Below are 144,179 nucleotides of genomic sequence, written 5' to 3'. Positions count from 1 at the left end.
CCATTATTATTCAAACCATCCCACTCAGGATGGGACTAAAAGAAGGCTCACCCTAGAAAACTGGATGGAGCCACTCCAAAATGCTGATTCCACCTTCCAATTCTGTTTCCTTGTGGGACCACATGATCACCTGACAGTTTGTATCTATGTCCCACTTTTCCTAAACAAGTTCTAGGAATCTTATTCCCTTTCTCCTCCACTCAGTAACAAAGTCTTTCTTCTTCATTTCACACATTCCATTTTTATCATATATGCCCTGAATTCCTTCTATTGAACATTTAGGATCCGAAGTCTCAAAACCACTTCATTGTTTCCAAATCTTAATAACTTCACAAACAGCCTCATTAAGAAGATACCAAACAATGTCAAAACTATTGATAAAAATTATCATGCCTCAGAGAGCCCATTTTATCTCTTTTTCTTTTCCCCACCTTTTCCTTCCTCTATCCTTTGAAATATCTATATATTCTAGTCATAACCATTCTAGAGAGAGTACTTTATGGCAGGTACAGATAACATGAAGAGGCAGAAAATGGAAAACATTATTTGATTTTCAATGCATCTGGCAGGACCAGGTAGGGGGAAGACTGCAGCTATTTAGAGAAGGTTTTCTTGGGAGAAAAACTTATCCTGAAACAAAGCAAAGAGGAGAGACAAGTATAGACATGGCAGGTGTAACTCGGTGGGTGAGTTTCATGCACAGGAGTTTAATGCCACAGTATATTAGAAAATTCTCTGTGGCATTGGAAAATGGTGAATGCATTAGACACCATGTCACATGAAGACTCTTTGAATTGTCTGAGGGACAATTGGATGGAGACTGGAAAACAGAGGCACTGAGGTTGCTCCAAAACCTATGTAACTTTGAGGTGAGAAACAAACAAGATATAAACTGTATCAAAGACTGTGGATATGGAGCAGGGGGGTGGTCAGACTGAACTCCTCTCCCACAAAAAAAAAAAAAAAAAAAAAAAAAAAGCAGAACTTTTCAACTGCCTATTTGTGCCTGATATAGAGCTCTAGATTATCTCATTTTGAAAGATCCCCAAGAGAGGAGTTCCTTACTCAAGTCTCAGGATGTCACGGCCACCCAATAATTCACAAGACACCAATCTAGATGCAATCAGCAAGAGGAACATTTCGGGATCAACTGGCTGATGGTCAATGGAACAAGAGGAATTGACCAAGCGGCCCAGGGGAGGGAGACTTTTAAAGGGTAAAACCATAAACTAGGGGCATGAGGGGGTAACCAAGGGAACATCAAGAATGCAACCATTCATCTTGTGGTCAGCTAGTTCCTGGAACCACCCAGATTGACTTGCATCTTTCTTTATACCATTCACCTTGTGGAAGTGTCTCCATGCTTTGGGCCTTCCCCACCCCCAGGTGGGTTCTCTTCCCTAAGGTCTGAGGAATGTTAATCAGCCTCTCCCTTCCTCTCCTAAATGTTAATCCAGCAAGTGTCCTCTGACTCAGGAATAATGTACCCCTCCCTGAATGTAGAATGTATCTGGGGCAGTGAAGACCTAAAATCTCACATTTAGTTCTGCTTTCTTGGTGGAACTAGTGAACCGGCTAGCCTGCATGTTTTTTTTGCTCAGGTGTAGGGGTCATAAAAACTTTCTATACTTTTTATAAGTTTTCTATACCTTTCAATTTAAACTACATTACACTGGCCCATGAGATTGATATTAACACTATTACCCTTTATTTCAATCATAAACACTGATCTGAGTTGGATGTCAGTCTCTAGGATTGTTTTTACAATTTCTCTTCTCCTGTAGATTTTGAGATATTTCATCTAAAAGGACCATCATTTTTCTTTCTTCAGATATATGCATCATCTTCCCACCAAAGATAAGGCCATTCATTTAGGTCCTTGACTCCAAGCTCTCCAGTTATACCTTTGATCAATAAAACTTGTGTATATGATACTGCCCGTTCTAAGCACTTTGGTGAGGGTTGAAATTTCTACCTTTGTCTCTTACAATACTTGTTTATATTGACGCTTTCTCTCAGAACCCAGCAGCACAGAGATAAAACAAAGCCTCATGGAGAAGTCACATCTAGGTGAACTATCCACTTCATCTTCCAGCTAACCAGCACCAACTTGGAGCTATACCAGAGAGTCATCTGGGACCATCAAATAACCCCACCTCCACTTATCCAAAAGACCATAAGAGAGCTGCTCAGACAAGCTCAGTCATAGGGAACATAGTAACAGCTAACTGAGCCACTAAACTTCGGGGAAATTTACTCCGAGCAACAGTTAATCAAAGCAGTTATAAATTGAGAAGGCTAGGTTGATTCCATGACAGACTTCAAATTGGCAGTTTAGGAGACTATGCCTAAGAACTGGGCAAGTCCGGGCAAGCCCAGGCAAGTCCATTACTAGAAAAACAACAACAACAACAACAACAAAACAAAAACAAACAAACAAACAAACAAACAAACAAAAAAAAAAAAACAAGGCTTCAGGCAGTTAGCCAGAAACTACCTTGCCATCAGAAGCTACCCACTTCCGCCACCTGGCCTGAGACAAGGACAATGAGGTTAACAGCAGTTTCCAGACTTTCCCAAAAATAGTTTCCAGCCACCATGCCCCAGTAATGGTTCTAGAATATCTCTAGAGATGGACTCAATAAATTAAGATAGAGGTCGCCTACACCAGAATTCCCCTAATGTGCTTTAAATCAGGCATTTGAACTCAATTTGGGGTCTTCATCTTGGAATGAGAGACCGCAGCATGCTGGACTTCTGCAGAATAAAATATTCTTTGTGTTTACATATTATTTGAGTATGGGTATCATTCTTCAGTGAATCATGGACCCTTACAAAATGATACCACCTTTGTCTCTGACAAGTATTCTATGATGCCAGGATGTTACATAGTGTCTTACTTAGGGCTACTACTGTTAAGGTCAAGCAAAGCCCCATGACCAAAATCAAGTTGGAGAGGATTTATTTGGCTAAAGTTTCCGCATTACTGTTCATTGTCAAAGATAGTGCAAACAAAAACCCAAACAGGGCAGGAACCTGGATGCCAGGGCTGATGCAGAACCCACAGAAGAATGCTGCCTACTAGCTTGCTCTGCATGGCTTTCTCAGCCTACTTTCTCATAGAATTCAGGACCACCACCCCAAAGGTGGCCCCATTCATAATGGGCTAGGCCCGCCCACTTTAATCACTAGTTAAGACAGTGCCCTACAGGTTTGTCTGCAGCCCAATCTTATGGGGGCATTTCTGAGGTGTTCTCTCCAATGATACTAGCTATGTCAAGCTGATGTAAAACTAGTCAGCATGCATGCTTAACCTAGTTAAGCATCTGAATTTGCTGTCCGTTGCTGTGATGTAACACTGACCCAAAGCAACTTTTGAAAGAGTCTATTTGGCTTATGGGCTACAGTTCATTATCAGGGAAGCCAGGGTAGGAGTGTAAAGTGGGAATCTGAAAGCAGAAACTGAAGCAAAGGCCACAGCAGAATGCTGCTTCCTGGCTTGCTCCCCATGGCTTGCTCAGCTTTCTTTCCCATACAACCCAGGACACCTGTCTAGAGATGGCACCACCCACAGTAGCCTGGGTTCTCACACATCACTCATTAATGAAGAAAATTCCCCACAGATATTCCCATAGGCCACTCTGTTGCAGATAAGTTTTCAATTGCGATTTCCAGGTGATTCCAGTTTACATCTAGTTAGCAAAAACTAACCAACACAGTGTCATATAAATGTCTGACGAGTAAAAAGGGGTTGTCAAGTGAATAATTAAAACAATGTATGGGTTTGATGTGTAAGTAAAGTCAACAGCTCTTAATGGTTGAGTAGTTGCAGAGACTACATTACATTTTGTCCAATACAGTTCTTTAGTGAAAATAAGAATGCTTATGGATATAGCTATACAACTCTATTACTTATTCCCAACCTAATCTTTAGCCATTTTAAGAAGCACAGGAAGAGGAAATGACAAAATATGGTATGAGGTTTTAATAAACTTAAGGGAAAACACTTTTCAAGCCAACTGTTTTTGTTTTCTAATAGAAATTTTGTCCAGCTTTTTAATGGCTCAGGCCTCCCTCAAGCACTTTTCTCATAAATTTTCACATTAGCATCCATGGTGCTCCTTAACTGCAGGCAATGTGCTTTGAAACCATACTCTTTCCCTCGTGTATTAGAAGCTCTGGCTGCTCTAGTGATGTATGGTCCTGAAGCTAGACTTATTAGTACAGTACAACCAATGGATGCCCAACATGCCAGCTCTATTTACCAGCTAAAAGCCTGTTGCAGGAAGACATTTGTCTTCTGTGGGATGTGCTGACTATGGCTAGTTTATTTGGTTCTCTTCCAGATATGAAATAGTCTTCCTGAAACCAAAGCTACATTCCAGAGTGGAAAATTGTTATGCTCTGGGACAGGTCATGTACCAGTTTTATTTCAACTGAAGGAGTCATTGCTGGTGTTTTTTCCAAGTCTCTCTGGCAGGCCCCAAGCTCCAGCTGGTCAGGTACCAAATCACGTTTTTTTTGTTTGTTTGTTTGTTTGTTTTGGTTTTTTTGGTTTTTTTTTTTTTTTGGTAATTGTGGCATGCATTTGAGCAGGTAAAACACAGTTCACTGACCAGTCAACTTTGTCTAACTTGTTCTCCCTTCTTTCTGCATCATGTTCCCACTTGGTAAATTTGAAGAAATTTGATTCATTTATCTTAATAAATCTCAGGCCAAGCCCGTGTCAGCTCCTTCTTCCTTAGTTTTACCTCAGTTGGGTAGATTTTGGGGTTTCCAATCAAGTAGCTGGGATCCTTTAGGTCTTACTTGCTAGAAATCTTGGGTATGCAAGGAAAAGCTCTTCAAGTCTTGGCCTTTTGCTCCTTTTGTTCTGAGACCCACAGCTGCTAGTGACAAGAAGGTCAGCAGGTGGTACTAGAACTCTGCAGGCCTTGGGTATTGAGGCCTTTAGCTCTGTAACCATTGTAGCTCCATGTAGGCCTCAGAGTCATGAGTCCTCAGTCATGACTCAGTCCTGAGTCAAAAAACCTTTCAGGCCTGGGTGTCTGAGACCCATGGCCCTAATGGTTTGGCAGCTGCCTAGAACTTTCCACGGGGCCTGCAATTTCTCTTCTCTTTCAGCATTCTATTGTTCTTCCAATCCAGCTCTCCACCCTTCCTACTTCTTCCATTCTCCTTGACACTGCCCTCTGGCCACTCTCAGTCTGTTGCTGCCTCGTCTTCAGCTGTCAAGCAGTCACCTTGCCATGGTGGTAGCTCAGCCTGCCAACTGGTCAGCTGTTGCTGTTCCTGTCATTCTGCTGCTTCTGCTATCGCCATCCCTCTACTGCCTCCACTTCTTGATGTTTACCACTTCAGCTTGTGCTACAAAAGGTTAGTAAGAAAAAAGAAAAACACCCTAGAGAAGGCCTTAATTGGGTCCAGTGTTGTAACATGGAGTCAATACAGGAAGGAATCTCCCAGACAACACTAAGTGAGCCAAACAGCCTGCTCCTACAGCCAAAGTAGGGGTGCTTAGACTCTATAACCTAATCTCCCCTGCAAAGGAAAGTTCATATATTCATCAATCACAGCGCACCCCTCATGCAAATGGAGACTAAGGTTTGCACAAAGACAGTAATGTTTCCTTACCATGTCAAAGTAGTCCTTCTAAGCCACAGGGGGAAATGCTGCTCCCTTGGTTAGGTGAAAATCATTGCAAGATCATCGACAATTCATTGCAGCATTTAATAGCACAAAGCCTGGCACAAACTATCTGAAGCACCCCTCCTAAAGGTTGGTAAGGAAAAAAAACACTCCAGAGAAGGCCTTCATAAGGTCCAGTGTTATAACATGGAATCAATACAGGAGGGTATCTCCCACACCAAACACTAAAGCTGAATCTTTCAAAGCCAGAGAGCAGTCGGCTGTAGTTATTGTAGTTTCCTCAAAGCATCTATGGTGCGCTCAAAGTGCCAGTGCTGGCAGATGCTACTCTTATTCCTCTTTTGCTCAAGGTAGCCAGACTAGTAAGAGAGAATGTAACAGCTATCAATCCGGGGAATCCAAGGACTTTGGTTGATTACAAGAAAAAGAACATTGGAAGCGTTTATGCTAAAGAACTAGTAATTTTAACTTATTTAAGAATTTTCACACCTTCCCAGTATCTCAGGAAAATGTGGGCTCCGGTCATCTATCTCTTGTGCATCCTCTTCTACTTAAATCACACCATCCTCCATCCATTCTCCAGTCGACGTCAAAGTGCCAGTGAACTTTGTTTCATCCATGCTTAAAACGCTTCTCTGACCACTCTCACTGTAGGAAGGAAGGAGTATAAACTGTTCAGCACGCACCCAAGGCCCTTTTTGATCTTGTCTCCTGATATTTCCTGGCTCCATTTCTCACTAAGTGTCACTAGGTAAACTATGTCCTAATCATTCATGTCCTACGAACACACCCTACATCCTAAAATATTACACATATTTTTCTACTCACAGTCTTGCTGTATGAGTTTCCTCACCCAATATTTCTGCCATTTTGACTTGCCATAACTTACCCTTCTTTTATTACCCAGTAAAAATGCTTCCAGCCATCCTGGATCTTTTTCTATTTATTTTTTTCTTTTTCCTCCTTAATTAATTTATTTACTCACTTTATATCCAGAACACTGCTCCGCCTCCCCAAGTCCCTTCCTTACACAATCTCTCCTTTCATCCCCCCCTTACCTTCTCCCCTTACAAGGTGGAGCCTCTAGGTATCTCCCCAACCCTAATGCATTAAGTCTCTGCTGGGTTACCTGCATCCTCTCTTCCCCAAGCTGCACAAGGCAGCCCAGTTAAGAAACAGGATCTACAGGAAGGCTGTTTTGTTGTTGTTGTTGTTGTTGTTGTTGTTGTTGTTGTTGTTGTTGTTGTTGTTGTTGTTTCAGTTCCTCTATCCTGAGTCCCCCTTCCACCCTAATTGATCTGTTATATCTTGGCCTGAAAGCCACAAACACAGGAATGAAAACCCAGACTCTAAAACATTCCTGCTGTGCTTGACCATACATTGATCAAGTGCCCCTGATCTTGAGAGGTCTATTTCATCTTTTCTCAGTGTCCACAGCTGTAAAATGGGAATATGAGGATGTCAACTTAATATTTCATTGTCATATTTCTAAAATGTCATTATCTGGCAGTGATAATACATGAACCTGGATCACTGAGCAGAAGTTCTCAGAGTACTGTCCTGTCTCACCTGACAATGTGTTAGAGTCATAGATTCCAAAGCCCCACCTCCAACCTACCAAGTCAGAAATACAAACACAGGGCTAAACTGTGCAATGATATCTCTGGGCCCATGCCTTACAGTTGATCTCTAAGATGCTTGGAACTCTTCCCTGACATGTCGACGGCTTACAATCCTCTTCGGCTTACAATCCTCTTCAGTCACTGAGAACTGCATTATCCCATTTGAAAACAATGCTAAACGGTTAGATTGAATAGGAAGAAATTAAATCAGAATAGTGAGAGCAAAAAAGAAAAGGAAATATTTATTTCTAGGAATTAACAAAAGGATCAAGACAGGTAAGTGCTGTGGGAAAAGGAAGAAGCCATGATGGGGTTCTCCTTGCAGCATCAGTCCCCTTAAACACAGCACCATAGATGCTAAAATTCATCAACAAAAAATTCTTTTTTGAAAGATTAGGGTTTGCTGTAGCCCACACTCACCTTTAATTCCTGATTCTCCCTCTTACTTCATCCTCTCTAGTCCTGGGGTAACAGGAGGACACCACCACATGTGTCTAGAGAATTGTTTGATTCTGTATTTTCATAATAATAAGCAGTATTAAATTTTCTGTGAAAAATTAACAAGCCTTCCTACCTGTCCTTTGGGGCCGTTATTTCCTTGGGGCAAGACAAGTAGAAAACTTTATAGAAAAAAAAAAAAAAAAAAAAAAAAAAAAGAATCCATGCTTGTCTCCTGACATAAACGTGCACAGAAGTTTTATAATGAGGCACAATAAAGGCTTTTCTGTTTGAGCTTCAGCAAGAAACGCATGCTCTGTAAGGCTGAGGTGATGCCATGTTGCCCCCACGACGAGACCTCATGGTGTAGTCTAGGCATCTTCAAATGACAGAATAGCCATCTGCACATATGTAGTCCATCGTAAGAGCCTCCACAAAACTCCAACACTTTTTTTTTTAATGGTTTAAATTTTGTGCATTTACGCTTCATGCACTCTGCAGGGATATTAATTCTTTAGAGTTTTTACTTTTCAAATGTACTTACTCATTGGCAGTTTCATACACGTGTTTGCTAAGTTTCGGTTGTTTACACCACCCCTCCCCTCTCTTGTCCTCTCTTCCTGTTCTGATAAAAACCCTTCTTTTCAAGAAGTAGCTCTCCTGTTTACACATCTTATGAGGCTCAGGCAGCTTGAGTGTGGATCCGAACTTGGGAGGCAGCTATGCCATTGAAGGAAATGACAGCCCCATCTCCAGAAAATGTTAACTACCAATAGTTCTTTCTGGAAGTGTTGGGCCTCTTGAGCCCCTCCCGATAAATGTTAATATTTTAATTAGGAAAAAGAGCACAACACACACATAATATAATAAATGTCCACTCTTTTCTCCACCCACCTCCCCTCTTCTCAGTACGCAAACAGGCTTTGTGGTAATGGGACTTGCAGGCAGAAAGATGTGTCTGAGGGAAAGTTTTAGGATAATGAAGATGGATGCAAGTGAGTAAAGCAATTACCTCAAATGAAGTCAGATAGGCCACAGAATGCTTCTCTTACTCTTCTTTAAATAAAGATCTGGTACTAAAAATGCCAGGGAAAGCTCGCATGGATAATCCCACTATTCAAGCCAATGCTACGAGTCCTGAAGGTGGAAAATGAATGATTTAACTCTGTTTGGGTATGAAGATATTTGTAAGCAAGGGAGGAAAATATGTCCACACGAGCCCACCGAGAAATTAGGCAAGCATGTGAAGTCAACTAAATATCTTTTTCTAAGTGCTGTTTTATTTCCCCAGAACTCTGGGTTGACACAATAAATAAAAAGAGCATAAAGGAAAATTGTAATAATGGTTATTTTATTGAGGTTATCGGGTGAGACTTTGTGCTGGCTGCTTAAGTTAGGATGTTGAGTATCTCTCAGAGGGTTATACATTTTTTTTACTGAATGTTTTCTTTCTTTACATTTCAAATGTTATCCCCTTTCCCAGTTTACCCCTCCCGAAACCCCCATCCCATCCCTCCTCCTCTGCTTCTATGGGGGTGTTCCTTCACCCACCCACTCCTGCCTCTGCACTGGGCTATACATTAGACACCAGTCACCAGCAGAGGATGTTGGGAGGGAGTTCTAGGAGGTGAGGCTTATGAAGGGTCATCATATCACTGGGAGCCTGACCTTAAAGAAGATGGTGGGAGCCTGATCTTTCTGCTACACTTTGAGAAATGCCTGCAGCTTTTAAATATGTTTCTGCCATGGCATGACACCAACTGCCACCCTCACAGAGGCCACACTATTGAATTCATCCATCTGTATATTGGATATACAGCTAAACATTTTCTCTTAAAAAATAACCTGCTTTAAGTATTTCATTGCAGTAATGTAAATGTAACTAACATAGTGCTTCAAGATGTTCATTTGTTTTGTCTTTTTTAATAAGTTAAAATGACAGCATGATTCCTATTTTCTAGCCAAAGAAAGTGGTCCATGAGAGTCAAGGCAACTTGCGCAAAGTCTATATAAGGGAGTGGTGATGCTAGGGTTTGACTAAGTATTTTTAAGCAGTGTACTACACTATGTAACTGTCATAGTGTACAATGTCATAGCATATAATGATGGACTCTGGACCCCCATCACATAGAAAGCACTTGGCCAATATTTCATACAATAGGTGAGGAAACGAAAGCGAATGTTGAGTCGGCATTGTTTCTTTTTTCTCATTTAAATCTAACATATCTTTACCCATCCACATTTCAGCACCCATAACCAATGCCAGAAACTATTTCAGTTGATGTCAACATTGCCTATACCACAGAGTTATGTGGAAGATTAAAGTATACCGAAACCACAGAATTATTCAAAGGATTTTTTTATATATACATTTTGTTCTGGGAGGGGAACAGGACTCTATACTAATCTCCATCTGAATGCATATGGGTTTCTCTAATTTGGTATGGACACAAGAGCTCTTTCCATTTTCTGTCAGTTCAACTCAAAGAAAATTAAACAAATTCCACCCAGAACAGCTTTATGAGTCTCCGGCAATGTACCAAGTTACTCAGGCTAGACACCTGTATTGCAACTTATTTCTCTTTTTCTTTCATCTGCATTAAATTCATCAGACTGCATTGGGTATTAAGCAAAGGTTTGCTGGATAAAGAAATGTATTTATTTACCATGTGCATGTGGTGTGAGCTTTCATTTGGAAGGATAAATTTAGTTAAACATTACACATACACAGGTACACAGACATGCACACAACTCTGTAGACAGCTTCCCCTGTCATCTCCACAGTTCTTTGAGAGCTCAGAGCCTCTGTGAAAAAAAGCAGACATCCTAGCTTTTTTACTCAGCACCATTTCAAAGCCTTGGGCACCTTTGAGCTCTGATGTTTTTAAGTTGTTTTTTTTTTCTCCTGTCCTTCCTGCCTTTCTAGTCATTGGCATATACACAGATGATAGTGGGTGGCCCTGAGGAATACTCACTACTCTGAAGACCACCTGCCAGTGAAAGACTCTCTAAAGCAATAATTTCCACCACTTTTTAGGCAGGCAAGCAATAAATGCTTTCCAAGACTGATTAAACAGACAAGTCAAGCCAAGTCTTCTAATCACTCAGAAGTACTTTCTCTCTAGATTACACCTGTCACAAGGAAAGTGCCTCTGACTTCCCATACTTACTCTAACAACAGAGGTCTGAAGGGGTCCTGCAACTTTAAGCTGTGACAATACATTGGCAAGAGTCAGTAGCTGTTATCAGGAAGCTGTAGAAGAGTATTGCTTCTTTTTTTAGTAGAGTATACAAAATTTGAGTTTTGTATTTTATCTGAGAAACAAAAACATCCTACAGTAGTGCTGTCAAATACAAATAAATACAAGCCACATACATAATTCTCTGTTTTCTCACAGGCACAGTAAAAATTAATTGTTAGAAAAAAATGACATTTGTTTTAAGAGTATACTTTGTGTGTGTGTGTGTCATAATTTTATGGCTAATAGATACAAAGATTATTAGTGAAATATTTTCCATTTTCATACTTCACCCAAGACCCAGTGTGTATTTGATATGAATAGCATATTTCAGTTTGAGTGCTGAATTTTCAATAGCTCAGCTGAAATTTTAATCTCGCCGAAGCATTAGAGTTATATTGAATGGAAATGTTTTACCTTTTAATTAAAATTAAGTTAAAACTGTAGTTTCTTGGTTAAAAAACACACATTTCAAGAGCTTAATAACTTGAGGTAGCTTTACCCATTACTCCAGACAGTTTATTTTTACAAATTAGAACATGGACTTTACACTAAATTTTAATACTTTTATATGTGTGAGCTTTGGCTACTGTCCACTGTCACTTCCTATCTCTATACTATGCATAGTCACCCTCAATGGACATGAATGTTCAAGCTCCCTGCTTAGAGGATAGAGTCCTCAGTGTGTACATCCAGGAACGGCATAGCTATTTCCAGGGGCAATTTGATTTTCAGTGTTTTGAGAAAACCTTCAGGCTACTTTCTCAAATGACTGTACTGGGTTATACTCACACCACCAGTGTATATGTATCTCACTTTCCCTGTATTTGCATCCACCCTTGTGGTTCCTGGCGTGTGATATGACAGCCACCATGACTGGAATGAGGCAGAATCTTAAAGTGGCGTAAATCTGTATGTCTCTAATAGCTAAGGATATTGAACACTTTTTAAAATGTTTTCTAGCCACCTGTATTTCTACTTTTGAGAACTGTATGCTTACTTCTGTAGCCCGTTTTTAATGGGTTATTTGTTTTCTTGGTGTTTGGGTTTTATTCAGTTTTTTATATATTCCAGAAATTAATCCTTTGTCAGATGTATGAACAGCAAAGATTCTCCTTTCCCATTCAGTAGGCTGCCTCTTTGCTTGATTGACACTTTCCCTTGGTGTACAGAATGTTTTATGTTAGAAGGTACCATTACTGATTGTTGATATTGTTTCCTGTGTTACTGAAGTCTTCCTTAGATACTACAGTCTTACTCAGTGGAGGAAGATAATAATCTCTGCGAAGTAGAGGAAGAGAGGGGATTAGGAGGGAGAAAGGTAGGAGGGGGGCTAAAAGGGGGCAGTTCATATATGGGAGGAGATGGGGGAGAATTTGAAAGTAGGTGTGTAGCAGTGGGGGAGGGAGAACGGAGGGTAGGCACTAAAAAGTCCCAGATGCCAGGGACCCAAGAGGTTCCCAGGACCCAACAGGGACAACATTAGCTGAAATACCCAACAAAGGGGAGATAGAACCTGTAGAAACCATATTCAGTGGATAGACATAGTCCCCAGTTGAGGGATTAGGCCACCCACCCACCAAAAAAAATATTAATCCAGAATTCCTCCTGTCAAAAAGAAATGCAGGAAGAGCACAAACTGAAGAAAAGGCCATCCAGAGACTGCCCCACCTAGGGATCCATCCTACCTGCTGACACCAAACCCAAACACTATTGCTGATGCCAAGAAGTGCTTACTGACAGGATCCCAGTGTAACTGTCCGCTGAGAGGCTCTGCCAGAGCCAAACCAATACAGATGCAGATGTACACAGCCAAACATTGGACTGAGCGCTGGGACCCCAATGGAGAAGTTAGGGCAAGAACTGTAGGAGCTTATGGGATTTGCAACCTCATAGGAAGAACAACAATATCAACCAACTAGACCCCTCAAAGCTCCCAGGGACTAAACCATCAACCAAAGAGTACACAGGGGATACCCATGGCTCCAGCTGGATATGTAGCAGAAGATTGCCTTATCTGGCATCACTGGGAGGGGAGGCCCTGTGGAGGCTCGATGACCCAGCTTAGAGGAACACTAGGGCACTGAGACAGGAGTGGGTGGGTGGGGGAGCATCCTCATAGAAGCAGAGAGGAGGGTGGAGAAGATAGGAGGTTTGTGAAGGAGAAACTGGGAATGGGGATAAATAAATAAAATAACCAATAAAAAAATAAAAAATTAATCATGAATTTTAATATTAAAAATGAAAAAAAGGAAAGGGTTTATGGAGAGTAGCTGAGATCTGGCAACACCTAGCAGTGTCAGAGTCCCTAAAGAGAGACTAGAAGAAGTCGCTGGTAATGATTTCACCTCAGTTTCAATAAAACCCCAGTTTATTGGGCATATCACAGCCATGGATGTCCACTGTGATTTTGGCAGACATGGGGTGGAGCTGGCCTGAGCCTATAAGGCAAGCTTCGAATGTATGCTGCAGATGGCAAAGCCAGAGAAGTTGAACTGACCAAGCCCTTTAGAGTTCAGACTATCATGAGTGACTCCCAAATGTCAGACATTGAACTACACTGCTGGACTTTGGTTTTATTTAAATGTGCTTAGAATAACCAACTATACAAGATAGTTTTGATTTTACAGGAGCCTATAGTTAAGAGATTTAGATTATTAAAGATAATTTGGCCATTTAAATAATTAAAATTTTAAAACACTGAGTCTTTTAAAGTACTGTGTTTTCTATATTATAATATTAATGTGAAAATGGGGGAAAAAGAAAAAAGTAAGGTTATAGTTTAAGAGCAATGTGTTTATATGTCAACTTTACAAGAGATAGACTTACAATGGGTAAATTTCATTATCAAGCTGACATACCTTGGAGAAAAGAATCTCTTCTATAAAGAAATTTTAGGTGTTAGAAAAATGGTTCATCAGTTAAGAGCACTGACTGCTTTTCCATAAGTCATGAATTCAATTCCCAGTAACCACATCATGGCTCACAACAACCTATAATGTGATCTAATGCCCTTTTCTGTCAGGCATGCAGCTGTACATTCAGATAGAGTACTCATACACATAAAATAAATCAATCTTTAAAAAATCCTATGAAGAATTTCTTCTATCATATTGACCAGTGGAGCACTTTCTTGATTGATGATTGATGTAGGAGGCCCTAGTCCACTATGGACCACAGCATCCCTAAGCAGGTACATATTGGCTGTACAGGAAGGAATGCTGAACAAGCCAGAAGGAGCAAGCCAGTAAGCAGAGTTCTACTCTTGTTTCTATTTTAATAACATGACTTGAGTTTCTGCCTTTTCTTCCCTCAATGATAACTGGTAAGATCAAATAAACTCTTCATGTGTTGCTTTCGATAATGGTGTATATCACAACATCAGAAAGCAAACTAGGACCACCCAGAGAATCTAGAAAACTTTTATAGTAATTCATACCCTTTGCCTAAGATAAACATCTCAAAGTCTATGCTCATTATTCATCTGTGTTCTCTCTTCTGATAGACACTTTCTATTGCTACAAAATGATGTATAAATTTATCACACATGCATACAATCACAGTAGTGATTTGCCACACTATACAATTTTTAACATTGCTGGATATTAAATCAGATACAATTATCCATAAAATTTCTCTTTGTTCAAGTCTCTGTCATCTTTAAGTAGACTAATTTAATCATTATTCCAATGATGACTCCTGCCTAACTTTAATTTTTCTTCTTTTTCATATTGGTTCATCATCCATAGTAATGACATAGTCATCTTCTAAAAACACAAATGATAATATCATTTCCATGACCATTATTTTTCAGAGAGTCCCTGAATACTGGAAGATAATGTTCGATATCTTCACAAAGAATTTTTTTAATTTGTGGAATGTCCTATCACTGTGAAACATCACTATCCCCGTGACATTGACAATTCTTCCATCTAGTTGTGGAGCCTCTTCCTGCATTCTAGAGTCTTCGCTGGCCTTGTCACTTGCTTTATCAATAGAAGACAGATTAACCCAAACACATTATCTGAGATTAGGTTTGAGAGACCTTGTATTTTCTAATTTTATTTCCTGGAGCATTTCTCTAAGTTAGCTATGCAAGGATACTAATTCAACTCCTGGAATGCAGGAGGCTATGAGGAGAAGAGCCAAGGTATCATAGCTAAAATTCAACACCAAGGGCCAGACAGATGAGAGAGGTCATCTTCTATCTTCAAGACCAGTCAAACCACACTCAAAATAAACACATGAGTTACCTAGACAATATTAGCAGGAATCTTTCAAGTAATACCAAAAGCACTCTAAAATTTATTTTAAAAGTTTGGAAAATGAGATTTCAAAATGAATCTCCAATAAACACAAGAGTGCTAACTAAATATTTGCAGTATAGCACATTTTTTTTCCCTTTGGCTTTTAGCAGTTTCTTTTTAAGATACAACTCACATATCAAAACAACCATTCATTTGACGTGAATGCTGTAAGGTTTTTGTAATCTCACATATTTTAAAACTGTCATTTCTGAAAATTATTTCAAAAAGAATTACTCTTTAGCTAGTATATCCTACCCGCTTTATGTTTCTCATCTCTAGGCAACCTTTTGCCGACTTTCATATCTCTACATTGGTAATTTTTGAACATTAAAGTAATGCATCATGTAACACATAACATTTTGTGATTATCATCTTCCATATGGATTATGTTCAATGTTTATCCATGTTGCTGCATGTAAAGTTGTTCTATTCCATCTATGGCCAAACTACCTTCTGTCATATGGACATTCCATGTTTTGTTTACTCCTCAATTCTCCGACATTTAGGTGAATTCCCACTTTTAGTTTGTTGTGAATCTCATTTGTGTAACCTGTAAACACTTGTATGCAAGTTGCTGTACTGACAGACATTTTTATTTTTCTTAACCATCTATCTATGATCAGAATTTCTGAGTCAGACGATAAATATGCATTTGAGCATGAAAATTGTTTATAAAGTTTCTTCACAATTTTACATTTCTTTTAAGTCAGTGAAGATTCCAAATTTTTCCACATCCCTGCCAACATCTTTTATAACCTGCTATTTACATTCTATCTGTTGTTGTGGTCTGAGGCAGTGTCCAATTCTGGTTTTGATTTGCATTAACTTTATGGTTAATGATGCCAACATCTCCATATATTTATGGGAGAAATGTCTATTCCTAAGACTTGTTATTTTGTTAGATTATTTATCATCTGTATGATTAAGTTATAATCATCTTATATAAGGAGGTACAAACTTTTTATGAGACATATAATTTACAAAAGTTCTTATTGTCTTTGATTGATTTTTTGTGTTTCTTTTTGCTTCTCAGATCTCCCATTGCTATTTGAACCAAGGGCCTTACACATACTAAGCAATATTTCCATTGCTGAGGTACTCTTTCTGTCCTTTTTAAAAATTTTTCTTGTTGATGAAGATTTTGAACATTTATATAATGAATTTTAGCCACTTCACCCCATCTACCTCTCAACTCCCTCTATTTTCCACTAAAAGTTGTCTTCTTATCACAGCTCTAATTTCTGTTTTTGCATATGTTGACTCAAGAAACTTAATTGAAATTCTTGCATGAGCATGGGTGACTGAAAAGTTATCCACTGAAGCAAGGGAAACATCTCAGTGGCTACAGCACTACAGAAAACAACATACCCCACTCCAGTAACTATTATCTTCCAATAGTCCCTCAAGTGGGCTCACATGCACCCTCCTCTTTCTATGAGAAAATGTTGATAGGCCTGATCATGTACAGATGTTGTGTGGATAACTGCAGCTGCGGTGAGTTTCTGACTGGAACAGTTATGATGTGTCCAAAAGACATCTGCTTGCTACATAGCTCCCATGCTCGCACTCTTACATTCTTCCCATTTCCTCTGCCATGCTACTCACAGAGCCTTAGAGGAGATGATATAAATTCTCCATTCAATGCCAAGAGCTCCATCATAACTCATTCTTGGCACTTTGGCCAGTTATGGGTTTCTGCATTAACCACCACCCTGCTGTAGTAAGAAATTTTCAGATGACAGCTCTGGTGACAACTACGGGGATAACCAGTCAGTCTCTTTTACTAATTTTGAAAGTAAAATCTCTTCATTCTAATTAACTCACAAATAAAATATCACTCAGCTGGTTTAAGGAAGTCACTCAAACTTTTGCCCAGACTAAAATATCTTATCAAACACAATGTCCACACATTTAGAAGGGCCATCCTGAAGCCAGGAAGTTTTGCTTGGGGCTTCACACTTCCACTATCAATTGTGTGTTTATCTACTTACATCCATAGCACACAAAGAAAAGCCTACAATACATTTAAAACTAGAGAATGGATAGCTTTATATATTCTCATATGTCCATTTGCTTTCATTTCATCCTTGTCTACAAGCTTACCTTAGCCCTCTCCCACAAACAGAATACTGTCTTTTTGTCTTTTTTTTTCTCCCATTCCTTTTCCTGTCCTTTCTCTTTTTCTCCACCCCCTTTCTGTGACTATTTTCTTACTAGTCCCTTGAGAATTGCATAGTGTATTTTGATATTTACCCCTTCCAATTCCTCTCAGATCCACCTGTACCTGTAACCTCCAACCTAACCCATTTTAGAGTGCTAGAGGGTGCTATATATGCTACCAGAGGAAAAGGGTAACCATCAGTGTTATCCAGCTGTGAGCCCTGAGAGCTACAACAATGACTATATTGGCAACACAGGCCTAGTGTTACACTAGTGGCAGGCGTGAGCATCATAGGAGTAACCAACCACTTCATGATTGGATTTAAGACCTACTCCACAAAATCAAATTAATACCTGGTAGCATTGCTGGGTCAAGAACCTGTTGCTAGACAGGTCAAAGTCCTTAGGGGAGAATCCACTACTATTTTTCTGTTAAATGAGCATACTATTAAAACAAATCCTAATGACTCACTGTTATATAAAAAGATTGATGCATGTCTCAATCCTCATCAGAAAATTTTTATTTGTAGTAGATGGTAATTAGCACAGAGAATAAGACTGTGGAGTGGTCATTCTTAAAAGAAACATCTTTATCACACCTCTCCTCCAAAGGCTCAGAGATTATGTCAATCACTTTCTGATTGGATTTGAAGGCCACTCCAGAACTCATAGCTGATTCTGTAAATCTAATCAAGAACCTGTCACTGTAAACATCACAGGTCTTAGTAAAGAACCTACAATGAATATTTTACCAAAAGTCATGTTATCAGACTATCTGCTATATGTTCATGTTGATGGTATATAGAAAAGACACTGCTTTTGTATGTTGATTTGTTTTCTTGCCACTTTGCTAAAAGTATTTAGTAATTCTAGGTGTTTATAATAGGGTGTGAATCCCTAGCTGCCCTGGAACTCACTCTATACTCCAACCTGACATTTAATTTAGATGCCTCCCAAATGCTGGGACTAAAGTTGTGTGCCACCACTCCCTGTCTTTAGTAGTCTTTAAGGTCTCTTGTGTATAGAAACATGTTATTTCAAATTAAGTCTACTTTAACTTATTTTCCCATTTGTATTTCTTATTATTTTCCTTCTCTTGTCTTTTTTTTCTTTGCTATGAATTTGGGCACTGTATTAAATAGAACTGAATAGAATAATAGAAAAAAACAGGCCTGTCTCAATTCTGACTTTAAATTGTTTCAAATCATTCTACATTTGATAATATATTTGTTATGAATTTGTCATATTCAGTCCTTATTATGTGGTTCCTTCCAGCCCTGTTCTCCTTGGGACTTTTTTTTTATCATAAATGGATATGGTCTTTTGTTATAAATCTTTACTGCATCTTTTAAGATGCTAATGCACTATCTTTCTTAAAATCCACTTATGTGACTTGTTAGATTTATTGACTTCCATATGTTGAGCCATTCCTGAATCTCTGGAATAAAGTACTTGATATTCCCATACTTGGTTTTCAGGTATTTTGATAAGAATTTTTACAACTATGTTCAACAAGGATATTTGTCTATACTTTCCTTTTAGTTGTTCATTTTTATCTGGTTTTGGTATTACAGTAATAGAGACTTTTAAAAGGCATATTGGAAGTGTTTCTTCCATCTTAGATTTACTGCATAATTTGAGAAGCATTGGTTGTAGCAACATCCTTAAAACTCTGGTTGAATTCTGACAGAAATCCATTCTTTGCTATCAACGCTATATATATTACTAGCTATATTTCTGTTCACATTATTACCTCAGATTAACTTTAATGGTTCAGAATTCGTTTATTTCTTTTAAGCTTTCCAATGTAGTGGGATACAGCTTTTTAAAGTATGTCCTTATAGCTTTCTGATTTTATTTTATAATCTTTGGGATATCTCCTTTTCCATGTATGATTTTATCAACTTGGGCCTTCCCCCCTTTGATTAATTTGCTTAAGAATTTACCAAGATGGCTAATTTTTTTTTTGAGAAATCAACTCTGTGTTTTGTTGATATTTTTTTGTACTTTTTGTTTTCATTTTATAACTTCTGCTCTTTTATTTATTCATTCATTCATTCATTCATTTATTTATTTATTATTTCTTTTAGTTCACTAGCTTGGAATTTGTTTTTATTGTTCGTTCATTTTTAAATAATGTTAGGGAGATCAGCGACCACTTACTACCACACCTGACAACCAAAGTTGGATTTCTGAAAGTCACATGGTAGAAGGAGAAAACCGGCTCTTAAAAGTTGTCCTCTGACCTTCACACATGTATTATGATCCTCATACACACACTAAATAAAGTAAAATAGTTAAACTAAAAATATATGAAATGATGCGTGTATTTCTTAGTCATCAATGTTTTCCTTGAATACAAAGCTCAGGAAAAGTTCAACACCATCAGTCCACCTTCTATGCAAGATGAGTGAATTCAGTTGTTGCTGAACAACTGAAAGACACTCATAAATCTCCCTCATGATATGAAAACAGTTGTAGTAAATAGTCACCCTAGTGACAGTTGCTCTTACCAAATGAATAATCTGATGAGAGGTGACAGCAAAGGTCTTTATGTAAAATTCTGAAAAAGTATAGATATCTTCTAAAGAATGCTGAAGTGAAAAAATAAATAGTAAGGTGAAAAAACTTAATTGAAACAAATAGCCAGACATTGTATCCTAGTAACCACAAGCTCAGGGAATTTCAAGAGGTTGGTGGATGAACCCCACAGATGTTATAAAGCATTGCTGTAGAATTATGTTCCCTAGCCAGGTAACATATTTGTATCTCTATTAATTTCTTCCAGATGGCAAATATATGGCCCATTGCTCTAAAAGTTATTAAATTTGATATGAAATTACATAGTCCCTGGTCAATGTATTAGAATAATTAATTTTTCTTTCAGAAGAAAAGCACAACTATTTAAGTCATAGGGTAATTTGTTGAAGGTCACATTTCATATGGGCTCCACTGGAAACACTAGTCACTATAATTTTTGTTCTGATTTGATGAGATTACTACTGACCAAAGGCCTATAGAAAATTAAAAGAATGATTAGCAAGTAGATTTTTGAAAAAGACAGTTAAACATAGGAGGACTCTTGCTAGAACATTGTTGGTGAAAGCTGCTGACTTTCCAAAGTTATGAGTTGTTATAACAGTCTTGGGCCAGCATTTACATTTAAAATCAATTCTGTCTACTGGCTCTAGTGTACTCTAGTAGACAGTCCTGATTACAGTACTCTTCCTATTGGCTAGAATTCTCAGTTGCCCCAAACATTGACTCACTGGAATCTTACTACTGGATTTATTGTTAACAGTACTTAGTAAAGTCTCACCCCATAAAATCAAGAACAATTACTCTCAAGTCTCTTCTAATAGATGAAATATTCTTGTTGAAGATCATGAAAATGTAGTTTAGAGAAACAATGTAAATAGGTAGACTTAACCCACAGTAGAAAGAACATAAACATTTTGCATGTTTTGTCATGTCACTATGCAATAAGACAGGGTAGCAGAAGAGATATATGTCAAACATGAGAGGCTATCCACGTTCCAACAGATGGCACCACATTCATGCACATGGTGACAGCACTAAATGAATTTTGTAGGTTTTAAAAGAGGGTATGGAATTAATATTAAATAACCAATTGGTATGTTCTTCCCTGGGGAAGGTAATTTCTCCAAGTCTCAGAATTCTTTAGGTTCTGTACTTCTTTGTGTAGGGTTGAGGCCTCATTGGCTTTCCCCCAACCTCTTTGGCATGTCTATTAGTGTCATCCTTGTTCAACTGATGTTTAGGCAGCTATGTTGGTAATAGTCTGTTAGTGTAGCTTCTGACATTACTAGAAGACATAAGCTCACACCAAACCCCCTGGTCGTCTGGCCCTTATAATCTTTTTACCACCTTTTATAGAATATTTTCTGAGTTCTGGTGCAAGAGTGTTTTGTAGATGTACCCATTAGCTCAACTCCACAATTCACATTTTGACTGATTGGGTTTTCTGTAGTGGTTTCCATGTGTTGCAAATCCGGGAGGGAAATGTGGTCAGAGGTATGATAGCAGTTGGATGGCAGGGAGATGGGATGGATTTGATCAAGACACGCTATATACATGTACAAAATTCTCCAATAATTTCTTTTTAAAGGTAAGCTTTCAATGTCTGATTTAAAAGCATAACCAATGTATCCTTGAGTGAGGAGACTAAAAAACTGTAGGGCTATTCAGAGCACCTTTGGCATATTAAGCCCAAACGTCTTTGCAAATTTTCCTAACTTAGTGAAAGGATGCCATTAGTCTATCCAAAAGAATGTGGGAGATAAGTACAATATAGTTTTCAGTATAAGGAGTAATATTTTACATAAGTCTTTTATAGGTCTTTCTACTAAGTAAGTTCTCATCACTTAGTGCAAAATATAGAATGTCTAAATTTAAAAATGAATCAACCATCTAATTTCAATAACTCTAATAGCTGTAGTTTCTCACAAAGAAAATGATGTGCCAGGTCCTGTTGTACAACAAGACATTTTCAAATCCTATGGATGTTGGGTAAAAATCTACCTGATTGCTTTCAAAGTACCTTTGAGGATTTGGGTGCCAAGCTTGCCCCATTTTTAATATAGTTTTTAGAGAAATATGTTGCTAGCAGTTGTCATATATCCTGAAAATAACTAGCTATCACGTGACAATTGCTGCATTGGTGGCAATCCACTCCATGAGTATCTTTATAGAGAAATTTTATTAATATTCCTTTGAAATGATCTGGAATCACAAAAGGCCATCTTGAGAGTACCAGGGATTGTGTGAGTAAAGCATAAAACAGGATGGTGTTCTTTCATTTTCAGTGTCACTAAGATTTACCCTTTGAGAGTTAAGGTTGTATAATAACATTCCTAAAAGCAGCTTGATTGGCTTCATGTCCTGTTCCAACTTTATGTTTAGCATATCTCCTTTACTGTAGGAGAATCTCAACCCAAGACAACAGAAATGCCTTGAAAGTTTCTCACGTTATCACATCTTAAGCTACTCCCGAACTACATCTGTACTTAATATGCATTCATTCTGTAATTTTGAATACTTGACAAGCTCTGTGAGTGCAGTAATTTTGCCACCAAAACCAGTTTTACTGTAAGTAAAGAATCAAGTTCTACCAACCTATTTTAAATGGTAGATAATAGATCCCCCTTCGGGCTAATATCTAATATTTACAAAGAACTCAAGAAATTAGACGCCAAACAACAAAATAACCCCATTAAAAAATGGGGTACAGAGCTAAACAAAGAATTCTCAACTGAGGAAACTCGAATGGCCGAGAAGCACCTTAAGAAATGCTCAACATCCTTAGTCATCAGGGAAATGCAAATCAAAACAACACTGAGATACCACCTCACACCAGTCAGAATGGCTAAGATCAAAAACTCAGGTGATAGTAGATGCTGGCGAGGATGTGAAGAAAGAGGAACACTCCTGCATTGTTGGTGGGGTTGCAAGCTGGTACAACCACTTTGGAAGTCAGTCTGGCGGTTCCTCAGAAAATTGGACATAGCACTACCTGAGGACCCAGCTATACCACTTCTGGGTATATACCCAGAAAATGCCTCAACAAATAACAAAGACATATGCTCCACTATGTTCATAGCAGCCCTATTTATAATAGCCAGAAGCTGGAAAGAACCCAGATGCCCTTCAACAGAGGAATGGATACAAAAAATGTGGTACATTTACACAATGGAATATTACTCAGCTATTAAAAATAATGAATTCGAGAAATTCTTAGGTAAATGGATGGATCTAGAAAATATCATCCTGAGTGAGGTAACCCAATCACAAAAGAACACACATGGTATTTACTCACTGATAAGCGGAGATTAGCCCAAAAGTTTGAAACAACAAAGATTCAACTACCAGACGACACGAAGCTCATGAAGAAGAAAGAACAAGTGAGGATGCCTAGGTCTTTCTTAGAAGGAGTAACTAAATAACCAAGGGAGCAAATATGGAGACACAGTGTGGGTCAGAATCATAAGGGGGGGTTGTAGGGAGACCATTGTGTCTGGGTATTCATTCCATAGGCAGTCACCAAAAATAGACGCTGATAGGGATGTCAGGATGGGAAAGCTGACAGCAGCCTGATAAGGCTGTCTCCTTAGAGGTCTCTCAGAGTCGGACATACCCAGAGACAGATACCCACAGCTATCCATTAATCTGATCAAAGTTCCCAATGGAGGAGTTAGAGAGTAAATTGAGGGAACCGTGAACCATACGGGCTGGTGGCCCTGTGAGGAGAGCAAGAATACCAACCAGCCAGAGCTCCCCAGGGTCTAAACCACCAGCCCAGGTGTACATAGGGAGAGACACATGACTCCAGCTGTATATGTAGGGGAGGATGGCCCTGTTGGGCATAAGTGGGAGACAAGATCATTGGTACCCTGAAGGCTGAGCACTGAGGGGGGGGAATCTGAGGGTGGGGAGGGAGGCTGGGGGTAGGTGGGTAACACCTTCATAGAGGCAGGAGGAGGGGGGATGGGATAAGGGGTTCCTGGGTGGTGGGGGAAATATGGTAAGGGGATAAAATTTGAAATGTAAATATTATATCCAATAAAAGAGGGGAAAAATAGAAAAGCGGTTAGAACCAACATTCTTAATAAAATGTCAGCCCTCTTTTAAAAAAAAAACTATCTTGATACTAAAATTTGTTTTGAGAATTGTATATTGCAGAATGATCAGCCTTGGTGTATCTACTCAACAAGCAAGCTGGGCAGACCTGCTCAAACCTCTGAGGTCCGTGAATTCCATCTGGAGGCAGCGAAGACACAGCATCAGAGGATTGTCAACTTGCTCTCCCCCCACTCCTCTTCTAATATCTCAACGCCCATAATCAGCTTGAAGAAGCTAATGATGAGTCAGCGCCCCTATTCCCTGGGCATGGGGACTAAGGTGGTAAATGTTGGGCTGTCTCCCTAGGGAAAAGTAGTGGTTTTGTCGGAATAGAGAGGATTAGCTAGGGTTTATTGCATAGCCATAACCTATTAGTAGAAATCTGTATAATTAATATCAAGATGAAGATATAAATTCTTAAATGGCACCAATTTACTTTGTTTACAAATTTTAAGGTTTTCATTGGCATGAGCTTCTTAGTGATATAAGAGTGAGATGAATATTGTTACTCTCATAGGCATTGTACCAGTATAACACACTTAGGAATACAAAGCTTAGACCCAGTCCTTCTTTAACTTTTTTAACTGATTTGAGATGGTCAGCCTGTGAGTTAAGGGACTATAGCAAATTCATGACTTGGAGTTTATTATAAGGGTGTTCTCTATGTTTTATTTAGAAATAGCTGAGTGGAGTTAACAGGCAACAGTCCAGATTACCTTACATGGATAGCTGGTTTTCAAAACATCAGAAATCCTTAGAATTGACATGACAAACATTTCAGTATTAATGTTCATTTTCATTAGAGACCTGTCTGCTCCGGACAGCTTCCTATGTTAAATTCTAAGAAGAAATTGAGCATCCTTGGAGTTACTCCAGTTGTGGTGAGACAGCCACTAGGCAAGAATTGCCACTTTCCTTCTACAGACAAATTACTGTCCAGAAAAGGACACACTTGCAGAATAGTCGACTGATTATATCTGCCTAGACAGAGTAATCAGCCCTTAATAATTCTGCAGCACTAAGGTCTGTCAGATGATCCTGGGCCAGAAGGCAGAAGAACAGATGCTCCAACGTTTTGAAGTAGAGCGAGTGTCCAGGTGTTCAGAGGTCTCTATAAATTGGCTAAGTTTTAGAAGCTATGCTTTGTGCTTCCCACAATTATAGTCAACTCAGTCATTCTGGATTTCTGATGGGGTTGAAAACTTATAGCTATTTACTTTGAGAGAAAAGATCTGAGTGTATGGTCATCAGCTGACATTCATCCTAAAGCCAAGGAAAAAGCCAGGTTCAGAACTAAGTGTTTTAGTTAGGATAGATGACAGAGGTGCTGGTTAGTCAACAAAAGGATGGACTGGGTATTAGGACTATCTTGTACCTCACTGGTACAAATAGGCATAATTATGCTCTAATTGTATTTTGAGAGAAAAGTTTCCTTTTAACAGGAAGGGTGATGTGTAGGAGGAGCTAAGGTGGGAGGAGTACTGAGAGGAAGAAAAGGAGTAAGAAGAGGAGAAGAAGAAGGAGAGGAGAAGCTAGGTGATGAAAGAGAGATAGAGGGGGGAGACAGGGAAGCAGATGTTCATGTATCTCCACCAGTCAAAGATAGTTGATATATCTAGGTTGGGTAGTGGGTTACACCTCTGATTGAACAATACCAAACTTATAAAGCCTATGATTAACATTTCTTAAAAAAATGTATAAATGCAAAATGAAAAGGGGGCATGGGATAGGGGTTTTCTAAGTGGGGGGGGGGAATGGGGAAACAGGATGGTATCTGAAGTGTAAATGAAAGATCTAATAAAAAATAAATAAATAAATAAATAAATAAATAAATAGATCCCCCTTCATAACTTCTGGTGTCAGTTTTGAGATCAGATCTATCAACACAATGAATGTTAGGTAATGTTTCTCAGTAGTATTGCTAATCCATGTGAGTGAGGTACAGACTAACTGAAGCAAGACCATCGCACTGGTGCTCGTATTTCAGGAGAGCACAGGATTCAGTAAATTGCAGAGGTGAACAGGGCTGTAAAAGGAGAATATGTTGAAGTTAGTAGGTTGGGTAAAAAAATGTTATATATACTCAGCCAGTTAGTACATAATAGGGAACCATGTGATAGGGCAGAGAGCCTAGAATTTGTTCCATGAAAGTATCGAGGCCTGTAGCTTCACTTATTTTTTCTGTGTCCAGGCAAATGGGGCATTAAAATCTGGTTAAGAATGAGGCTACAGTAAGCACCAGGTTTGTGATGGCTCTCAGGAACTTAAATTCAAACCCCAAGTGTGTGTCTATATCACTTCCACACAAACTGATGAAAAAGTTCTTAATAACTAAGGAGTCCAAACAGTGAGTGATAATGAGAAGCCTTCTTGAAATATGGAAGGTCTGTTGAGTTTGTACCTTACTTTATCAATCTGAGATAGATGTTAAGATCACAAAAGAACTGGCCTTCTTTGCCTGCAACATTCAGATATACTCTGTGGCCATTTTTGAGTAGGGGCCCAAGGTAATATGGGTAAATGTGGCTTTGCTAATCATGAAAGATGCATGATGGGAAGTACAAACTAAATATTGTTGTCATTTCCAAGAAAACTGTGTAAACAAATAAAGGTCATTAAACTGTGAATGAATACTATTTATACAATGATTACAAAACAGAAGATTTACCCAGCATGTATCACATGAATTTTTCAGAGAGTCCAATATAGAAAGTATTGTGATAGATCTATAGAGAAAAAAAAAAGGCTTTCATATAAACCTTAACTCAGACAATTAGTATGGGAAAGTTACAGGCAAGACAACTAGATGCAGTTAGCCTATGGTCATTTGAAAGAAAAGCTAGATTGGGGAATTGTCCACATCAGATCAGTCTGTGAAAATATCATATTTGAGAAATTGTGTTGATTATTAATTGATGCAGACGGGCCCAGTCAATTGGAAGATGGTACCAAAGTATATAAGAAAGCCAGTTAAGCATAAAAAAGAAAACCAGGCAGAAAGAAGTATTTCTCTCTGGTTTCTATCTTTGAGTTCTATCCCTGAGGTCCTTCAGTGTCAGATTATGACCTGAAAGTGTAAGCAAAATATAGTCTTTTTGTTAACGTATTTATCAAAGTAACAGGAGGAAAGCTAGAATATAAGCATTGAATGTAGTTGAATAAGGGTATACTTTTTGCCTTAAATTGAAAGTGAGACAAAAATTGAAGAATCTGGCAATAATTAAGTTCAGACAGGTTTGGAAGCCAGCATGAGAAGGTTCTAGATAGGCCTTTAGACTAGTTATTACCAGAGTTTGTAATTAGATTATCCACTGTCTGTCACTTAGTTCATTTTCTGACACTGTAACAAATATCTGATGCTCCCTAATATAGAAAATAAAAAAAAAACAAACTTATTCCTGTGGAGATCCAAGAGCATAAACTTGTAATCTGCTAGACTTTTGTGATGATCTTCTGGCTATATCACAAATGATGGACACCATTGTATTGAAATCCTGTAGCCCAGAGAAAGAGAAAACACATAGTGAGACAGAAAGCAAGACTAAATGACCAATACAACAAAACTGGCTTTATAATAATCTTCTCAAAAGCTATTTTACTCATCAAGAGTAAATAATCCTTCTGAAGGTGGTACCTAAGGCCTATGCTACTTCCATTACAGCATACCTTCTTAAGATTCTGACAGCTCTTCCTACTACAGTGCCATCAGTATGTGGAACTGTTGTATAACCTCAAACCTATCTAGATCATAATACCTTGAGTATCTTATCAAATCACACACAGAGCTTTGAAGCTTCTACAACAATTGTGTTGGTCATTGAACTGACTGTGTTGGTTACTTTTCCAATAAGGAGTGTGCTACCTAAAAACTTCACTAGACTTTCTAAATGGTTCCAACAGCTGACTATTTATGTTGGAAGCAGTTAAAGAGTAAGCCAATGAGATGACATATCCTTATAGGCTAATAATGAGTCCTCAGTCTTGAGCTTTCAGTGATACCTCAAGCCCTTGGAGAAAAGACTAGATGGAAAGCAACTTAGAGCTGCAATAAAGGTCTGGAAAGTCAATATTTAGCTTTTAGAAAATTAACACGAAGAAAAGTGAAACCTTAGTTTATAAGCTCTCACTCTGTAGCCAGATTTAAAAGCAACAAGAAAAAGGAATAATCTAGTAAGACTCAATAACTTAGAAAAGATGAAAGATGGGGTATTTACTGAAACTTAGCCTACATATTCAAGAGTCATGTGCAGTTTATAAAAGGTTCAAAGTATTTCACACACACACACACACACACACACACACACACACACACACACACACGTGCACAGAAATAGAACCTGAGAACCCAGAAGACTCGGCCATTGTCTCTGCTGAAACACGGTATGTCTTCCTAAGGTCTTGTCCACTTTTTGATCAAAACCAATCTCAAAAAAGATTATTATTGATCACTTGATCAGTGATCCAGATGACCTCATTAAATTTTTCTTTCTATTCACACAAGCATGGCAAGTGGGTCTTCCTTTTTTTTCTGCTGGAAGACACCACAGAGAATCACAAAGTGTCATACCATCAAGTGTAGCCCAAAGTATATGATATGGTCCTTCTCTGTCAGGCTAGCCAGCAATTCTTCCTTGTTAAAGATACAACTCTCTGGCTTATAGCTCATCATAAAGGTGTCACAGAGCAACAGAGCAAAGCAAACTAGCAAAAAAAAAAAAAAAAAAAAAAACATCTACCCAACAAGATGAAACTGGTGACATTTTTTCAGAAATGGTAACCTGAACAGTTTTTAATCCAGCTGACAGGCACATTTAGGTGTTCTAATTCATTACAAAACAAAGTCTATCTAAAATAAAATATTTATGTAAGATATGTATAAATATAATGTTTAAAGAATATCTCAAAAGAAGGATGGTTAGCATTTCTAATTTATGAAATAGATATATGTAATTATCACAGAGAAAGTACTTTAGACAAAATACAAATCTTCCAATACATTACTTGTCATATATACACATATGTATCAAGATTCCCATGTAAATAGGTTCCTATATTAGGAGTGAATTTTAAGCATCAAGATTTCAAAGATCAGTGGCATGAGTCCTGAAGTGAAGACAATCAGCCTAAGATATACAAAGTCCAAGTTAAATAAATAACCTTACAACCCCATTAATGTCCCAGAAGTAACTAGAATGGCATAATACTACACTATTGTCTTAAAGGACACTAGCTGCAGAAGGAGTCTGATGCAGAAAGCTCTATCATGGGCAGTAGAAACGCTCACCCTCATCTTCATCCTTCCCCATGCAAAATACAAGGTTTAAAACATTCACATTGCCAATGTTGACTCATACAAATCTAACATACTGCCTGTGAACTTCTTTGAATTTGACACTATTTTCCATGTGTCTCATTGTAGCACTTCAAATAACCAGCACTATTTCTAACTCCTTTTCCAGTAAAAGGGAAAAGAACCTTCATGATTTTCCAGGGGCTTTTTAGAGATGTGACTAATTTTAGGGGCTAATGAAGGTAATCAAATGTTGTACTTGACACAAGTATCAGTTGGTTTGCCAAGGGTCACTAGATAGCAACCACTCATCTCTCTGTACTTTTCCCATTCTTTGTTTAGCCAGCTAAAGTGAAGCTGCTTCCTGTGCATGCAAACCACAAACCAACATTTCCTGCCAATACCTTCCTCTTATCTCAGAATTTGGCGGTATTTCTTGGGCTTTAGGAGCACCCTCACCTCCACCTCTCACTTCCTGACTTCTTTAAAAAACCAAGAGTCTGTGTATATATAAAACTTTGCTCTCTTATTCTTTCCATGAGACACTTGTGATTTAAGCTTTAAGAGTCTTTGTGGGATGATTCTCCCCTCTTCCTATTGCAATAGACTTCTTAATAAAATGTTTCCATGTTCATGTCCAGATTTGATGGTTTACTCTAGTGATAATGATGCCATGACTTGAACAAAATTCTGACTGCCCCTCAGCTGTTGTTTTTCTACAACTTGCTGTGACTTGGACAGTATGCTGACTTCCATCCCTCTCTCTTCACCCAAGGGATGATGCTACCTTATTGAACTCTTTGAAACCTGACTTGGAAAGCAAAATCGAAAATGGTGAGTCTCTACCCTCCCAATCCCAATAGCCTGGTATTCTAGATTTTTTTTTTTATTTCTCTAAGTCTACGTGTTTTTCCTCAATTTTATCCTTTTCTAGTGTTTCTCTAAATCCTTCTACATTTGTAAATATATGATTAAACTTTGTGAATCCTTCTGAGGAAACCATATCTCAGTTTCAGGTCCAAAGCCCCAAACTTTCAATCTTCTATTACCCTCCACACCCCAGACTTCAGGCACATGCTCTTGAGAGAACTTGGGATCTTCCTAAACTGTCTCATTTTGTGAGGCTGCTTGATTTCATACCTCTGATATCTCATCCAAGTAGCATACAGCCTTTCCACCATCCTCTTATTCGTTGCAGATGGAAACCATGTCATTCCTTCAGAAAGCTTTTCAGAGGCAGCATCAGAGACCATCTTTCCCTCAGAGACCATCTTTCTTCCCCATTGTCTCTTATCCTAAGACATTCTCATAATGTACCCTCAATCCAATCTTTCTATCCTTCTCTGTCTTTACTTACTTGCTTAAGTCCTTCAATCTTCTCAACTTCTATGCCTCTGCCCACTCTATTTCATTGTCTACAATTGCAACATCTCACTTTGTCATCTAATTCCTTATGCTTTCTTGTAAGTCTCTCTGCCAGTACTGATGGCTCTTTGTGAGCTTAGGGACACCGACAGCAACAGTATGAGGCTAAAAAGTCTAGGTAAAAGTAAACTAAATGTTTATTCACAAGAGCAGGCCTGAGAGACATCAGAAAGTAGTCACTGTCTCTCCTCTCTTCCTCCTGGCTTTAGTCCACAGGCTTCACAGAATTATACATCAGGTCAAAGGTCAACATAAAACTGTACTACACCAATAATAATGAAAAAAGCTTCAGCTTTTATATTAAACTTTAATTTACCCATCTGCCAAAAACCATAATCTTTGTAAAAATGAAAAAGGCAGGCAATGAGGTTCCATTCTTTCCTATAAAGCAATAAAGTTTATATTTCTGTGATAATGCTTCAACTATGGCTAAATTTAAAATAGGAAAATGTTAAGCTATTTATGTCTCTGTCAGTATGCGTATGTATACATGCATGCATGTGTGTGCCTGTAAAAACAGTGTTTGTGCAATATTTTCTAACATCCAGATGGTATTACCACATTCAATTATAAAATCCCTTAAAGGAGCTCAATTTTGGATTGACTTAGAGCTAAATAAAAGCCTATAAAAATTAAGAAATCGGAGTTTTTATATGACCAATGTAAAAGCAAGTGTTATTATAAAGATTTTAATAAAATGTTTTAAAACTCAAACTCACATGCTTCAGATGAATCTTTAGCTAATAAGAGTAATTTGATTTGATGGCTTTATAACTACAATGAGCTCTTCTGAATTGTCAGCAAGGCAAGCATAGATCATTTATTTCATTTGGGTGTTTCTTCCTTATGCAGACATACTTAATATATTTGAGATATATATATATATATATATATATATATATATATATATATACATTCTTGGTATATGCTAACTACATGTTTGATATTTATGACATATGATGGCTCATGACTATTACATCTGAAATCTTTTTCTGTGAAAATTATGCTTATCTATTTTATAAGTTAGATGCCATATGCACTCTTCTTTGAAAAATAGAATTAATCTTTCCATGCATGTATATTTAGCCTAAACCTTTTAAATTGACTTTAAGTGCCAGATAAATTTCTCCATCAATTACATTATTTTGAAGTTAACTTTCATTGGGTCTTTTACATTTCAACTTTTCAAGTAATGGCAACCACAGACATTTTAACTCTGCTTTCTCTAGTTGATTGTGTTATGCTCTCACACCTCCCAATCATTACCAGCAAATTAGGTACAGGGCAGGGAGCTTTATCAGCAACAAAATAAAACTATCTCAGATACTCACAGAAAATGACCACGCCAAAAGCCTCTGATGGTGCTTCTTAAATAATTTGGGGTCACAGCAATGTAAGAGTTGAGAATTGCATATCTCTATAGTTGAAAAGATACTGTAGGTCCATGACTGCTTATCCAAGATGAAGTAGAACAAGAATTAATCATGGAGGACAGATTGGCTGATGAGTGGCTGCAGGATTTCTCTGCAAGGATGTTTGTGCTTTCGTCCTCTATTTTCTGTGTGAAAGGGATATCTTTGGCTTTAGCTATTTGTCACTTAAAATATTTCCATAGTCTCTGCTCATCTCTTATAAACAGATGTGAAAATTCTTTTTCTCCTCAACTCACCCTCTCAAATTTCAGAAATTCTTCCTGAGTTTTCTCATTTTCATTACTAAGGAGGTGTTTGTTTTAGATTCAGTAGAAGTGTGTGATGTTCTTGTTAATGGGACACAATTGGAAACACAGGTAATTTAACCAAGTATTTGAGAATGACTCTTATTTTATAAAATTTGATTATACTACTTTAAGACCTATGGTTGACTATGTGGGGGAATCTCTCCTGGTTTCTGGCTTTCAGGGTCTTCAGCTGTACAGGTGAGGAAGGAAACAGCTTCTCATCAGGCTCAGGAGTCAGAGTCTTTTTGGGGTCCTGAGGAAAGTATAATCCCTGCCATAACAACATGTTATCCAAGCCACATACGGTGTTGACAGCTTAGCTTGTCTTCTTACCCACAGAAGCTTTGAGAAGTTTCAGATTCTCTGATGCATCTTCCAGAAGAGCAAATGTAAGAAAACATTCCTGAAACTTGCCATTCTTGAGACACTTGTATAGATAGCTAAGACAAGCCCAACAAAACCAAACAGATCCCTGACTGAGGGGTGAAGAAAAATTCTTGTTTCTGATCAGAAAGTGAGAGAAACTTTAGGAAGGCATACATGTTTCAGAAGACAATGGGCCAGTCTTCTGGATTATCAGAGTCTAGTCCTGTGCAATTGTGTTCCAACTTCTTTGTATCTCTCTTAAACTTCATGTGACTGTTAGATATGCAAGCTATGCTTAGTAGAGATTTAATTGGTTTCTTCTTCCACTATGGACATGTTAATTTGGGTCTCAAATTATAAACTAGACTCGGTTCTTATACCTTGCACAAATTGTCAACCCTCATCAAATTTTCTGTTCCTTGCACAAATTGCCAGCCTTTAACCAAGTTTTCTGATCTCTCAACTTCTTTAAATATCCAATTATTTCTCTAAATAGCTCTATATCTCTAAATTAACCTTCTGCTTTCTCTCTCTTCTCCTTCCTGTGAGACTTGAACCTCTTTGTACAGATTTGTTGTATCCTGTGTTTTCTGTTTGTTTTGGGCAGATAAATGCCAATGTCTTGTTTTGAATTTATAAAGAATTGTTGCTGTTGAAGGCTATGACTGGACCCTATTTTCTTCTAGACATGCCACTATCCTTACCACTAAATATATCCATTTGAAGTGCTTCCTAAGAGAGTTTGCCCAGGTACTATAGAACATCACCAAGAGCATCAGAAGACTTAAGGAGCTGTGCTAGTGGCTGGAAATCAGAAAGGTCCATCCAGCACACCTAGACTCCCCAGAAATGTACATCCTTGTTTTTAGCTTCTGCTTCTTCAGTTAATATACCGAGTTTCGTTAATATTTCCATTTTTTTTTCTTTGTTTGTGATGAGTGAAAGCACACATCACTGATTTTGTCAGCATGCCAAACAGTCCTTCTAGGGTAAAAACTCTGACACTGGAGAGACTATTCCATTCTCTCATAACCTAATTTAAATTCTCATCACTGTTCCATAAAACTACACACAAACTTTTATTACTCTGCCTCCCTCGCTTTCCTGCCGTTGACCCCAGGACCTCTTCTTGTCAAAGATCCCTTTATACTCTTCTTACTAGAGATCTCTGGATTAGGCTTCGTTGATTTCTTCTCACAGTAGTCTGCTGTAACTGTATTTGCCTCACTCAACTTTAGATGTATATTTCTTTCCTTGGCAAAGCCAATGGTCTCATTTAAGATTTGATTTGGGAAGTATAAAACACACAAAGTTTTCAGATGATCTGAACACAACTGAATAGGTAGGTGGAGCTCAGAAACAAAACGTGATTTTTTTTTTATTTAACCAAAGTAGTACTAAAAGAGTTTTAAAGATTAAGGGCTAATTCTATAACAGTATGTGCATATGATACGCAAATACCTAAATTTAATCCCTAAATGGGGACAGAGTATATTTAAAGAAGATATAGGTGATGACTCGCTTGAGGGACTCCTGATATTTTAAATGAGGATCTTATTTCTATAATAATCAAGAACATGGTCAAGTCAATACTGAACATAGAAAATTATTCTGTTAAGAACCCAAATGTTTAACTTCTTGCGTGATTACTCATGGGGTAAAGAAAGTCATTTACCGTATCTTATAAAGAAAAGATGACTAATCTAAGAAAAATGTCATCATTTCAATAGAGAAAAGCCAATATCATCATTGCAACAGCATAATATTTAATACAAAAGTTTCATTTAAAATTTTATAGACAAACTGATGTATACTTTCTCTTCTGGACTCTGCAAAAGTTATTCGTTTATTTTAGTAAAAAAAATCATCCCTTTTGAAAACAATACATATGTAGCAGAGGATGGCTTTATCTGACATCAGTGGGAGGGGAGGCCCTTGGTCCTGTGGAGGCTTGATGCCCCAGCATAGGGGGCTGCTAGGGCAGTTATGCAGGAGTGGGTGAGTGGGAGAGGAGCACCTTCATAGAGGCAAAGGAAAGGAGGGAGAAGAGGAGTGGGATGGGGGGGGGTTGTGAAGGGGTAGCCAGGAAGGGGGATATCATTTGAAATGTAAATAAAAACAATGATTAATTTTAAAAAATCAAATAAACCTTCATTCTTTTTCTCCAGTGTTTTTCTTTGCCACTCTGGTTCTTCTTGTCTCACCGGTATACATTGAATATAATCTCTTATTGTGTATATTGTGCAGAAAACCTTTGGCAGTAACGAAAAGAAAAGTTATAGGTGGGGCACATGGTAACCATCAAGGCAGGTCTGAATGGAGCTCCTGAAGAGGAAGGGATAGGAACACATGGCTTCAGATTTAAACAGAATGAGCAGAGTGAAGGACCAATAGATAGAAAAATCTGAGAGCAATTCAATCTATATCAAGGGGATGGATTCTTGTTACCTTGTCTTAAAAAGTTGTTTGCTTAGAAAGAACTGGAAGTGGGGAAGCATCTCTGGGATCAGCTAGAAACCTAGAAAAATAAAAACTCCCAGGAATCTATGAGGTTGACCCTAGCTAAGATTCCTAGCAATAGTGATATGAAACCTGAAAGACTGTCTCCTGTACCCAGGCTCAACTTAAAGACTTCTGGTGGAGAGATCTGGGTACCAGCCCAGCCATAGGACCGCCAGGATGTACGGGATGGAGGTGGAGTGGGAATTGAAGGAAGTGGCCAACCAAGTACAAATCAAGCTAGAGACCCATGCCGTGGGAGGGAGCCCACTCCTGACTCTATTAATGATACTCTGCTGCACATGCAGACAGGAGCCTAGGATAGTTGTCATCTGAGAGGCTCCACTCAGCAACTGATGGAAGCTGTTTTTGAGACCCACAGCCGAACATTAGGTGGAGCTTGGGGAATCCTGTGGGAGATAAAGAGGAAGGGTTAAGGAAGCCAGGGAGGTCAAGGATACCACAGGGAGATCTGTACAATCAACTAACCTGGACCCATAGGATCTCACAGGGACTGAACCACCAACCAGAGAGCATTCATGTGACAGACCTGGGACCCCTGAACATATGCAATGGTTGTGCAACTGGGTCTTCCTGTGAGATCCTGTTAGATCCTGTTAGATCCCTAACAGTAGGAGTAAGGGCTGTCTCTGACTCTGTTGACTGCCATTGGATTCCTTTCCTTTGACTGGTCTGCCTTGTCTAGCCTAGATAGGAGAGGATACACCTGTTCCTACTGCAAGTTGATACGCCAAGGCAGGTTGATGTCCATGGGAGGCCTCTCCTCTTCTGAGCAGAAGGAGAGGGGAGAGGGAGGGTCTGGGAGGAGAGAAGAGAGGGAAGCTGCGATTGGAATATAAACTAATTAATTAATTAATTAAGTTATTAGCTAAAAGACTACTGAAAACCTAAGTACAAGGGGTGAAGATTGAGGAGGCTGATAAACATCGAGTCACAAGAGTAGGCATTTATCATGATGAGAGATTGCTTTTAGTGACTGTTTCACCAGGACTCGTTGCTAACACAGAATGGGCATACCAAGGCTAAGGCCCAAAAGAGACTAACCAATATTTGAAATTTGTTCACGATGAGATACTTTTTATCTGTTTGATTGTTTGTTTTAATTTTTTATTAAATTAGTTCTCAGATCTTACACACACACACACACACACACACACACACACACACACACACCATCCCCCAGTCTCTTTGCAAGATTTATGACATTTTGTACCATCCCCTGGGTTTAATCAAAATAATCTATGCGATCACTAAATTAAGACTATGCATCAGAGCCTGATGGAGTGACCAGCAGTTACAAACTGAAACTAATAGCTCCTTCTTGACCCAAATCAAGGATAGGGATTGATTCAGTGGTGAGGGGTGGGGCCTTCTGAGTTCTTGCCTCCCTTTTGTCTAACTGTGTAAAACTTCATTCTCTTGCAGACCAAGCACAGTCACTCATATGATAGGTGGAGCAGCCTTCATTCTAACTTACTGCTAAAGATATGATTGTTTTCCTTGAAATAATGGTTCAGAGTTGTTGAGAGTTCCCGGCTGAAATGGCTGGATGGTGTCCACAAACTCACATTTTACAGCTCTTCTCCCTAGCTTCTGGTTCTTACAGTCTTTATCTCGGTAACATGATGTTGCCAAAACCTTTCAGAAGACAACAGATGTGCTTCAGTTATGGGTGAGCACTCAACTGCCATATCCTGGGAACCTTGAGTAACCAGAAAACCTTGCCTGCATCACTACTCTTGAAACACAAGTTTCTCTCCTTAAGGCTGAGAGTGCTTATTGTCTTGCTGTCTTGTCTAGACTGACCTTAAACTCCTAACTAGTATGCCTCAGCCTCCTCCTTGCTGGAACTAAAGGCATGCAACACTGTGCCTAGTTAGGGAGTAGGTAATTATCACTTCTCTTCTGCATATTACTACTTTGTAAGAGATTAGCAGAGTTTATAAGTATGTATCTCATTTATAGTCATAAATATGATTTATAGTAAAGATTATCATGATGGCAAAGATAAATCTGTTCATGAGTACACCCCAAGTATATAGGCCTTGGATATCATATGGAAATAAAAGGCAAAGACATATAAATAGAAAATTATGTTTAGCAATTAATGCTGCATTGTTTCAGCTAATTTAAATATGATATAGATATGTAGTAAATATTAATTCATTTGAGCAACATGTAGGAAATAGCCTTCAATCTAACATACTACTTAAGATATAATTGTTTTCTTCAAAATAATGGTTCTTTTGAATAAATATAAATTTATATATTTGTAACCAGAGAAACATCAGCAATTGAAATGATAACTTATTAAGATAGTCTGTATAAATTGAAAAAGAAAGTACCAAAGAGCATAAAAACTATGGTTTTTTTTTTTAATACTTAATACTGATAACTTAGGACACGCACCTGCTTATATTAAGTCACCAATATCAAATTAGGTGCATTTGATAAAATTTATCTATTGCTTGCATTTGAATTCTTAAAACATTTGAAATTTTATTTGCAAGAATATATTTTAGCATATGAAAATTAGAAATTCGGGTTTTTTCATTTCGATGACTGTTTGCAATATTCCTTCTAAGGCCAATGATATGACATACCATGTAAAGACACTTGCCACTAAGCATACTGACTGAATTTGATCACTGGGAGCCCCCATGGTGAAAGAAAAGAACTGACTCCAAGATGTCCTCTTGTCAACCTTGGTTAAACTTAGGGTTGTTTCCATGATCTCTTATCCAGAAATTAACTGACAATAAGGACTCACAAGATTTGCAATGAAACAATGTAAATTTATTCTGATTGAAGCAATGCTACAGGTTTGATAGTAATACACTCTTAAGATTGACAGTGGATCCATAAATAAAAGGAGTCAGGAAGTATAAAACAAAGCAGGTCTGGATACTCTGGAGAATATTTTGTGAGGTTCTGTATTTTGACTGATAAAGTAGGTCAATTTTTTTGCTGCACATGTTTCTTCCCATAATGCATCTGATTATAATTATTTGTAAGTCCAATTATGCAAAGGCAGCAACTGTAAGTATGGTATTCTTTCTAAAAGTTCACTTGAAGAAGACAGTTTGCCTTACTGTGCAAACATCTGAAAACAGTTTGGGCCCAATTTTCCCTTCTTCTGTTCTTCATACTAGGTACATTAGGAATACACTTGAATAGAAACTGTCTAAATTTGATTGTTGTTATGAGTGAAGAAACTTTTAATCTTGTTCAGAGAGGGTGTACCTGTAGCCTAATGCAGTCAGGGTACTAACAGAGTTGGAAGTTTCTTTGTGCAATGTTTGGAAATAAAGGTATATGCAGGTGAGGGAGCTAGGCCACCAAGTTTAAGAGATGGATGCATAATACCAAACCAAATAGGATCCCAGGCCACTAACTTATTCTGTTCTTGCCTGCCTCAACTTCTCTCTGAGAGACTTTCACCGAATTCATTAGGGAAGCTGAAGGCGGATGGTCAGTCTTCTTGTAATGGCTTCATGCTGAATAGGGGTGTAGAGCTGAGTAGTGCTGAAAGTCTCTCCTATTCTGTCCCTAATTCTGAGACCCCAATTGGAATGTATATACAAAACCTTTGGCTATGGTCAACCAAGTTTATAGATAGATAGATAGATAGATAGATAGATAGATAGATAGATAGATAGATAGATAGATAGACAGACAGATAGCTAGCAAGAGAATCAGAGACAGAAGGGTTTTATTTGAGTGTGAATTTGATCATATTCAGTCTCTATCATGGTCATGGCACGTAAATGGTCAGACAAGTGAAGAGGAGTAGCAGGAACATGGACCGAGGAAAGGAGAAAGTCCATGCAAGGGCACAGTGGAAGGCCTTTAAGTGTAATGCCTGCTAAATGATTAACCCTCCAGCTTCCTGCAAGGAACTGTGGGACCGACTCCCACCCAGGTACTTGAGGCAGTTTCATTGTGTAGACAAAAAGGGAATTTAATAGTTGAATTCCAGGCTACATGTGTGCATCAGGGCCTGGCACTTGCAGTTTGCTTAACTGTATTGTATCCCCTTTAAATGTCACTAATCCCTGTTGCTTCTATCTTTCTATTCAGAGAAGGGTTATAAGAAGCCAGCATCAGTGGAGACCTGGCCCTTACCAGAAGCTTATTCGCAAGGAGAACGCAGGTTCAGTCCTTCTAGAAATCAACTAGCAACTGGTAGACAGCCCAAGGGGAAGAACAGGAGACAAACGTAAGATGAGGGCCCATTCTGAATCAATCCCAAAAGGTAACATCTTTCTTCCCTCCAGGCACTTCTACTGTGCATGGACTTTCTCCTTTTCTTGGTCCATGCTCCTGCTATCTCTCTTCACTTGTCTAGCCATGTAAGCTCCAACATCTGCGGCTGAAGGTCTATCTCTGGACCAATTTGAATTATACTTCTATAAAAATCTACTAAATTGTTTCCCCCTCACTAAATGTAATCACGAAATTACTTCGGCTATTATTGGATCCTAAAGATACTTGATGCTACTGAAGGTCAGACAATTCAATCCAGTCAAAATAGGTTAGAATCTTCCTTCCAGTTGGTACTGATCTGGTGCAAAGAGAGTGGCCTCATGGAGCCCCAACAGGAGGTCAGAACCCTAGCCTACTAACTGGATACCATATTGAACCCAACCTTGAGCAATTGAAAACAAAAAACAAAAAACAAAAAACAAGCCAACCAACCAACCAACAAACAAACAAACAAACAAACTCACCATGACCATGAGATTACATAAGATCAAATTCAGGCTCAAGTAAACCCTTGTGGGAGTGATCCTCCAAAATGAGAAAGACTTAGACTTACTGCAGGACAAAGGGACATTGCTCATAACTCCAGGATGGATGCTTCTTTTTAAAAACCTGGAAAAGTACAACACAATGTCAAAAATATTTTCAGAGTAGTAGATACAACTGAGAGTCTACATATCAGTCTTGCAACTCTAAGTTGGTAAAGAAAATGCTGCTGGCATTTCCCAGGATCCTCCTCTCTCTTATTCTCTTGCTTATTTTAGGGCATGATAGATGGATAGATAGATAGATAGATAGATAGATAGATAGATAGATAGATAGATAGATAGATAGATAGATAGACAGATAGGTGTGTATATGTGTGTGTGTGTGTGTGTGTGTGTGTGTGTGTGTGTGTGTGTGTGTGTGTGTGTGTGTGTGTGTGTGTGTATTACCTTTTGGGATTGATTCAGAATGGGCCCTCATCTTACGTTTGTCTCCTGTTCTTCCCCTTGGGCTGTCTACCAGTTGCTAGTTGATTTCTAGAAGGACTGAACCTGCGTTCTCCTTGCAAATAAGCTTCTGGTAAGGGCCAGTTCTCCACTGATGCTGGCTTCTTATAACCCCTTCTCTGAATAGAAAGATAGAAGCAACAGGGATTAGTGACATTTAAAGGGGATGCAATACAGTTAAGCAAACTGCAAGTGCCAGGCCCTGATGCACACATGTAGCCTGGAATTCAACTATTAAATTCCCTTTTTGCCTACACAATGAAACTGCCTCACGTACCTGGGTGGGAGTCGGTCCCACAGTTCCTTGCAGGAAGCTAGAGGGTTAATCATTTAGCAGGCATTACACTTAAAGGCCTTCCACTGTGCCCTTGCATGGACTTTCTCCTTTCCTCGGTCCATGTTCCTGCTACTCCTCTTCACTTGTCTGACCATTTAAGCTCAGACATCTACTGCCGAAGGTCCACCTGTGAACCAATTCAAACTGTATTCTCATTAATAAAAACTACAGCAAACAGGAAGTAATTGCTCCCTGAAAAGCATATCACAAGAGGCCTGTTTTGTATACTCATCAAGGCAATGAGGAGTGTAGAAGTCTCTTGGGAAAGCTTGTCTAGTACACATTTCAATATTTTGTTGGCTCTTTGGGCTTTTTCTGGATACTGAAGCATCTTGGGAGGGTATGAATACTATTTAATGCCTTAGACACTCCTTAGGTTATTGTGAATTAAAAGTATCCAAGGGAAAATTTAGTAAAGTCTGTTACTTCCATAGCTCTCTCTGTTCTATTGGGGAAAAAAAATCTACCTATCCAAAATAATAATAATAATTATAATGATAATAATAATAATAGCATGTTTATTAGAGCTTACTTTCACTGGAGACTCTCATGTAAGACCGACTTCTCTCAGAAGACTCACCACCATCTTGTTCATGGTTCTTGCAATGAGTGCATCTCTGCTACTTGTATATAGTAGTGGTTCTCAACATTTCTAATCCTGTGACCTCTTCATATATTACCTCATGTTGTGGTGATCCCCAACCATAAAATTATTCTCATTGCTTCCTCATAACTGTAATTTTGCTATGGTTACGAATCAGAATGTGAGTATCTGTTACTCATGGTATCTGATGTTACTCCCATGAATGTGGGGTTCAAATCCCTCAAAGGGGTTGCAACCCACAGGTTGAGAGCCACTGGTTTAGAGAGATTATGGTTTCTGCTTTAATCTTCTCTTCCATTCACAATTGTGGACCCATTGTTCGTCCATGATTGTAGTTCATATCTATAAAAGATGAATTTGCTTACTCATAACATCTTGAGCTTACTGTGATTCATCAGTGAAGATGAAGAGGTTTTCTATTCTCTAGTCATCCATTTCCCGGGGCCATAAAAGTCTTAGATGTCGTTAACACTTCCTGTGTTTTTGAAAAACACAACAGGAGCTGAATGAAGGTCTGTTGAAGTATTTTCCCAGTCTCCAGGCTTTGCTTGAACTTTGAGTATTCCATCAAGGACAACCCCAATTATGGCTGGCATTACTTTGGTTGTGATTTGACTCTAAATTAATTGTGTTTCCTCCTTTAGGTTTTGATTTCTATAGACGATGAAGGTCACTCCCACTAGCAGGATTAGTGGATCTGGGTCCAGCATGTAATTTGTGTGTTAGAGCCAAGTTGGGTGATGAAATATTGCCCCATTAAGGCTTTTGCTTCTAAAGTTATATGGTCAATATTATCATCTTTACAGAAAGCTTTCTTGAGTATACTTAAAAAGAGCAGAATTTCCAGATTTCCCTTTAGTGATCATTCTGATTTTGTCATAAACAAGTAAAATGATTATGTCCTTTTTCATTCACCCAATAAGAATCTCCAGGACTTTTGTTCCCATCCATATTTTTTTCTCAGTATTTTAATCCACCACAGGTAGAGCAGTTGTTATCTTGATTCCTAGCAATCATCTCTGCCTCCTTTCTAGACACTGATAAGATTCATATTTGTGTAGAAAGTAACAGGAACAAATATCTCTCTTCCAGGACAGATCAGTTGACAGGGTCAGAGTCTGAAACACACTGACAAATTTATCTGGACCTTCAGAATAAACATTCAGTTTCTCCCTTCACTAAAAGGGCTACCTACACTGTAGAAATCCCTCTGGGGCCACTTATTTCCTGTACAGTAAAGCTTCTTTCTCTTCCTCTCTTCCTTCTCCTTCTCCTGTCCTTCTCCTTCTCTTTCTTCTCCTTCTCCTTTTCATCCATCTCCTTCTTTTTCTTCATCTCCTCCTTCTCCTTCTCTTCCTTTTTCTCCTTCTTCTTATTTTCCTCCTTTACCTTCTCCTTCTCCTCCTTCTTTTCCTCCTCCTCCTTCTTCTTCTGTTTCTTCTTTTTCTTCTCCTTCTCCTCCTTCTCCTTCTGCTACTTCTCCTTTTCTCTTTCTCCTTCTCTTCCTTTTATTCCTTCTCTTCTTTCTCCTTCTCCTCCTCCTTCTTCTCCTTTTCCTGCTCTTTCTTCTCCTTTTTCTCTTTCTCCTCCTCCTTCTCTTTCCTTTCCTTATCCTCCTCCTCCTTCTTCTTTCTTCACCTTCTCCTCCTTCTCCTTTTTCTTCTCTTTCTTCTCCTTCTTCTCCTTCTCTCTCTCCTCCTTCTTCTTCTCCTTCTCTTTCTTCTACTTCTTTTTGTTCTGCTCCCTCTTCTCCTTCCCCTCCTTCTTCTCTTTCTTTTCTTCCTCCTTCTTCTCCTCCTTTCTCCTCCTCTTTCTCCTTCTCTTTATCTTTCTTCTCCTTCTTCTCCTCTCCCTTCTCCTCCTTCTCCTTATCCTCTTTTTCCTTATTCTCCTTTATCTTCTCCTTCTCCTTTTTCTTCTCTTCCTTTTCTTCCTTCTCCTTCTTCTCCTCCTTTTTCTCCTTCTCCTGCTTTTCTTTCTCCTTCTTCTCCTCTTCCTTTTTCTCCTTCTCCTTCTCTTCTTTCTCCTCATTCTCCTTCATCTTCTCTTTCTTTTTCTTCTCTTCCTCCTCCTTTTCCTTCTTTTTCTCCTCCTTCTCCCTTTTCTCCTTCTCCTCCTTCTATTTCTCCTTCTTCGTCTCCTCTTCCTTCTCCTTCCCCTCTTTCTCCATATTCTCCTTAGTCTTCTTCTCTTTTATTCTTCTCTTCCTCCTCCTGCTGCTGCTTTTCCTTCTTCTCCTTCTCCTTTTCCTTCTCTTTCTCCTCCTCCTTCTCCTCCTTCTCTTCCTTCTTCTCCTTCTGCTTCTTCTCCTTCTCCTCTTTCTTCTCCTTTTCCTTCTCCTCCTTCTTCTCCTTCTGCTTCTTTTTTCTGCTCCTCCTTCTCCTTCTTCTCTTCCTTCTTCTTTTCCTTTTCCTTCTTCTCCTTCTTCTCCTTCTTCTTTTCCTTCTTCTCATTCTTCTCCTTCTCTTCCTCCTCCTACTTTTTCTTCTCCTCTTTCTTCTCCTTCTTTTTCTCCTTTTTCTCCTTCTTTTCCTTCTTCACCTTCTTCTTCTTTTCTTTCTCCTTCTTCTTCTCCTTCTTCTACCACTTTTCTTCTTTTCCTTTTCCTCCTCCTCCTCCTCCTTCTCTCTTCTCTCTTCTTCTTCTTCTTCTTCTTCTTCTTCTTCTTCTTCTTCTTCTTCTTCTTCTTCTTCTTCTTCTTCTTCTTCTTCATTATATAAGATTTTTCTGCAGATGTTACAGATAAGTAGAGGTTATGGTTCCAGAACCTCAAAGGAGCACCACAAAGTGCAGGGGGAGAACAAGGGCTTTTTTTTTCTTGTAGCATAATAGGGGAACTAGGAATTACTCCAAAGAGGGCAGGATGCTGATTACCCCTAAAAGACAAAAGGGTCTTGAAATAGAGGATCTTCCATTACATCGACATTTTCTTCATCTATCCTCACATGTCTTTTGCATGTGATGACATAGAACCGTAAATGTCTGGACATGAGGCATCACATACCATTTCTCCTGTCTTCTGTGTCAATCTATTCAAATCTAACTGGAATAGAATAAGGATGCTGCTATAGTTAAGGCTACCATTTGAGGGCCACATTTTTCAACCTCCTAGCTATTATTTTGGCCTATGAATTGTTATCTAAGACAAACTTCTGCCAGTGGGTAAGAATATACCTGAAGGAAGAGTATAGTAAAACAAAAAGAGAACTTGCAATGGAGAGAGGAGAGAGAGAGAGAGAGAGAGAGAGAGAGAGAGAGAGAGAGAGAGAGAGAGAGAGAGAGAAATAAAGATTAGTCTGATTCTGTTGATTCTGTGGGGGGGGAAGGAATCCACTTGAAAGACAGACAAGATGAATATGTGAGTTCCCAGAGTACTGCCCACTAAATCTGAACTAGTAAGTTCAACTTGCCATAGTTATCCAAATGAGACAGAGGACCATATGTAATGTTGGAAGTGTTTAACAGTAATACTGCAGAGGATTTATTGTCTTACCTCCTGGCTGACTCAGCAAATTTTTCACCTCTGGTTAGGGTCTCAGTTGGATTCTGAGTTGTCAAACCTTCCTAGCTTCTTGGCCTCTTATCTAAAGAATAGAAAAAACAGAACTCAGAGAGACTTGCAAATGAAGCAATATCTTTTTTTTCATAGTGAAGCAATACTACAAATGTTTCAGGAATACACTATTAAGATTGACAGTGAAGTCTTGAACTGATTGGCACCGGGGGAAATTTCTTAAACATAACTCCAAATGGCTCAGGCTCTAAGATCAAGAATTGATAAATGGACCTCATGAAACTGTAAGGCAAAAGACATGCCCAATAGGACAAATCAGCAACCTACAAATTGGGAAAAATCTTCACTAACCCCACATCCGATAGAGGGCTAATATCCAAAATATATAAAGAACTCAAGAAGCTAACTACCCAGAAACCAAACAACCCAATCAAAAAAATGGGGTATAGAACTAAACAGAGAATTCACAACACAGGAATCTTGAATGGCTGAGAAGTACTTAAAGAAGTATTCAAATTCCTTAGTGATCAGAGAAATGCAAATCAAAACAACCCTAAGATTCTACCTTACACCAATCAGAATGGCTAAGATTAAAATTTCAAGTGACAGTACATGTTGGCAAGGATGTGGAAACTCAAAGGAACACTCTACCATTGCTGGTAGGATTGTAAACTGGTACAACCACTCTGAAAATCAATTTGGAGGTTCCTTGGAAAATAGGAAATAGATCTACCTCAAGATCCAACTATACCATTCTTGGGGATATACCCAAAAGATACCCTACCATGCCACAGGGCCACATGTTCCACTATGTTTATAGTGGCCTTATTTGTGATAACCAGAATCCTAGATTTGTGATAACATCAACCTAGATGTCCCACAAGAGAGGAATGGATACAGAAAATGTGGCTCATTTACACAATGAAATACTTCTCAGCTATTAAGAAACACGGACATCACGAGTTTTGCAGACAAATGGATGGAACTAGAAAATGTCATTCTGAATGAGGTAACTCAGACCCAAAATGACTTGCATAATATGTACTCACTAATAAGTGGATATTAGCCAAAAAAAGTACAGAATACCCAGTATTAAAATCCACAGAACTCCAGAAGGTTAGCAAGCCGAAGGACCCAAGTGAGGATGCATCAATTCCACTTGGAGGGAGAAGAAAACAATTACAGGAGGAAGAAGGGAGGGAAGGACCTGGGTAGGAAAGGTGACAGGGAGAGAAAGAGGGGAACATAAACAGGTATTGGGTTGGAGGAACAGAATTGAAGCCCTGAGGGCCAGCAGAAAGAATGGCAACAGTCAACCTCACTGGGTAGGAGGTGGGGAGACCATCTAGAATGTACCAGACACGTGGGAGGTATCTCAGGTCTCAAAGGGGGGACCTTAGATGAAATGCCCTACAGTGGGGAGAGGAAACTGGCAAAGCCCACCTCCTGTAGAAAGATTGGACATCAAGTAGAGAAATGGGGTTGCCATCCCACAAACAAAAACTCTGACCCCCAATGGTTCCTGTCTGAAAGAACTACAGGGACAAAAATGGAGAAGAGTCTGAGGAAAAGCAGGTCCAGTGACAGGCCCAAATTGAGATTCAACTCAAGAGGAGGCTCCAAGGTCTGACACTATTACTGATGCTATGGTGTGCTCACAAAATGGGGCCTATCATGACTGCCCTCCAAAAGACCCAACAAGCAGCTGAAAGAGTCAGATGCAGATATTTACACCCAACCAATGGACAGAAGCTGCTGACCCCTGGGGTTGAATTACGGAAAAGCTGGAAGAAACTGAGGAGGAGGGAAATCCTATAAGAAGACCATATAAACTAACCTGGACCCCAGATCTCTCAGACGATGAGCCACCAACCAGGCAGCACACACCAGCTGATATGAAGCCCTTAACACAAATACAGCAGAGCACTGCCAGGTCTGGACTCAGTAAAAGAAGATACACCTAACCCTCAAGTGACTGGAGGCCCCAGGGAGTTAAGGTGGGGTGGTTTGGGTGGGGGTTGGGGACATCCTCGTGGAGACAAGGGAAGTATAGGATGGGGAACAGTCAGAGGGTGGACTGGGAGGGGGATAAAGTCTGGACTCTAAAAAGAGATTTAAAAATAAATAAAAGATTGACAGTGTGTCCAATAAGTAAGGATAGTCAAGGACCCTAGGTTACAGCCTGGGGCCTCTTTTAATAGAGGCTAAAGAAAAACAGAGCTGGTTACTAAGAAGACTATTTGGGTGGTTCACTATTTTGACTGTAGATTATACATATATCTATTTTTCTATTGCTCATATTCCATCCCAATAATGCATATGATTTAAATCATATATAAGAAACATTATACAAAGGCAAAAATGGTAAATATGATTTTTCTCCTAAAAGTTTACTTGAAAGACTAAGATTACCTTACTGTAAGTATACCCCAAAACAGTTCAGCCTGGATTGAACCTTCTATTCATACCAGATACATTGAAAATATACTTGAATAGAGACTGTCTACATCTGAATGTTGTTAGGGGAAGAGAACGCTATGCTATTGCTCAGAGAGAAATGTATCTGTAACCAATGCAGAGAGGAAATAAAAGGATTCTGTAGTTTCTCTGTGCATTGTTCAGAGAGGGATATGTGTACATAGTACATCAAGCGAAATGAACTACACTACCAAGTCAATTATGAGACAGGAGTCTGCATAACCTAATAAGGTCCCAAATACTCCCTAGACTTTCGTTCCTCTCTCTGACCTCCACAATCATATATGTCATAAGCATGTGCAAGTACGAATGAATGAATGAATGAAACTTATTTAGCTGTAACTCATTCAGAATAGAGCTTTTAAAAATACGATCACCTTTAATAATATTATCTGATAGTAGGAAAATACAACATTCTTACACACACAGACATATATGTGAAGGTAGAAACAGAGCTCCTAAGCTCAAGGCAGCTTTTTAACCTGGTAGAAGACGTGTGTGTGTGTGTGTGTGTGTGTGTGTGTGTGTGTGTGTGTGTGTCTGTGTGTGTGTGTCTGTGTCTGTGTGTCTGTGTCTGTGTGTCTGTGTGTGTGTGTGTCTAAGAATTTATTATATATATATATATACATATATATATGCATATATATAGTATATATATACTATATATAATATATATTATATTATATATAATATTATATATTATATATATTATATAATATATATTATATATTATATATATAATATTTATAATATATATTATATATATAATTTATATATATTATATATTATATATTTTATGTATTATATTATATAATATATAATATATAATATTATATATAATATTATATATTATATATATAATATATAATATAATATATATTATATATAGTATATATATAATATATATAATATATATTATATATAGTATATATATATATTATATATAGTATATATATACTATATATATATAATATAATATATATTATATATATATAGTATATATATACTATATATAATATATATACATATATATGCATATATATGCATATATATGTATATATATATTCAAGCATAAGCACAGTATATTCAAGCATCTCATTTTCCTAGTAGCAACAAATTCTTCAAGTTATTTAAAGAAAATTAGACAAATAGAAGAGTCACTTATTCACTATTTTGTCATTTTTCATCTAATAGAGACATAATATTTATAAACAGTCAGTTTGTTTGCAGATATCACTAAATGACCATAAGATAAACAAAATCCATCAGTGAAACTCAACTGAAAAAAATTTAAAAACATATCTATAAAATTCTTACCTGCTGCCAACAGAATAGAGCTTGGAACACAGGATCAAGATCAGTTCGTGCCAGGGATTTTGGGTAGAAACAGAGCTCCTAAGCTCTAGGCAGCTTTTTTACCTGGTAGAAGACATGAGTATCTGAGAGCAAGGTCCATATCCTGAGTTACAGCACCACCTGCTAAAGCCAAACCAGATACTGAAAAGAGAAACATTACTCACACTGTTGCAAGAGGGAAACCACCTCTGAGTTGCAGCTCACTAACTGATGGCCTGCGTGGGTCTACAGGGGCTTTTATAGAACTGTGATATGATCAAAGAGGTGTGGCTGCGGTTTTTGTGGCCACCTAATGCTTTCCAGCTAGTGAATAACAGGAAATGTTATTTTTTTTTATTCCTTTCCAAATAGTGTTAGTAAGTTCTGGTAAGCCGTGAGAAAATGAGCAAGATGTTGATGAGACAGGAAGCTGTGGTGTGGCATGTGGTTTCCTTACCTCCCACTCCCCTATGATCTGTGCCAGGCACTTGCCATGTAGGCCAGCCTGCTTAGAATTTGTTTCAAAACCTCCTCCTCTGCCTCTCAGTACTGTGAGGACACATGTGCACCATGCACAACTTCCCATACTCTTTACCTAGGCCCAATTTGCATATGGCCTTTGCCCTGTATAACTTCTCTGTCCTAAATGGCACCTTCCAACCTTCTTTTGTTCCTTCCTTTCCTTCCGTCCTTATTTCCTTCCTTCCATTACTTCCTTTCATTTGCAGTTCAGTTTCTTCAGAAACACCAGAAGGAGCTAAAATAAAAATATTGTTTTATTACATTACCAATCTTTTTAAAAATGTTTTGGGCCAGTGACATGGTTCCATCATTAAAGTGACCTGAAATAGAGTGGAATTTAAGTCTGATCACCAAGACCCACATGGTGAAAAAGAGAAGCAACTATTGCAAGTTGTCTTCTTACCTTTACACACACACATGCATGCGGAGACACATACACACACCCTGTGGCACTCAGATTGCACACTCATAGGCAACCAAACACAATAATTTTAAAATCTTTGCATTGTCTTCATTGCCTTTCAAAGAATGTATGCTATAGAGCATGAAAGTGAGACCCTTCATCGTCTGACTCACCTGTCTACTTTAGCCAGTCTCTGCATCCCAGCTCTGCAGACAGCCAGTAGATTTCTCACTCCATCTTCATCTCCACATCCAGCCATGACATATGCTTCTCTTCCTGATTCAAAGGCTCTCCTTCCATCTTATGAAGTCCTGGTGTGTGAATACTGTAACTTCAACAGCACTGCTCCCTCAGTCCACTCCCACTGATATTAACATGATACCTCACACTAGCCAACTTTATATGGAAAATAAATCTGTTTTGGGCTGGTGGACCTGAATTCCCAATCTGAAATCGCAGTTTATGATGGCTCTCTTGCTGGTGGAATCCAAGGGAATACAAGATATGCTGGTGAACCTACATTACCTGACTTGATTGAATGGAGAGATGCCTATGAAACTGTTAAATCACATGTCACAAGTGTCAGTGAAGGTATTTTTTATTTAAGGGAGACAAGAATATGGACACCTCCATTGTACTGTTTTTGCATTCCTGGCAGGTAAAAAGGAGGCAAAGAAAGGGAGAGAATATGTTAGTTCAGAGATGCTGCTCTGTGATTCCTGCTGTCCATCTCCTCTCTACCATGCTGGTCTGAAACTACATCCAGCCTGCTCCCATTCCCACTATCTTTATGAGGCCAGGTTGGCTTAAACTCTCATATTCTTTACCTTTCCCCTACAGTACATACTATACCACTGTTTTACACAGTTACCAGACCAGAAACTCCTGGAACTATATGCCATATGTTTCTTTTATATAGCAAAAGATAACAAATGGTTACAGTAGTGAATAGGCATCAAAGCTATAGGCAGTATCTGATACACTACAAACGTTCACTAAACGCTTGTGAAATTAATAAGTGGTGGGCTTAGCTAACATTTAAAACTTAATGACACGCAGAGTTGGCAAAAATACATCTCATCGTTCTGATGTGGAAACAAGACAAACTTACATGAAGAATTAGAAAGAATTAAAGATGCATGGGAGAGAGAATGAAATGATGATTAGTTTTTAAACAAATCGGTCGCATCTCATACAGCCTAGTACCTACTAGCCAGCCATGTTAGCAATGGCTGGCTAACCAGGCTGTGGGGCTGGCTGTATGTGCACTTATTCCAAGATCACTTTTTTTTTCTCCAAACCAAGGGGAGTTCCTCCTTAGAGCTTAGCCCTGAGACAACATTAGAGCAAGCTACATACTGAAATTAGTTTTACTACTTTCTAGCTAACCAATTGAAATGCTTTCCTATTTCCAAGACCTTGAGATAGAGTCCTCAAAGTCAAAACCATACATAATAGCAGCTTAGCTCCTGCATAGTACACTGTGTATAACTAAGGCTCTGTGCTTGCTGATGCAGAGACTCCTGGCATAGCATTTCACTGTTTATGGGACAACCATGAAGTACCCAAAATAAATCTTGATTTCCCTTTCTCCACACACGTTCTACTTGCAACATATTTATATTATTCAGACTATAGTCACAATATTAGAAAAGAAAATATGCATCTTTAGTAATAATATTCATAAATACAGTAAGGTATAATTTCCCCCAGGACCATGCTCCAAATCTGTAGAACAGTACCATACACAAATTGACTCTTGAAGACCCCCAGATCTCAGCAGAGGGCAGTAATGGTAGCGTGGAATGTCTTGTGTAAGATGCAGGGCTTCATTTGGATTTCTCAAGGGAAAAAAAAAAAACTGACCCAACGATTATTGCAGGTTATTTGGAAGACAATCTCAGGGAATATCAGTAGTTAAACTGAATATGGAAATAAGCAAGAAGACAAGCCAAAGAAAAGCCCTGCTCAATGTCAAGTGTTCTCAGGAGGTAGTGTAGAACATGCCTGTGAGTTGTTTCAGTTGAACAACTGGAAAGTTGAGGATGTTTAATGCATGGGGGGAGACACAACAGTATTGCTTGAAAGATATTCTGATAGTATCCCTCAACATTTGCTTCATTGATTGACTGTAAAATGTGTTGCCTAATAACTGGGTTTCTAAACTCTCTCCTGGGACTTTCATCCACTCTTTTTCTAAGTGAATCAGATTACTTACCTTAAGCAAATCCGGCATCTTTGTTCTCTGCTTTAACCTTTTTTTTTTTTTTTTCAATCCTACTTAAATACCCTTTTTTTATAAACCAAAGAGCAGGATCCTCAACAAATATGAACTTAGGAAGTGTATCTAAAAACCAGGAACAGAAAGGTGGAATCACAGGGTGAAGGGAGAAGCCAGTCAAGGTTATGATTTCTCAAGAAACCCCAAACTGCCATCTGGGCACAAATTGCTTCCTGAATATGGTCCTATCTTAACATGGAGGGTATGGGCTGCTCTACCCCATAGTCTATCAGACCTTGGAATGACAATATTCACCAGAGAAACCTAGTCTACCACTTTCAGATGTTCACAGTTCATGAGAGGAGACCACAGGAGGGACAGTGGAGTCAATTAATTCCTTCTCTGACATTCTTTAGATTCTCCTTTGGGCTTTGGCTGATGTTTCTGCCAATGCCAGATGCTGTTCAAACAGGTCCTGCTTGAGAAGTCTGAGTCCCTAGTAGTCGTGATTGATCAACCGTGAGAAGTCTGAGGATTATCCCTGTGGGCTATTTATGGACAGAACCTATTCCTGCCTGGCCCTACTGTGGCTTGCCAGCTCCTGCTCATCCTTTAGTGGCTCTTTTCTTTCATGTGAATTATTGGGTTGTACATCCACTGCATTTCAAACAAGATCTCCCCTCCTCCATGAAATATCCTCCGGCCCTTGTAGACCTTTGAACCCTTTTCTTCCTATAGCTCGAAGTACTTGCTTTATGGCTTTTATCTGGCTGAGTCCTGCTTTGATTCTTCATGTTGAGAACTTTTTTTTCCCATTGGCTTTGGGCAAAGTCATTTGGCCAGCTATAAGTCATTCGGTCAGCTATAAGTTTCATCTTTCCAGTGAGAGAACAGGTTCAGTCTCAACTCCCTGAACTCTCTCCAGTGCCTATCCAGATGGCTGTGTACTGCTGGCTTTGTGAACTCACATGGAATCAGTGATTTGAAGAGAATCACTGTACCTGAGGACTACACTGTGATTTTCTGATCAGAAATCAGCCTTCCCAGAATTCCCCATTTTATTTGCTTTTCAGTGACGCTCAATATCACTCAGACCACAGTCCTCTTTTGTTAAAAGAGAGAGAGACACACACAGAGAGAGAGAGAGAGAGCTTTAAGAGATTTAAGCACTTCACACTTTAAAATCAGCTAAAAGCCTTAAAAGCATATATTTTCAGAGAATTCATTACAAATTACTTGCAAATGAAGGCCACAAGCTTTTTTTCCCCAGGAAGAGAAATCTTGGTTTTTTTATGACATTACTCAGACCTTGAAACTGAGAACTCCACTGCATCTAGGAATACTTTGTGCTTGTGGGGAGGGCAGAGACATTTCTATTCCCATTTTTTAAAAAAAGCAATTCAGCTTACACTAGACAGTGTTCTGATGCCAGAAATGACCCTGACTGCTAAATACAGACTGCATTGTCTGGAGGACATTGTGTCTCTGAAGCTCTCCATCTGAAGTGCTTGGACAGGTTAGAGCCACTTGTCTGAGCTTAGAGAAAGAGGAAGAAATTCAATCTATTTTATTTGTAATTAATTACTTCTTTAGGGAAGACTTTGCCTTGTAATTATAGTATGTATCTCTAAGTATCTATTATTTCTGAATGTTTTGTCTCCTATGCTCTAGTTAGAAGCAAAGCTTAGATACAAAAACAATGGAACCAATCTCTATTATGTGACCTAAAGTATGCAATCTAGCCTCTATAAGCAATATGGAGATAAGACAGGATATTTGCATTGCTACTAATACAGGCGAAGATATGTTGAGTGCATGCTGTGAGCCAGGCATGCTGTACAGGTCCTTACATGCATCGGCTCACTTAATGCTGTAGCAATTTTCCTAGACAGGCAATATCATTATCCCTGTTAAACCAATTCAGAAGTTTAGGCTCAGATAAGCTGATCAATTCACAAAGATCAGATAGCTAGCAAACAGAGAAGCTGCATCGTGGTGCACAAGGAGTCCTGGTTCCTCCATAGACAGGGACAGCTAAATCAACATCTAAGACACCCCATACCCCATCTTCCTGCCCTGGATGTCAAGAGTAAACCAGAAACTCCTCAGGCATTAGTTTCCTGTACCTGTTAGCTGTGCTTAAGTGGATGTTTCTTCGTTCATTTTAGAGCATTTTTTTTTTTACTGTTATATACTTTGCTTATAAGAAACTCTAATACTCTCAAAGAAAAGCAATATAAAAAGAGATAATGATGTTGCCTGTCTAGAAAATTTGCTGTAGCATTAGATGAGCCGATGCATGTTAGGATCTGTACAGGGTGCTTGGCTCACAGCATGCATTCAACATATCTTAACCTGTATTAATAGCACATAAACTTATACCCCAGTTCCTGGGTCACGGCTCCACGTGCTTTAGTGTGCTACTTCATTTAACCTCTACCAAGACGATAGTGCACATACTCTTCTGTCCGTACTTATTTCATACCCAAGGTGGTTATTTTATCCCAAACAATTACATTTAACCATGTCAGGTGATTGCAATCTAAGTAGTCTGGCATGGGCTGTATGCTTTTAGTTACTGTTATACAAGATAGTAACTTAAGTTTCTCCTTAAATGCAGGTATTTCAGGATGGATTTTTAACATAGATTCTTATTCTTCCTTACTACTTTCCTTAACAGCTCCTGTTCTAAATTTTAAATTTTTTTTTAAAAAATTACACACTCCTATTTAGTAATATTTTTTAATTTTATAATCATTATTATAAATATTTGCAAATAAATAAAAACATCAAACTATTTTTATACAACTAGGGGTGTGATTTTATTGCATACTACTTTTAAAGCCTTAGATATTAAATCAAATATGTGCATTAATAATACTTTATCATTGATTTTTTCTCTCCCTGGAATAATGCTGAAAGACAAAAATCTTCCACTTTCTATGTGAAGGGTAGAAGAACTTGCTCTTCCTAAACACTTTGGTTTGCTATAACAGTTATTCTGGCCAAGACTTAGTGAAGGTCTATGCAAAAAGACTGCACGTCCTCCATCTTGACAAAAAATAATAATAATAAATGCATGATGATATCGGCCCTTGCTTCTTCACCACATTCTCAACAGAGACAAATTCAAATCCTCACCAACTTAAACCAGAAGCAAGAAGTACCTGTGTCACAGGCTTAACTAGCCAGATTAATGTTCCCTCTGAGTACCAAACATTGGTCTTCCCAGGGTTTCTTTTCCAAGTCCCTACTTCCTTTTCTACTATCTTACATTTCTCCAAAAGACATAGTCTTCATTGGCTAAAATGCTGTGGAATTCCCAGTTTAAACCAAAAGTTTTCAAGTCCCTTCTCTGAGTCTCCGTGTGTGTGTGTGTGTGTGTGTGTGTGTCTGTGTTTGAAAACTTCTATTTACTTCTAATCTATTAATCTTTCTTTTGCCACAGAGCCTCAGGTAAAACTCTATTAAAAAAAAGAAAGAAAGAAAGAAAGAAAGAAAGAAAGAAAGAAAGAAAGAAAGAAAGAGAAAAAGAAAGAAAAAAGAAAAACATTTTCTTCCTCTGCAACTATGAGAATACAATTCTACATAGACCCAGAAAGAAAAGTTAGTAATATCAATACTAATGATGCTATGGTTTGCCTCTAAGAATTAGAACAGAATTAGAGATTTGAGAAAATCAACACAAATATGTGATAACCAGAGTAATTATAATGAGCAGTGTGGGTCCCAGATTGGATAATTTTACTTTGGATGTGTCACAAAAACAGACTAAAGTCACAAGGGCTGAAAAAGACTGGTAAATAAGTCCCTCATCTTCAAAAAGTAGAATAAGTAATTCAAAAACAAACCTCAGTGGAATGTCATTTTTAAAATAACTTCTGTATTCTGTTTTAAAGAAGCCCTAACATGGTGAAAAGAAGCCAGTCAGTTAGGAATGCCACTGCAAAATCATTGAGGTATAAACTAAAGCATATCTAAAGGAATGTCTGACAATCAACACATTACCCCAAAGATTTATACCAACAAATAAAGAAGACACCTAAAAAGTAAACAGATTCACTTTTTAGTGTAACTTCTACTACTTACTTAAAAGTCTGCTGAAGGAGACCATTCAGCATCCAGGGCTAAGCCAAGCTTTCTCACATTAAACACACAGTACAGAGGATTTCTAGAGACCCTTGCTGGCTAACATGCAGTCCATAAGCATAAAAAGCTATTGTAGCTTCAGTTAAATTAATAGGGGGAAAACCTAAAAGAATAGTGTGTAAGTGTAAGATTTAAAATCATGGAAGTAATGTTATCCAAAGTGAAGAGATGATGATACAGAAAGGAATATAGATGTATAAAGAAAAATTGATAGATCATAGGTAACTATGAAAAGAGAGAAGATATGTATATCCATACATTGATACAGACAGACAGACAGAATACACAGTGTATTGATATAGAGAAGTGGAGAAAGATTTAAATAAGCATGTGCTTAATAGATTTTATACAATATTCTTTCAGAATTCTAGGTCTAGGAGAATATTATACAACTGTCCAGACTAAAGCACATCCAGGAATTTTAGGTTTTGATTTAAAAGTTTGGTCCCCAAATATAGAGTAACTCTACAGAAACTTCCATAGCAGAAATTTTTGTATAGTGAGTCTAATAAGTAAAATATTTATAGTTTATACATTTTTATAATTTCCTACTAATTCACTGTATATTTTATAAAGGAATAAGTCTCTGATGGAATAGACATTTTCTGCTAATGGGTTGAGATCTATTCAATAGAATTACATTTAGTCTTTAGAATGCTAAGAATTTTTGCCTCTTTATGGCTTTATAAATGTACAGGCTTAATTAGACTGTCATCTATCTTCCTTAGAATAGTTATGGGTACCTGTTATTTTAAGAGAGTAAAGGAGGCAGGAAAGCTGATTTTAGAAAGTAATTAAACCACCTTCCTGCCTAGTAGAACTTAGCTAGAGCTGTAAAATTCTGCAGTCACGGACAGCCAATACTTTGCCCATTTGCACCAATAGTTTAGAGATTTTTTTTTTATATCTGCACACTCTCTCTCTATACATTCTTTGGGTTGTATCTACTCATTCACAGAGATTTCAAGATCCCCTCTCTTTGCCTCTAGGCTGAAGTTGCCTTTGAGGTGAGAAAGCCCCTCTCAGTCTTTAGGGAATTAGGTAGAGTCTGTCAACCAAATGGCCCAGCCTCATCTGGGTACCTTTTTTTTTTCCCATGGCTGTGCGGGAAAAAGGTGGCTTCTGGTGAGATTTTTTTCAGAGTACAATGGCATAAAGGGCTAAAAACATTTCTGTAAAGAAGAAAAACAAGCCGAAAACTTCAAGCACCCCTCCCATGTTTACAGCTTATCTCTAAACCACAAAGAAGACACTCTCAGGGTTGTGTATTTCACAAGTTCTGGAAACAGAATTTTCAATATGTAACCATACCCTTCAGTTTTCTTCAGAGAAATGGCCAGTCCTCCAAAGCATCTGCCTTGACCCCCACAACAAGTCCTCGTTTCCACAGTCTCTTAAGTAGCTCAGATCTGCAGGACCTCTAGCCCACGCAGTCCCAGATGCCAGAGCCACCTCAACTTTCTACTCACTTGATAGTTACAAATCAAGGTGCTTCCCTGCCCCTCATCTCTGTATTTTTAGAGAGGTTTTCGTCTTTATCACAACAGAGTTCAGTCGACTCCTGAGTAGTTCTTTCTCCAAGATCTCCTTCGGGTCTACACAAGTTGGAGACTTTAAGATGTACTAATATAGTGTTACTGTTAGAGCATGTGTGTTGGTATGCAGTTTGATGCTACACACTGTACTTGTGCAGGAAGGACTCTTGAAACAGAAGTGAGTTTACCAATGCATCCATTATTCTAGGAATACTGAGTAAGATAGCTGGAAGACAGAATTAGGATGCCTTTTCCACTAATTAACCCACTAAGATATTCCAATAGAAAGCACCTAAGGATACATGTACTTGTTGTAGACGTGTGCTCACAGGTATCCACTAGCACAAACTGTGGCCAGGAAGCTACCTAGATCCCTGTTTCTCACAATAGATGTGGTTTGATGGCTAAAATAAAAATACTTTTAAAAAAATAGAAAGTCCTAAAAAAAAAAAAACCAAAACCCCTATCACTATTTTAAAGCATAAGAAAAATTAAATTAGATGAGCTACAGTTATTTTTTCCAAGTCCATTTAAAAGGGAAATAAAGAGTTTTAAAGTACCCATTATACAACACACACACACACACACACACACACATTGTGCATGAATAGAGATAAGTATAATAAATATATAGAATTAAGAGACAATGGGAAAGTGTCTATTGTCACATTTATTGTGAACATCTTGGTGGCTTCAATTAAAAGGGATTACTTCTAAATTGCAAAATAAAACGTAATGAAGTCTACTCCAAAAAGATCTAGAGATACTCTTTATGCAACAAAAAGAAATGCCCTTAAAATACAATAGAGTAATTCTGAATGATCAATTAACCCATAAGAATGTATAAATTCTCCCCATTACTATGCCTAAGAGAATAACTTTGCAATATTCCTACCCTTACCTGAAACATGTAGCAAATCGGCAAAAATTTAAAGACCTAAAAAGAGGGAAGATGAATAAACAAAACTACAAACACTAAAAAGATAATTACAAAATAAATAACTTTTTCAAAAATTATAGAAACCACAATAGTATTTAGCAAACACTAAGTAAACATTTTACATTTTAATTTGGCCAGTTTAACCCAACCCCGAGATGCGTGCCAATAAATAAAACTCAGAAATGAGAAACTCGGGGAGTTGCGCGCACCTGCACAGCATTTGCTATTTTATTTTGGCCACAATGACTGAAATCAGTGCCTTGTTCATCTGGGAGATGGGGACCTGTGTGAGGATCAATGCTGAGCTGTGTTCTTGTTTCAGTTACCCCCACAGTAAGTGCTTAGTTCATATTTTTTAAGGCATGGGGATGCAGAGCAAAAGAGAACTCTCAGTTACAAGACAGGATGAAAGACTTTCAAACAAGATCAAAGGTTGAAAATGACTCAAAAGCACTTGGCATGGGTCACAAACCTCCCCCCTCCACTCATGGAGGAGATGCCAAATCCAAGAAGAGAGCAGTTGGTTTCGCTCACCTGCGTCAAGCTACTATTGCACTACTATTCCCCTTGGACTTCTGGTTAATAGGGGTCATGGCTGGCAAGACCCATAATGCCTGTTTATCTGCAGCAGTCCACTCAGGCACCCTTTGGTGATCTGAATGCTAAACAGCATGGAGGGAGCTCCCAGCCCAGTGCCCATGGCCAATTGCTTTAAAAGCCAATGTGTGTATTGTCACCTGTAATAGGATCTTATTAATTCTAACGAAGAGCCAGAAGGACTAATACACTGTACAGGTGGAATTCTGGGGTCTCCCAGACCCACTCCTATTGAGGCGTCTCATACCTGGGACTAGAAATTATCTGCAGTGCCTCACACTTTCTAGGAACAGCAAATCTAGTCATGCAGGGTGACTTCCTCCACACCTCCTTTTGTGTTTTTTATTTGGGTTACCTCACTCACTATCACGTTCCTACTTCCGCCCATTTCCCTGTAAATTTCATAATTATGTTTTTCTTTGCAGCTGAATAAAAGTCCATTGTATCTGTGGACCACATTCTCCTCCGTTCGTCAGCTGGCAAGCACTAGGCTGCTTCTGTTTCCTAGCTGTCGTCAACAGAGCAGAGATGAAAACAGATGTTCCGCTGTCCCTGTAATAGGTGGAGAGTCATTCGGGAATATGTTCAGGAGTGGAATAGCTGGGTCACATGGTAGTTTTATTTTTATTACTTTAGGATCTCCAGACAGGTTTCTAATTCTATAATGGCTTCACTAGTTTTCACTCCCACTAACAGTAAAATCCACACCTGTGTTTGCTGTCATTTGTATTCCTAACGATAGTCATTCTGACTGGGGTGAAATGACATCTTGGAGTTTTGTTTTGTTTTTGTTTTTCCTTTGAAAATACTCCCCATTTTGTAGCTCTTTCTGGCCTGCAACTCAGTATATAGACCAATCTGGGCTCAAGCATATAAAAAGATCCACATGCCTCTACCACGAAAGTACTGAGATTAAAGGCATGTGCCACCATGTCCAGCTGAGATGAATTCTTAAAATAGTTTCACTCTGCATTAAGACATTGGACACTTTCAAATGTTTCCTAGACATTGATGTTTCTTCTTTTGAGAACTATTTGTTTAGTTCTGTGGTTAATTTGTTTCTAATTGAGTTGTTTGGTTTCTCCAGATTGTTTTTTTTTTTTTTTTTTTTTTTTTTGAGTTCTGTTTATATTCTCATGTTGATCCTAATTAGAAAAGAAATTCTCCCATTCAAATGACCGCTTGATTGAGAGTTTCCTTCATTGTGCAGAGCGTTTTAATGTCATGAAACCCTTTCTCTGGATCATTGGTCTTATTTCCTGAGCTACTGGAATCCTATTCAGAGAACCATTGGCAGTATCCGTTTGTTGAAGCTTTCTTTCTGCCTCCCTTTTCCTCTAGCGTTTTTAGTGCATTGGGTCTGATGGGGTTGTTGATCCACTTGGATTTGTTTTATATAAAGCAAGGATCTAGCTTCCTTCCTCCATGCTGATACTCAGGTCCCAACACCGTCTGTTAAAGATATCCTTTCTCTGATGTGTATTTTTGGCACTTTTGTCAAATTTCAGATTGTTGTAGTTGAGTAGACTTACATTAGGGTCCTCTCTTCTATCTTATTGATTGATTCCTGGTGCTGTATGGCTGTAACCCAGGTCTTGGAAAGATGTAGGTTCACATAAGGAATTTATTACTGTTGTTTAAGTAAACTGACAGAGCAGCAAACTGCCCCTAACTAGCTGTACTTATATACCTAGGCAAAAGCTGCCTTAATCAGAGAAGCCGCCCCTTTCAAAGAATGGTGGTGACTGCAGACACTCCTAGCTGAGCAAGATGCAGGAACTAAGCAACGTTTGCAGGTGCAACCCAAAACAACACGTTTATACCATCCCCTGTAAGACTGAGGGAACACTGTGGAAGATGGGTGGGAAGTATGTTAGAGCCCTGTGAACCCCTTTACGACTGAGAGAACATTCTGGATGATGGGTAGTTAGCTATACCCCTATTCGGGTATGGTGACTGGCTTCTCCTGAGGTGCCCACTGCTGCTATGAAATCACAGGTACAATGGCCAAATCATGTCCAGTCTGTTTCATGGCCCCCTACTCCAACTCTGGCCAACAATCTTTCCACAGTTGCTTATGTGATGTTACTGAGGCTTGAGGCAAGGATGTGGCATACATGTCCCATGTAAGCTGGGAGCTCTCCCATCCCTTATTCTCTCTGTTCACTAAGTGTAAATCTTCATATTAACTGCCGTTCGCAGCAAAACAGAATTTTGCTCATGTGGGCTGAGAGTTACATTAATCTACATAGACAGAGATAAGCATTTGAAAGGCAGTTTGCTAATATGTGCACTTACCAAAGTGGGAGTAGTGGAATTTCTTCAAAGTTTAGGACCATTTTTATTTCTTCCTTTGAGTTATATTTCTTCAGTTCAAGAGATCACTTATTGATTGGATGAATTTTAGCGTTTGATTGTTATGGTTGTTTGTATAATTTACCTACATATTAATATCCTATCAATGTATAGTTGGCAAAGGCTTTCTTCATTTTTGTCTTTTCACTCTGGTGTTTGGTTTTTTTGTTTTGTTTTGTTTTGTTTTGTTTTTGTTTTTGTTTTTGTTTTTTGATGAAAAGGCATTGAAATGTCATGTTCCCGTTTATGAGTTTCTAGGGTTATTTCTTACGATACTGGCATCCTTTATCAGAAAGACATTCATGTCACCTGTACCTTGGAGTGTTCTACCTATATTTTCCTAGAGTACTCTCATTGTTTCAGAGTTTACATTGTCTTTGATCAATTTTGAACTGGTTTTGTGCAAGGCAAGAGAAGTAGACCTACTTTCATTTTTCTGGGTGAATAGGCAGTTTTCTCAGCACCATTTTTTGAAGAACTTGTTTTCTTTCAATGTATGTTTTTAATACATTTGTTAAAAAACTAGGTTGCTTCAAGCTTTGTGGCCTTAATCCTGGGTCCTCTTTCCTATTCCATTGGTCCATGTGCCTGGCTTTGAACCAGTAGAAGGTATGTTGTCTGCTAAGGGTTGCTTTAGTAATTTGGAGTGTTTGGGGCTGGTTAATTCTGGTGCTGTGAAGAATGTCATTGGAATGTTAATGGGGATTTGCTGGGTCCACAGGTTTGATCAGTAATACAACCACTTTCACAATATGAATTCTGGAAATCTATGAGAATGGGATGTCACCGCATGGTCTAGTGTCCTCTATAATTTCTTTCTCCATGCACTAAACTTGTCATTGTAGAGGTTGCTGGTCCCCTTGAGTGTTTTTTCTTTTTTCTTCTTTGCGTTTTATTGTTTTTTTTACTTTGTTTTGATTTTTTTCTTCTTTTAGTTTTGTTGTTTTGGTTTTGCTTAAAGCTATGGCAAACATGTCTAGAGACCATTCCACCTGGGTATCAATCCCATGTACAGTCACCAAAGGTAGACACTGATGTGGATGGCAGGAAGTGCATGCTGACAGGAGCCTAATATAGCTGTTTCCTTGGAGGTCCCCCAGAGTCTGACATATTTAGAGGCAGATGCTCACAGCTAACTACTGATCTGATCAAGGGTTTCCCAATGGAGAAGTTAAAAAGAAGACTTAAGGAGCAGAAAGCGTTTGTGGCACCATGAGTAGAGTAACAATACCAACCAAACAGAACTCTCCAGGGTCTAAACCACCAGCCTGGGAGCACATAGGGAGGGACCCATGACTCCATCTGTACATGTAGGGGAGGATGGCCATGTGAGACATAGGTGGGAGAGGAGATCCTTGGTCCTATGAAGGCTGAACACTGAGTGGGGGGTGGAATTCGAGGGTGAGGAGGTGGGAGTAGGGGGTAGGTGGGGGAACATCCTCATAGAAGCATGAGAAGGGGGATGAGATAGGAGGTTCCTGGGTGGTGGAGGGAATGGGAGTAAGGAGATAAAATCTGAAATGCAAATATAATATCCAATTAAATAAATAAATAAATAAATAAATAAATAAATAAATAAATAAAAATGTAAAAAAACTATGGCAAACAGAATTGTTTCCTAATTTCTTTCTCAGGAAATTGATTGTTGGCATATTAAAAAAAAAAAAAAAAAAAAACCTACTTATTTTTGAGTATTTGTTTTTGAAAACTGATACTTTGTTGAAAGTATTATAGGATCCAAGAATTTTCTGGTAGTTTTTATGATCCTTCAATGTATAGGATATTGTGTAGAGCAACATTTTATAAGACAACATTGTTTGCAAATAGGGATATTTTGATCTCTTCCTTTCTGTTTATATCCTTTTATCAATTTACCTTGTCTCACTGGCCTAACTTAGACTTTGAGAATAATATTGAATAAGAACAGAGAGAGTTGAAACTGTTCCCCTGTTCCTGACTTTGGTGGAAATGCTTTCTGTCATTCCCTATTTAGAAAAGCAACATGCATACATTTGTTATATTGTCTTTCTTTTGACATGGTGAGTCCCTTCTGTTCCTGTGTGTTTTGGAGCATTCGGCTTAGAGGAAAGTTGAGATCTGGCGGAGGCCTTGTGACTACTTAGATGACCGTGTATTTCTTGTCCCATAATCTATTCGTGTGCCCTATTACATTTACATAGGTTGGCTAAGGCTGACATGTCGGAGAAGAAGTGGGATACACTTTTCATGGGGAGTCTTGTCAATATAGAAGTGGGAACCAGAAGATGACATACTTCTGGAAGGTAGAGATATTGGTTCCTGGTGGAAAGTCCAAGGACAGTAAGGAACCTGGTTGTCCAAAGGAACACTTTCATTAAAAGGGGCTATGCATTTCTAAATGTAAAGTAGTCCCACATACTCTTCAGAGACTGTGTTCCAAGAACTTCCTTGAATGCCTAAAATCAATATGTTTATTTTAGATACTTCACATAAGTTGGATTAATGCATACAAATGCACATGTATCCTTTGTTACTGACTTCTTTCAGGTAGGAGGAACATGTCCCATTTCATCCATGGTTCCAGATTTACTGTCTATATCCTTTTTCTTTTTCTCAGATTGTCATTTAGTGACCTCTGCTGCATGCCCACATGTTCCCTGACCTTGAATTTTTCTAATGCTGCTTGTTTTCATAAACATTTCCAGATTTTTCTAGATGTTTCTAGAAACTGTGTTCCTGACTCCTTAATTACAGAATGCACAGTCATATCTATTCCCCACTTATTGAAGTGAAGTGTTTTATAGGGTTTGATTACAGTAGGATTTAACAGTCTGAGCTTTTGTTTAATGTTTCTAATTAGGCTAAGCATGTGTCTCTCCTCACACTTCTATTCCTCACAGTATTTAGCACAATATCTTAGATGTAGTAATTGTACAGTAAATACTGTCTCATTGGTTGAGTACTCATAAACTTCTTGAAGGAGCATTTCATTTGGCTTACTGTCTCCAAGGCTTAGAAGTGCCTGATGCATAGGAAATGCTTAATTGCACTGCTTGTAGAAAAAAACAGGAAAGATTAGGGCAGGCGAGCTGAGCCCACACCACTCAATACAGAGGTCAGTTTTACTTTTTGTCCTATCCAACCTGCACAGCAATATTTAACCCAAGAGCTTGCTACTCCTTTGAACACTTCCCTAAAGGTCCCAGGTCCCCACTGTTATGTTTTGCCTATATTGTTGTCTTTGTCCTTTCTCCAGCTTTGTACCTTGGGATGCTGAAGGTGAACTTCTTCCACATTCTGACCAAGATGATACTGGTCCTCTTCTATTCTAAGGGCACTTGCTTACCTATGTAATCTCATTAATTCACAGATTAAAAAACCCCAGGTATTGGTGACTCTCTCATTCACATATTCAACCATGACCCAGTAACTCCAAAACCACATTGTCTTATAATCCTAGCTGGGAACTCCATATCCAGTATCTGCTACCCCAAGCCTTTTCTGAACCTATGCCTCTCATTATATTTTTGGGCAGTTTGTATGAGGCTTTCCCTTGTTCATTTGTCTCAAACTCATTGGCTAGTTATTTATCATAGCTGAGTATTGCTCCATACCGATCCATTTCAAAATTAAATGTCTTAAAGATAAAAGTTTAGTATTTTCTTTATCTGGTTCTAAGTGTTGACTGACATCAGATGACTTCTTTCTTTTTTCCATCCTTGCTTCCTTGATTGATTGCTTGCTTCCTTTCTTCTTAATTTTATGATACCTGAGAGCTAATCACAGGGACCCACAAAGGCAAACAAACACTCTACCCCTGAGCTACAACCCCAACCCCAGTTTCAAATATTTTACTCGAGGTTCTTCTGTGATTGCAGCCCAGCCTGAGCTGAGTCTGAAGCTACCTGAGGTTTTTCGGATTTGATGTTAAAGGTGGCCCATTCCTCAGTCTCCTAATTCATTCTGAAAGCTTGACTGGAGCTATGTGAAACAAAGCTCACCAGTGGCTGCTCCACCTGTCTTAGGATTCTCAGAGCAGGGTGACTATAACATCCTTATTCTGAGAGTCACTATTCCAAGAGACAAGTGACAGGGTGAGAGGGATATAAAAGTCACCAAGACCAACTTAGTGTTATACCGGAACTCACTGGCATAGCAATACTTATGTCACATTATATCAGATAAAGCAATCCTAAGGTCTTACAAGATGTTGATGCATGGTGAAATCAGGAAGCTTTAGCAAAATAACATAGCAAAGAACCAGGTTAAATGGCAGGCTTCACTGGAGAAAGCTTTGGAAAGCAGAATCCATCATTTTACTTTCAAGATCCCAATATATCCCTGGATGCCTCGATGTATTACACCGGCCTTTTCCTCTTCCTGAGATGTTGCTCTGCTAAAAGCATTGGGTTTTACTTCCTTGCAGTGTTTAGGTCTTGGCTTTCTCTTATTCACTCACCTAACTCTACTGTTAGGCTAGCTTCTATGGTTCTCTTCACTGATCTCATTATTTGACAGTACACGAGATCACTTTCCCTTGTGACCATGGAAAACTCCCTGTGACATACTCATTGAATTTTTGCTTGACCAAAACTGTACTCAGGCTCTCTCAAAATTTAACTTCTCTTAACTTTTAATACAGACTAAGTCATTAATTGCTGAACCACCTTCCCTAAATAGTTTATTCCAAGAGCAGACCAGCCAGCAAAAGGAAAACATTGAAACAACCTGATTTTGCCAACTGCTCATCCTGCTTGCATACATTCTTCTCTTAAGAAAAAAAAAAAACCCTCTGTTTAATTTGGCTTCCTCCTCCCATGCAAGAAAAACCACATTCTGCTCAACTTTGAGGTTCTTCAACCTTTTGAGAACAAAACATTCTCCTACCTGCAATACCCTGTAAGTTCTCATCTCAGTCTTGTTTATTTAGACTTGACATCTGGAACTTTTCATTTTAGATACATCGTGTTTCATGTTACTCGTGACTTTCTAAGACTCTACTTAGCACACCTATTTACCTTCGTGTACTTATTCTCTTTTCCTTAGAATCTAAAAGATGACAAAGCACACTTTACTATTGCATCGGCTCCTCTTCCATTACCCACCCCACACATAGCATGTGCTCAGAGAACATGTCAATTAAAACGATATCCAGAGTCTTATCGGCATTGTGGTGGAAGCCGGATGCATCAAAATCTGGAATAAACAGGTATTTGGTACTGCCTCTGCCAAGATCTCATTCTCTACCCCACAGCCAAGAAAAGTCTCTGACATAGTCCTTAGGCTAGGTTCATATTGCGATTATCTAATCCAAAAAGTGGCACTCTGTTTGGTTTAATGTAGTCTGTTCTAAGTCCTTTTCCTCTCTTTCGGCCTTTGTTCAGAGACAGAAGCCAAGTTTTTTTTTCCCTGATAGTTTCCCTGATCCATTAGTAAGCCAATGGATTTTCAGTCACCTCTTCTTAGTACATCTCTATTGGTCTGTGTGGAACTTGGATACCATTGAATACAGCTGCTTCTGTACCCCATCCTGTAGCCTGTTTCCTTGTTCTCAGCCTTCCTGTTCTATCTTCTGATTTATTCCTCCTCCCTTCCTCACTGATCTGGATCTGTCCACCCATATTTCCTTGCCTCCTTGGTTATGTACCATTATTGTCTCTCTCACCTGCAATCTTCTTTATTTTATTTTACTAAAGTTAAGTTTTTGTTTGAATGTTGTTCTTGTTTCTTGGTTGGAATGTTTGTTTGGTTTGAGATAGGGGTTCTCTGAGTAGTCATAGCTGTTCTAGAACTTACTCTGCAGACCAGGCTGCCTTGAACCCAGAGATCCACCTACCTCTACCTTTCAAAAACTAAGATTAAAAGCATGAACCACCACTGCTTGGTACCAAATAAGGTTTTATGCTCACATCCAGAGATAGAAATAAAAGAATTTTCTGAATTTATTGTTTTTCTAAACATTGATTAAATATTTATAGTTTGAATTTTTGTCAAAAAGATCTAAGGTCACAAACTTTATATCCAGCATTTCTCCTTTCCTCTCACATAGACAAAACAAGAAAGAAGAAAAAGTTAAAGGCTCACACCCACAGTGAATCACATTCACATTATTTATCTTATTTCACATTGCTGATCAGTTCTGCAACATATAAGAACCCATTAAAATGAATGAGACTCCAATGCCTCTGTCAGTGTCCCAAGCATCACTAACTATGGGGCCATGCTCAAATGTATTCAAAACACATGTGTTTCTTGGGCTCACAAAATCAAGCTGGGAACCACTTGAAAGAAAATTATGGGATTTCTGGGCCAGGAGATAAAGAACGAAAGTTTTAAAGCTATAGAGAAAGAAAAATCTTCCCTTACGTTTGAAGAAAATGAATTTTATTTTTAACTCGTTTTGTAAATGTAGCCAAGCCTAATATTATATTTTATATCTCCTTATCATGTTTTCCAAATTTTAGACCTTCAAACAAGGTGGGTACTGAAAGAAAGAGCCTCAAATCCAAGCCAGCACACCATCAGTGAATGTCTGCGTGTAGTGTGTAAAATGTAAGTAATCTTTTTTCTAACTTATAGAACAATAATGTGGATTAAATGACCATAGCAGCAAAAACCTTCCCAGTAAATGTATAACCAATTGCATAGCTAGTTGTTAATTTCTAATATGAATATATTGTTATACAAACAATGTTCTGTTGGGTAATTGGTGCTTCAAAATTCTGTTTTCTTGAGTTTATATATAAATTATATAGATTTTTCTAAATGACTAGGAACCACAAATAGAACCATGAATTCATAAGAATAACAGAAACACTTTGGATGCAAAAGTTTCTCCCAATGGCAATAGCCTTAAAGTTCTCATCTTAGTCTGTTTATTTGGGGCAAAAGGGGAAATTACCTAGCTGACTCAGAAAATTCAATACAAAGTAGAAGAATGGTGATTTCTATATGCCAAGGGATATTTGATAATGATGTTAGAAGGTTCTTTTTCTTTCCATTTGTTATAACTGAGTTGAGGATTAGGGATGAAACTACTGATTTCTAGTTGACAGTAGTCATGGAGACCACTAAATAACCTACACAGTGCACAACAGACCTCACTTCAAAGAATTCTCTAGCACAATATGCTAATGTGAAGAAATTTTGGGTAGGGGGTAGAAAAATTATGCTATAGATATGGAACTAATAAAGAAATTGTGGAACACAGTGGAAAGTCTTAGCATTGATTCTGGGATATGTAAAGTGTGTCATAAAATGTCTAATCATGTGTGTGTTTATATATAATGTGTGTATGTGTGTGTATAAATAGGAGAAGGGTATCAGTTTGAGAGGGAGCTAGAGGGGAAATCTGGGGGATGTTGAAAGAGGAATGGAAGGTATAGAAATGATGAAAACGCAGTGTACTTATGTATGAAAGGCTTCAAGAAGAGTCTTACCTGTTTGATAGGTTATTTAACGAAGACTCACTCAATTAACTAATAGATTGAAAGACATACAGTTACATATTTTACACATGCAAAAAATTCAATGTTTTTATAAAATAAAACAAAAACTGTAAGGTGAAATTGTTTAGCTTTGGATGGAGAAGCTACTAGAAGAGATGTAAATGCCATGCACGTTATTAAGATCCACTTCTATTCCCAGTTACTGAGCACCAGTCAGTGGGAAGAGAAAATTGAGAGCAACACTCTTTTTTTTCTTTTTTCTTTTTTCTATTGGATATTTTATTCACATTTCAGATGTTATTGCCTTTCCCCATTTCCCTCCCAGCCAGAAACCCCCTATCCCATCCCCCTTCTCCTGTTTCTATGTGCCCCACCCACCCACCAACTCCCACCTTACCAGCCTCCAATTTCCTCACACTGGGGCATCCAGCCTTCAGGGACCAAGGACTTCCTCTCCCACTAATGCCCAACAAGCAACACTCTTACTACCTGGTCGACAGCAAGCATCTGTCAGTCCTTGGGAGGCTGGATTATACCTGCAGAAAATAAAAGACCACATTTTATGAGACTATGGGAATACACACATGCATACACATGTTATATATATATATATATATATATATATATATATATATTCTTATTTCACTACTTAGTTTGTGTTTTCCAAATAAGGACAGGTATGCAGCCAATTCATGTGCTTCCTTCTCTGCTTGGAACTAGGGAACTACCCTTTGGAGTTTGTGCCTGCTTGTATTCCCTCTTGAAGACAAAAATAAAATCAACAATCTGAGTTATTTTCTAATACAACGGTTTCTTTTGGTATGGCTTTTTAGTTTGGTAGGTCTTTGAAATTCCTGTCTCTGTAAGCATGGCTGGGATAGAGGTTTAAAGGGTGTTCAAGTATGTCCCAGTGAGTGAAATTCAGAATTGTTTTTGAAGCTATTTAGTTCCAACGAGCTGTGAACAACCAACTAGGTTGTGAATATATTCACTGAAGTTCTTCCTACTCTATAGTGGTCCAGATGGACCTATAGCCAAGGTTACTCTCTGAGTATGAGCCCACACAGTCCTTGGAAACTTGTTCCATGGACAGTCCTGTACATAAGGAGGCAGTAATTGAAGTGTAGGGTGGGTCCCCAAAAAGATAATATTGTCTACTGAGAAAAAGACTGAAAACCACAGCAGCTATTGCACAAACAAATGAGACAGGATATCACACTAGACAACACCCTATTGTTTTTTTTTTTTAAACCCTACACAACACTAACAGGGAGTAAAAACCACAAGTTTTAGTCTGCCAGTTAGCAAATGTTATATAACCTTACTTTGATAACAGTTTTTCTGTGAAAAGATCCCCCCAGCCTTCTCCATCCCTAGCTTCATCCTTCAATGTTCACATCACCATCCAGTAATTTTTTTTAAACAAAATTTGCCCCTTTTTGGTACCATTGAATTTTGCACATAATTCTGCCTGGGATTCCTACCCATACTTTCGTTGATTTTTTTTTTATGTCCAGTAGAGTAGAAAGCATGACTTTTTTCCCAAAGCCCTGCCAAGTGTGATTTTAAATTATCGCTGACCAGTAAATCTACATAGGTCAACAGAAGTTGGAATAGTTCGGAATTCACTGTTTCAGTCTTATTTACTTGTAATATGTAAAGAACTAGTCAGTTAATAAAAGAAGCTATTAAACACCCAAAAAGACACTATTATTTAAATGGTACTAATTAACTTACAGAAAAAATTACCATGCTTACCTCCCTGAAAATTATCTTAACATTAAATATGACATTGGTAACATCTGACCTAGTAGAACAGATTTTTATTTAGATAGAATAAAAATTGAGTGTTTATATTAAAAAGTATTGAAACAATTTTGAGGTATGCTCCAGAGAAAGGAAAAATTCACAAATTCAGCACTTTCATGGATGTGTACAACAGGTGGTAGAAATAAAAATGGCTAAATAAAAATTCTGTGACATAAAGACCATGCCCTGATGGGTGTACTTTTGGGTAACAGGAGCTTAAAAATTATCTTAAAGCACAGACAAAAGGGAGTGATTTACTTGAAACAGAATTATCCTGCGTATGAGCACAGACAAACCCAAAACAGAATGTATTCCAACAGGCATGTCAAACCTTCTATTAACTCACATGAACATCAGGTGAGGCAGCTGAACTGGTTACACTCAGAACATCCATTACCAGAGGACATATCATCTAAGTATGAAGAGTGGGTGGTAGCATCCAGTGATGTGTCCTGTGTGCAGTAGTGTGGAACTCTGTCCCTCTGGCTGGACAACCATTGCAATCATGAAATCAAAGCAACCGTGATTGTCCCCTGAGACCTCCCTAGATTGAACCTAGTAACATTCCCTTATAAGATGTGTGGGAGAGCTCACACAGCAGTACCGCATAAAATGTTTGCATGTGTCCCATCCCTCCCCAGGATATAAAGAAACTTAACAATTGCTATGGTGAGCACAACTCTTCTACAATCTGCCCATATGTTGCTCACAATCCTCTAAGTTGATTTTGACCATGCCACTCTAAGCAACCCCAATTATATCCACTGGTTTACACAGTAAACATTTATTTGATTTTTCTTAAGCTCCCAGTGAAGAGATTGATGTTCAGCTCAAGACACCCTAAGACCAAGTTTTCAGCACAAAGGAAATTTATTTGTCCCAGAAGGACAAAACATAGGGATTAAAAGACAAAAAAACAGAAATAAAGGATGGGGGAAAAGGACAAGGTAACAAGGGAAAGGGGGGAATATTTGTCCTAGAGGGACAAAGTACTGTGTCTGAAGAGAGGATATAGACATGACCCATAGGCAAACATCAGTTTAAAAGGAAAACAGGGAGCTTCGTGTTAGGATGAGGTGTTTAATTTTGATTGAACTAGGTTAATTAGGGCAGTCACTGGGGCTTTTGATTGCTCGACTTCAATACTCTGATAGCTGGACCTTGGTAGTCAACCTCAAGGGAAGAAAGTGGCCAAATAGGGAAATGGACCACAGTGGCAAGCTTTAAAAATGTAATCTAACATTTTTTTCAGCGAGCAAGAGGGAATTGGGAAAAGGCAAGTTCTGCCAGAGCCGTGTTTGTCATGCTTTGGCTAGCTAGAGTGCTTTCACCCTCTCTAAGTGAATAGACATTTATCCATATCTCCCCAGGAAAAGACCCCCAACTGGTGAGATGATAATGTTTTCCTTAAGTAACACAGTTACAAAGGCACTCATAGTTGGTATGAAGTTGAATTCATCTGTCTCTTCTGGCTCTTTGTATCACCTTTAAATGGCCTCAACTGAAATCTTGTATAAAAAGCTTTTACATGGAATCACAGATGTAATCTTGTTGCCCAGTGATGAGAGCTTGTAAATGGGGAAATGGATTAACAATGCTTTATCTTCCAAGTTCATAAATATAAAGAAATTATGATGAGACATGAAAAGAAATGTTAAAAACATAAATATGGATCTTCTATAAAAATAAACTAAATGAATTTTCTTAGACTAAAAATGTTTTCATTTTTAAACCCAATTTCCAAAACCATTCTCTTATTCTATTGATGTTCAAGACCACACTCCATCTCTCTACAACACCATGGAAAATAAATGAAGCAAGGTTTGGGGGGGAACTAGAGTAGGGTGTATCAGTGCAGAATTTTAATAATTAGAGAAACCTATTTTATTAAACCCCTGCCAGAGGGGAACTTTCAAGGTTGTTGCCTGCCAACCTTTCACCAACAGGTGAAACCCGAGGAGGAAACACAAGAATTCATAGATGAACTCCAAAAAGAATTACGAATCTACCATAAAACATCTAAAAATTCAACTGTCCTGTGGTAGCACCTGAAATAGTCTAGATATTTGGCAAGCAAATGAATGGACTATAAAAATCTTATGTAGCATCATTTTGCTATTGTTGTTTTCATTTTTAATTAAATAATTCATTTATTTACCCTACATCCTGACTATGACCACAGTTTCCCCTCCCTCCTCTACTCCCAGTCCTTTCCCTCTTTCCCACCCCCACATCCACTCCTCCTCTGTTTATCTTAAGAAAAGAAGAGGCCTCCCATGGATATCAATCTGCCTGGGCATATCAAGTTGTAGTAAAACTAGGTACATCTTCTCCTGTTAAAGCTAGATGAGGCAGCTCAGTCATTCTTCCACTGGATTCCCCAAGCTCTGCCTAATGCTTGGCTGTGGGTGTCTACATCTGTTTCCATCAGTTCCTGGGTAAAACCACTCTGATGGTGGTTATTCTAGGCTACTTCCTGCAAGTATAGCAAAATATTATTAACAGTGTCAGGAGTGGGTTCCTTCTCATGGCATGGGTCTCAACGTGGACCAGGCATTTATTGGCTACTCCCAGAAATTGGCTATTCCCTCAATTTCTGCTCCATTTTGCCCCTACATCTTGTAGGCAGGACAAATTGTAGGTCAAATGTTTTGTGGCTGGGTTGATGTTCCAGTCCCTCCTTTGGAAGTCTTCCTTGGTTATAGAAGATGACTGGTTCAGGCAAAAACCTATGGTTCCATAACTGACATTGCTAGGAGTCTTAGCTAGTGTCAACCTCATAGCTTTCTGGAAGTTTCCATTGTCCTAGTTTTCTACCTCATTAAAGAGATTGCCTCCCCACCCCCAAACTAGCTCTATTCATAATTAACTTTATTTTTTAAAAAAATATTCAAGCAAAAAACTAATTTTAATCAGCCTTCTTTTTAATTTTTTCATTAAGAATTTTATAGATGCATACAATATGTTTTGATCAAACCCAAACTCCATTTGCTCCTCTCAATTCCTTCCTTATTCATCCACCACTTTTCCTTCAGTGTGCTCCTTTTCAAAACCCATTGAGTGCACATAGGGCTCCCTAAATATCCATGGCTGTAAGACCATCTGCTAGATGATGAGTAGCCTCTCAGGACCCACTTTCCTGAAAGAAGACTGGCCTTTCTTGAACAGCTAGTAACTCCTCAGCTAGGGTTGAGACATTCTGAGTTCCTCTCTAATCCAAGCTGTGATCTTGGCTGTATTAATCTCATACAGATGTGCATGAAATCATAGCCACAGTGAGTCCATGTGTGTAATGGCCTTGCTATGCAAAGCAAATGCTTTTTTGCAGTACACATCCACTACTTCTGGCTTACTATCCTATCACCACTCTTCTATGACAACTCTCAGAATTGGGATGAGGGAGTATGATATAGATGTCACATTTAGAATTGGCTACTCTATATTCTCTTATTCTCCTGCACCTTAAAATGTTGTAATTGTGATCCACTGGGGAAAAAAACTGATGAAAGATAAGAGATGCAGCAATCTATGGGTATAAATATAGAATATAGAGTAAAGTTTAATACTATGTCTTTTTAACAGCGTAAGAGTAGTAGGCTCTCCAATAATTCCTAAAATGTATCTGGCTGGGGATTCAGAGCCCAGTGTCAGGCATGAGTTTCAGTTTGTGGAACAGGTTCTAAATCCAATGGAAAAGTTGTTCTTTACTCCCTTAATCTTCCTGCCACTATTGAGTAAGCATATCTTGCAAGCTTGGTCATTACTGTACCTCGCAGGGTTCACAGCTGAGTAAAACTAGACATTACTTTTCGCCATCAGTATAACTAAGACAGCTAGCCAGTAGGGAAGAAGCTTCTAGATCACTACAAGTTTGATTTATCTATCTTTCATCACTCAAACAAGTGGTATCTTCAGCAATGTCTTAGTATCAAGTTCTAGAGGATAGACAAGTTCAATGGCAATAGTCTGTAATTTTTAGAGAATTCTTGATACTGTATTGATCAACAACTTTAAAAAAAAAAGCTAAGTACAGATGCACTGCCTCCCTTATTTTAGACTAACTCTACTTAAACATTTGTATATGTGTATGCCGATATCTTAAGGAAGATTCTACAGTACTGTTTCCCTATGACAGTTTCAGAAGTCTTTAGGATCATTTGGGCATTTCAGATAAGAGCATCCCCATTGGGTCCTAGGAAACTCTGACATCCCTGGTATCTGGGACTTTCTAGAGGTTCCCCTCTGGCCCACACCCCACACTGCTGGATATTTCTGTTCATTCTTCTGGTCCTCTGGGTTTCTCTCCTGTCTCCCCGATACCTGATCTTGCCCACCCTTTCCCCTCCCCTTCCCATCTCCTACTCAGTTCCCTTGCTTTCTCTACCTCTTGTAATTATTTTGTTCCTCCTTCTAAGTGCGATTGAAGCATCCACACTTGGACCTTCCTTCTTGTTAAGCTGCACATGGTCTGTGAGTTATATCATGGGTATTCTGAACTATTGGTGTCACTAGCTTGACTGTTAGAATCCCCTGGAAGCTCATTTGGTGAGTCATTTCATTGGCATCCTTGTTTGTGTGATGCCAGTTTTCTGCCCAAAGAGTTCACAAAGAGATTGAAAGGGGAAGGAGTATTGTGTTCAAAAACTCATGCCAGAACTACAGCACACTTAGCACAGAGGAGTGAAGTGTTTCTCCAACTCACAAAAGCCACTTTGCTCAACTCTCTCACCTCCCAGCACTGTCTCCTTTGGCTGATTGAACCTCTGAGTCTTCTTGGGACAGAGCTGAAGCACACTTGAGGTAATAGGACAATTTCCCACGGTTCAAAACCTGGCCTTTGCATTGGGAACCGGGGGTGGGGAGGGGGGGAGGAAATGATAAGCCAAGTAAGATAAGGGGTGAACATGTTTAGATCAGAAGGGAGTCAGAAACCACAGTTATCAAAAAATAAATAAAGAAAAGAAAATAACAAGAGATCATGAAGGAAGTGGTTTCAGGTGTTGGCACTTGAAAAGGTACAGTGTTTTCTAGACCCTAAGTAAATTTAAGAAAATAATTATACTTTTGAAATTATGCAGAATGGGCAATATGTTCTAAACTATTCTAAACCCTTTGTTATACTTATATATAAACTATATTTGTGTATGTTTCCTATCAGCAAAATCGGGATATAACTTGCTGTTCTATTAAAAGATGGCAAAGTCTGGGTCAGAGAGACTAAGAAACTCACTAAATTATCAGAGCTAATTTTTACTGGAATCGGGGTTTGGATTAAGCAAAATACTTTTAAAACCATTGCTCTTACTAGAGCCCAGCTTACCACCAATATCAAAGACATATTTACTGTGGCAATGAGCTTTTGGTTAGATGATCAAGCCGGCCAACAAATGCTCTTTAAGGAGTCAGAAACCTGGAGAGTGTGGAACCTAAAGCCCCAACCTTGCTGAGAGCTGAGACTACAAGAGCCTGCAGTGTCATTCTTCATGTCCTCCATCCCCAAGTATGTGTGGTTCTGAAATGAGTTAATTCTCTGAAAGTGAGTTACACTCGCATTGATTTATCAGCTGTCATAAACTAGCTTCACACCATGGAGAGGGGGCTTCAGACAGGATGAGGTGAAACTTCCACAGTATGTGTCAGTGATGAGACACCATGTACAACCTTGCCTTGTCACTGTCTTTATAGAATTTATGGTCTGAAGAGAAAGACAAATATCAGTCGTTGAACTGAACGGTGAGAGTGTGTGGCTGCATGGTGATCTAGGTGCTCTAAAGGAGAGGACCACAGGTCTGTCTGTGTTGGTGATAGACAGAGCACCAGCTGCCTGGGGCAGCAAGAGTGTCTGTCTTGAGAAAGATATGCATGGTTGGGAGATATATTATAAAAAGTGGGTAGAGGATTAAGTAGGTGACACAAAAAAGATTTTTGAGCAGAATCAACAGCCCTTATTGAGACAAAGGAGCAAGGACTGTGGCCAGCTCCAAGCAGGGAACAAGTGTGCAGGGAGTTACCAGGAGCAAATTTAAGCCAGGCAGCTCTTGATAGGGCCACAGAGTCTGTACAGAGCAAACTGGGATTCCATGAAAGGAACTGTGCACGTGAGTGGCCTAAGCAAGGAACACCCAATGCTGCTGATGTGTGGTCAAGTAATGAATTTTGGATCCTTTTTGCCTCCTTCGGTGTCACTGCGTTCTCATTAGAGTTCCGCCTGCAGAACCAGCACTGCTTGGCACCCAAATAGGGCATTATGCCCACATTCAGAGATTAACAAAAAAGAAAATTTTTCTGAATTTATTGTTTTCCTAAACATTGATTAAATATTTATAGTTTGAATTTTTGTCAAAAAGATCTAAGGTCACAAACTTTGTATCCAGCATTTCTCCTTTCCTCTCACATAGACAAAACAAGAAAGAAGAAAGAGAAAAGTTAATGGTTCACACCCACAGTGAATCATATTCACATTATTTATCTTATTTCACATTGCTGATCAGTTCTGCAACATATAAGAACCCATTAAAATGAATGACATTCCAGTGCCTCTGTCAGTGTCCCAAGCATCACTAACTATGGGGCCATGCTCAAATGTATTCAAACCCCATGTGTTTCTTGGGCTCACAAAACCAAACCGGGAACCACTTGAAAGAAAATTATGGGATTTCTGGGCCAGGAGATAAAGAAAGAAAGTTTTAAAACTATAGAGAAAGAGAAATCTTCCCTTACGTTTGAAGAAAATGAATTTTATTTTTAACTCGTTTTGTAAATGTAGCCAAGCCTAATATTATATTTTATATCTCCTTATCGTGTTTTCCAAATTTTAGACCTTCAAACAAGGTGGGTACTGAAAGAAAGAGCCTCAAATCCAAGCCAGCACACCATCAGTGAATGTCTGCGTGTAGTGTGTAAAATGTAAGTAATCTTTTTTCTAACTTATAGAACAATAATGTGGATTAAATGACCATAGCAGCAAAAACCTTCCCAGTAAACATATAACCAATTGCATAACTAGTTGTTAATTTCTAATATGAATATATTGTTATACAAACAATTTTCTGTTGGGTAACTGGTGCTTTAAAATTCTGTTTTCTTAAGTTTTATATAAATTATATAGTTTTTGTTAATGACTAGGAACCACAACTAGAACTATGAATTCACAAGAATAACAGAAACACTTTGGATGCAAAAGTGTCTTCCAATGGCAATAGCTTTAAAGTTCTCATCTCAGTCTGTTTATTTGGGGCAAAAGGGTAAATTTTCTAGCTGATAGCAAAAATTGAATGCAAGGTAGAACAATGTTGATTTCTATATGCCAAGGGATATTTGATAATAATGTTGGAAGGTTCTTTTTTTTCAACTTGTTATAACTGAGTTGAGGATTAGGGATGAAACTACTGATTTCTAGTTGACAGTAGTCACGGAGACCACTAAATAACCTACACAGTGCAGAACAGACCTCACTTCAAAGAATTCTCTAGCACAATATGCTAATGTGAAGAAATTTTGAGTAGAGAGTAGAAAACTTGTGCTATAGATATGGAACTAACAGAGAGATTGTGGAACACAGTGGAAAGTCTTAGCATTGACTCTGGGATATGTAAAGTGTGTCATAAGAATGTCTAATCATGTGTGTGTTTATATATAATGTGTGTATGTGTGTGTATAAATAGGAGAAGGGTATCAGTTTGAGAGGGAGCTAGAGGGGAAATCTGGGGGATGTTGAAAGAGGAATGGAAGATATAGAAATGATGAAAACGCAGTGTACTTATGTATGAAAGGCTTCAAGAAGAGTCTTACCTGTTTGATAGGTTATTTAACAAAGACTCGCTTAATTAACTAATAGATTGAAAGGCATACAGTTACATATTCTACACAAAAATAGTTTGGCGGTAGAAGCTACTAGAAGAGATGTTAATGCCACCTACTCTTTTAAGATCCATTTCTATTCCCAATTACTGAGTGCCAGTCAGTGGGAAGAGGAAACTGAGAGCAACACTCTTATTACCCAGTCAACAGCAAGCATCTGTCAATCTTTGGGAGGCTGGATTATACCTGCGGAAAGTAAATACATTAAATGAAAATAAAAGAATACACACACACACACACACTATATATATATATATATATATATATATATATATATATATATGTATATTATACATTTTTTCCAAATAAAGACAGGTATGTGGCCCATTCATGTGCTTCCTTCTCTGCTTGAAACTAGGGGACTACCCTTTGGAGTTTGTGCCTGCTTATATTCCCTCTTGAAGACAAAAATAAAATCAACAATCTGAGTTATTTTCTGATACAATGGTTTCTTTCTGTATGGCTTTTTAGTCTGATAGGTCTTTGAATTCCCTGTCTCTGTAAGCATGGCTGGGATAGAGGGTTAAGGGGTGAGCAGATATATCATAAAACAATGAAATACAGAATTTTTTGAAGCTATTTAGTTCCAACTCTAAAGCTGTGAACTTTAGAGCTGTGAACAACCAACTCGGTTGTAAATATATTCATTAAAGTTCTTCCTACTCTGTAGCGATCCAGATGGACCTATAGCCAAGGTTACTCTCTGAGCATGAGCCTGTACTGTCATTGGAAGCTCACGTCCCATGGGCAGTCCTGTACATACAGAGACTATTTTTGAAGTGTAGGTTGGGCTCTCCAAAAAAAAAAAAAATGATATTATGTACTGAGAAATAGAGTAAAAACCACAGCAGCTATTGCCTAAAGAGAAGACACAGGGTATCACACTAGACAACACCCTATTGTTTTTTAAAAACCCTACACAACACTAACAGGGAGTAAAAACCACAAGTTTTAGTCTGCCAGTTAGCAAATGTTATATAACCTTACTTTGATAACAGTTTTTCTGTGAAAAGATCCCCCAGCCTTCTCCATCCCTAGCTTCATCCTTCAATGTTCACATCACCTTCCAGTAATTTTTTTAAACAAAATTTGCTCCTTTTTGGTACCATTGAATTTTGCACATAATTCTGCCTGGGATTCCTACCCATACTTTCATTGATTTTTTTTTTTATGTCCAGTAGAGTAGAAAGCATGACTTTTTCCCCCCAAAGCCCTGCCAAGTGTGATTTTAAATTTTCGCTGACCAATAAATCTACATAGGTCAACAAAAGTTGAAATAGTTCAGAATTCACTCTTCCAGTCTTATTTATTTGTAATATATAAAGAACCAGTCAGTTAAAAAAATAAATAGAAGCTATTAAACACCCAAAACAAATACTATTTAAGTGGCTCTAATTAACTAACAGAAAAAAATTACCATGCTTACCTCTCTGAGAATCATCTTAACACTAAATATGACATTGGTAACATCTGACCTAGTAGAACAGATTTTTTATTTAGATAGGATAAAAACTTGAGCATTTATATTAAAAAGTATTGAAACAATTTTGCGGTATGCTCCAGAGAAAGGAAAAGTTTACAAATTCAGCACATTCATGGACGTGTACAAGAGGTGGTAGAAATAAGAATGGCTGAACAAACCATTTATTCCATGACATAAAGACCATGCCCTGTATCTTGGGGAACAGGAGTTTAGATAATTATCTTAAAGCACAGACAAAAGGGAGTGATTTACTTGAAACAGACTTATCCTGCATATGAGCCCAGACAAACCCAAAACAGAATGTATTCCAACAGGCATGTCAAACCTTCTATTAATTCACATGAACATCAAGTAAGGCAGCTGAACTCAGTTATACTCAGTACATTTCACTTCCAGGGGACATATCATCAAAGTATGGAGTGCAGGAGGTAGCATTCAGTGATGTGTCATTTGTGCAGTAATCTGGAACTCTGTCCCTCTGTCTGGACAGCCATTGCAATCATGAAGTCAAAGCAACTGTGATGGTCCCCTGAGATTGAGCCTAGTAACATTCACTTATAGAGGTGTAGGAGGCCTCACAGAGCAGTGCAGCAAAAAAAAGTTTGCATGTGTTCCATCCCTCCCCCAGGATATAAAAGAACTCAACAATTGCCGTGGTAGGTGTGCAATTCTTCTATGATCCTCTCATATGTTGCCCACAATCCTGTATGTTGATTTGGACCATGCCACTGTAAGCAACCCCAATTATATTCACTGGTTTGCCAAGATAAACTTTAGGGAATACATTTATTTGGTCTGTCTTAAGCTCCCTGTGAAGAGATTGATGTTCAGCTCAAGATTTCATAAGACCAAGTTTTCAGTACAAAGAAAATGTATTTGTCCCAGAGGGACAAAGAAATCAGATAAAGAAACTAAAACAGGAGACAGAGGATGAGGAAGAAGGGGAAGGGAACAAGGGAGCGGGAATATTCTCTAGAGAGAACAAGGATTGTGTCTGAAAAGAGGATATAGACATGACCCATAGGCAAATGGCAGTTTAAAAGGTAAACGGGGAACTTCATGTTAGGATGAGGTGTTTAATTTTGATTGGACTCAGTTAATCAGGGAAGTCACTGAGGGCTTTTGATTGTTCAACTTCAATACTTTGATAGCTGGACCTTGGTAGTCAGCTTCAGTAGGAATAACTAGCCAATTAAGGGAATGGACCTCAGTGACTAGGTTTAAGAAAGTAATCTAACATTTTTTAGCGAGCAAGAGGGAATGGGGAAAAGATGAGGTCTGCCAGAGCCATGTTTGCCATGCTTTGGCTAGCTAGACTGCCTTCGCCCGGTCTAGGTGAATAGCCATGTGTCCATTCCTCCACAGGAAAAGACCCCCCAACTGATGATATGATAAAGTTGTACTTAACCAGTTACAAAGACCTCATAGTTGCTATAAAGTTAAATTCATCTCTATTCTGGCTCTTTGTATCACCTTTAAATGGCCTCAAGTGAAAGTCCTATTTAAAAGCTTTTACATAGAATCACAGATGCAATCTGGTTGCCCAGTGATGAGAGCTTGTAAATGGGAAAATGAATTAACAATACTTTCCCTTCCAAGTTCATAAACAAAGAAATTATGATCAGACATGAAAAGAAAAGTTAAAACCATAAATATGGATCTATAAAAATAAACTAAATTTTGTTTGACTAAAAGTGTTCATTTTAAACCCAATTTCCAAAACCATGTTCTTTTATTGATGTTTAGGACCACACTCCATCTCTCTACAACACCATAGAAAATGAATGAAGCAGGTTTTAGGGGGAGAATTAGAGTAGAGTGTATCAGTGAAAAATTTTAATAATTAGAGAAACCTATTTTCTTGAATCCCTGCCTGGGGAAAACTTTTAATGTTGTTGCCTGCCACAAGCAGGTGAAAGCCAAGAATGAAATTGTATATATGCTATAGATTAGACTTAGAGGCTATTAATACACTTCATGGAGTTGGCAGGGCAGGTTACTTAAGAGAAGCACAGAATTCATACAGAAATCCTCAGGAAGTGGGGGGAAAATCCCTGTGGATCCTTAGCCCACAGCTGGCAATGCACACAGTGAGCATCTCTCTGTTAACACCCAGGGTCCTTGGTACTGCAGAAAAGACACTTCTATATAATAAAATATATCTGTGTAAATATTTAAATTCACTAAAAAACTTTTAAAAATATATTTGGATAAAAAGGAAATCATGGGAATCATTGACATATTTCCAGTAATTATAGTGGACATACAACATGTCAAAGTTTTGTATTTGACATGACACAGCTAAGCTAGCAATACGGGATAACTTTACCTCTAGATAGTGAGGTTTAAAATTCAAAAATAAAGCTCACACCCTTATATAATTCTTCTTAAGAGTTAGGAGAAAGAGGGACACATAAACTCAAAGTAAATATAAGGAAGGACATGATAAACATTATAATATAAACCAGCAAAATCATGTGTAAACATTTTTAGAAAATCAAAATGCCAACACTTAACTTTTTTAAAAGGAATATCAAATAATTTCAGACTACATCTGACACAGTACATGCCATGATTTTGATTTATGCTACATATTAATTATCCTACTGTTTGATATATCTAAGACTTCATAGATGAACTTCAAAAAGCATTAATCTACTATAAAGTATCTGAATATTCAACTATCTGGTGTTAGCACCTGAAATAATCTAGATATTTGGCAAGCAAATGAATGGACTATAAAAATTTTGACTAGCTTTATTTTATTACTGTTGTTTTCCTTTTTAACTGAATAATACATTTATTTACTTTGTACCCTGACTATGACCTCAGTTTCCTCTTCCTCCTCTCCTCCCAGTCCTTTACCTCCCCCACCTAGCCTCCCTCCATCCACTCCTCTGTTTCTCTTCGGAAAAGGAGAGGCCTCCCATGGATATCAATCTGCCTTGGCATATCAAGTTGTAGTAAAACTAGGTACATCTTCTCCTGTTAAAGCTAGATGAAGCAGCTCAGTAGAGAGATAAGGTTGCAAAGGCAGATAACAGAGTCAGAGACAGCCCTTGCTCCCCACTCATACCCTGCTGATTGGAATCCCATACGAAGACCAAGCAACACAACTGTTACATATGTGCAGAGGGCCGAGGTCAGTCTCATGCATGCTCTCTAGTTGATGGCTCAGACTCTGTGAGCCCCTGTGGGTTCAGGTTAGTTGATTCTGTAGGTTTCTTGTTTCTCTCCTTAACCTCTCTGGCTGCTGCAATCATTCTTTCACTGGATTCCCCAAGCTCTGCCTAATGCTTGGCTGTGGGTCTCTACATCTGTTTCCATCAGTTCTTGGGTAAAACCTCTCTGATGGTGGTTATTCTAGGCTCCTTCCTGCAAGTATAGGGGACTATCATTAACAGTGTCAAGAGTGGACTACCTCTCATGGCATAGGTCTCAAGATGGACCAGGCATTGATTGGCTATTGCCTCAGTTTCTGTTCCATATTTACCCCTACATCTTGTAGGCAGGACAAATTGTAGGTAAAATGTTTTGTGGCTGTGTTGATGTCCCAGTCCCTCCTTTGGAAGTCTGCCTTGGTTATAGAAGATGACTGGTCCAGGCTCCATACCCCACATTGCTAGAAGTCTTAGCTAGTGTCAAACTAATAGCTTCCTGTGAGTTCCCATTGTCCTGGGTTTCTCACTCATTACAGGGATTGCCTCCCCACCACCCTAACTAGGTCTATTCATAATTAACTTTAATTTTAAAAATATGCAAGTAAAAAACTAATTTTAATAAGACTTATTTTTAATTTTTTCATTGTTTAAGAATTTTATATACGCATACAATGTGTTTTAATCAAATTCAAACTCCATTTCCTCCTCTCAATTCCTTCCTTATTCATCCACCACTTTTTGTTCAGTGGGTTTCTTTTCAAAACCCATTGAGTGCACATAGGACTCCCAAACTATCCGAGGCTGTAAGAACATCTGCTAGACTATGAGTAGCCCCTCAGGGCCTACTTTCCTGAAAGGAGAAGACTCTCCTTTTCCCAACAACTAATAACACCTCAGCTAGGGGTGGGATTTCATGATTTTCTCTCTCATCCATACTGGAATCTTAGCTGTATTAATCTCATACAGATGTGCATGAAATCATAGCCACTGTGAATCGATGTGTGTAATGGCCTTGTTATGTATAGCAAATACTTTTTTGCAGAAGACACCCACTACTTCTGGCTTACTATTCTATCATCCCTCTCCTATGACAGCTCTCAGATTTGGGGTGAAGGGTATGATATAGATGTCACATTTGGAATTGACTACTCTATAGTCTCTTATTCTCCTGCACCCTAACAAGTTGTAATTGTGTTCTACTGGAAAGAAAAAATACTTCTCTGATGAGACATAAAAGATGCACCAATCTATGAATATAAACATAAAACTGTAGACTGAAGTTTAATACTATGTCTTTTTAACAGCATAAGAGAGGTAGGTTCTCCAGTATTCCCTACAACATTTCTGGCTCAAAACTTGGATCCCAGTGTCAGGCATTCAGTTTGTGGAACAGGCTTGAAATCCAATGGGAAAGTTGTTCCTTACTCCCTTAATCTTCCTGCCACTATTGAGTAAACATATCTTGCAAGCTTGGTCATTACTGTACCTCACAGGGTTCACAGCTGAGTAAAACTAGTCATTAATTTTCCCTTCAGTAGAGTGTATTGAACTTTCTATCAATAAGAAAGCTAGCCAGTAGGGAAGAAGCTTCCAGGTCACATCTAGCTTGATTTACCCACCTCTTGTGATTCAAGCCTGTGGTATCTTCAGCAATCGGATCTTAGTATCAAGTCTTAGAGGACAGCGAAGGTCAATGGCAATAGTTTGTTAGTTTGAGAGAATTTTTGATACCACACTGATCAACATCCTTAAAAAAGGAGCCAAGTACTGATGCACTGCCTCCCATATTTTAGAGTAACTCCACTTAAATATTTGCATATGTGTATGCAGATATCTTAAGGAAGACTCGATCATACTGTTTCCCTATGGCATTTTCAAGTCTTTAATGTCATTTTGGCATTTCAGATAAGATGCTCTCCATTGGTTCCTGGTAGCCTCTCACATTCCTGGTGTCTGCAACATTCTAGAGTTACCCCTCTGCCTCCCACCCCACACTGCTGGATATTTCTGTTCATTCTTCTGGTCTTTTGGGCTTCTCTCCTGTCGCAACCAAATACCTGACCTTGCCCCCCCTTTTTCCCTCCCCTTCCCATCTCCTACTCAGTTCCCTTGCTTTCTCTACCTCTTGTAATTATTTTGTTCCTCCTTCTAAGTGGGATTGAAGCACCCACACTTGGACCTTCCTTCTTGTTAAGCTACACATGGTCTGTGAGTTATATCGTGGGTATTCTGAACTATTGGTGTCACTAGCTTGACTGTTAGAATCCCCTGGAAGCCCATTTGGTGAGTCATTTCATTGGCATCCTTGTTTGTGTGATGCCAGTTTTCTGCCCAAAGAGTTCACAAAGAGATTGAAAGGGGAAGGAGTATTGTGTTCAAAAACTCATGCCAGAACTACAGCACACTTAGCACAGAGGAGTGAAGTGTTTCTCCAACTCACAAAAGCCACTTTGCTCAACTCTTTCACCTCCCAGCACTGTCTCCTTTGGCTGATTGAACCTCTGAGTCTTCTTGGGACAGAGCTGAAGCACACTTGAGGTAATAGGACAATTTCCCACAGTTCAAAACCTGGCCTTTGCATTGGGAACGGGGGGGGGGGGGGGGAAATGATAAGCCAAGTAAGATAAGGGGTAAACATGTTTAGATCAGAAGGGAGTCAGAAACCACAGTTACCAAAAAATAAAGAAAGAAAAGAAAATACCAAGAGATCATGCAGGAAGTGGTTTCAGGTGTTGGCACTTGAAAAGGTACAATGTGTTCTAGACCCTAAATAAATTTTTAAAAAAATTAAACTTTGGAAGTATGCATAATGTGCAATATGTTCTAAACTGTTCTAAACCCTTTGTTTTACTTATATATAAACAATAATTCTATATGTTCCCTATGAGCAAAATCAGGATATAACTTGCTGTCCTTTTTAAAGATGCCGAAGTCCCAGTCAGAGAGACTTTAAGAAACTCACTAAATTATCAACACTAATTTGTACTGTACTAATTTGCTTTAGATTAGGCAATATTCTTTTAAAACCACTGCTCTGATTACTGCCCAACCCACCAGCAATATCAAATACATGTTTACTATGGACATGAGCTACCAGTTAGATGGTCAAGCTGACCCACAAAAGCTTTTTCAAGAATCAGAAATCTGGAGAGTACTGTGAAACCTGAAGCCCCAGCCTTGCTGAGAGTTGAGACTACAAGAGCCTGCAGTGTCATCCTTATACCCTCCATCCTAAAGAATGTGTGGTTCTGAAATGAGCTATTTCCCCGAAAGTGAGTTATATTAGCATTGATTTATTAGCTGTCATAAACTAGCTTCACACCTTGGAGTAGTGGCTTCAGAGAGGATGAGGTGAAGCTTCCACAGTAGGTATCTTTAATGAGATACTATGTAAAGCCTTGTCTTGTCACTGTTTTTATGGAATCTATGGTCTGAAGAGAATGACAGATAACAGTCATTGAACTGAATGGTGAGAGTGTGTAGCTGCATGGTGATCTAGGTGCTCTGAAGGAGAGCAACACAGATCTGTCTGTGTTGGTGATACACAGAGGGCCAGCTGCCTAGGGCAGCAATGGTGTCTGTTTAGAGAAACAAATGCATGGCATAGAGATATAAGTTAAAAGGAGGTGGGGGATTAAGTAGGTGACACAGGAGAAGAGAGTTTTGAGCAGAATCAACAACCCTTATTGAGGCAAAGAAGCAAGGACTGAAGTCTCCCACTGTGGCCAGCTCTAAGGTAGGGAACAGGTGTGCAGGGAGTTAACAGGAACAAATGTGAGCCAGGCAGCCCTTGATAGGGCCACAGACTACAAAGCAGACTGGGAGTGGCCTAAGCAGGGGACATCCAGTGCTCCTGATGTTCGGCCAAATAATGAACTTTGGATCCTTCTTGCCTCCTCCAATGTCACTGTGTTCTCAGCAGAGTTCTGCCTGCAGAGGTCCTCATCAAGCACCTGAGGCCTGAGTCGACATGAACATCACACATACACAACCCATCCCAGCAAAGCCTTCTTTTACCATGCCTGAATCCCTACATGTCTCCAGTCTGTAGCAAATAATCAACATAGGCCTCATAGCAAATTAACCTACCCCAGGGGCCTCTCTTCTGCCAAATGCACAAAAATGCATGGTAGTATTAGTTCATTTTAGGCAACATGTGTACTGGGTCCAACACCATATCCAGGTCTTGGTAAATAAATAATAGGTGACAACTTAATTTGTATTCAGTTCTCATTCATTTTGAACTCTGTTTTTCTCCAACTTCAGCAGAGTGAACATTCTAAGATCTCACTTTGTGAAAACAGACAGCTCATCATTACTTCAGCCAAGCAGTCCACTAATGCATCATGCATGTGAAAGCAGCCTGTGGGAGCGGCCAGTTTGAGAACTATGAGCTACTCTGAGGAAGATAAAGGATAAGCTGAAAGGAAGAAATGTTGACTTGCATAATTTTACTGTATGGTTTATTAAATAAGAGCATAATTGTGACTGGGCACAAAATGTTAATTCTATCCCCCCAAAAGACAATGAATTGTAAATATATCTTATGTGAATATTCATTTGAGAAAATTATTTCTATATTTATGTGCCTTTTTATTTATTCATTTTACAACTACAGGATCATTTCATAATATGTGTTCTGAATCAAGAGTAAATAAATAAAATTTAGTGTCTTTCTTCAAGGACATCGTAGTGTATAAAAAAGAGAAAACATTTACATGAAAAATGGAAGAATTGGATCAGAGGTGCCCACTGAGCATTTGAATTGAGTTAAAGTCTATGCTCCAAACCCACCAACTAAGAGGGAAAAGTACTGATGATAGCAGAATTGCCTGCTTAAAGAAGTGAGAATCTAAGAAGGGTATTTTCCCACCTATAGACTGAGGAATATCCTTTCAACCTCTAAGTAAATAAATTAGACTTAGCAATGCACTGAACATTTCATCTTCAAGAAAAAGTTTCAAATTATTAGCATTAAGCACCTTGACACCATCATGGCATCTTAACTCTTTAAGTCTTTTGTGTTAAAGATGGAGGTCATAAGGATGAAGCCATTATGTGTACATAATGACAATCTCACGAAAACCTGCTCGTAATGATATTTACCTACATAGTGAGATTCTGAATACTGTGGTGCTAGTAAACTTTAGCTAAGTTTTTCTAACTTACTTGGTTAAAATATGCATCAGCAAGGGGAAACGGGCTTCTCGGCGTGCAATAGCCAGTGGCTGCTGTGGATCTGGGCTGAATCTGAGCACAGGGAGCAGGACAAAGCAGAACACTGGAAGGTGGCAAACTCGTGAGAAAGGAGTGTGAACCTGATCAGTAGAGACACTTTAGAAATTATCTGTCTTCATTTTATAACATGCCCATCAGCGGGGAGTCTACCTCTTCCCGGAAATAAAGGCTAATCCTGGCTGTTTCTGAGTTTAACATGTCTGCACAGCCTTCTAGCTCAGGAGCACTTCCTTGTTACTCTTTTTTTAATACATGTAAATATCCTCATAATTATGGAATAGTCCTAACCCCCATTCTCACTCCATTTTGCCAATGAAAGGACAGCCCAGTTCACTAACTAGCAGGAGGCTATGTGGTAGGATTATTCTTATAAACAAGCTTTCTTTCTAACTCCACTCACACTCTGAGTCTGAAGAGAGAAGCTGGGGAGAGTTTTTAGTGCTTGGGAGAGACACAGAAACATTGAGAGCCCAGCCTGAAAAACCAATTAAGAAAAAGAAGATGGTTTGAGTGAGATTCTGTTTTTCCTCAGCAGTCAGTGAAGGGTACCCCTGCTATTGATAGACTGCTATGGTTCTGCTGTGCCTCCATGAGCTCATGTGGTCCAGACCTGGCAGCCTGGAAATGTACAAGTTAATGATGCCCAGACATACTGCATTCAAGATATTTGACATCTTCACACTAAAACTAATAATCTCTTGCTTTTCTTAAAGCATCTCCATTGTCATCTTCTTTTGGAACATACTACTCAAATCTGGGATGGTAGCACAGGCTGTTGTTTTGTTTTTTTTTGTTTTGTTTTGTTTTGTTTTTTTGAATAATTCTCTGGTTTTAGATTCTGAATATTCCCATCTTTAAAACATTCTTAACCATGCTGGAATTAAGATCCAACACAAGCTTGTCAATAATCAGTGTGTGCTGCTTGACTTTTAATCCCTAGCAAATACATAGCTCTGCAGTCAATTCTTGTAGAAGTAAAACAAAAATAAGATGTAATATTCAAGGGGTATATTTTGAGCTTCATTATACGGGATTGTTTATAAGCAATAAAATGTGGCTCTTAGAAACTGCTTGATACTAAAGTGTTTGGCAACAGCTTTCTGTTATTCTTCTGAAGTCATGAGTAGAGAAGCAGTTAATTATGACCGAAACACTTCTTGCAGGTACACATGTGCATATGCACAGATGCATGCACACACAGAAACAGACAGACAGACAAGACAGAGAGGGGGATGGAGGGAGAGAGGGCAACAGAGAGTGAAAGTGAGAGAAAGTGAGTGAGAGAGAGAGAAAGAGAGGCCTTTACCAAAGCAAGCTTTTTAGTACCAAACAATTCAAGTCATTGCGTGATTTTTTCATTTACTATCCAAGTAGGTCCAAGAAAATATGTGTTAGCTTTGATGATTTAAAATTGGCCTTACAGTTGGGATGTCAGTTAGGAAATTTAATTTAACTCCAGGCGTCTTTTTTTCCCCCAGTATTAAAATTGAGATGATAATAAAAGCTGCTGCAGGGGGAAAGTCCTGATGCAGGTACAAAAGGTCATGTTTTCTTTCACCATCACAGTAGAGAGTTCAGCTGAGATTTCTTCCTACAACCCACAAACGTGTGCCATCTAGCAGCTAAGCACTTCTCCAGTGATCACTCTCCATTGCTGGCCTGCCAAGCTCTACATTCTTGTCTTAGAGACAATCCAGAGGGGTTCAAGGTTTGGCTTGCTTTGTTCAATAAAGGACAGCTAGAGTAAACCATTCCAGCACCACAAATGCCAGCTGGTTCAACTTCACTTTGTTGGAGGCACTTTTCCCAGCCAGGCAAGTGCTTTCCCAGAGAGACCACTCAACCCCACTGTAAACTTTCCACAAAACGATCTCCAATTACGGGTCTTTCCCGAGCATTGTGGTAGTTACTACATTGGATAGGTCTTCAGAGATCAATGTCACACAGATATTAGACAAAGTGAAGCTGGGATTCTAATAAGCATACTATAGTTTCAAGTCTAGCCCCTCCCCTTTGCCTTTTGCCTAAATCACCCCATTGCTGCACAGGAGACGGGATGAAATAAGTTACACCACAATAGAACCTTGCGCTTTACGATTGTTAATATCAATATTTTCTGACCTTAACAGCAATGGGTGACAATGAGTTGAATATTTCATAAGAATCAACATAAAGTACTATGGTTTTCCTATGAGAAGGATGCCTGGGATTCAAGCATATATACTTAGCCTTCGAACCCTTAAAATTCAATGTATTATTTGCTACTTACTGAACTGATAGTGGATACAAGTTTGAGCGACAAGAACTTTGGAGAATGCTCATTCTCATGAGCAAAGGTCCCTGTCATTTACTGATTCATTCCTTTGTTTGTTGTCCATACAACCAAATGCCGGGGATTGTACGCTTTCCATGCATCCCATGTGCTAAGAATGTCCCATATAGTTTCCATTGTCACCTTCATTATCAACCACATGTAGCTTTACATTTGGTAGAAGATGATCCAGACAGGCCAAGGCAGAATGAAAACTGCAATCTAGTTGTCTCTAGACCCCATGCTTTCAGTATATATAACATTACATTGCCCTCCCCACTCCTGGAACACAGATAATATAAAGTTAAGCCTAGGAGAAGCTGTAGAATGTAATAACAAAGTCCAAAAGACAACATGCATTTAGACACATAATCGTCTGAGAGTTCTTAGAAAAGGCACAAGTTGGCATTTGGGTGACAAGACTCACTTCTAAATAGAAAGTTCAGAAATTTTGTTAAAGAGACAGAGTAGAAAGGGCCCAGAGATGAATCTGGCAGATTTGAGTCTGGGACTTTTCTTTTCTTATTAATAACTGCATGGCCCTAGACATCTTATTTAACCTCTCTGCACCTTCATTTTGTTATTTATGAAAGGCCTCACTGACTTGTAGATTAAAGGAAGCATGAAATACACTAAGGTCAATAGCTGACAGTGTAGCAGACACTTAACATACGAAATGTGATTCAAGACAACTCAAATGTCTAGACTAAGAAAATGGGAAAAATTTAAACAGCATTTTGTCTTCAAGAAAGCTAAACCCGGTCGGTCCGGGGAGACAAATCGATGGGTAACATGCTTACTGTAGAAGCATGAGGATCTGATTTTGGGTTCCCAGTACCTACATAAAAGCCAAGTGAATTGATGCGCATAAATACCACCTCTCATTTTGAAAGGAGCAGAGACAGGTAGATCCCAGGAACTCAGTAGCCTACTACAAGTGTAGCCAAGTGCGTCAATAGAGTGATTGTTCCAAGTCCAGTGAGAGATGCTGTCTCAAAAAATTGAGAGCAACAAGAGAAGATCCAGATACCAACCTCTGCAAGTACACATGCACACACACACACACACACACACACACGCATGGGGGGTGGGGGGAAGGGAAGGAGAGAATCACTAAGCTAAACCACAAGAGGTCTTTGTTCTTTTCTTCATGTTTTATTTATACACCGGTCATGAAAAGTATAGGTTTTCACATATACCCTGCAAGCCAACATGAACATACACAGAGTCATGAGCCATACATAGGCCACAATTCTCAGAGTGCTTGGGTATGATAATAAACTTTCATTAAAAGTGCAACAGTACTGTTCTTAATTAAAATTTCTAAATAACTCTAGTTGTTGACAATGTCACCACCCAAAGCCATATTGACTTTGTTAATTATTCAAGTTAAAGTGGATGAAAACAAACAAACAAACAAACTAAAAACAAACAAACAAGCAATATAACAATGCTCATGCTTCCAAAAAGTTTCAAAAAATTAAAGCAAGGGAATGGGCAAAACACATCATTTGAGCTGATATTGATCCTGGGTAATTGCAAGACAACAGTAAAATAATAAAATACAGAGTACTTTGACAATGTCTAGTTAGTAACTCTTTGAACATTTTTAAAGGAAAAATAACAATTATATAATGAAAATACTTAGCAGTCATCATCAAAGGTCCTTTAGTGATATAAGCTAATTAACTTCTCCTGAAATACCCTGTCAGGAGAGGGCAACTGGTCCCCATCTGATAGAGGAATAGAGACCAAAGCATGTAATGGAACAATATATTCCTGTTCAGCATCACCAACAGTTGGGCACTCTGCTTAAAGGCATCTAGGAGGATCCCCAGACCAGTGAAGACAGTTTTTCTTCATTAGTAACTTGCCTGGATGGTGTATGTAGTGAGCCCAGTGAATTCTTGGCTTCTTCTGACTCTCACATCATCCAAACTGTCCCAGAGAATTCCTCGCATTGAGTTACTGCCCCAGGCAGTCACACACTCCTGAATTCATCAGTTCTTGTTCTTATATCCAGTGAGAGTAGTTTGACTTCAAACATACAAAATCAAAAGACAGGCAGAGCAAGCTGTGTCTCCTGTAAAACCAACTTTATCGTGTTAAAATGTGCTCTGCAGCCCTTGGCTTCAGTCTAACTCTAAAATCAAAAATTACTTCAGGAGGATGGTTGATTTTTTTTAGTTAAGTAAAATTATAAAAGAAAAGTGAGTTACACCTTCTATGACCTAATTTAATCCACATTAAAGTCTAAGACAAAACTCTCATTTGCATAGAATGTATTCTTTAACTAAAAAGGGATCCAAAAATTGTACAAATTCCAGACCTGAGACCAGCTGGATCTGTCTATCTTTCAGGTTGACTCTGGGATCCAGAGTAAGAGCATGTATTTTATGAGACCTCTAAGGGTCTGATATGCCACTGAGACAGGCTCAGCTTCATCAGGCACAGGAGGCCTGCACGGTCTTTCTCATGCTAACTCTACTCAGTCTATAAAAGCCCTACTCAGGAAGTTATATGAATAATGAAGTGAACAAAGGAAGGTGAAGTGGAGCAGAAAAGAAGATAAAGACAGAGAAGTGGGAGAATAAAGTGAGCAGGGATGAGAGGAGAAGACTCAATGGCTTATATGCGTCACAAGCTAAGGCTTCATATGTGCTATATTCATGCATCCTTGTATAATATTATTAAAGCAGAATAATTATGGTCTGATTTTATAAATGAAACTGGAGAATCATGGAAGTGCAAGTGAGTTCTCCAAGTCCCCGTGTAAGCCCAAATAAGCAGCATAGAAAACCAAGACCTCACTCCATCTTTACTCAAACACGGTATTTCAGCTCTTCTATAGTGCTACCTAAGGATAGGTCTCTTTGTCACCTCTACCTTGCTCTTTAAGCCCTCAGCCAATCTTCAGTAAATGGATAAGCACCAAAGACATCTTATGATTATTTCTAAGCGAGCATGGTGTTTGGTGACAACCAGTTCCAAAGTTAAATCCAAATAGAGTTTTATTAGAGCAACGTGTGTAGATGAGTGAATGGGGACTCATTATTTGTTCCTGTGGTATCACAGGACAGGGAGGATGGTCATGTACAAGGGGGTGGTAAGCTTGAGGATCTGGTGACCTAGTTTCAAAGGTTCCCTGCCCCACTCCTCGTCAGTGAAGCATACACAATAGCACCTATGCTGGGAGGCTGAGATGAGGATTAGAAGAGAGGCTGCTTACATGCTTAGTGTTTTCGTGTCACGTGAGGAGCATTCGGGAATTCTTAGCTGGGTTTTAAACTTCTTCAACCCCATGAGTTACTGCTAATGGTCACTCCTTCACTCAAAGAACATTGAATTAACTAACTTCAGTGGCTCTGGAGTGACACAACCTCAGCTCTAACTCTTATCAACAGCCTAGTGTGATGGAATACACCTGTAATCCCAGTACACAAGAGGAAGAGGTAGGAAGAGGTAGGAAGATGCAGTTTGAGGCTATAGAGAGAATTGTAGTCTTGGCTACGTAACAACACTCTGCCTCAAAGAAGCAACCACACATATAAACAAATCCCACATTTTTCACTTTGTGTGCTTTCTATGTTAAACCATGAGGGTGTGGCTTAGTTTCTCTGTGTCTCCATTTCCATGAAAATAAAAATGCTGCTGGGGTACTGTTTGGTCTTTTTTAATAAGTTGGTCATAAAGGTTAGATGAGTTCATCAGGAATTTAGCCAGCCTCCTGGCTAATTAGAACTTGATAAATGTTAGCTATGTGTAGATTTCAGGAAGGCATACGTTGTTTAATGAAAGGACTCAGTCCATTTTTGAGACATACAACTAACAAAACTTGAAGTTCACGACTCCAAGCTCAGCAAATATTTATTGTGTGCCTACTCTGTGGAAGACAATATCCTATGGGCCAGGGACTTAAACATAAATAAACATAAAGTCCTCAGATAAAGTAATAATATACTCCAGCTTAGACAATGTGCCCAAGAATCGTAAAAACATACTTTTTTTCTAAACATTAAAGCTTTCTTGTACCAAACTCTTCAATAATGTATAAATCATAACTCTTTTTTCATTAACTGACAAGCATTCTCAGATGCTTCTGCAGGCAAGAGGTTTCACAAAGCTTCTGTGGCTGTTGCTCAGTAGCTACAAAGTCTTCTTCCTGTCAATTACGCTGAGGCAAGCATCTAGATGCCAGGGTAGGACTAGTATTTAGCACTTGGTACTCTACCTGTTTCATATATAAAGGGGTGTGTGTGTGTGTGTGTGTTCATTCGCAGGTGTACTTGTACATACACACATTAAGGCCAGAGGTCAACTGCAGCTGTCATTTCTCAGATGGTGTCCACCTTGCTCTTGAGACAGCATCTCTCACTTGGTCTAGAGCACTGTCTAGGCAGAAAGAGAGCCCCAGGAATTTCTCATCCTCTCCAGTGTTGAGGTTTTAGTCACATGTCCCTACAACCAGATCTTTTCGATGGCTGCTGAGGCTCAAACTCAGGTCTTGTGCTAAGTACTTTCTGACTAAGCCATCTCCCCAGCTCCCTACCTGATCTGTCTTAATCTCAACATTTCCTTTTGTACCCTGGTTCTGCCCACATTTGTGAATTCTAACCAATTCTGCAAGAATCTTGTACGTAGTCCTCACTATGGCACTATGGGCACACTCCTGCTCAGTTCTCAGCCTCTAGACGGGGGGGGGGGGGGGGGACCCCACTTCTATTATATCTGTCCCTTGAGCTTTCAAAGGCTTCCTACCTAACTAAGAAAGTGACTAAGGTGGGGATTTCAAATGGAGCTGCTGCAACTCTTCAAAGCATTGCCTTTTGTTAGCAAAGGGCCAGGGTTAGTCATGTCCAGATCACAGATCCTCTTCTAAGGAAGAATTATTCATTTCCAAACTCCCAGGAACACCAGCCAGCGGTGGAGTTGGCCCAGAATGGATGTTTTTGGTGCCTGTTCTATCTGCCCCATAGAGAAAAAGCTAAGTACATGATAAGCCATCCATCTTAAACCCTGCCCCCAAATCTTGAGCTGGAACCTGACATGTCTCTTTCACCTTATTTTCTACTACACACTCTATCACCACAACCCAGAACATGGCCACACTAGGCCAGATCTTACCTCAAGCATTGGCAAGTGTCACCTTTTCATTTCTGCTCAACATGGCTTCCTGTGTGCCAAAGACCTACTCAAAACTCTATTTCTACAAAGTTTTCTGATACTTCCTCTAGATGAGATGACTCAGCCCCGTTTTCATCTTCAGACTCGGAATACTTTGAGGCCTTTCACGAAATTATTCAAAAACTTTTATAAGCTCTTGTTTGCTGAGGGAACAGCATGTAATCATCTTCCAAATCATATGAGGCAAGTATAATCATTTAAGATATTCATTTTTAAAATAAGAAAGCCGATTAGCATTTAGCATCCTTCCAAAATCAAAGGGAACATGGATAGTAGAACCTTTTCTGTCTGTCTCCAGTGTCTTCCCTGTCACCAACTGGTTCTACTTCACACTGAAGTCTCCTGCAGAAGCTTGTTAAGGACAAGTTTCTCAAAAGCAAGTTCCCTGCATGGAGGTAGAGACAGTGTGACCTAGAAAATGTTGGTGGACAAAGGTCAGGGAGTTGTGGCCAGTGAACAGAGTTCCCTCTTGGCAAATGTGTGAGAGAACTGGAATGGAGAGAGTCATAAAGAACTCTCATGGGTAAGAGGGCATATTATACTGAAGAGATAACAGATCTATGCCAAAGCAATGTAATGAGAGAAGCATTCTCTTCTCATGAATAGGATAGCTATTATAACAGCTGTGTAGATAAGGAGAAGGCTTCCAAGGTGAGTCCCTTCCTGCCAGAGAATCTTCAGATCTTTCTTACACTTAAGAATTAAAGATCAGTCCTCAAAGGAGCAACAAGTGGGGTTGCTCAAACCATCTTCTAAAAGAGGGTATGTCATTGTTTCCTCTCTCCATTCTCCACTCAGCCAATGTATGCCCCATGCCCTGGCGTAAGTGCAACTGCACACTGGGAAGTCCTGGGGCTCTTCTTTTCCTCCTACCCTTCTCTCAACCAAGTACTTTACTTTAACTATATACAAAGGACTAATGTCTACCTTTATTGGTGCTAGGGTGATTAGAAAAAAAATAAACAATTCTCTTTATAGTAACTATGGCCTTATTAAATAAGGGTCCATAAGCCCTTTAAATATACTGCTGCATGCCTCTATTGAGAAAACGTGAATGAATCTCAATTATCAACTCTAGTTCATTCATAGTATCTACCTAGAAGAGCATGAAAAGGGTTCTGAAGTTGAATACAAGTCAATTCAAGAAAATATGCCATTGATTATTAATACCTACCAGAAGGGAAAGAAATGTGTTGCAGCAGCACCATGGGCAGAAGAGTAGCAGGGAGTGAGGGGTGACTTCCTTTGCAGACAAAACACTAGAGGCAGCAAGAAGCAGTCATGACAGGTGGACAGAGATGCCAGTGGAGAATGGCAGTGCCTAGTTTCCTGACATAACTTTCATGGAGGTTTAAAGTCATCATGATGAAAAATGCTTTTGGAAAATCCCCCAGTATCTGAGAATGACTCAGATATTAACAATGAGGGGTCAAGCTCAAGTTGAGGTTGATAAATAGAATGGAGGCAGGGTTGTATGAGATCTTTCTTCCTGTCTGGGCACACCTGAGTTGACATTACAAACAGAAAATTTAAACCATATGATCATGGAAGAAGACTAGAAGACTAGGTGAAAATCCTGCTCACACACCACCCATTGGTCACACAACCATGGATAATTTTCTACATCAATTAGCTGTTCTACCCTGAGTGAGGCAAGTTCAATGACAGTAGACAATACGATGAAAGTCTCAGAGACATAAAAATAACCAAGAATGGCTAAATAACCTCGGGAATGTTCAATGCTAATTCAACAGATTGTATTCCACATTCCCGGTGTAATCTTAACAAACAAAATCAGGAGTTTGTGAAGCAGCAGCTTCCAGTCCTTCGACATTTTAATGGTCACCCATGCCAAGGTGAGTTGAATATGTTCTTTTGCTATTTTCAGTCTTGGTCTGCCATTGTCATTGGAGCTAAACAGAACTGGTGTAACACTACTTCTTTGGCTCTATGCCTGCTTGTTTGCAGGCCTGCACACATTCCCATTTGTATTTATAAGTGTTTGTTTCTTAAGTTTCAGCCAAAAATTGTCAAGTTCCTCAATCCTCTTTCAAACTATATTCTAATTCCTCTCCAGATGAAGTCTTCTGCTGTGGGGCATTTGAAGGTATTAATGTTCTTTCTTCTGTGGCTTTAGTGCCAAGAATCAATCCTGACAGTACTATGCCTTCAAAGAAAGGATCCGTACTTCCATAGCCCAAGTTGAGATTCTCTACATCCGAGTTCACTGTGCAGTAAAAACACCATGGGTCAGGTGGGAATACTTGGAATACCTCCTTGTGCTTGCAGCACTACACAAGGTCCGTATTTTTGTACTACATTCTCTTAAGAGCCAACTCTCCAAGCCAACCATAGGTTAATTCTTAAAACACACTCATCACTAACTATCCACCAGTTCTCATCCATATGGCATTTAGCTTCATACTCAGTTAGATGACAGAATGGAGCTCTCTGAAAATTAGACTTGTCTAGCTTCTTTAATATACATTTGAACTCATTTCTCGTCCCCTAATTAATCCTCCCCGTGACTGACAGAAACTGGTAACAAGTTCATTTGCCCACAGAATGAAATGTTTATCAGTTGTCTCTTCAAAACAAAAGGCATCCACAGAGTTTTAGATTAGCATTTTGGTGGAAGCAGAGGACTGTAGTTTTAAAAGGCAAATGTACATAAATCCAGAAGCAGAAAAGACCTTGGGCTGAATGAAGAGGGTTTCTTGGAGATGCATCCACTGAAATGGTCATCCCCTCATTCCTCAAGAAAAAGACTGCCCAGGAGAAATGCACAGATATATCCTGAGACAAATTGCTTCACTTCTAAAATGAAGTGGATCATTCTCCTTCCCTGAGCCTAACCCCTAACATGGAGGAGATATTAACCATAGGACTCACTCTGCTTCTTGTTCACACACCATGGATATTTTTTCAGCTGAGAGCTGGTTGCTCACCAGCCTGCAAACTTACTAGGTGAGGAAAATGCTTTGTGCTACTATGAAAGGTTACTAAAAAGTAAAGAAGAACTGACACCACATCCCACACATATGTTAATATGTTGTACGTGTCACACACTAGACTCCAAACACTGGCCCATAGAAATTTCTACTGCCTCTTCTTCTTCGGTTCCTACTGTAGAACCTGTTGTGTAATAGGAACTTGATAAAGGTTTGCCCAATTGACTTCCATTGAATTGAATAACTAACTTGCAAGGTCTTCAGAGGCAACTAAAGCATCTAATTCTACGCCAGCACCATTGCCTTGCTCACAGCTGACATGAGAAATTATGTTGTAATATGAAAGTATCCCCCTGCATCAATCTCTTTTTTATTTCCTCTAACCAAATGGGGTTTAATTTTCCTGAGTAGGACAAATCATCCTGAAAAGTCTGACAAACGAAAGAGTGATGTTGCTAGTGCATTTAAAACACCATCAAGAAGTGGTTCCCTGCACTGTTGGCCCTTCACAGCCATCATCACCCTGGCAGACACTTGACCCTCTTTTTCCCCATATAAGTAAGCACCTTAGGCAAGATCAACCACCATGCGGCCACCCAGGCTGCCACCTGGTGGCCACTCTGCAGTGACAGAGCAGCTTCCTTCAAACAAGCTCTCAGAATATATGCAAAACCCAGGTATGTCATTTCTGATGTTTTAGAAGAATGAGTATTCTGTGAGGAAGAGAATATTCCGAGTGCTTCATGGTGAAGAAAAGAATGCTGTAGGCGTGAGTGGCAGGCTGAGGATTTATCTATCCTCAAAGGACAACAAATGACAAAGGTCAGGAAAAGGCAGTGAACTCACGAGCAAAGAACAGATTCTGTCAAATCCACTCCTAAATCTTCAATGCCTTGAGGAAAATAATCTAAGATACATCACACCATCCTCAGTATAATTCTCATTTAGAAAGATAGTAGTTAGAGGAGTTGGATGTCTTAGTCAAAGTAGTATGGCACCACTCGGGAAACTGAGGCAGGAAGATTTCTGTGTGTTCAATTCTAGCCTGGGAAGCATAATGAGTTCAAAGCCAACTTAGGCTACATAATAAAACTGTGTTTCAAGAAGGTGGAAGAGGAGGAAAAGAGGAAGGAGGAGAGGAAAGAAAAGGGAGGGGGAGGGAAACTGCATATCAAGCAAGATATGGTTCGTGGTATGCACCTATAGTCCCTGCATTGGAGAGACTAAGGTAGGAGAATTGTGAGTCCAGCTCTACACTAAGGCTCTCGAACAAACCAATAAATAAGTTCAATGCTTAACTTTTTTAACAGTTACCTTAGAAAATGGGGTTTCATTTTTCAAGACAGGATTTGTGTGTGTGCATCCAGGAAAGAAAACACACGTGGATGTGAGCGGGCACACACCATTTCTACACACTTCACGATAAAACGTAATTGGTTGGTAGAAACCTTACTTCTTCATGAAGAAAATAGGCTGCAATGCTATGAATGTTTTCCTCAGAGACAGAACGAATATCTTCATTCCCAAGTCTTGGCCGATCTGCTGTGATGAATACTTGCGACTCTTGGATAAAGGAATCTGGAAGCTAAATACGAAGTGTGAGTTGCACACTTCACACCCGCCTGCTTTTTCAGGGTTTTAAATGTGTGCAAAGTAGCAAGAACTGTAACTGTGGCCAGACAGAGCCTGGATCGGGTGCTAACTCCACCACCATGGGCTGTGAAATGTTATAGAATCTCCTCCAACTCCCAAAGCTTCTGTTTCCTCATCTCCACTTATGGATGATAATCTCACCTCCTGGGGATTTTATTCTGTGAATGGAGGAGATTTACTCAGACAAAGGCTGAAACAGATAAGTCCAGAATATTAACTGAATAAATGGGGTTTCTCTTATCCACATTATAATATTCACAAAATAGTAAGTTATCAACATGCTAATAGGTAGGGCAAAATTCATTTGATTCTATGCCATTTTGAATACCATGGATATTAAGAGCATGGTAGAAATAAATTCTTCACAATATCACAAAAATGTGCAAAGGATTCCCTGGGGAATGGAGAATGGAGAAGCTTCCTGAATGACCAGTTCACTTCTGACAGTGGATTAAAACTATGTTGCAACATGGTTTTAAAATGAAAACTTTTACCAACAGCAGCTTTTAATTATTTTTATATATTTTTAAATAAAATTTCATAATTTTCTCCTTTTATTCTCTCCTTCCAATTCTCCTGATGTGCTTATCCATGCTCCCTCTTAAAATCATGGCCTCTTATTTAATTGCTATTGTCTCACACACAGACACACACATCCCTAAATATGTAAATGCAAACTGCTCAGTCTATTTAGTGTTATGTGTATGTGCGCAATCTGAGGTCTGACCACTTGAGGAACCAATTAGGAGGTTCTTCCTTGGAGCACACCTGCATCCAGCTGTCAAGGACATAAGAAAAGAAGAAGTTAGTAAATAAAAATAGTCTCTGCCTTCTGATTCCTGTCTGGTTAATAATGAGCTAGCTGCTATCTAGAAAGTCACATCAAAAGCAACAGTGGACATACGTAGCTCTCGTACAGTAGTGATGCTCTCAGCTGCCACTGGTGGAGGACATGACTTCAGGAACCAAGATTTCAAAACGATCCAAGACATTAGACCCGAAGACGGATGTTCTCTAGAAAATATAAAAGCTTCCTAGAGGATTTTCTTTAAGCTGTCTGTCTGTTTCTGTCTCTGTACACTAAGCCCTTTTTATTATTATTTCATTGTCCTCCAGCAGCAGCTGGAAGGTGGGAGTGTGGCCATTGGCATATTGCCCATTCTCCAGCAGAGAGCCCCATACCTGCACACATATGACACCATTAATAGGACTAAGTGAGTTATTAATAAAAAAGAGAAAGAGGACATGAATCTGGGAAGGGGGCGTGTTACCAGAGATACTGAGGAAATTGGAGTGGGAGATGTGGGGTGGATAGAATCATATTTCAGTGGACATATGTGTGAAAATCTCCATGAATATTACCTTAATTTTTTAAATAAGTAGTTAAAGAAACTAATACTATGACTATGATCCCGGTTGACAGAACATCGTGAAAACAAGGAGACTAGAAACACAATGAGTAAAGCTTAATAGAAGAAACCATGGCCTGTTTTAACAGTCAAGCCTACCCCGAAGTTATGAAAGGCATTGGCACTAAAATCTCTAAGAGGAAACTCGAGGAGGAGACATCACCACAGGTTATCTAGAGATGGTAGTGTCACCAGCACAAGTGTTGCTCTGTCACCTGAAGATGTCATGGAGGAGCCTCAGAAAGTGTGCTTTGAAAGCCATGGGAGGACCACAGACTTTTTTTTTTTAACACAGAGGGGTTTCTCTGCCTCAACTCTAAATTTCTAATACTGTTTACCTAATTTAGGACTGTCCCCAAAGATAGAATTGAGTGAGCTGGAAAAGTCATTGACACCACAAGAAGACCTACAGAGTTAACCAACCTGGGCCCAGGGCTCTCACAGAGACTGAACCACCAACCAGAGAGCATGCAGAGGCTGGGCTTAGGCCCCCTATGCATTGTAGCAGATATGAAGCTTGGTCTTCATGTGGGTCCCCTAATAAGTGGAGTAGAGACGGTCTCTGACTCTGTTGCCTGCCATTAGATCCCCTTCCTCTAACTGGACACCCTGATTGGGCCTCAGTGGGAAAGGAAATGATATGTTTAATCCTGCTGTGACTGGATGTCCCCGTGCATGGTGGTACCCAAGTGGGGAGGCTTCTCCTTCTCTGAGAAGAAGTGGGTAATAGGGGGAGAGATTTGTAAAGGTGGGACTGGGAGGAAAGGGGGATGGGGGTCACAATCGAGATGTAAAGTGAATGAGTAAATAAATTAATAAAAAAAGAAAGACTGTCGCCAAAAGGATTGCATTAAACAGCATGCAACTCTATGTTCTCTGAAGAACAAGTGAGTGTGTTATTTGGCTAGGTTGCTTTATCATGCAGAGAGAAGAAACATGAAATGAGGTTAAGATGGTAGAAAGGAAAGAAGAAAAGAGCAGGAGTTAGAGAAGGGGGACTGTATTCTATCCACCTTGCCTGTCATCTTGTTCCACACAATAGATAGCCTCCCTGATGCGTGGCTATTTAAATTGAAGTGGAGTTAAGAATCTAGCTCCCCTATCAGATTAGCTAGATTTGAGATGTCCTGTAACTATATAAAGCTTAGTGTCCATCACATTGATCAATGAATACACCATCTCCATCACCCTTCTATTGGAGAGCCCTACCAAGTGGGTAGCTCTAAAAGAAGCATTCCGACTTACGCTTCAGGAGAGATGGGTTTCCAAAGGAACGGAACACGTTGTATTGTGCTGGGAAGGGAGAGGTGAAGGGGGAGGGGAAGGGAGGGAAGGAAAAAGGAGAGGGGGCACTCCAGTATTTTGCAAACTTTCCTAAGGAAACAAGTAGTCATAATTTTTGTTTGTTTGTTGTTTGTTGTTTGTTGTTTTATTTTTTGTATGACTAACCCACATGGAAAAGGAGCAATACATAAAAATATTAGACAACACAACCCTCTTTCCTTAGCAACTCCAAACAAGAACAGCGGACACTCAGTGGAAAGCTAACACTAAAATTTTGTTGACCCTTTTTTCTGAATTGCCTATTAGTAACTTAGTTTCCCTTAGGGAGACTAGAGTTGACACTTTGTTCTAAATTACCAATTGATAAAAGACATTGTACATACTAATGTACTTATGGCAGTGTCCATTAGCTATTCATATACTTCCTGTTTTCTTTATTGAGTCATTGGTTGGAATTCCATAATAAATATAGTAGACTATGATCTCCTCTGTCTCTGTCTATCTCTCTCTATCTCTGTCTGTCTCTGTCTCTCTATCTCTCTATGCTTCACTCTGTCTCTGTCTTTCTGTCTGTCTCTGTCTCTGTCTCTCTGTCTCTCTCTCTGTCTCTCTCTGTCTCTCTCTCTGTCTCTCTCTCTCTCTCTCTCTCTCTCTCTGTGTGTGTGTATGTGTGTGTGTGTGTGTGTGTGTGTCTGTCTGTCTGTCTGTCTGTCTTGTCTTCAGGCTCACTTTCTTCTACTTAATAGAGTTTGTAGTTGAATTTCCAAGGAAGTTTTTTAACACTTTGTTAGGTTTATATTTTCTAGGTTCTGGAATTTCTTCATCATAGGTAAATATCCACTATCTGACCACATGGATTTTATAAGATCCAAGATTATAGAAGTGTAGGGACTTCCTAACCTAAGCAACCCACATTTGAACAAGGTCTATATGGCAAACAGGACTAGATTCTTACAATATACTTTTCAGTCTCTATAATAAATAAAGACTATTATGAAAAGGCTATTTTCACCATATGCAGATTAAGAAATGCTACCATGACAAGGCCTCATGTTACACTGGTGGTATTTGAGGAGCACAGACTAATCATAGGACAGTCACAATTTTTCTGAATCTGTTTCTATAAAGAGAAGGTTTTAAATCGAAGGATTTCTGACTCCTTCAGCCCTACATAATCATTTAACAGCCTGGATTTCTATAAGGAATCTAATGTGAAGTCTCAGTGAGAAGTGCCTTGTGACCTGGTTAAAAAAAAAAATGGTTTCTCGGGCTTATTATTTAGTGCTAACTAAAGGCAGTCAAAGCACATCAGAGAGATCCAAAGTTGATGGTTAACTAACTCACTCACTTGCCAGTCTCTCCAGTATGCTCGACCCTAAACAGAATTTTTTTTATTAAAAAGAAATTACTTTTCAGAGGACCTACTGTCAAGTCTTTTGCCAGGTCCACAGCAGGATGAATTGGGTGTGGCTATAGCATCTTTTTGTGCGCATGTGCTACTTCCATTCCTCTTTTCTCTCCCCGCTTATGCTTCTAGATCTCAAGAATACATAGGAAGAAAATTTAAAACCTCTGCCAAAAACTATAACTATCACTGAGCTCGGTCATAAACTTTAATTGGAAAACTGATATTAAGTATGTATCTTTATTACATTTTGAAAGCATGAATAATATATGCAATCATTCAGAGGCTGAGCTGTGCACATGGCTTTATTATTCACACATAAACAAAAGTGCAGTGCACTGTGTTATCAATTAGTGTCCAGCTTCTTTGGAAGAGCAAAAAGGGAAAAACAGTTGGATCTCAGCTGGCAATTTACATTCTCAAACATCTTTATTCACAAGCTGTAAAAGCAAGCTGGTAACAGTCGCCAAAGTGGTTTCCAAGACAACTTATCTCTGGATTTAGTATTGCTGCTTCAGGAGGGAGGCCTATGAAGAATTTAATTAGCTAACGCCTCATCCTCCTTAGCCAAAAAAGGATGGATTTTCTTTCATGTTAAGTTTCTATGGAATGAGTCAATGGAATCAGGGTAGACACAGACACTGAGATGGACTTGTATGTACCCACAGTCCTGGGTAATTACAGCATACACTGCCTCTGTTGTTCATGAGTATGAATAAAGATGGAGCCAGAATGTGGCAGATAAATATCTCATGAATAAATAAGTAAACACTTTGACACACATATAGCCAATCGAATTACGTCTGGATGCATTTGTTTTCCTTCTTTCCTATTCTCAAAAGTAAATGGGCAGTTTACTAGAAAGTTAATTTAAAAACCAACAAAGAGCGTCAAAGAAAAGATACATCAGATGTAAAACTGATGGAAATTTTGTGGTTGTTAGAACTGTGCTTCACAATTGGTTCTGAGCCTCCAGGTAACCATGGCAATATTGGAAATGATACAAATTGCATGGCTTAAATTATTCCTAACAGAAGGGAATACTTTTTCTCTTCTATATTGTAAAGGAAAGCATTGTTGTGAATAGTCTTGGATTTTGTTTAGGGAGGACTTGAAACTCACATATAATTTTACTATCATAAAATTCTTAATATAAGCATCACACTTTAAACCTCATAGTCTTCACATACTATTTCTCCCAGACACCTACAAAAAAAAAAAAAAAAAACCACAGTACAAATCTTTGTTGAGAATATTAATCACAGGGCCAGAAAGATGGCTCAGTGGGTGAAGGTGATTGCCTGACAAAACCCATGTAAATATGGAAAGAGAAATCCACAAAGGTGGTCTCTGACCTCTGCGTGCACAATATAGCACATATGTATGCACATGAACACACTAATAATCATCAAGTAATTTAAAGCACAAAATAAAGGAGTATTAATTACTAGTTAATCTGATTATATCTCTGACTTCCATACATGTTACCCTCTTATGGGAGTTGTCAACCTCAAACTCAGGTTTACAATCTTTCACTCTACAAATGAGTTTCCTTGGGCATACTTTTTTCTTGAGACTTGATAACATTTCCAAAATTTTACCATTTTTGAAGAACTTATAATATATGCTACAATATATTTTATTCATATGAGATATATATATATAGATAGATGATAGATATGATAGATGGATAGATGATAGACAGACAGACAGATAGATGATAGACATGATAGATAGATAGATAGATAGATAGATAGATAGATAGATAGATAGACATGTTAGACAGATTATATAATATGTCTATGTTTTCATGCTATTTTAGAGTTGGGTAACCTTTGCCCTTCCGTAGCATCCTTACATAGATTCATCCTTGAAATGAATAAAGATATTTGTGAGCATAAAGGAATTGGGGTTCTCATGAGGAGTAGATAGTCCAGTATCTAAAAGCACTTCCTGTGCATCAAAAGAGCAGAGTTTTAATCTCCAGCATGAATGTAAACTGCCAGTTATAGTCGTATATGCCTATGTGCTCAGCACTAGGGAGTGAACACAAGTGGCCCTGGGAGCTTGCTAGTCCTGATCTAAAGAGCAAATAGCTATAAGCTTTTCATAGATGTCTTGAGTCACATTGGGAGTCCTCCCACCCTTTCCCTACCTTTATGAATGTTTTTTATCATTAGAAGCTGCATGTTCCTCATCTTTCTACATTTTTCCACAAGTATGCACTGAGTAGAACTTAGCCCAGGACCAGAAATGAGAACCTCTGCAGTTCTGAGGGCTCCTTCTGGGTACTGCTCACTCTAATCCAGTATTTACTCCTATAAATCCTGGCTGCTTTGCTTCCTTAGATTCTCAAGGCCATTGCCCTCAATGTTCAGAGAGCTTGAAGCTTACTTAACATATTGGTGGCAGCCAATAATACAACCTGCACAGAATGCCGGTTCCATTGTAAGACTCATCTCCTTTGCTTATCTCTCAGGGACCACTGTCTTTTTTTACCCAATGTCCACTGCTTTCAAAATCATTGCATTCTGTGTTTTGTATAGTTCTGTGGGGTAAGGGGGTATTTAATATAATCTTGGTTATTCCATATTGGTTGGAAGCAGCAATCTATCCCCCCTAATTTTGTCTGGGTTTTTTGTTGTTGTTCTTGGTATGGGGTGTGTGTGTGTGTGTGTGTGTGTGTGTGTGTGTGTGTGTGTGTCTGTGTATTACACATGAGTGTGTGTTAAACATGAGTTTGTGGCTATGTTCACAGATATCAGAAGTCTTCTTCAATGATTCTCTGTCTTCTGCCTTGAAACAGAGTTTCTCACTAAACTGGAATCTCTACATTACCTCTATGCTGGCTGGTCAAGCAGCCCACATGATCCTTGTCTCTGCCACAAGATGCTGGTGTTTCAGGCCTGAACAACTTTTTAGGTGGGTTCTTGGGATTCAAAATGAAGTCTTCATGTTTGCATAGCAAGCCCTCTTAATCTCAGAATCATACCCCCAATTCTTCTGCCACACAATTCTTATGTATCCACATTCTTAGGGATTATTTTTATATATAATAAATCAGGATCTAGTCTAAAGACCTAATACTTTCAAAACACTCCAATACAGTAATTAGTAATCCTGGTTTTTAAAATATGTATTTTACCTTATTTTGTGTAGATTGAAATATGAAATCTGTGGAAAATTTTACAGTGTAACAAGCACCCAGACTCCCCAAGGCTTCCCTTGGCTTTCTCTATTTCATCTTCCACACGAATAACAGTGCCAATATCTGCTATACCTGATTGTGGAACCCTAATTCAAGAACATATACTGTTTAATGATTTTCATTATGTAACTATTAGAAACACTAAATTTAAAAGACATAGGGGTGCTCAACAGAAACTGGATGCTTCTTGCCCTATTGTAATATCGTATGCTTGCTCAGATAAGGAAGGACACATTGCGATTTCTATTTCAGGTATCAGATATTCTCAAAAGGGGAAGATGAACAAGTTCTGATGCTGCTTGTCCTTTGAGTGCCACTGAGTACCTTCATATCTGCCCACCTCAGGAGATGTGTCTCAGTTGGGAACTCATCTCTTCCACAATGTCTCCTCGTAAACCCTCTTCCAATTTTAATCACTCCCACTTCTGAATGCCTACTGTGCTGGCCAAACAGCGCTGTTTCAGTTTTCTAAGGAAACCAAGAATTTGGATTTGCGAAACATCAGCGTCAGAATCTTTTCATGTGGATTTTCCCAGGTAGCCTCACTTCACAGACATTAGTGACTTGGTGCACCCATTCATTTTCTTCAGTTACTCTAGAAATGTTCAGAAATCTAGAATATATGATAACATTTTACATCAAATGAATATGTAATTATGAATAAACTTATGATTATACAATTTAAATATATATGTTGTGAACATGGTTTTTTCTTTCTCTGGTGTTCTGCCTGGGAATAGCTGAGAAACAGATATTGAGTTATATTAAGTTTAATTAATATTAAACAGCATTATGTTGGCAAGTCCTTACATTTTCTGCTGCCAGATTTCTGATCTCATAAAGATCTGAACTGGCTCTCAATGAGTGACTTTGGGTGGCAGATTTTGAAGCCATGAACTCTAGCGAATTTCTCAAGGTTGTCCACCTAACATTTAACAACACCAAACTTTATGGAAAATCAGGGTAAAGCACCCTTGATAGGAGCTAATCCCTCCACACAAATATTTATTTATAATGAAACTTGATCCCTTTGCCCTTCAAATTATCCTGTAACTGATTTACGAGTTATCAAACTTAATGCACAAACAAAATGATAGAACTTTAGTTTAATGTTAAACGCAATGTCATGTTTCATCTGAGGATTGAGACAGTCAAATGGAACCTTCAGATGGTCACATGGGTGACCAAAGTTGGGAATGGCTTAGACTCAAGAAGGATTCTGATCACATGGATTGAGCAGATGATGAACGTAACTTTCTAAAACTGAGAGATGTATGTATTTTATTTGAAAGGCATTAAGAATCATTTAATGATATAACTCTCAAATTAGTAAGAGGAGATACTGGCAATCCGACTCATCAGAGGTAATGAGAGGAAAAGATCCTGAGCATATATAAGTTTGACATGATGCTCAAAGACATTTTTACAACTTCCCACAAGTGCAAATCATTGATCTAGTAATGCCTGACAGCCCTGACTAGCATCTGATGAGCTTTCAAAAATCCTTATTCGCAGGTCACATCACAGACAAGATTAGAGCCTCGACTCGTCACCAACACTTTATAAAAGTACTTGGGGGCTACATGGCTAGGCGGTTAAGAGTACTCACTGTTCCTTCAGAAGCAGAGTTCAGTTCTCATACCCACACCAGGTGATTGAAACCACTCCATAAAGGCAGCTTCAGGGAATCTGAGACCCTCGTCTAGCTCCCCAGGGTGTACGGACACACTAGGTTTCATTGCAGTACACCATTTTCCATTTCAACTACTGGTGTGAATGTTTTCCACACTTATGGATCACTTGCAGTATCTCCATGTCATCTTTGCACAGGGGCCATGCTAATCTTCTCTGTGTGGTTCCAATTTTAGTAAATGTGCTGCCAAAACAAGCATTAATTAAATAAACAGTGATCCAATTTTCAGCAACTCTTATTAACAAGTCCCCTGAGAGTGACAGACAGAATCTCTCAGATCTTTTCTAAATATGTGTGTTTCAATAATTCCTCACAGTTTTAAGGGGAATCGGGTTGATGGTCAAGGAGAAGTTACTAACAGGCTCTTCAAAAGGAGCCGTCTTCCTCCATGAATATGAAGAGTCTCAGACTTTATCCCAGACCCAGTATTTTGCTTTGGTTTTTTAATTATGTGGGTGGGACTCAGGAGTTTGGAAAGCCTTCCATGGTTATAACAGTCATACTTCTATGCTACATTTTCATTTGACCCATAGTGCCAACAAATATATTTATACATTTCTTCTTACATTTCTTTAATTATGTTTTTTAGTTCAGTGATGGGTTAGTTGTATTTCACTATGAAAGTTTTCTTGTCTTAAGAATGAGTAAATTGAAGATTAAAAGCAGGTTTGGGGAATAGGTGACCCCAGGAATAATAACTATAGTAACTCTTAATATTGGTTTTCTATAAAATGAGAAGCTATAAAAGAATTAAGATAGTAAATATCTGCCTTCATCTTCACCATCCCTTCTCCAGAGCCCAAGTTTGATGCAGTACCAAGACATGCTGAGCAGGCTAGTGTGAAAGGCTCATAAATCTTTCTCTACACAGGCCTTCGAGAAGCTTAAAATTAGACCATTATTCCAAACCTATTTGCCATGGCTTTTCAGACAGTACATAATCCTCCATATCTATCTTTCTCAAATGCTGTGAATTATAAACACTATCAATCTGTAGGATTCTTTAGTACTACTAAGCATTCTGTGAGCTTAGTTTTCTCATCCACAAAATGTTACTGATGTTGCCACCTTCATGGAGTGATTATGACATTTAAATGAGCACAGTTTATCAGCTAGATCAGTGTAACTCGCCATGTTTTCTAAGTGTCAGTGAGGCTTCATTTCTTCATTCTTCTCCCCTCTTTACATGTATTCTCGTCCCTCATCTTAGCTTTGGTCAAGAAGAATAGCTGACCCTGCTTAGTGCTGCTTTGAGAGGCACCAGTGCCTTTAGTATTCGCTGGGGAATCTCGTTTCTTAGCCTAGGCTTCGGTTGTATTTCCCTCATGAGGCTGCACATTTGTTAGCTGTAGCTGTTGTGTGAACATGGAGGTTATTTTTTCATGTTGCCTAACTTATTCTCACAGCACCAAAAGTCCGAATAACCATCTCTCCCAGCCTCAAAGCAAACTCTGCATACATACAACCAACGTTTTACTGCTGACCTAATAAGATACTGATGAAGAGTCTCATCTCCCACTGCAGATGTAAGGAAGTTAAGATGTCCCAAAGACTACGCCTGTATAAAAATGTACTAGAGACTTTGCCATTGTTATCTTCTTTATTCTGCCCCAGAATGCACTGAAGGACACACAACTTTATTCTTTCTGACTTCAAGATGAAAAATTAAAATTCAAAGAAGGTGAAGTAACCAAAACCATAGGTTTAAAGCATGGTCTCTTATAGAGTCCATACACTGTAAGGATTTCCACCAGGACTTATGGCTCATGCCTATCATCCCATTTACTCCAGAGACCAAGAGGGAAGATTGCAAGCTCAAGGCCTGACTATGCTGTAAGTAAAGTTCAGGTCAGCCTGCACAGTATAGTGAAATCATGTCTCAAAATGAAATCAAAGCATAGGACTGTTATGGCTTTGTTGTCATGCACAAAACCCTGAATTCACATCCTAGTAATGAAAAAGAAAAAATATGACATTACAGCAAGCACACGTCCTCTGAAGATGCATCCTGGGTCTGTGCTCGTGTTTAAGCCCACAATGCATGGTCTATTTGTGTCAGAGCTATTCTTCTATATCACCACACATAAGAACCAACTTAAAAAGTGCACCTAAGATGTCTGGCTTTAGAATAGGATGCAAGGCAAAAAGAGTATGCTGGGAGCCTTCCCCTCCATTTGAAAATGGGTTGAAGTGGGACACAGCATTGGATGCAGGCCAAAAGACCAATGATCTCCAGTCTTGTAGAAAACTTAATTCTCTGTTACCATTCCGTGCTAAAATATTAACTCTTTCTTACTGTTCTCCATTTCATTCATTCATTAAGTGCTGAGAAAACTTAGCTCTTTATATCTCTTATTATTTACTTTATAATTTTCTGTGTTTGAATAAGCTCTGCAAAACTTAACTCTTATTTACTTTATAAACTTTATAATTCTCTGGCAATTAACATACGCTGTGTAATAAAGGGCTCAAAATGTACCTGTATAAATTTAGGAATTCTATAAAAAAATCATTAATATGGAATCATGGAATTGTCAATTTGTCGATATGACCTGCACTAGGATAAAAAAGTCAAATAATTGGATTTTAACACAGACTAATAGATGGTTGAACTATAAGATGGTCTACTGAAGACTCCATGAGATTTACTAAGTATATAACAGGCTCAATTCATCAGCATAATAATACATATTTATTATTAACAATGACTATCTTTCTGAGAAAAAACTAGAAGAAAAAGACGAGTAAAGGGAAACTTAATATCTCTGAGACTGTAACTTCTACTGCAAAATATCTTTCTTTGCTTTCTTTTTTATTTTCTCTCATGAATATTCTTGAGAATCTAGAACTCCTTGCTTAGCTTTGATCCAAAACTTTCCCTCATATTAAGAGGAGTTTGCAAAGGCCACTTGGTAACCTGGACTACTCTGCTCTCTTAAGGTTAACTGTTGTCACTGGCATATAGTAACACGGGTCAACACTCATCAACTGCAGTGATGTCCAAGACACAGCTATATCACTGATTTCAAAAGCAAGTATAGCAGGAGAGAGGTAGTTCAATGATTAAAGATACTTGCTGCCAAGTCTGGCAACCTGAAATTGATTCCCAGAACCAATGTAAAGATGGAAGGAGAAAAGTGACCCCACAAAGTTGTCCTCTGTACAGGAGTTGTGATGCTCACAGACACACACACACACACAAAACACACACAAGAAGAAGAAGAGTAGGGGGAGGAGGAAGAGGAGGAAGAAGAGGAGAGGATGAATAAAATGAAGAGGAGAAACTTTTTAAATGAATGGAAGGTATACTGTATACTGTTTCAGGATATAAGCTTTCTTCCTTAATCTAACTTGCTATGGTTACATGACATTGGTGGCTTTGAGTCTAATACCACAGTCCAAATTCTCATAACTGACACCCTTACACATGAACACACATTGAAAGAGATTTGTTAGAGACGCATTGGGAGAGGCTTGGACAGGTTGAGATTTCAGCATCAGGCACATCAGTTCTGGTATCCAGAACCAGATATAGATGGGTATAGAGAAAGAGCACAGTTATACTTTCTTTCACTTCAGAAAAGGTTCCTTCATTATACCATTTCCTACCAAAAAATAATCACCTTCTATAAGAAGCTTAGGCTCCATTATGCTATGACAGCTATTGTCACTTGCTCTGCCACAAATGCTGTGAAATGTGGCCATGCTTTTGCATGCCTCTCTTCACTTCACTTTGCATGCCCCTGAGTATTGATTGCATCTACCTTCCTTCCTTCTTTGCACCTCCTCCACCTCACTATGAATAATATCCAGCACCTGCAATCTTACATTGTCCTCTCTGATCTCTAAGTCAACAATCACTTTCCTTCTCCTGTTTGATGATTCATCATCCTTTTAGTAGAAAATGGTTTATGTTTGCTAGGCACTATTTTAAGTCTGGGAATAGAAACTCATCCCAGTCTACACAGAGCTTAAATTCTAATCCCTATTTTCCCCTCACTCTCTGCCTTGATTGTTAGAAACTCAAAAGGACACCCACTCTGTTTTGTTCCAACACTTCCTCTCAAGTAACCTCCAACATACAAGTGCATGACTTGGTATATTTTTAAGACCTAGGCTGCTTGGAGCTAATTATATTCAACACATCAAATGCCAAAAGTAAGGAAACAAGAGGCTTAACATGTCAAGAAAAAAGTTCCAATCTGGAACCTAAGAGTTAAAATACAGAAAAAAAAATGCTTTTAAGTTGCACATGGAGACTATTTCTAGAGCCAGTTATGGATGAGCCTCTACAGCTGGTTAAATAAAAAGGAGGAGAGGGGTCAAATAAACTAAGAGATGACAAAACCTTGGGTAAGACTTAGAAAATAATGCCATGGAACATTTCTTAGAGGATTTAATGTATTAGAAGGAATTAAAAGATGGCATCCATACCTTCACTGTCTTGCTCTCCATGCCAAACTCCAAAATACGCCAGCAAAGTTTTAGATGAGCAGGCTGATCATTTGAAAATAAATTAAGTGACCTTAAGAAAAAGGATAAAGCTTTGGTGGCAGAAGCCATATGTCCCCCAACACAGAGAAGCTTCAACTTTGGTGTGGTCAGAAGCCTACATGGGGTTAAAGTTGGAGATTTAGCATCGAAGGGGCAGCACTGAGAGAAATGGTGATCTGAACAGCATCATGAGAGTGGGAATACTGGGAAAATTCCCTGAGGCACAGGAAGTCAAGTTTTAGGTTGACATGAGTTCGTGAGCAAACACTTCCTTCACTATTCCCATCATGAAACATTCTCAGGACCAATGAAAGAAAGCAAAACGGAATGTGAGCTGAACTTAAGAGCTATGCAGGATGTAGTCAGAGTCTAAGATGTAATTTTTAAATTAAACTATGAGCTTACCACTGTGAGAGTCTTAGGATGGTATTCTTGAAGTCCCAATATCCCATATATTTTACCTTAAAAGGCTATCTGCCTCTGTCACTGTACATCTAAGAACAATGAAAGTGACAGAGTCATCCACAGCAGCTGAGTTTAACAGGCACTGTTATTATTCATCCAACCAAGTATTTGCACTGTGTTCTAGTTGGCGGCTATCAATAACAGGATAAGCTAAAATTCTCTTGTTTCCAAACAGAACTGTAAACTCATCTTTTATGTTGTAGCCATATTAAAACAAGGGCTGAGAAATACCTGACTTTACTCAATGAAAAATTATAGATCTAACAGGAGAAAAAAACATCCTTACTATTCAGTAAAGGGTCTCTCTGGGACAGCAGAACACCTCAAGATGTTTACACCTGTTTGGTATATGTGTACGTACATGCTTCTGTGTATGTGCATGTGTGTGTGCATGTGTGTGCATGTGTATGTGTGCAGAAGCCAGAGATCAATAAGAGTGTTTACCTCAGACACCACCTTCCTTATTTTTTGAGAGAGGGTCTTTAACTGAATGTGGATCTCACCAATTATTAGAGACTAACTTGCTATCAAGTGAAGTGACTAGTCTGTCTCCACTTCCCCAATTCTGAGATTATAAGCGTATGACACTGCAACCAGCTTTTTACCCAGGTTCTTGGACATTAGGCTCAAATCCACAAACTTGTATAACAAACACTTTGCTGACTGAGCTGTCTCACTAGCCTTATCTTAAGACTTTAAAAAATATACTACTTTTTATACTTATCTCTCTTTCAGGATCAATATAAAGATTAAAGGAAATAATACAATGACAAGGATCTGGCAGACTGTGTAATTTTCTACTCAGTTCAGATAGATATTTATTAATGGGAAATGCATAAATAGGCAAAAAATAGTCAGCTAGTCAATAGATGTTTCATTTCTTTACTCGTACTCTAGAATGACCTAAAATTTAAATACAGAAAATAAAAATCATATTATTCTTATATGGGAATTTCTAACTTATAAAATGAGACACTGTGCCATTCAATCTTCATAAAATTCCTTGAGAAGCAGCCCAGACATGGGTTACGATTTATATTTTATATTAAAAAAAATTACACTACATCTAAGAACATTGATTTTAATTAACAAACTCCACATATTAATGAATGAAATTAAAGCTCTGGAGAGCTTTAATTGCTCATCAGTTCAGAACACTCAATGCTCTTTCTGAGAACCGAAGTTCAGTTCCCAATACCTACATCAGGAGGGTCATAACCGCCTGAAACTCCACTTCCAGTGATCCCATAGCTTCCCCTGGTCTCCGTGGCACCCGCACATACATGGTATACACACAGACATGCAAGCACACATATATACACATAAACAGAAATGAATCCTTTTAATAAATAAAAGAATATTAAGGAAAGCAAAGAGGGAAAGAAGAAAGAGAGGGGAAGGAAAGATGAGTCAGGGACGAGGCAGAGGGGAAAGGAATGAACTCTAACTGCAAATTCTTTCTGTTTTAAAAAAAATCACCACCCAGACACCTCCACACATGAAAGCAGCTCTTCCTCATCCACAGACAGGGTATAAGGCATTCACAAAATCAAAGTAGACATTTCTTTACTGAATAAACCTGATTAATGGCTAAATCTGTCTATAGTGTGATTCCTGGAAAACTCAAAGGAGGCTTTTCACATAAGGCTGTCAGAAGAAGTTCTGCCTCTGCAGAAGCAATCTTTTCATCATCTTCTGTTGCACTGTCTCCGAGATGGTTTTGAGTGGAGTGAAGAACCCCAGTCACCTCTGAAGTGTCACTTTCAGTGTTCTGGTCTTCTGGTTGGAATTCAAAATGACCTGTTATATAGCCAGAGACAGATTTAGATGAAGGAGAACTCTAAGGATTTACCCCAAAAGGGAGACTCATTCTGAAATTCCACAAGGGCTTGGCAACCTAAACAGAATAACATCCTAAAGTTGAGTAGGAAAGCAAGAGTGAAGAGATGCATATGACTCTATTGTTTCTATGCTTTAGAACTGGAGTGAACGCTCCCAGTGCAGTAACACCAAGCAGCCTATGCAATCTCCTTGGGAGGTGGGTGACTGCATCTTTGTTATACAAAGAGATCTTCAGCTCATAGAACTGGGGTCACTTGTGTACAATCAGTGATGAAGTTTCCATTTAAATTCTGGTCTGTCTAAACCTAAAGTTCAAGCTTTATCTCCCAACCATGAGCCCTCAACTAGATCAGTGTAGGATAAACAAAGAAGAAAAGATTACCCATGTGCATGGGTCAGGCTAACACCAATATTCTGCTTCAGTTTATTCAGAATGGAGTCTGTGATTCTGTATTTTTGCTTCTTGGGTTAATATGAGACAGCTATGTATGGAAATTTTATATTTTGCTGTCCCCTCAGGAGAAAAGTAGATGCTATACCTATTTTATAATATTCCCAAAGTTCTTAGGATTATTCAAAAGTTGTGAAGTACGGGGTTTTTATATCAGTCATCATTGCTCAAACTGCCAAAGAGCATCAATATCCCTTTTTTCTCAAGCTACACGGGCCCCTCCCCTTTACATACACACTCTGTGGCTCCCAACCTGAGATTATAAATCCTATCCTTTAAAGACTTTGACTCTTCTGATGGGTAGAATTCTTACAAATAAGGAGGCGCAGAAAGCCCAATCTTTCACCCTAATCTCAATCACCTGCCCCTAATCCCTTCCTTTCCATCAGGCAAGGTGACTCAACCTTTCTGCATTGTCTACCTGAATTGTTTCCACATTTTTTCTTTAGCAAGGTTTAATGGATACACACAGTCTAAGGAACATCAAATAGTACTTACTTACTGTTTATGCAAGATCAGACTAAAACTACATGAACTAATTCTCCATCTACAAGGGTGGACTATGTCATCAAAGCATCAGGAAACAAAACAAGTTGGAATCTTTGCATTCTACAGCCTGAGATTCTACTAGCCCACCTTGTCACATTATTTATACACTTTGGTGCAAGATGAGATTAACACTTAAATCAATACTGCAGAATGAACAGAACAGAACGTGGTCCCTTCTCTACAAAAACTTCACCGTCTTATTATGAGGCAAGTAAATGGAAAGGGACCAGGGGCTGCTATACACTGGGATTCAATGTTGTTGTACTATAATTCAATGCTCCGTGCATTCTTTGAACCTAACCTCCATCTATATTGGTCAAAAGCATAAATTAAAAAAAAAAAAAAAAACAAATGGTTATTCACTGTAATCAACAAAGTAAAGATGTGGAAAGATATTTTGCAAACTAAAATGTTCTACTAACAGGCCAGACCCTATAAAATTTTTGATATTCATAATTGTATCACAAAATGGGGCACTAACCTTTGCTCTGGCTTCCTATTTCCTTTCTGTCCATATCTTCCTTGCTAGATAACCTCAGCCACTTAGGCTTATCTTTAATTTTTATCTCATTGAGTTCAACATATTCAAAGAAAACATCTTAACCTTTATCCTTAATAAACTAAGACATCGAACAGAGGCATTATTTACAGAAAATCTACCAACAGTACAAATTCAAGCACAATTTAGAGACAGAGGCACTTAAGGGTTTTGAAGAAGGAAAGATTTAGAGATAAGTTGGGAATTGCTGGCAAGAAGAGGTAACGTGGATTAAGGCAGAGCTTCAGGGAATTGTAGGGTTCAAGCAAGCTCATCCAAGTGACAGACAACAGGGTCAGGGTGAGCAGAATTCATGTGAGTAGTAATAAAATGCAAAACTGGAAAACACAGGTGACTAACACATTCCTCAAAAATGTATAAAATGACAAAGCATTACAGCCAGTCAGGGTAGGTAATGTTGACTTGGCTCTCAGAAATCAGCTTACTCCATCACACTAGCATCAGAAAGGAGAAAAGTAGGCCATGGGATTATTTTAATTTAAAATGAAAGGATTTGGACAAAATTTAATGTCGTTTCGTGATAAAGAAAAGGTCTTCTCTAAGTAGAATGGGAGGGAGCTTATGCAAGTTGATTTGCATCTAACAAGCCATAATAAACTGATTTACAGCTAACGTCATAATTGATGCTGACAAAATCAAGTCAATTCTCCCTACAATAAGGAGAGTATAAATTTTTCTCATCACTTAGTTTTTTTATATAAAGTCTCACTTTATAGTGCAGGCTGGCCTCTAAAACACAATTATGCTTTCACCGACCAAGTGCTAGGATTTCAGGAATATGCCACCATGCCTGGCCTTATCACTTCTATCAAATGTTGTTCTAGAGTCTATATAGTAAAAAGAGAAATGGGAAAATTATATTCTGTTTGGAAAGAAATTATTACAACTGTACTTATCCACAGATATCATGGTTGTTCATGTAGAAATCACTTGACCAAAATATCCTCCTTAAATTAATCAGTTATAAATAGTACAGCATGGTAGGTTAATATTTTTTCAAAAATGGAGTTGCTATTCTTCATACCTTCAACAAATAATTGTAAATTTTAAAATAAAATAATTTCTAAGATCATTTACCATAATGCACATATATTAAATAAATATAGGTTTAAGACTGCAAGACACAAGACACTGTACCTAAGCACTATACTATACTTGATAGAGATTTTTCCCATGGGGATATATATTAACTATACAATAATATGATATATACTAATATTTTGCATACTTAAGAAAATAGGTGCAGGTCATGGGAAAAGGAGACATTTCTAACTGTTGTAAGAAGATACATAAGGGAGAAAGTTTAAAATAATCCAAATGATGATGGCCTAGAATTGGAGATGTGAGTATAAATTCATGTGTCGATAAACACAAGAACAAACAACTACAGTTCATTTATACAGAAACATCTTAAAGTGTGCACATACCGGCTAGTAGACACTAACACTTTAGCTCTGACAGATGAGGATGAAAAAAATGGCACCTTATGCCAACACCTCAATAGCAATAAGATCAAAGCAATGCAGAAGTCAAAAGAATGGATTCCTAATGGCCACAGTTGGAAATAGCTTAAGAAATAAGGTTGTTTATCTATAACTCAAATATAAACTAAATATCCAGAAGTAGTTTCTATTAATGATAAAGGCATGTGTTACTTTTTTATTATTGTGATAAAGCACCATGACCAAGGCAGCTTGTACAAGGGAGGGTTTCTTTTGAACTTACAGTTCCATAGGCCTGAGTCTGTAACCATCCCATTAAGAAAGGCATGGTAGCAAGTACCAGTCATGGTGACCAGAATAGCTGAGAGATCATATGTCAAACTGCAAGCTGAAGACAAAGAAAGCAAACTTGAAATGGGCAAGTCTTTAACCTCTCAAAATGTTTCCCTAGTGATACACTTTCTCCAACAAGCCTATACCTCATAAGTTCCCAACCAGAGCCACCAGCTTGGAATCAAACATTCAAATGCTAGACACTATGAAGGAAATATCCCTCCAGCCACCACACTAAGTAAAGCAGGTCTGCAATACAGAGGAATTCTAAATATGATTTGAATACCTTACCTTCAAGGAAGGTGCCTGCTTCAGTGGCAGTGGCAGCACATAGGGACTTTCTTCCCAAAGATATTGTTATAGAAAGCAGAGGGAAAGAGTAACTTTCTAAAGAGAAACTTGGAAAATAAGGTCGGCTTTAGACAAGCGGAGTCGTGTTTAGAATAGGAAGTCTTAATATGATATGATGAGCCTGACATTGCCTTCATGCTCCCCTCACACCCCTAACCCCACTCCAATCCGCATCAGACAAATCCCAGCTGAGAGGCTTGCAGCAGGATACCTGGCCAGGATTTATCAAAGCTGTCAAGGTCATTAAAAATAAGGAGAGGCTGACAGATTGTCAAACCAAGAGGAGCCTGAGAAATGACAGCTAAGTGTAATATAGAATCCAGAATTGGATCTTGGAACAGGAAAAGGGCATCGGGTCAAAACCATGGAAATACGAAGAAATTGGGATGTTAGTAGGCGGAAATGCATCGGGATTGACTGACCACTTATTAAAACTGCACCTTGCTACTGTGAGATGTCAGGAACTGGGGAACTGGGAAAGGGGAGTGCAGAAAACTTGTATGCTATCACCAATTTTTTTCTCTAAATTGTTTTTTTTTTCTCTAAGCTGTTTCTAAATAAATACAATAAATCTCTTCCCCAGGAAGTAAGATGTTCCACATGGCAGACAAGCATTCTATCACTAAGCTGCCTTGCCAGCAAGAACAATGATTAAGGAAAGATAAAACCAAATGACTAGAGGCTATCAACTGCAGACAAAAAAATAGAGGTGCCTGGCCAAGACTCACAGAGCCAGTTATGGCTGAGTTAGAATCAGAATCGAAATCTGACTGTATTCTTTAAAGCAGTACCATGAGGCAATAACGATAAGCAAATAAAAATCACAACAGGCAAAATAAAAGTACCATCTTGAGAATATCTTCATCCAGATTCCAACATAGAGCCCAGCTTACCCACCCTTCTGATTTCCAGACGATGGTAACAAAGCCCAGATAATGACAATGAGCTAACTGTTGGTGGTGCCAGCAGGAAGTGTCTGAAACATGTCCCTTCTTCACTTTACACAGGTTTTCCTGTGCTGCTTTGAGATACATTAAACATTCCTCCCCCAACTCCTATAGGAAACAGTTATATCACAGCTATGAAATCTCTGTCCTTTGCAATCCTGAGACGTTCCAAGATTTATAAAGTGGGTTGAGTTCGCCAAGTGCTCCACTTGCAGCGGCTTCTGACTGACGTCTTAATGAGATCTCTTACATGCTAGGTCTATGTTATATCTGCTTCAAATAATGTTATGAAGCCAAAATTATCATATATGTTTTCAAGATTGAGACAATAGAGCCAAGCATGGAAGTACAGGCATTTAAACCCAGCATTTAGAAAGCAGACGGAGGAAGATGGCAAGTTTGAAGCCATAGGTACATAGGGCAAAGTTGTCTTAAGAAGAAAAAACTGATCAAAATACACTTCTAATACATAGATGAGTTGCCCTATATAATTTGAAACATGGTTAAAACTCATATGTCTATGCAGAAATATCATATCATCTCTCCAGCTCTATGACCTTAAACAAATGATTACATTTATTTTCAATTACTTCATTGTGTGTTTTTGGGCTCAGAACAACGTCTAGTACTTTATAAAGACTATTTAACACTTGTCACTAAACATTGGACAGCTGTTGCTAATGACACAATTTTGGAAATTTAAAAAAAAAAAAAAACGGGCTTCATCTCTGACTCTGAAACTTTTAATTATTATTTTCTCAGCATCCTTTGAAGTTCTGGCAGTCACCAATGCACTCATAAGCAGTTTATGTCTCCAGAGTCCAGTTTCCTGACCTGATGTCTGAGACAAGGCCCTTTTGAGGAGTGGGTGAAATTCCTTGACATAGTAGTCACAGGACTCTGTCTGAAATCAAAGAAGAAAAGACAATCAAATGGCATTTTCCTTGGAAAATTTGTGGAAAACAGAGATGGTACCAGCTAACATGTGTGCAAGTTGCTTATTAAATATGTATTCATTTGAAAAGTACTTAAGCAAATAACTGAGTAAAAGAGTCCCAAAGGCTTCTTTTAGTCTGGGTGACTTCTGGTGAAATTTCAGTTACGCTGTACTTGGAAATTCATGCCTGCTTGTTTTTAAGCAAGACTAAGAGATAGAAATAAATGTGTTCTCACTAAGCTTAGAAAGGGAGACACGGTTACTCAATCTATTGATTAATGATCAGAGGAAGGTTCTGCCAGCCAGGAGGGCAGATCTGTAGATTACCAAAATTACTCAAGTTAATCAGGAAGAGAAATGGACACAGAGGGACCTGGGACATTCTTGATAGCAAGCAGGGGTGAAGCTGAGCACGGCAACAAGCACAACAGGTTACTCAGATTGCCAAGGATAATATAAACAACAGGTGTGTTCTGGATTTGGAAGAGCTTGCAATTCTATTCATGTAGTCTACTGGAATCCTTAAGATAATTAAAATGTCTCAAAAACTAGTACGTGAGGTGTCAAAGCAGATACCTTAGTAGAGATGTCAGCTTTCTGGATGTCAGCCATGAAAACAATGATGAAAGTTTAAGACTAGATTAAATTTCCTATTCCTTGGCCAATAGCTGGAGTGACAGTGACTTCTTACTCATGAATTCTCAATCAAGTGTAGGTTTTGAGGAGAGTGGGGGTGGGTGGAGGTGAAAAGAGCTACCCCTAAGACTCAGCCTTGAAATGCTGAGAAAGCCTACTTTTATCTCTTCTTCCTTTCTAGAAATAACTTTCAAAAACACAAAACTAATTGACATTCTTCCCCTGATTAAAACTTTTCAGAAACATTGCATTTCAGTCTTTCTGTTCCCATGTTTGTGAACCAGCTCCACGGTGTCACAAGGATGAAGAAAGAGGCAGCTAGATCAAGAACAAAAGTATGACTCTGAGTGACAGCAAGGCAGGCAGATCCCGGCAATTAGGGACAGAAGATATAAAAGTCGTCAGGACAAAATGGGTTTTTGTCCAACACAGGCATACCTGGTTTATCTTACGCTGATATTGTTAACAGCAGGCACATTCCTAGCACTGGTGGCATCAAAGTCTAAGCATTGATAAAGCACTCTAAAGGTTTCGCATACTTACAGTAAACTAAAGGCCACACAGGGTCTCTCAGCATCCATGACTGTTCTAACTCACGATGTTGTTTATGTGGGCACTTTTATCTAATGAGTTCCCATTCAACTTTGTGCTTTTAAAGCACACTTTAAACATAAAAGCCACTAAGTTAGGATATATCACTAAATAGCCTACCAGAGACTCAGAAAAAAAATGAAAAAGAAATAATAGCCCCTCCCCGCACATACATACAAAGAATATGAGCCAGAAATTGTTGCTCATAACTATCATCCTGACACTGGCTAAAGCAGGAGTATGATGAATTCAAGGTCTGCCTGAGCTAGAAGGAAAGAACTTCTTTTAAAAGGATATAGAGAAGGAGATGGAGCTAGAGAGATGGCTGAGCAATTAAAAGCACTGGTTCAATCACCAGCACCCACATTATGGCTCACAATCAGTTATAACTCTGTTCCCAGGGGGACTGACACCATCTTCTGGCCTCCACTGGCACAAGACATGCACATGGTACAGAGATACATGCAGGCAAAAGATCCAAACACAAAAATACAAAATAAAATAGTTTTTAAATGGCAAATAAATAAAAAATAAATGTGAAGAGAGACATGTCAATAAAAAAGAAGCTATTTCAAAAAGATGATGGATGAAGTCAGTGAATGTGGTCAGAATGAAAATATGCATATGAAAATATTATACATATGAAAATATCACAGTGAAACCCACTACTTTTTTACAACTTTTACTAAAATTGTATACAAATATATATACATATACATAAATTTGTATATATAAATATATAAATTTGTATATATAATATACAAATATAATTATATATAAACAAATAAATTTGTACATATAAATATATAAATTTGTATATATAATATACAAATATAATTATATATAAACAAATTTGTACATATAAATATATAAATTTGTATATATAATATACAAATATAATTATATATATAAACAAATAAATTTGTACATACAATATATATAAACAAATAAATTTGTATATATAAATATATAAATTTATATATATATATAAAACAATGGCACTAAATTTTAGATTTAAAAAATGCCCCTTAAAACCTCATGTGTAAGATTCAGCCATCTGTCTGGTTCTACTTGTAAGTAGTAGCATCTTTGAGAAGTTATCTATTTGGAGGCCTCAGATCGCAGTCAAATTCCCTGGATGTATGTAATTGGAATCCATCCCCAGCCTCTCTGCCTTTCTTTGTTTCCAGTCCTCATCCACTACACACTCATGTCATGATGCATTGCCTCACCATAGACAGAAGTGTTGAACAACTGACCATGGATTGGAAATAAAACTGACTCAAAGTAAATGATGTGAAGAATATGAAAAAAGCAATGACATATTCAATAGGAAAAAATTAAATTCTGTAAGAAAATCTACTATCAATACTTTGAACAATAAACAATTCCATTTTTCTTGAAAAACAGTATTTTTCTTGCCAATATTTCTCTGATCTATCTTAGTCATTACTAACATGCCTAAGCTCTAGAGTCTATGACTTTTTTGGTATCCATAACATTTTCATAAAGAATTGCAAATTTTTCAAGTAAATAAATGAAACTAGAAAAGACTGAGTGAGACAATCAGACTCAGGAAAACTAATGGCACATGGTTTTTTTTATAACAGATTCCTACTCCAACTCTTTTATTTTCACAAAGATAAGGTATAGTCTTCACCCTTTGTCAAGAATAATTTCTTTGCAGCAGAAGGAGACCATTAGAGAAAACAATGACTAATCAAAATTCAGAGTTATGATGTCTGATCCCAAGGATATATCTACAGGAAAACAGATATAAAAAACAAAACAAAAACCACCCACTTTTAAGACTCAGGAAACATGGTAGCAGAGAGGATGGAATGATTGTTAAGAGCCAGATATTCTGGGAGTTTAATGTGACAATGTGTCTCCTAGGAATGTCAGAAGGTACACTCAAAAAGACTCACCACCATAGCTACCTAAACATGGTCTAAACAAGGACAACAGCAGTAGATGTGCCAGAGTGGATGGGTTAAAAACTATGAGGCCTCAACCCTCCCAACTACAGACAAACTAAGAAATGCTGAGAGTAGGAAAAACAGTTTTCTTCAGAGAAGAACACACCAATTGGTTATCCAATACCAAATGCTCAGCCCAGAAAAACATAGATACAAGCAAAATTATACAGACTAAGCAGGTTATATTTAGGAATGTATATATATATATATATATATATATATATATATATATGCATAAAACAACAATTAATTTTAAAATAGGTCATAAATTTCAAAGGGAGCAGCAAGAAGGGGTTTATGAGAGAGTTTAGAAGGAAGAAAGGAGGTGGTATAATTATAATCTTAAATAAATTAAATAATAAGAAAGGAATTTGAAGTCTGTTGAGTAGTGCAATTGGCCCATACTTAGGAAACACTTGGTCTTGGGATCTTTAATCAATTATTGGATTCCATGTGATTAACCAAACCAAAGGAAAAGTCATCTTTACCCGCTCAAGATTCCATTTCCCAAGCCTAAGCAATGTTACTCACTGCTCTACACTCAGTTCTTTGCACAGATCTCTGTTTAGTAACATGTTTTTCTGCCTCCACCAACAATTTCTGTGGGAGTTCTCAGAGATAGGAAATGTTTCTAATCTGTCCTCATACCAGCAAGTCACCAGCAGAGAGCCTGGCACCATGGTGAGGATTTGCTTAATCAATTAGTTACTAATGAGATAAACTGGAGTGCCTGTTTACACTGTCTTAAGTGTAATCTACTTGTCCCTGAGCTCCCACAGATCTGTGCTAATATATTTATAGCTTATGATAACTCAATCATACATCATAAGTTCCCCACTCCAGGTTTCTCTTCCCTTCAAATTTCTAAACACTTCAAGGACAGAAACTTCAAATTACTCATCTTTTGTTTCTCTGTCATGAATGAACTAACTTAGAGGACATTATTCAAAAACATAACCAAACCACAGAAGGATTCAATGTCATTTATATAAGGAATATAAAGAAATGAACACAGAAACAAAAACAAAATGTAAAGTAGTGCTTACCAGTAGATGTGGAAAGAGAAAATAGGAAAGTAATACTCAAAAGAAACAGACTTCCACATGCACAAGATGAAATTCATTTTGCCGAATAGTATCAGTGTTTAGCAATATTCTATTGTAGATTTTATGCTTTAAATTTTGTTAAAATATATCTTATGTTAAATTAAATGTTGTAATCATGAAAAATAAAGAGGACAAAGAAGTGAAAGTGATCAATACGTTTTTAGTAGGATGATGGTGATGGTTTCACAAGAACATACGATCTCCAGGCTCAGGTTATGTGCATTGAGTACACAGAGTTTGTTATTGCACCCAGCTGTGTCTCCACTGTAGCATGTCTAAAGGAAACAGCTCGGAAGTCCTTCCTTCAATCTTCTACAGGAAGAAACTGATCAAACTCAAACTCAATGAATTGTGTCATGGCCATCAGAGTGGTTTCAGTGACGTCATGTTAAAGCGAAAGATACACAAGTGCAGAATTCACAAACTAAAACACTAAAACAAACACATACAGACTTCATGATTAAAAACCAGAAAATATGGAACAGGAAGTTAAGATTAACCAGAGAAGCAACTGAAGAGCTTTCTGATATAAAAATAAATGTGACAATTTATTAAGTCAAATTCTGCCAAGAATTATGTGTTGTGTGTACATTATATAATATTATATATGTGTATTTATGTATATATTATACACAGACATACATACACACACACGTGTATAATGCTAAGAAAGAAAGCTCCAAAGTGGGTTATCTTTATTCCTATTCTGCAGATAAGAAAACTGAAGCTTAGGAAATAGAAAGAACTTGCTGGAATTCTATGCTCATCATATAAGGAAACTAGATTCCAATTCTAAAAGCTATAGGTATTTTTGCTTTATCAAGCCATTGTCTCCAGGGTCCACATTGGCTCCAAATAACATGTTTGTAAAAGGTATGGGTTTAAGTACATATAAAATTGACAACACCTCAAACCCCCAAAGTATAGCATAGCGAGATTTATCTCTAACTTCCCCCTACTGTCTGCCATTCACTCCTTTGTTGCCCTAGCTGGTGGCCATGAGACTGTTACTGGAGATGTGAATGAGGTTTCAAAGTCTCACTGACTGCTGGGGTCTCATGTTTCTGCATAGTTGGCATTCTGTGACAATCAACACCTGAAATCAAATCTGTGCTTAATCATTAAGTGTTTATTTTTCTTTTCAGCCATATTATTAAGCACTTAAGATGTAAAATCTGATGAATGATTAAATAGTGAATTACAATTATCACTTTATTAAATCCTCACAACTGTAAAGTGTTCTGCTCTTAAGTGAGGATTCTCACATACATCACACTTAATCCTCATGCAGCAGGAAGAGATGGTTTATCATGCTTGCTTTACTTAAGAAGCAGATAGACACCAGTCGCACAGTCAGTATTTGGCACAACTGAGATTTGAACATAGAACTTCTGATGAGAAAAAAAATACCTTTCTCTTGTTTCCGAGGAGGTGCCAGAAAACAACTTGAATGTGGGAAGTGGGGCGTGGGAAAGTGGGCTTAGAAAAGAGCTGAATCTTTGAAAAGACAAAGCAGACAATAGCTGAATTATGAAGATTCAATATTAGGTGCTTTCTTCCCTTTCTTTCCACTTTTTCCCCACTACTCTGGTGACTTTGCATAATGAACACCTAAACCCAGTGAAAAGTGAGGACTTTTCTGTAGGAGACACAAACACTAATCTGGCAGTAAGTACAAGTTATGTACCTCATAGGGAACTTGAAAGAACCATGAAAAGCGTCTTAGTTTAAGAGGACTTGAGAAGTGCATCTTTAAATCAGGACTTCCCAATAAACTAGAAGGGTAAAGTCTTTGTTTAAAACTTGTTCCTGTGATGGCCAAAGATCAAGTGTTTGTTGGCATTGGGAAGTTAGTATACACCTAAGATACAGCTCTGCATAAGGCTCACCCAAGCCTTGGTAGGGAAATGGCCAAATGCCAACAATGTTGACTGTGCTCTGAGCAGATCTCTGTACACCATCAGGTCAATGTGAGCTGCTTTTTCACCTGATGGCTATGGGAGGACTGGGTTGTGGGAACAAAGGGTAAAAACACTTCCTACTCAACTTCATCTCTCTTCTACTTCGCACATCTGCATCTGAAGGTAGATTGCTTTCTGTATTTTCCAGTGTGACCGTGCTGAGTGTCAAGGGCCAAGAGTCTTTGGTACTATGACACTGAATACACTACTTGATGTAAAATCAATATTTACTCTAATTGATTCTGGCTTATCTATTTATCATTCTGAATTATAATGCTAATCCAAGAACCAGAAAATATAAATGATTTGGGTGGCTTTGCAAGGCTCCTTGCCCACTTTGCCTCACAGGTTACATAGCAGACTGAAGCAGTAGTAACGGAATCCATTTGATTAGCAGAAGCAAGTGTCATGAATGGGGCATGAGGTGAACTCCACTCCCTGTCTTTTGTCAGCAATTCTTTTCCTTGTCAAGAAACCCTTGACTTTCCTCTTCCACCTGTCTCTACTTTTGGATCTTAACCAACTGCAATGTAATGACTTCTAAAACTCTTTTTCAAAGACTCAGAAAAGTTGTATGGCTCTTCCACCAGGAAGCATTATACAGAAGAAAGGGGAGATAAATGAGAAAAACATGTTCCTGTGCTTTTCTTCACCAATGATGCTTTTGTCTGTTTTCCTCTATCTAGGTCAGCGGTTTTTAAACTGTGGGTTATGACTCCTTTAGGACTACTTATCAGATTTCCTGAACATAAGATATTTATATTATGATTCATAACAGTTTCAAAATTACAGTTATAGGGGAGCAAGGAAATGATTTTAGGGTTGGGGTCAACAAAACATAAGAAACTGTATTAAGGAGAGGCAGCATTAGGAAGGTTAAGAACCATTAATCTAGGTAAAGCCAACCTCTGCCCTCTCAGAGCTTCCAAATTCTGACCATTCACTGAGACTTATCATTGTCTGTCCCATCTTTGAAGCTTCCTTTGGTTATTTCATTACCACAAATTTCTACCTGTGGAAATGGGAAGAGAAAAAAAATACATTTAGTCAGTGAAGCTTTGAACATGGCTACCTCTGATTAATGCCAAAGATCTTTTTCCTAGTGTTAATATCAGATAAACTTGAGTCAAAGATTGTGTGGTATAAAAAAAGGCAGTGTGGCATACTGGAGATAATAAGAGCATTAGAAGCGAAGACATGTGGGTGTGAGTCAGAGGTCTACCATTTAGAAGCAATGTTGGTTAAAGGTTGATTAAGAGGAACAATAGAGCTGCACTAACAGAAAGACTGATTTTCCTCATATAACCAAGAACCCTGGGCTGCTGCAGCTGTTCACAGATGTCATCATGTCCCTAGGCTTCTGTCTAGTTACTCTTCCTGAATACATCTGCCATTCATCCTCATCCCTGTAGCCGCAAGGTTACAAGGTGCCAGCTGAACTTCTACATAGTCCTTTAAGTCCCAAGAACAAGAGAATTGGAAAGAAAACGGTAATTAAGAAAAAATTGGGATGTTTCAGCTAATGTTGTCGGTTTTAGAAAGAAAGAAAGAAAGAAAGAAAGAAAGAAAGAAAGAAAGAAAGAAAGAAAGAAAGTTCTGTCCAGAAGGCACACCATGTGACTTCAAGTGGATTTGTGCTGTTGATCAGAGCGGTGTTTAATGACTCCATTAGCTGGAAGAGAGCTAAGGAAAGGAGGGTGGAGAAAGTTAATTAACCTCCTTTAAACCTCAATTTCCAAATCTTTACTACAAGGTAAACAATGTCTGCCTTACAGAGAAGAATCAGGGACTCTCTCACAGCAAGCAGCACATAGCAGATACTCATCCAGCTATTTAGAAATGAGTAAAAGAGTAAAAATATATTATAATCACCAACTCCTTCCATTATTTCATCTCTCCTCTCCCCCCCACTCTCTATCTCTCACACACACTACCTTTTTCAGCATTTTCTTTTATCTAAGCCCTATGAATAAAAACTTGACTGTTGTCCCCAAAGAAGTACCAGTCAAGAGGAAAACCATATAACGAGACATATAAGTTCATCGAGACACAATTTTCTGGAAAGACTAACATGCAAAGGGAAGTTGGACTACAAAAAAAAAAAAAACTGAAGAGTACCTGTTGCACTTAAAGGAGGCTTCGTGGAAAACATGATAAAACCCAAGAACACATGGAAGTTGTGATAAAGAGTAGAAAAGAACATGTAAAATCAGCAATGAGGGCCAGTAAGATAGCTCAGCAGGTCAAGGCTTCTGCCACCAAGCCTGACGACCCAAGTTCCATCCCCAAGATACACATGGTAGAAGGGTAGAGCCAACTGTGCCTGCCAGTTGTCCTCTGACATCCATGTGTGTGCCATGGGACACATACAATAAATATATAAATGTAATTTCAAAAATTAAGTAGGGTTTAGCATATGCAAAGAGTACAGTACAAAAAAATGCTGATAGGGTTTGTTACAAAAGACAACTGAAGAGAAGCAGCAAAGGCTAAAGAATATGTACTTGCTTCATGAAGTTACTAAGATAGACTTTGTGTGTGATAGGAAACTCGGGACATTACCACAAGTTTTTTACCTCTCCCAAAGTGTACACAAAGTGTACATTGTTATAGAAGCCTCCTTTATGGAGTGGATCAAATTACTTTCTTCTGAAGAAAGAATATAAAAAAATTACAGAAGTCCACTTCCATGATGAGGTTATAACTGTGACTTATACTTTTGCAAAATGTAAGGTGTTACCTTACAAACCGTCTTTCTCCCCATGGGTGTTCTCAAGTGGAACAGAGTTCACAAGGCAAGGAAGCAAGAGCACACCACACACTCGATAGTAAGAAATAAAGAGCCACCCTTTTGCTCAACAGTCTTTTAGTAATTAAACAAAAAATATCCACAACTGTGTCATCTCCGAAGCAGATTTGTTGCTGTTAAAGCTGAGAAGACCTCTTAATACCTTGAGTGTAGCCTGGAAAAAAAAAAACCACTAAAGTAAGCCATACTTGGATTTCTAGATCAGAAAGAATGATGGGGTGATGGATAGTTTATTCAAAGACTCAGGGGTTTGGAGAGGTGCATTAAATAGCAACTGATATATAGTATAGTCACCAAAGTGTTTCAAGGCTCTACTGGTACTCACTGTTGGCATATCATTTACCTAAGAAATCTGATTGATCAAATTGATCAGTCATCAAAGATAATACCTGCTGTGAATGGTCATATATACCCAGCATTCCCATGAAATGATTACACTTCAGAAATGGCCTCTCTACTCTTCTCTACCTTAAAGTGTCTCAACTTCTAAATTGTCCACAGGGACAGCCATGACTTCTGAGCTGCTTTCTCTAATCTTGATGTGTCTCAAATGTTCTCTGGTTTGCAGCTGTCATTCAATTCCTAGTTCTTTTACCTGATGCTTATGCCCCAATATGTACAACGTGGATTACCCAAACATTCTGAAGATATTGGAAATGGTTTTGAACATAATTATGCATTTCCTTTGCACCCCTCCCCTGAGAATATAACAATATTGATTTTTCTAGAATTGTTCACATAGACAAACAAGGAGAGGACTCTAGCCTGCAGCCGTCCAAGTTTAAAATATTTAAAATATTGACACTTCTGCCTGGACACACGCATTAGCTCTGGGCATGGTCAGCTGGGGCCCCCCACCACCTGCATCGCTGCCACTGCCCCATGATACCCGCCACCTGCCCTGACGCAGCTACCTGCGCCACCTCATGACTGGCTATATTACCAGGCCACAATCTTCAATGAGTAGACATATTCCTCAGTTCTGTGGTGTTCTCGATCACGCATTTATGGAGTTTCTGAAGGGCAGTGGAGATTACTGCCACGCACAGCATGACCTCTATGCAGACAACTGAACTGTAGAAATTTACTACTCCACCAAGAAGCCCCCATAGGAGTGGATAACCTGGACACAGGCGTGTTGAATTGAAATCTGCAGAGTGTTTACAAGAGCTCAGAACTGGATGGTGTAAACCTAAGTGCACTTTCTTTGTATCGCCTCAGTCTTATTGAAGAATCACCACTTCTTGTTAGGAGGTTCATTTCATTGCCTGTTTCTCCCAATTCATACTCAAAGCACTGAGAATTTTAAGTGGAGTATATTGAATATTGAAGAAGACTTCAGGTAGGTTTTGTTTTGTTTTGTTTTGAATTATTTCTGTATTCAATTTTGTAATTCTTCCATATTTCTATTGGGTGTCTTTTTAAACTAAATTAACATAGCTCGAAGAACAGCCCTGATCCTGTGGAAGTCATATACAAGAACATGAGATTTCTTATTACACACAATCCAACCAATGCAACCTTAAACAAAGTTATAGAGGAACTTAAGAAGTATAGAGTTGCCACAATAGTAAGAGGAAGAAGCAATTTACAACACTACTCTTGTAGAGAAAGACGGTGTTGAGAGCCAACTCCTAGCAGAAAGCGGCCATCATCTTTGCAGCCATCTTGGGCCATATACCCTGACAAGAGACTTGTTTTTCAACAGCCTGCAACAACTGAGCACACTCTGATAAGCATCTTGTTTTTCTCAGACATATCTTGTTTTGTTTTTTAGTGTCCCCAGCTGCAAGGCACATGTGGTAAATTGTCTTCAGCTGCATTCCCCTGCTTGTGATTATATACCCACAATTGCCTTTCAATAAATGGAACTTGATCAGACACCCTATCTTGTCTCCATTCTTTGTGTCTCTTTCCCCTCCATCCCCACTCTCTCTCTCTTGCAGACCCTGTTGACTGATCCGAGGGCCGGGTCAAGAAGGCACTCATGTTCTTGACCGGCCTTTTGATGATGGTACACCACCATCCCACCAGATTGTTGAAGACTGGTTAAGTCTTGTGAAGATTAAGTTTCATGAAGAACCTGGTTGCTGTATTGCTGTCCATTGTCTCTGGCCGGTGCTGGTTGCTCTAGCATTAATTGAAGGTGGAATGAAATATGAAAATGCAGTACAATTCATAAGACAAAAGCAGTGTGGTGCTTTTAACAGCAAGCAACTTTTGTATCTGGAGAAGTACCGTCCAAATATGCAGCTCAGCTTCAAGGATTCCCAATGGTCATAGAAACGACTGTTGTATTCAATAAAACTGGGGTTCCTGTTGCTGTTGCCTTGGAAGTGGAAATTCAGATGGGACCTGATTTGTCACACATAATGACCCAATGTCTCAGCTTCCCAAATAAGTCTGCTGAAGCTCCACAGGGATATGAAAACCAGTTTTACCAAGCCACAAGCTTGACAGAATCGAAACCTCTATATTTGGGTTATGATCAGCATGCTTGGACACTTAGCCAATGAATTTTGCTGGTCAGCATTTAAAATGTGCTTATTATTTGTACCAGTTGATCTTTACTAAAATAAGGTATTGAGTTATGTCATTAAATGTACTCCTGTGCCAGACTATTATTAGTCTATAAAAAATTTAGAAGGATTAGGTGCCAAAATACCGAGCACAATATTTGTATATTTTTAGCATCATACAGAACAAAAATTGCAGGAACTGAGACCTCTCTAGACTTTCTATGGTTTATTCCTTCAGTCATTTCAAACACTGCAGGGCTTCTCTCGTTATCTGCCTGCTCACTCTGTTTACATCTCCCACATTTACACCAGAAGACATCAGGTTTGCTTAGCCATTTTTTTAAACTAAGTCTTGCCCTGATTATTTAATGTCTCTGTTTTATTTTGTGCTGTCTTGGGAAACCTCTGTTTGAAAATCAACTTTGTTACAGAAGCACGTATCTTCAATAATGTCTCCAGATAAAAAGCCTTATAGTTAATTTAATGTTTGCACTCAGAGGCGCTACCTAACAGGGACGGCCTGAAAAGGAAACAAGAGGAGGCTAAAATTAAATTAATAAAATTAATTAAATTTTTTAGTAATATGTTGCCTTTGTGCTGTGCAGGACATGTAGAGTATGCTCTTTAAGTTAGTACATATTTTTCAGATGTAGAGATACATTGTTGTAGCTAAGCAATTCTTAATCAAAGTTTCTGAAATGCTTGTGTTTTTCATGCTTATCAGAAGTTTTCCAACTTGTTTGAATTATGGTTTTCCCCTTCTCTTCCCAATCTCTTGCAAAAAGGAAAAAAGTGGGATCTGCTAGTAAACTGAGCAGAAATATTTTATACGCCTTTTGAGCTATGTAACTTAATAATTGGACACTTGATCATTTGTTTTATTATGTAATTGATAAAATCCTGAAGTGTATTAATGTTAGTCCATCCATATATTTATACTGTCTTGGAATGTGTGGTTATAGCTATGTGGGAGAAATAGTTTGTAAGTGTTCACTGGCTTGTAAAAACTTAGTGCGAGAGCTTCAACATCTAAATAAATGATGAAAATATATATATATATATGTGTGTGTGTGTGTGTGTGTGTGTGTGTGTGTGTGTGTGTACAAACACACACACACACACACACTTCAGTTCAAAGCACCATGAGATTTTTGAAAGGTCCCTTTCTTATATTTTTGAAGCAACAAATATTCCAGCAGGAAATTGATAAATGGCTCCAATTGACCTATTGAAGAAGGCTAATTAAGATAATAAATTATCCCAGTTGACTTCACCACAAGACTTAAAATTATAGGCTGTTTGTGAGAAGCACAAGGCACAAGTGATGTAGTTGTCACTGGTGTAGTCACTCTGAGACAGACAAGAGCACACCTGATCTACTGATGTTTATTAGGGTCAACTTAGAAACAAGCGTTGTGGAAAAAAAATAAAAAAGCAAACAAGCAAACTAATGGGCAATGGTAGGTGCCAAGATACAGCACAGAGCCTGAAATTGACTCAGAAAACATGAGAAATTCCAGTGTTAACAAGGGTCTGAAAGCACTCCCATGTTGGAGCAGGATGGCCAGTCCTATGATTCTATCTTGTTCATTCTTTGCAGGTGGATACAGTAAAAGAGATATGGTTTCTCCAGCCAATGTATTCTTAAAGGGCCAGGCTAGGAGGTGAAAGACGCTTACTGACAATTCTTCCTGTAGCAGAGGTAGGAAAGCTATCCTAGACAGGAGAACAAGGCATGAGGGTTCGTCAAACACGTGAAAAAAAAAATACTTACAGTTGGCAATGTTGACTGGACAGGGAAAGGGAAAGAATGGTCTGGAAGATGGAGGGAGGAGAGAACGTTGCTTCTCAGTGGGGCCTTATTTTTCTCTTGTGTTATAAGATGGAAAACCCAACTTAAAGAGAAGATTATGGTGGTAGGAAAGGACAGAACAGCCAAAAGAGTGGTTCCTCTCCCATATTTGCTTTTATATTTCATTTCTAAGAGTCAATTAAAATATATTTAGTCTCTATGGCTTTACTGTGATATATACAGAAGAAATTTTGTCTTCTTCATTTAGAGCTATATAAATCATACAATTAGCTGTTGGTAATTGAAACCAACATTTAAAATTGAAAGCTCTAGATTGGTGAGACGATTTAGCCTGGTAAACTGCTTGGTATACATATGTAAGGATCTAAATTAATATCTCTAGCACCTGGAGATGGCTGTGCACATCTGTAGTCCCAATACTGGTGAGCAGAGGTCCATTGACTAATCAGCTAACCAAATCAGTGAGGTCTAGACTCTCTGAGAGACCTTTTCAAAAATATGTATGTTACAGAGGCAGTTAAAAAGAAACCTGATGTCTATACTTGGTCTCTACAGGTGCGCGCGCGCACACACACACACACACACACACACACACACACACAAGCATGTAGATATACTACACATACATACAGCTGACAAAGGAATAAGTCATTAAAAGTCCTAAGACACTTAAATATTACTTTCTGTTTATCTTAAATATATCATTCATACATATATATATATATATATATATATATATATATATATATAATGTAACAATAGCATTTCCTACATGCTGTCCAAATGCAGCTCTTTCCTGGTGTGGAGCAGGAGAAAAGGCACAGATGTTTCTTATGTAATTATATTAGATAATTAACAGACCTAAATCTGGTAGGCCCCAGGAGCTTGTCAACTCATTACATAAATAAGAAAATCCAAACTGATACATTCACGGCCTGGGAGTTTGCATATAGGATTCAAGTGTGAGACATCTCAAGTTGTAGACTCATTTTTGAGTGCTTTTTTGTTCCCCTTTGAAGTGTCTGCTACAGAAGATGATTAACACATAGCTTATTGGATTGAAAACTAAATGAATCAATATTGCTTTCTTTAAACCCAGAGAATTCTCAAGGAACAGTTTTTACAAGATGTATTTATCTTTAATAAGTCTTCAATGAACAGATTTTTACAATTGATCCACCAAGGGTCAGGGGAGAGTGGAGAAACTGGCTTTGTGGTTAAATTTCTTGGGCCTTTATTACTTGTTGGTATTTTGTGTTGTTTGTTTCCTCTGTGGCTAAAATGAAAAGCAGCATTAAAGCAAGATCTATCCATGCCTTTCACTCCCAGAGCACCAGAGGAATGCAAACGAAGGCATATTAACAGAAGAACATCATTTCTAATTCTTGTAATTCTCCATAGATGCATCTAATCCAATCTGGTCTGTGATAAGAGCATACTGATTGCTAAAGAGAATCTTTCATATAAGCATGTGCAATGTTCACCCTTTAGAGAGTTTTGTAATTATGTAAGTCTCTGATTCTATATCAAGGGTTTTGAGTATTTGCTGTACAGCAACAAAATACCAAGTGGACTATTTTGCTGCACATATTAGAACTTTCGTGCTCACTCTCTAAGAATGATAAATTGCAAGAGAAAAATTGTAGTGTATTTTGGGACCTTAGAGCTATGGCACTCAAACCAAACTAAAATATAAAGCTTCTGTATTCAAATGGAGAGGACTATTGGACCTTCTCCAAGGTTGCTGCGAACAGAAAGAGTCAGGTAGTCATCCTATTTTGTGATTGTCACATTAGGATTTGCATGTGTTCTTGGTCAACATAAAGTAATCCCTTTGAAAACTTACCAATTGAGAAATTGGGTAGAATGTTTATTCCACCCAAGTTGCCATTATGAAAGACAGTTCAGATGCTCACCTTCCATAATTTGTTTTAAGTTTGGGTCACACGCACTTGAATAGATTTAGGGACATGGTTTCCTATGCTCTTAAAGATGAGCTTCTCTTTGTTCCTGTGGTTAGTCAACTCTATGAAATTGTGAAAATCACTCAAAACTGTGTTTGAGCCAAGCTTGGTAAGCAAGGGGGATCACCTGCAGTGTACCATTTATTATGTGGACAGAAGAAGTGCTGGTTCTCTCAGAATCTAGCCAAAAGGGAACAGGATGAGAGGATTATAGAAACACCTTATAAGAGAAGACTAAGCAAAGTAGATGCATGTCCTCACCAATACATGTTTTCTATTTTGGAAAGGGAAGAGTAAATATAAGTTCAAACAAGTCTGCGGTAGTCATCTGGTTTAATTTTTTATAAATTTAGCAACCTGTCTAATGGACAATGATGAACTGAGTCTGATCAGAGTCTAAGGACTCTGGTTAGAGCCATAGTAGAAGAGACATGCCACATTACAAAGGGTTGTGAGCAAAGACAAGGCAGAAAGGCATCTCTGAAGGAGAGAGAGGGGATAGCTACAACCTTCTACCTGGTCTTTCCTTAGGCATCATTTTCCATGATTATTTGAATCTGTATCCTTTCACTGTGATATACTACAATCATGAGTGAAATGTTTTTCCTGGGTCCTTTTAGTACTTTCTGGCATTCATCAAACAAGAGTATGGTCTTGAGGGGTCTCAACATGGGTGGGGTGCCTTTCCTTCACTCCAATATGCTTTCTACATCTAAATCACTCTAGAACCCATGGTACAATGTATAACAGATGAAACATTTACTGGATGCTAGTGAACTTAACTGTCTTATGATGGAGGGCTCTTCTGTAATCCAGGCTCTTGTTTCTGACAAGGCCTTTTTTTCATCTTCTGGTTCTCCTAGCCTGCACCTGGCCAGGACTGGCCCACACCCTCATTATCAATTTGCTATAAGAAAGTGATTCATTTGGCTGCCTATTAGCAAGGTAGCAGGGGAAGAAGTAAAATGCGATTGTTGCAGCCAATCAACTAAATATATTTAGGACAAATAAACCAAGACTTTCACCTTGATACAGAAGACAAACAATATGGGAAATAAGGGATCAATGGGGATTAAGTGTATATGAAAAGGAATCATCTGCCTATAATAGACACAGGGAAAATAAATAGGAAATCTGTTGTCAAGATTACATGAAGATTATATTGGAAATTGCAGGATGAAAGACGAGATAAGAAGGAAGTAGCATGGCAGTAAGCTAGGTCCCAGGAGATAAGATTCTAAGCCGGTGATGGGGAAGGCCCTATTGTAAAGATTAGTAGAGCTAAGACAGAGACAGTGCAGGGAAGCATGACAAACATAGGCTGTCTTAGGGCTTGGCCGTGCCATTGTGTTTGTGGGCATGAAGGCAATAGAAGTGATAATGAGAGAAGGAAGAAAGGAGCTTTCTGGTAAGGTCACACTCTGGTGGGGTCTGGTCTTAGCAAAGCAGACACACAGGCTAAGAGACGACATTCCTTCATCTGAATATAGTCTGAGTCTCACAGAGCTCCTGTGAATAAGTCCACATCTGCCCACCTGAAAGTGGCCCCAAAAGTCAAGGATCTAAATGACCAGTGTTTCCCTTTCTCAATGAGGACTCTCATCCTAACCAAGTAAGCATCTCTGTCCTGACTCTGCTCAATTGTCTCCTTAACAGGAGCTAAGTTACTCATTAACATCACCAGTGTCTAGTACCCAGCATCATGCAGAAAACCAGAGGTTCAGGGGAGTTAATCCGTAGGAACAATACTTAGCCATAGAGGGGTTCAAGGACAAACTCCTCAACCTTCTTGAGCTTTCAATGAGGCAAGTCTTGTGTGGATGTCCTAGAGTGTGTCAATGAATTTCCAGGGAGTGGTACTGAATCTCAGATACCCATAATGACAATCCAAACAAAAATAAGTGGTTCTCTCTCTCTCTCTCTCTCTCTCTCTCTCTCTCTCTCTCTCTCTCTCTCTCTCTCTTCTCCTCTCTCCATCCCTCTCTCCTTTTCTCCTTCCTGTCTATATCTTACCTTGCATCCCTACGCCTCTGAGTGCCTTCTGGATGACTTTGTCATGGGGACTTTTAGAAAGCATGATAATCCTACACTGAGAGGCTACTATTAGGAGAAATACAAGTTAAAACACACCATATCAGGAATAAGAAGAAAGAAAGACTTTTTGAGTTCTTTCTCTAGCAAAAGTATCATTTTATTTAATCTATACAATATTTTATTGAAGTAGGGACTGTTGATATCCTTATTTTATTCATGAGGAAGGTGATGCTCTGAGAAATATAACAACTTGACATAAGCAGTGACAGATCTAGGGGTCAAATATAGGGCCATCCAATCTCAAACCTCTTCTGCATCTACTAAAACCCATCTCTATCTACAGGTGTCGTGGCAGGACTGGTCTAATCACTGTGTGCTGGGTGGATAAGCAGAGAAGACATCAGAAAATAGAAATTGATTCCAAAGCCTCTTAAATAAGCCACCAGGAAAGAATTTTGGAAACAGAGTTGATCATGCCATGAAAATGACCAGGAAAGAGGTTATGAATTTGGGGGTATGAAGTCAGATGGCATGTGTGGAAAGGAAAAGAAACAATCTGGAAAAGTAACCAGTTTTCAAAATGTTTTCCTCTTTTAAGAGGTGTCCAAGCCAGGCGGTGGTGGTGCACGCATTTAATCCCAACACTTGGGAGGCAGAGGCAGACAGATTTCTGAGTTCGAGGCCAGCCTGGTGTACAGAGTGAGTTCCAGGACAGCCAGGGCTACACAGAGAAACCCTGTCTCAAAAAAACAAACAAACAAACAAAAAAACAAAAAAAAAAAAAAAAAAGAGGTGTCCAAATGGGGCTGGAAAGATGGCTCAGTGGTTAAGAGCACTGACTGCTCTTTCAGAGGTCCTGAGTTCAATGCCCAACAACCACATAGTAGCTCACAACCATCTGTAAGGTGGCTCACAACCATCTGTAATGATCTGATGCCCTCTTCTGATGTGTCTGAAGAAAGCTACAGTGTACTCATGTAAATAAAATAAACAAATAAATCTTTAAAAAAAAAAAAAAAGATGTCTGAACACTGTCCTCAGATGGGGATCATCACTGTACTGCCATTCTGAGGAAACAGGTCCCACTAAGTACAGGATTAAGAGGAGTGAGGAAAGCTGCACTGCACCCTACCACCATTGACTGCCTGCTCTTTGACTGGATCTCCAAGTGCACTGTTGGCATCTTTAAGGAAATCCTCAGCAAAGCAGAAAGAAAAGGAAACACTAGGGGCTTAAATTAGGAAAGTCTGATGTGTCAGTGATTCTCATTTAATTTAAAGACTCCCTCTTGCCTATCATCATTAATTGAACCAATGTCAAAGGTGTTACAATCTCTGCTGCAAAATGACAATGAAGAGAATGGTACCAGCTTACCCCCCCCAAAAAAACCTTATAAATCCTGAATTCTTAGGATGCTGAGAAAGGGCCAGGAGTCCATACCCCAGGACTGTGCCACACTGAAACAGACTCTGGTTTCATTAGTACTCAAATGAGATCTCAAAATTCTTGCAACCACTCAGTGTTACCCTGGCTCTGTGAAGAGTAAGCTGTGGAGCTTCAGCAGGCCCGCATCTCTTTCTTCATCACTGAAATGAATATGGGTTAAATCATATGATCTTAAAGGTCTCCAGTAAATACCAGCTGCTATGGAGGAAAGCAGTCTCTCAGAGAGCAATTAATTAAACAATAACTATAGGATTAAAGGCAAGGACTGTGCTATTCATTACCCAACCACCCCAGAGAAACCCATTTCCAACCATAGCAGACCATATTTCACTCGAAAATAAGATGCAATGCTCTCTGTGTAAGGCAACCTAGCTATAAGACACTATACAGTAGTCACATCACAGCCTTTTTCCCAAGAAATCCTCAGTCCTGGCCTTTCAGACTGTTTTGTATAGTGTACAGAATGTGAGATAGTAAGGAAGTGAAAGTGAAGAAGGAGCACTTGTGACCATATTCTGCTAAATAGTTCAACTCTCAATGAGGATCTATGAAGGGTCTCATTCATTAAGAAATTCATCTGGCATTCAGTTTACAACATTCCACAAAATTCAAAACCCCCATGTCAGTGCTCCAAAAGCCTCCACAGCAATGCTTGTTGGGATGTTGTTAGCAATCAACACTTCACACTTCAGACCAGTTCCATCAAAACCTGGCCAGCTGAAGGTGGCCATTCTTGGTGGAAGAGGGAAATCACTTTATCAATATGTGTGTTTCAATTACCTGAGCATAGTTGCAAATCAGTTATTAGAATCTAAGAATCAAGGGACTATATACATGGCTCAGTAGATAAGGGCATTAGTACTAATTCAGGGGACCAGAATTTGATTCCTACCACCTGTGACTCAAGCTTCAGGGGCTCTAACAACTTATACTGACTTATATAGACACCCACACATTTATATACATACAGACACATGCATACACCACAGAAAAAAAGAGATCAACAGCCAGACAGGCAGGCAGGCAGGCAGGCAGGCTGGCAGGCTGGCCAGCCAGCTAACAAGAAACAGGCAGGTATATCAATGGAATAGAATTAAACACCCAGAAACAAATACACACACCTATGGTCACTTGTTATTTGACAAAGGAACTAAAACCACCCAGTGGAAAAAAGACAGCATTTTCAAGAAATGGTGCTAGTTCAACTGATAGCATGTAGAAGAATGAAAATTGATCCATTCTTGTTCAAAACTCAAGTCCAAGTGGATCCAGGACCACCACATGAAACCAGATACACTGAAACTAATAGAAGAGAAAGTGGGAAAAGCCTCAAACACGTGAGCACAGGAGAAATTTTCCTGAACAGAACACCAATGGCTTATGCTCTAAGATCAAGAATAGACAATGGGAACTCATAAAATGGCAAAGCTTCTGTAAGGCAAAGGACACTGTCACCAGGACAAAACAGCAACCAACAGATTGGGAAAAGATCTTTACAACCCTACATCCAACAGAGGACTAATATCCAATATAAACCAAAAAAAAAAAAAAAAACCCAAGAAGCTAGATTCCAGAGAATCGAATAACCCTATTTTAAAAATGGGGTACAGAGCTAAACAAAGAATTCTCAACTGAAGAATACTGAATGGCCAAGAAGCACCTAAAGAAATGTTCAACATCCTTAGTCATCAGGGAAATGCAAATCAAAACCACACTGAGATTCTACCTTACACCAGTCAGGTAATGGCTAAGATAAAAAAAAAAAAAAAAAAATAGATGAAAGCAGATGCTGGCAAGGATATGGAGAAAGAGAAACACTCCTCCATTATTGGTGGGATTGCAAGCTGATACAACCACTCTGGAAACCAGTCTTGCGGTTCCTCAATAAATTTGACATAGTACAACCTGAGGACTCAGCTATACCACTCCTGGGCATATACCCAGAAGATGTTCCAACATATAAAAAAGATACATGCTCCACTATGTTCATAGCAGCCTTATTTACAATAGCCAGAAGCTGGAAAGAACCCAGATGTCCTTCAACAAAGGAGTGGATACAGAATGTGTGCTACATTTACACAATGGAATACTTCTCAGTGTTAAAAACAACGACTTCATGAAATTCTTAGGCAAATGGATGGAACTAAAAAATATCATCCTGAGTGAGGTAACCCAGTGACAAAAGAACACACATGATATGCACTCACTGATAAGTGGATATTAGCCCAAAATCTTGGAATACCCAAGATACAGTTCACAGATCACATGAAGCTCAAGAAGAAGGAAGACCAAAGTGTGGATGCTTCAGTCCTTCTTAGAAGGGGGAACAAAATAATCATGGGAGAAAATACAAAGTGTGGAACAGAGACTGAAGAAAAGGCCATCCAGAGACTTACCCACCTGGGAATCCATCACATATACAGTCACCAAACCCAGACACTATTGTAGATGCCAAGAAATGCTTGCTGAAAGGAGCCTGATACAGCTATCTTCTGAGAGGCTCTGCCAGAGCCTAACAAATAAAGAGGTGGATGCTCACAGACAACCATTGGACTGAGCATGGGGTCCCCAATAGGGCCCTCAATGGAGGAGTTAGAGAAAGGACTGAAGTAGCTGAAGGGGTTTGCAACCCCATAGGAAGAAAAACAATATCAACCAACCAGACCCCTCAGAGCTCATAGACTAAACCACCAACCAAAGAGTACACATGGAGTGATGCATGGCTCCAGCTGCGTATGTAGCAGATGATAACCTTGTCTGACATCTATGGGATGATAGGCCCTTGGTCCTGTGAAGGCTCGGTGCCCCAGTGTAGGGGGATGCCAGGGTGGACAGGCAGGAGTGGGTAGATGGATGAGCACCCTCATAGAAGCAGGGAGAGGGGCATGGGATGGGGGTTTGCAGGAAAGGGGATAACATTTGAAATGTAAATAAAGAAAATACCCAATAAAAGAAAAGAAAAAAAAGAAAAAGACATGAACAAAAAATAAAACTTTAACGTGCCAGTGTGGATAAAGCAAATCTCAGAAGGTTCTATCCCTAGATAAAGGTTACAGTCAACTAATGACTGAGAAAAGAAGAATCAGTCTTATCTAGAGGCAAACCCACTGATAGGTTATCAGATCCAAAGTGTTCGGCTCTAAACACACATACATATGAGCTATACTAAATGTATGTATGCAACAATAATTACAGAAGATGTCATGAATTTTATGATGTCAAGAAGGAGTGAGGGAACATGAAAGAAGTTTGTGG

At 38.6% G+C, this 144,179-nt stretch overlaps 1 long non-coding RNA gene, 1 other non-coding gene and 1 pseudogene across 3 annotated transcripts; 2 read left to right on the top strand and 1 right to left on the bottom strand.

Moving 5' to 3' along the window:
- Nucleotides 1–29,885: 29,885 nt before the first annotated feature.
- On the top strand, nt 29,886–89,622 carry LOC143434088 (uncharacterized). Of its 2 annotated transcripts, XR_013103291.1 has the most exons (5): nt 29,886–30,178; nt 66,646–66,808; nt 68,064–68,151; nt 77,675–77,762; nt 87,627–89,622. It is a non-coding gene; the product is annotated as an uncharacterized LOC143434088 (long non-coding RNA). The 2 variants fall into 2 exon arrangements; XR_013103290.1 differs by lacking the exon at nt 66,646–66,808.
- Nucleotides 89,623–109,788: 20,166 nt separating this feature from the next.
- On the bottom strand, nt 109,789–109,895 carry LOC117719459 (U6 spliceosomal RNA). Its single transcript, XR_004608182.1, has one exon. It is a non-coding gene; the product is annotated as a U6 spliceosomal RNA (small nuclear RNA).
- Nucleotides 109,896–132,600: 22,705 nt separating this feature from the next.
- Nucleotides 132,601–133,453, top strand: LOC117719218 (protein tyrosine phosphatase type IVA 1-like; annotated as a pseudogene).
- The last annotated feature ends 10,726 nt before the right edge of the window (nt 133,454–144,179 follow it).

Source organism: Arvicanthis niloticus, chromosome 13 (genome assembly GCF_011762505.2).
Source record: "Arvicanthis niloticus isolate mArvNil1 chromosome 13, mArvNil1.pat.X, whole genome shotgun sequence".
NCBI classification, from domain to species: domain Eukaryota; kingdom Metazoa; phylum Chordata; class Mammalia; order Rodentia; family Muridae; genus Arvicanthis; species Arvicanthis niloticus.
The sequence above is the reverse complement of the archived record's forward strand: the minus strand, read 5'-3'. Positions and strand labels throughout refer to the sequence as shown.